Source organism: Sciurus carolinensis, chromosome 4 (assembly GCF_902686445.1).
Source record: "Sciurus carolinensis chromosome 4, mSciCar1.2, whole genome shotgun sequence".
NCBI lineage: Eukaryota > Metazoa > Chordata > Mammalia > Rodentia > Sciuridae > Sciurus > Sciurus carolinensis.
The window spans coordinates 70,578,023-70,722,201 of NC_062216.1; the positions used below are offsets into that span (position 1 = coordinate 70,578,023).

At 43.1% G+C, this 144,179-nt stretch overlaps 2 protein-coding genes and 1 long non-coding RNA gene across 5 annotated transcripts; 2 read left to right on the forward strand and 1 right to left on the reverse strand.

Annotated features, from left to right (window-relative positions):
• Positions 1 to 13,569: 13,569 nt before the first annotated feature.
• LOC124983726 (uncharacterized) lies at positions 13,570 to 35,281 on the reverse strand. Its single transcript, XR_007108489.1, has 4 exons — positions 35,080 to 35,281; positions 26,500 to 26,571; positions 19,970 to 20,060; positions 13,570 to 14,128 (listed from the first exon to the last, which is right to left on the reverse strand). It is a non-coding gene; the product is annotated as an uncharacterized LOC124983726 (long non-coding RNA).
• Positions 15,741 to 68,254, forward strand: Kcna6 (potassium voltage-gated channel subfamily A member 6). 3 transcript variants are annotated; one of them, XM_047551240.1, is made up of 2 exons: positions 15,741 to 19,273; positions 68,211 to 68,254. In XM_047551240.1, the coding sequence occupies exon 1, from the start codon at positions 16,444 to 16,446 to the stop codon at positions 18,034 to 18,036; it is 1,593 nt and encodes a 530-aa protein (XP_047407196.1). In that variant the 5' UTR covers positions 15,741 to 16,443; the 3' UTR covers positions 18,037 to 19,273; positions 68,211 to 68,254. The 3 variants fall into 3 exon arrangements, with proteins under 3 accessions (XP_047407196.1, XP_047407195.1, XP_047407193.1); XM_047551239.1 differs by lacking the exon at positions 68,211 to 68,254 and adding an exon at positions 59,325 to 60,422; XM_047551237.1 differs by lacking the exon at positions 68,211 to 68,254 and adding an exon at positions 53,216 to 59,293 and having other exon boundaries at positions 15,741 to 21,194.
• A 38,912-nt stretch (positions 68,255 to 107,166) lies between these two features.
• Positions 107,167 to 115,541, forward strand: Kcna1 (potassium voltage-gated channel subfamily A member 1). The gene is made up of 2 exons (XM_047551122.1): positions 107,167 to 107,732; positions 108,102 to 115,541. The coding sequence occupies exon 2, from the start codon at positions 108,649 to 108,651 to the stop codon at positions 110,134 to 110,136; it is 1,488 nt and encodes a 495-aa protein (XP_047407078.1). The 5' UTR covers positions 107,167 to 107,732; positions 108,102 to 108,648; the 3' UTR covers positions 110,137 to 115,541.
• The last annotated feature ends 28,638 nt before the right edge of the window (positions 115,542 to 144,179 follow it).

Consider the following 144,179-nt stretch of genomic DNA (forward strand, 5'->3'; position numbering starts at 1 on the left):
TCCTTTTTTATTTTGAGAGAGGGTCTTGCTAAGTTGCTTAGGGTCTTCTTAAGTGGATGACGCAGGCCTTGAACTTGTGCTCCTCCTGCCTCAACCTCCTGAGTTGCTGGGATTACAGGCATGCATGAGAGTGCACTGCTAAAATTTTGTTATAATTTTAACACAGAAAATATCAGTAGATAAAACCTACTTCATCAAGAAGTTCTTTGGTTCCTCAGTAATTTTTAAGTATAAAGAGTTCTGGAGACCAAAAAGTCTGAAGAAGAATATTACCCCTTTTGTTTGAAAAATAAAAGCATATTAACAACTGTTTTTCTCTGTCATTCACATTAATTATAACTTTTTAAATTTTTTGGTACTGGGTATTTAACCCAGGGGTGCTTTATCACTGAACTACACCCCCAGTCCCCCTTTTTAATTTTGAGACAGTGTCTCACTAAATTGCTGAGGCTGGCTTTGAACTCACAATCCTCCTGCCTCAGCCTTGTGAGCTGCTGGGATTACAGGCGTGCACCACTGTGGCTGACAACGTGTGTGTGGTATGTCTTGATTGCATCATCATCTTGTGCTAGATTCAGTCTTATATTTATTTTGTTCATTATGGCCCCGGGATCAGTAACAACTGATGCACGCGTATGCACGCGCACACACACCCACACCAGGTAGCCTGGCTGTGCCATAGGCTATGCCATCTGTACTTGTGTGAGTACACTCTACTCACACAATTTGGTTCTCACAATGACCAAATTGCACAGTGACGTGCTTCTTAGAACATGTCCCTCTTGTTAAGTGACTCCTGACAGTACCCTGGGGAAGAACCGGGGAGGCTGAAGAAACCCGTGTGACTCCCGAGACTGCAGAGAGCTTCAGTGAGCAGGAACCCTGGGGAGACCAGTGTGGCTGGAGCAGCAGAGCTGGAGCTGCTGGAGGGAGGGAGGGAGGTTAGCAGCAGGGGCTCAGGGCTGGGTGTGGGAGCCTGGGGGCCATGGTTGGGAGTTCAGATTCTGTGCTTAACAAAAGGCGGGAAGCTATTGGAGTCTGTGAAGCAGACAAATGACACACATCATTTATGGTTTTAAAACATTGCTCTGGCTGTGGGTGGAGAATAGTCTGAGGGAGGGTTGGTGTGAGTGGTGTGCTGTTTTTACAGCTCTCTGGTGGGGATAAAGGCCTGGTTTGTAATGTTTGCTAATTTCTGGGATGTAAATGCTTCCACCATCACCAATTTTGAACTACCAATGGTTTGACAACTGGGTCTCACAACTCCTGGAAATTGCAGTAGTCAGCTCTTGGGAGCCACCATGAGTCAACTCCAGCATACCACCCACAGGAGACTCTACAAGGGCTTCTAGAACAGTCCAAAGGAGTGAGAAAAAGAAATCAGATTTGGGGTATCTTTTGGGAAGCTTCCTCTTGTTACACACAAAGGCAAATAGAGGTGATGTTCTTACTATATCTCACTTAATTCTCCCACCAGCCCAGGGCCACCTTTCCTCTGGGAGTCAGCAGCCCCTGACCAGGGAGCATGGTGTGGGGCAGGGAGCACAGATGTCACTCATACCAGCTGTGCCCTGCAGGCACAACCTGCCCATACACGACCCATCAACTCCATGATGGGCAGGAGGTGATTCTGTTGTTATACCCTTCTTATAGAAGAGAAATTGGAAGCCATATTAGTTGCCTGAATTGGGGGAAATGGGATTTAAGCCTGAGCTGCTCTACCTCAAGTGTTGGACAGTTTTCCCTAAAACTTCATAGAGGTTATCTCTCATTAGAACCTCAATACACTTCAGGACAGCTTCACATCCCAACGTGTATCTGTAAACCTGGGCTGTCAGTTACACCAGAGTGCCAAGACAAAATGGTGGAGAGGAAGGGTAAGGATAGGGAAATGCAGGGTTATAGATTTCTGTGGAAAAATTTTAACCCTGGAGTTGTGGTAAATCCAAGGTAAAGAGAGGATTAATACTAATCTTAATAATAAATTATAGATAATTCACGACTTTAAAGCATCTACTTTATGTAAAACATTCTAGATATCTTCAGGTTAATTCGGAAAGAAGAAAATTTTTAACTTCATATTAAAGATGGGAACACTGAGGCTCAGAGAGGTTAAGAAACATCTCAGGATCACACAGCTGGTGAGTGGCATCTGGGGCAATGGCCTGTTCTCTTTCAATATAATCTCTCAGCAGGTTGAACTCTAGCAGTAGACAAGGAAGCCTCTCTTTTTCAAGTTTTTACTCTTCCCTGGAATAACTTAGGTATGTTTCTGAACAGGGAGCAATCAGGTCACTTCCTGAAATATTTTAAAAACTTGACATCAAACTAGTTCATTCAATAAATACTTAGTGTCTTTTATTTACCAGGCATATCTTAGGCAGGGGGGTGGTAATGATGAATAAGACATTGTTACCTTGTATATGACTCAACACCCTTTTCTATGTCCCCTTTATAATACAGGGGCACAAATCCCCTTTGCTTAGTCCAAGTCTACCCGTGGCTTTAAGGGAACACAGGATGCACACCTAGTTTCCCAATTTCCTAAGAAGCTGGGGAATATGAGATCTAGATTTATGGAGGGGGTCAAAAATTGAAGTTTCCTGTTCCTGTTCCCCAAAAGTGGTTTTGCTCCTTTCTCTGCCAATTTCTGAGCTGACGAAATAAAAAATGCCCACTGCAGAGGTCCTGGGTGGCGTTGGGTCTGCCCTTCCTTCTTAATTCTTAGCCTCCCTCTTTTTGACAAGGGAGCAGAATCTGCCTTGTGGTGATGTGGGACACTTCCCTAGAGCAGGCCCCTTCCTGGCTTTGGGAAGGACCAGAGGATTAAGCTGGAAGGTTTCTTTTTTCTTTCATGGAAATGGAATTCAAATTGGAACCTTATGTCTGGTTTCTCTGAGCTGCAGAGCCTGGCTAGAGTATGGTCTTCAGCTAGCATTCTGGAGGTGTGCTGACTCTTGAGTAGCTCAGCTGATGCTTTCTCCCCAAATGAGAAGGTGCATGCACATCCTTGACACAGTAAGAGCACGCTGTCCAGGATGAGACAATGGAATGCCCAGGTATGTCTGTGTGAATCCATGTGTCTGTATGTGTGGAAAGGGCAGCTGGAGAGGACTGGTTCTGCATGCAGGAAAGCACTTGCATAGGTTGACCACAGGGCCCCTCTGGACTCTAGCATCTTATTCACCACCCAGGAGGCACCCATTATAGCAGCTCAGCTGGGTTTGACTCTCTACTCTGTAACCTATTAGCTGAGTGACTTTTTGCAAGTTATTGACTTCTCTGCAGGTATCTGCATAAGAAGGTACCCAACAACTAGTAAAAATATATGTTATTCGAATATCTCCTAATTCTATGGTTTGGGAATTCAGATGAGTCATAACGGGAATATTCTATACCTGTTCCATGGTATCTGAGGCCTCAACTGGGATGACTTGAATGGAGAGCACTAAAATATCTGGGGCTGGTTGGGGATTCTGTGTGTGTGTGTGTGTGTGTGTGTGTGTGTATATACAGGTAGAAATTTATGTGTGTGTATGCAGTGTATGTTTATGTGTGTGTATAACTCTATATAGGTGCGTGTGTGATTATATACGTAAGTGTACGTCTGAATGTGTGTATGTACATGTAGGTGGGTGTATGTGTATAGATGTAGATGTAGGTGTATATATATACATATCTGTGTGAATATATGTAGGTATATGTGTGTGCATATATGTACATGTACATGTGTGTGTACACGTGTCTAGATAGACCATTCCATGGTAGTGGCCATGACCATTTTGTTCCCTCTTTTATACCCACTACTTAACACAGTAGCTGGTACACATTATCCTCAGCAAATGTCTGTTGAATAAATGAATGAAATCTTGTCAAGTGTCCAGTATGTACAGGCAAAATACAGGAGGCAGTGATAATAGGACAGAGCCTGGGCTAAGGAGACAGTCTTCTGAAGGTACCCTTTTTTTGTTCTCTCCAAATGCGAAAATATTACTCACCCCTCAAATGAGTAGAAATTTCTATGTATTTTGCAGTTAATAAAGGTTGGGGAGGTCCAGGCTCACAGATCCTTAGTGATACTAGGACAATATAAAATTCTTGCATTAATTGATTGGGTCTTTTCTGATTAATAGGTTCTAGGAATAAATGGAAGATACAGAGTACTTTGAGATTTTTAGATCACAAATCAGTTGGAAATGTCCTCTTCTGTAATTTCCACCTCCCCATATTTTGGCTGTTAGTATAAAATTCTTCAGCGTCTGCCATCCTTCATCTTATCCTCAGAAATGGCACTTCCCAATATAGAACAGTGCAGGAATACTTTAGAGGGGAGCATGGGGAAATGGCACTGGGGTGATGGGTGTGTTTGCACCCTCTCTGCCTGTACTGTGTTTAATGCAGCTGCAAGAATGTGTCCCCCTCTGAGCCCCTCTGGGAATCAGGCCCTAAGCTCTGTGGGCAGCCATGCATAAACCCCACTCCTCACACCACAAAAAGAACCTGGGTGGTGATGTCAGGTGTCACCGTTAAGGCCAGAAAGGGATTGAGAGGACTCCTCTCAACAGGAAGTTGCTTCTACTGTTGTTCTTTTGAAAAATGTTTTGCCAGTCAGTGGGCAGAAGCTTAGACACCCCGAGAAGCAGTTTAAGCCTAGAATTAGGAGCACATATCCAGACTCTGAGGGTTACAACACTAGCATTTTAAATTACATTGGACCTCAGGTCTCTCGCCCAAGATCTTTGCTGTGCAGGAAAGGAAACTGAGTCCCAGGGCAGTGAGGTGACACAGTCCCCTCAGCAGCAGAGCCTGGCTTGGCTTCTGGCTCCCACTGTAGTGTTCAAAGCTCAGAATGTGAATGTCCTCATAAATTGTAAAGATCCCCTAAAGAAGGTCATCATTCACATAGTTACATTTGTGTACCCTTTGGTCACTCCAATGGGAAGTGTAAATGGAAGCGAAGTGTCCGTGTACGTGAGACTCTCCCCTCCTCCCAGAGCTCTTCCTCTACCCTGCACACACTGGTCATCCCCTTCTCTGGTGTCTGGCCACCTTCCTGTTGCCCCAGATCTAGGTTTGGCTGGACTCAGCATGTGAATGTCAGAGAAGAGCGTGGAGAGGAGAAGGCAGGTCTGTGGAAGGGGCCACAGCAAGGCTTCCACCTGCAGGGAGACGTGGAGGGAGTGTTAGTGCCCCAAAGAAGAGCAACATGGCTTCCCTTCACTATCTGCCTTCCGCCTTCCCCAACCCCAGCTTGAATTTCCCGAAAGTCGAGGTCTGTGGGGAGCAGGACGCCAGGGCCCTTTCTCTCAATCCATCCTGGCATCAGTGCCCCTCTGTGGTGGGGAGCCTGGCTGGCCTCTGTAAATTGTGTCTGAGAGGAAATGAGATCCTCCTTGCACCAGGCCATTTGCCGGCTTCCTGAAGCACCGAGAGAGCTAGGGGAGGAGGGGATGAATAATTTATAAAAGGCCATAAAACATAATTTGTTCCTTTGAGTGAATTAGAAACTGTAGTTAAAAAAAAGAGAGAAGTTACCATCAGTGGACCAGGAGTGTTGCATTATTTAGTCGCAGCTATTTCATTATAAGGGTAACGCAGGAGAACCAGAACATTAAAATCACACCCTTTGCTCCTCAGGAAGGAAAACAGTATCACAGAGGCCCAGATAGATGCAATTTCAACTCACTGGGCTCAGTTGCCCTCGGCCTGGAGTGTGCTTACAGGGTGACACGACCCACCCCCGGGGATGGATGGAATCAGGCAATCTGCCCATACTGCTCCCATCTATCTGCACCAGAAGGAGAAATGTGAGTGGTCCTGGTGGAGATTCCTCCCTCTGTTAGGATGCCCTCCAAGCTCCCCTTCTCCTCTCCTGAAGACTCTCTTTCATTCCTTAAGACTGGAAGGGGAGTTCAAGTCCAGTCCAGAATAGGAACAGTCTAAAAGTAGACATCAGGTATCACCCACATTTCTGCATCTCCACTGAGACTGTGATGTCTCTGAGCCCTTGGCATCCCCACTCTATTTTGGGGAACTTTCTATTCAAGAGAAGGCTTGTCTTCTACAATTTATAGACTTTCTCAAATTCCTTTCCCTAGGAGAAAAACTGAAAATCATTTTATTTGTTTTGAAGCCGAGCAATTTAACTTTTGCCTTAGGTTCTCCATCACAAACCATACCCTGGGCTTTTCCATTCTTAACCATAAAGCTCTTTGATTCGTTTTCAGAACTAAAAGGACTCTTTATCCCATCTAACAAAATAAACAATAGCTGGAAACTTTGAAATTACTGTATCTTTCACAGTGCCAAAGGTTCAAAGCCAATCTCTTCAGAATCATGTTCAAAGAACTTATACATCATTCCAATGGTAGAAGAAGCAGGAAAATATTTCCCTCATCTCACCAGAACATACCTCCAAAGTCAGAGCTTTTTGTTTTTCCATTGAAGAACAGGGTTTTGGTATCTCCCACCCTGGCACCTGCTATTTGGGGCAATCTCTGCAATTACATGCTTTGTGTCTTGTCCAGCTTCCCTTTCCTCTACCACCTCACCGTCTTCCTTTATTTGTGTGTGCAAGTGTGCAAACACACACACACACACACACACACACACACTCATGTCCACACATGCAATGATACAGAATTTGCTTTTATTCTATCAGTGACTCAAGAAGGACCACACAATAGTTGTAGCGATAGTCTTTTGGGTCTTGTGGCATTCTTTATATTACCTGCTTAGTAACCAGTGCTCTCTGCATAGGTCACCTGATCCCTTGCTTACTTTATCCTTTTTCTGATTTTCATTGTCATTCATCAGCTAACATTTATCAGGTCCTATTAGAACAAGGATTAGAATCTATGGAAAACTTATGCTTCTCTTGGTCCTGCCAGAAGAATTAGTCCTGGAAGAATTTGCTATTTATAACGAGGGAGTAGTATAATCTTGGAGAACAGGGAATCAAGAGATTTGGTTTCTAGTCACTGTAACCACAAGACCATGGAGAAGTTAGTTATTCTTTTTTTTAGTTGTAGATGAGCACATACCTTTATGTTATTTATTTATTTTTATGTGGTGCTGAGGATTGAACCCAGTGCCTCATGCTAGGTGAGCACTCTACCACTGAGCCACAACTCCAGCCCCGCTATTTATTCACTTTAAATTCCCATTCTGGCATCAGAAAAAATTATGCGGTTGGGTGAAATGATGGTCACCATTTCTCCTAGAGCATGATGTCTATGATCTCACTTTCTTAAAGTGTGTTCTTCTGTATGCAGTCTCTCAGAAGATAAGGTTTGCTGACAAATAGGTTTCTAGGATTAAATCCATTTGGGAAATATTGGATTAAATAATGATAAGGAATGTATCAGAGCCTTTATGATTTTAATTTCTATTATGAACCCCTCTGTGAGAAAGTATAAGAGTCCCAAACTCATTTGACTGGGGGATGTGCATGTGTGTGTGTGTGTGTGTGTGTGTGTGTGTGTGTGTGTGAATACCTGCTAGCATGATGCATGACTAGGAACTGGGGGAATAGCTTAGCAAGACAGCATATGTTTAGCATATGCCAGGCCCTGGGTTCCATGCCTAGCACCACAGAAACAATCAAACGAAAACATGATGTACAACTAGGATTGTGTAAAACACAGTTTGGGAGTGAAGAACAGAGTGCCTCCAATATGGGCTCTGCACTTACTTTTGGTTGGGTTGGATGCCTGGTACCTACTAGCTCTATGCCCTTCTGTGCTCTAAGCACTTCTCTGTGCTTCTGTTTTATCATTAAAAAAAAAAAAAAAAAAAAAAAAAAGGAGAAGGGCTGGGGATGTAGCTCAGTGGTAAAGCATTTGCCTAGCAAGCTTTTGGGAATTTGATCGATAGTGCTACCAGAATATAAATATAAAATAAGTAAAGAAAAAGGAGGTTAGGAGTTCTTAGTAAAGTGCTTAGGACACAGTGGAACACACATTAAATGCTTATAATTTGTTACTACTATCCTTAGAAAATATTTATTGAAAGGTTATTAAGTAGAAAGAACTTATAACAGTTTATCATAAAGACTTGGCTAAGCCCATGACTCCAGTGGAGGTATCAGACAGGACTCTGGAGTTAGACAACAGATTGCCGCTACCTCAATGGTACAGAGTTAAGCTAGAAAAATAGACAAGGAAAAGCAAAAATTCCAAACAAGTTCAATATAAACCCACATAAAGATACCTACAGAATGGTATAGTAGGAGGACAAGTAAGCAATAATGAGAATAAAACACTGGCCAAAGCTAATAGAAATCATGATATCTGTTCAATTCTCTTTGTTAGCTATAGAAAACAGAACATTAATCATCTCTGTACATATCTTCCAAGCAGGAATGTAAGTAGGCATATTGGTCAGGAGAGATTAGGTTATGCTGCAGTAACAAACAGTCCATTGTGTCAGTGGATTATAATAAATGACTACTTATTTCCCAAACTACTTATTGCTCATCCTTGTATTCTTGGGACTTGTTTTATGTCTTTCAATCTGGGTCATATAAGCTAATGGAGCTGCCACCTTCTCAAGTGCTATGGATCATTATGGCAGGCGAGAAGAATTCTAGTAATTGAATGCTGCAGGTCAGATATGACTCATGACACAACTTATCACTGAAACTGAGCACATGACTCCTACTCAATCACATAATCACCAGGAAGAACACAATCCTACCAAATGCCCAGGAGGTGGAGAGCTAGAAATATTTGATGAACAGCAATAACTACTACATTCTACCCTTTTGGTCATGGAAAGTTTGGCTCCCAGTCGTGGAAGCTAACCTAAAGACCTACCCTGTGTTGGTGGTAACACAATGAGATTGTAGGATCTCTCATGGTGTGAAGTAGGTAGTTTTTACATTAGGAAGATGTATTTTCTAATCTCCACATTAGTTATGGGTATAGATTTTTCTAATTCAGAGACTTACGAATGAGAAAGACAAGTGATCTGCCCCTCTCCCACAACACAATATGCAATGGTTCACTTGAAATAGGGTAACTGCTATGAATATTCTTATTCAGAAGTGGGGAAGATGGAAGAAGCGGAGTAGTCCCTGGTCCATCATGAGTCTGAAATCCTGCTAAGCAGAGTTAGGTGTCACTCAGCTGCCCAGAAGGGGCTCCCAGCCCACTGTATTCTGGTCCTTGTTTTCTTCCCTCAGGAGGTTCTTCTTTCTGTTATCTCCTGGGTTATAGCTGAGATGGGCAATGAGATGATATCTTTTCTGGGACCTGAGCAGCTTCCTCCTTCTGCTTCTTGTACATCAAAATTTAGGGCCTAAAGGTTCTGAACAATGATGGATGGCTAACTCCAGATCATGGTTACTTTAATGATATGAATGAGTTATAATTCAGATCTTGCAAGTCCCCCAAAGGCCCATGTTTTGAAGGCCTAGTACACCTGTGTCACTATTGGGAGATGGTGAAATCTTCATGTGCCCTGGTGGAAGGAAATTAGATCATTGGGATGTCCCCAATGATCCCTGGAAGGGGATATTCAGACCCTAGCCTCTTCCTCTCTCTCTCTCTTTTTGCTTTTCTGGTGCCATGAGGTGAGCAGCCTTCTCCACCACGGGCTCTCAGTATGATGTACTGTGCTGACATAGGTCCAAAATGATGGGGACTAAGTGACCATGGACTGAAAGCTCTGCAGCTCTGAGTAAAAATAAACCTTTTTTATTTTAAGTTTATTTTCAGGTATTTTACAGTAATGGAAAGTTGACTAACACAGCTTTTCCTTCTTGGTTCCAGTCAGCTTGTGCCAATAGCCAATAATCACACTTAGGGTTCTTCTCAAAATGAACCTAAAAGTGGGAAATACAAGTCTTAACTGTTTTTTGAGGGAGGTTATAACTGTCTCAGTCCTTCTCTGTTTCCTAACTCACTTTGTCCAATTCAAATTATTTTTCTGGAATCCATAACTTTAAGGTTCTGCTCTAATCTACTTTATTCCATTCAGATTTGTTCTATGAAGCAAGCCTGGGTCCCAGTCAACCTATATTACACAGACATCTTTTAAATCTTACTTACTAATTTTTGGGAGATGAGAAGCAGTTACCTTTGTCAACCCTGAATATGCCCCACCATTTTGGACCCTCATCCTCTTCGTCTCTTCTTGTTCACTGGTCAACTCTATTCTGAGCTCATTATCTTTTTGCCCACAGCCAATAGTAGCCATTTTATGATTGCAGCAATCTGTTTTTGAACCTCTATAGATATGCAAGTTTTAACTGGCCTTCTAAATATTTTGCCCCTTGTGACAATAATTGCCTGCAATGGCCTCCAGTAAAGTCCCTTCACTGTCCATCATCTGACCCCTGAGCCAATGTCACAAATTTAAAGTGTGGTTATTGCAACTTCTCACTTCTGGGCACCAGAATTGGATAGGCTCAATTACACAATGGTAATAAATCAATCCCTGACCTCCAGAGGCTTAGAACTACAAAGGGTCGCTTCCTACTTAGGTTACTGTTGCTTTGGCTGGGAGTCCAACTTTATGTCACCTCACTCTGGGACACACTTCTGATGGAGCAGCCATCATGTTGAGTGATACTGGTCATTTGTGACTGGAGTAGGAAAGCTTTGGGGCCCTTCCCAATTGTCATTAAATAGTTGGGTTTGGAAATGACATATATCCATTCTATTTGTAATTCCCTGGCTGAACCCACTTGTCTGGTACCATCCAAACATATGTGAGCTAAAGAGTACAAGTGCCCTGAAAGATAGAGCTGGAGAGATCTGGAGAACAGCATTAATGACTATGGCAATAAGGGAATGGTAGGAAGAAGCAGACTGCAAACTTGTCATGCCAGCAAACTCTCTTAAGAGCCTCTGAAAGATAAGGGTTTTCTCATAGATGTATTTCTTGGCACACAGAATTCTTTCCTGAGGCTGTCGATTTTCATGGCACAGACTTCTAATGCATTCCTTTCCCAATATACATCTTCACTTAAGTGAAAGCTGTTAGGTTTTTCTTTAGCAAGTTCTGGAGCCTCATCTCACTATCACTATTTTTGTGATTGACATCCTCATCATCACCTTTAAAAACTCTGACTAAGCAGTTAATTATAAATAGTGCTTATCTATAGAGCAGGTCTTTGCATTTATCCTTCCCCCTGTCCACTAGACCATGGGAAAAGTCCAGGAGGAAGGAAATGGTCATACTGCTTCCAAGGACTAAATTAATGCAAGGGGACATTAGGTCTAAGGGTGATGCTAGGAAATGTGTGCAGGGGACTTCAGTTTGTGGAAACAGTGGGTGCCATCAACAGGAAATTAGTCCTTGAAGTAGATGATATCTGATTTCTTTTTAATGGAATTCTTAGATGACCAAAATTTGGAGGTGTGTGTGTGTGTGTGTGTGTGTGTGTGTGTGTGTGTGTGTGTGTTTTGAGGAAAATAGCAAAAGTTGGCTGCAAAATATAGAACCATCCAATCACCAGGTATTGTTCCCCAGGATTCCTAGGGTTCAAAGCTTTCTTCCCTCACTGCTCCAGTTGAGAAAGTAGGAGATTAGGAGAAGGAATAAAAATGACCCAGTTCTCCCTGGGAAAAGTGGTGAATGAGGTGCAATAAGAGGGGGCTGGGTCTTGTAGGTCATGATTGTCTTTGGTCAGAGGAACTTCCACAAAGGACATCCTGAGGAACTGAAGCATAGGACATGAGCCTTGCCCAGAGATGAGACAGTGGGATGAGGGACACAATGTCTGAATCCAACTGACTTTGAGTGACTTTCATTCCAAAGTGAAACACTCAGAACTCTTAGGGGGTGTATCCTTATGCACAGATGATCGATCACTCAGCAAGTGGCCAGGGATCTGATCACTCACCACCCATCCTCATGGCAGGGTCCTGTTGGCAGGAGGCAGAGAGATAAAACATTTCCAGAGAGCCCTTGGAGTAATGAGCCTAAGACTATGACCACTGTCTTCCTCTTCCAGAAGACAACTTCAAGAGAATGACTGCCAAGATGATGACAAGAGCTTGCACACACACACACACACACACACACACACACAGCAAAGTACTAAAGGTAACAAAAAGAAGCCTGGAAAGTAGGATAGAATGATCAGTCATGTACCCCAGATAAGTACATTCTAGGGCCTGGGGCTGAGTTAAGAATATCAGTGGTTATCATGTTGTGCACTTATCTCACTTGGCACTTATATCCAGATGTCTATTTTCTTTCCTGGCTTTAGTGCCATGGATTTAAGTATTTCTTGATTTTTAAATTTATAATTATACATTTCTTGTCCCTATTCCAGACTTGAATAAACAACATCGACAACTCATTGAGGTCTTCATTTGCATGTCTAATTTGCTCTCTGGTTTAACATGTGAAAAACAAGGTTTTGATAGATCCCAACTTGTTTAACCCTCCATGTCCCTTTTCTCAATCAATAGCACCACTAATCCACTTAAGTTGTTCAAACCCCAAACCTGGCATTGCTTATTTCTCATGCCTATGGATTATCAATAGTCGCCATCCCAATCCTCCCCATACTCCCCACTCTGTTTTCATTACCCTAGTCCAACTCACCACCATCCCTTCCCCTGACAACTGCTATTTCCTGGTCTTTGCCCTCATGCAATTCATCCTCATTTCAGCCTCTATGTAAATCACATCATCTCTCTCCTCTGCTTAAGAACCATCACTGACTTCATATGACCCTTAAGACAAAATCTAAACACTCACCTCCTAAGACCTTACCTCTTGCTTCTTCAACATTGCCTTGTACTTCTTGCATACATGGTCTTCTTTATGATCCTTCAACATCCATGAACTGTCTAGTTCAGGGCGTTGATACTTATCTGCTCAGAATGCTCTCCCCTTGCTGTTAGCACATCAGGACCATTCCCATCCTTGAATCTCAGTTGAAATACTACTTCTTCAGAGGGAACTTCCCTCACCAACCTGCCCTCTTCAAAGCTAAATCCCAGGTTCATTTCTGACATAACATCCCTTTCTCTAAAACATTTATATAATATGTAAATATCTTCTCTATTGTTTATCATGAATTTTTCTGTCTAGAAAGTAATGTATATATTGCATTAAAATATAAATTTATAAGAGTGGGCATTTTGAATAGATCACTGTTAACTCCTCAATACCTGGCACCATGTAGGGAACCCAGTCGTTGCTCCAATACAAGGTAAGTACATGATCAGCCCCATATGATCATTGCAGACATCTGAATCTAGATACAACAAAACAAGAAAACAATCTGTGCCGGGATGAAATTGTGCTGAGTGTGTGTTGGGGAAATGATCACCTGTCACTAGAAGCAGCACAGCAGTGTCTACACAGGAAGCTGAGTCTCTTGCCTTCCTTCACCTGGAAACTGGCACCTCTGAAGGTGTGATTTGATTCATCCTTAATATATGCTTAGAAGGAATGATAGAGGCATAGGGATTTTCTTAAGCTAAGAAATGAGTCTATTTCACAAAAGAACTAAAAACAGAACTCTGATTCATGAATTTGCTAATGGCTTTTCCCTCCCAGGGGATCCTCCCCGTGCACAATGAAATCTTTCTTGGGGCACAGCCGTATGCTTGATGTGAAGGTGACCACAGGACATCAGCTTTGCCTGTAGGGTAGCAGGCATGGCTGGTCAGGCTTAACTGGAGCACTCAACTGGGGGTTCCTGCCCCATATTAGGCTGTGTACCCTTCTGGCAGAATTCAGGGTTCATCCCATGCTTCTTTGATTTGAAGTTACTGACCTAGTTGACAATCTCCTGAATAAAAAAAAAAGTAATGATTTAAAGAATATGGCAGTGAATAATTTACTATAAAATTTGAAAACAAAAGCAAAAAGAATCAAGGGCAAGGTAGTTTACAAACCAGATAATGTTACAGATAATCAAATGAGGATAAAAAAGTATCTCTTATATGGTATTTATTGTTGCTTCCCTTTGAAAAAATTTTTTGAATGGAGCAAGTTTTGCATGTAGACCAAATTGCTTAATTACAAAGGCTATAAATGGGAAGACTGGGTAAACTCAGTATACTAGCTTTCTCACCTTTCACTGAAACACGCAAGGGGAGGGGTGGGGGAATGGATACTAACAGTGTAGAAAAGAAGTAGAGACTGTAGCTTGGAAGACCTGGTGAGAAACAAAGTAGAGAATGCAGTGAGTTCTAAAGCTAGAAACTCTTATCCACTCACTTCTTCCCTAGAGGTCCAGAAGCCTTAGTTCCCTCCTCCCCTTTACCCCTCTGGGAGCAAATGCTGCTGAGAACGACTGCATTTTTAAAACACTATGTGCAGTACAAAGAACTCTTACATGAATCTTGTGGTTTGAGAGTACATTTATGTATCATTATCATCATCATCTTCAATGAACTCTTTACTAATGCAGAAGCAACCACATAAAACACCTTGTAGTTGTCAGCTGATTCATTTTGGCCACAGCCAGGCAGAAAGGGGTGGGGGACTGAGGCATAAGAAGCAAATGCCAATCTACCTGGAAGTAGCAGTTTGAAAATATAAGATAAGCCCTCCCCGTGTACAGACCCTCAATCGCCCTATGTAGTAAAGAAAGACTATATAGTCAAAGGAAGAAATGGATAGAATGTCATTCTTGCACAGTCTTAGAGAGTTAGGGAAAGAGTTAAGTGGTCTCTAATAACAAACTGTCCTACCCAAATATTGGTGAATGGGTCTTCATTGCAGTCTAGCCTAGGAGCAGAGACTGTCTTTCTGGTATAGCACCTAGAATGTGGCTAGTACTATTGGATGCTTAATAAATGTACATTTTTTAAAAAAAATTATGACTGATGTACTTTTCCTTCCACCTTTTCCTCCCTTTTCTTGGCTGTACAATAAGCAGAAATCCAGATGCATTCCCAGGGAGACTGGAAGCAAAGGTTTCCCCGGGTGTATTTTCCCGTCTGTGATGTCTTTAATGCCACCATCTTCTGGTTCTTTCTTCACTGGGGCTGCTACCTAACTTCACTGGGGCTGCTCCCTGGGAGAAGGAAGACTTCTGATGAGAAAGGCACTGGCAGGCTTCCCAACCCTTTCATACTATCATTTTGCCATCCTGGGAGAGTAGCAGTCTCACCCTCCCAGGTTTGCAAAGGGATATTCCCTGGGGGAATTATATTGGAATACAATCTAATTTGGAAGCTTTCAAGACATTTCAGAAATACTTCCTTTTTCTTTTTCTTCCTATCTTCTCCTTCTCCTCTTTCTTTTTGTTCTTTTTTTTTTTTTTTCTCTTCCTTTTCTTCTTTACAGTAGATATTGGAGAAACTGGCATATGGGTCTTTGTAAGTACAGAGAGACAACACAGGATTTAATTTTTTAATTAGATGTCTGAATGAGTGGAGACACACTGCTCTGTATCAAGTAATGGGGAGGGGTGTGTTGAGGTGGGGGTGGAGTGTGATTTCTGATTGACCGAACATAGTGCGCAGGTCAACTCCATAAACCCAAATGAGGAAAGCTGATTGCGGCAATTGAGGGGGTGTGGTACTAGGGTACTGGCTCCTGTTTAGGGGGACCATGAATGTGATTGTGTGAAAGCGGAGAGGCGTGCCAAGAGAGCGCGGGGAAGATTACTGGGGAGGCAAGTGTGTGTCTATTTCCACAGCGTCCTGGCTCGCTGCAGCCCCTGACTGGGTGAGGGGTGTGATGTGGGAGTGGGGTGGGAGGGGGCAGCAGGCGGGGCCTGCCACGTCACTTGGAGAGTGTGTTGGGAAGGAAGGGCAGAGCGGAGAGCCGAGCCGCTGCTGCTGCGGCGGCGGCAGCCAAGGCTTGAGTGGTGGGGAGGTGGGTCCCCGCGCTCCGGCGCCGGGGCAGCCTCAGGGCCCTCTCCGACGCTTGCGGAGCAGCTTCTGGGGAGGCGGTGGTGCCTGTGGCGGTTTTAACCACGACCTTGGCCAAACCAAACCGGCTCTGTGGACCTAGGGCGGAGGCCGAGTCCGGGCAGGAGTCTGCCGAGCCGGAGGGAGGCGCATCTGGCGCTTCGGTACCAGCGGCCGCCGGGGGCTTGAGCTGTTGGAGAAGCGCAGTGGGAGCTGGGAAGAGCCAGCTCGTCTGGAGGGCGGACCCCAGCGTCCAGGAACCCAGCCTCAGGCACAGCAAGGGGCTAAGCCACGCGTCTTTTCCGACAGCCAGTTTCACGCGCGCCAGTTTGAGATTCCAGGCATTCCAGTAAGCACCAGCACCGAGGCGCAGGTATCGGAAACACGGAGCCAAATCCTTTGCGCCCAGGTCACCTCTCAGACCTAGCCTTGCTGGGATCAGGGCTTCAGGACTCACCAACCCAAACGCCAGGTCAGACCTCGAGCCCGCAGGAGCGCGAGCCCCACCCTAAGGAGAGAGCGCAGTCGGGAGCCGGGAAGCGGGTGCAGTGCGCGCGCGGTTGGGTTGTGGGCGCCGTCCTAGTGGCGGGGAGCGCACAGCCGGGAGGACATGAGATCGGAGAAATCCCTTACGCTGGCGGCGCCGGGGGAGGTCCGTGGGCCGGAGGGGGAGCAACAGGATGCTGGAGACTTCCCGGAGGCCGCCAGCGGCGGGGGCTGCTGTAGTAGCGAGCGGCTGGTGATCAATATCTCCGGGTTGCGCTTTGAGACACAACTGCGCACCCTGTCGCTGTTTCCCGACACACTGCTTGGGGACCCCGGCCGCCGAGTTCGCTTCTTTGACCCACTGAGGAACGAATACTTCTTCGACCGCAATCGGCCCAGCTTCGATGCCATCCTATACTACTATCAGTCGGGGGGCCGCCTGCGGAGGCCAGTCAACGTGCCCCTCGACATCTTCATGGAGGAGATCCGCTTCTATCAACTGGGGGACGAAGCCCTGGCGGCCTTCCGGGAGGACGAGGGCTGTCTGCCCGAAGGCGGAGAGGACGAGAAGCCGCTACCCTCCCAGCCCTTCCAGCGCCAGGTCTGGCTTCTTTTTGAGTATCCTGAGAGCTCTGGGCCCGCCAGGGGCATCGCTATTGTCTCGGTGTTGGTCATTCTCATCTCCATCGTCATCTTTTGCCTCGAGACCTTGCCCCAGTTTCGTGCAGATGGTCGCGGTGGAAGCAATGATGGTGGTGTGAGCCGAGTGTCCCCAGTTTCCAGGGGGAGTCAGGAGGAGGAGGAAGAGGAAGATGATTCCTATACATTTCATCCTGGCATCACCTCTGGTGGCATGGGGACAGGAGGTTCGTCCTCACTTAGTACTCTTGGGGGCTCCTTCTTTACAGATCCCTTCTTTCTGGTGGAGACTCTGTGCATTGTTTGGTTCACTTTTGAGCTCCTGGTGCGCTTCTCTGCCTGCCCCAGCAAGCCAGCCTTCTTCCGCAACATCATGAACATCATTGACTTGGTGGCCATCTTCCCCTACTTCATCACCCTGGGCACTGAACTGGTGCAGCAGCAGGAGCAGCAGTCAACCAGTGGAGGGGGTGGCCAGAACGGGCAGCAGGCCATGTCCCTGGCCATCCTCAGGGTGATCCGCCTGGTTCGGGTGTTCCGCATCTTCAAGCTCTCCCGCCACTCCAAGGGGCTGCAGATCCTGGGGAAGACCTTGCAGGCCTCCATGAGGGAGCTGGGACTGCTCATCTTCTTCCTCTTCATTGGAGTCATTCTCTTTTCCAGTGCCGTCTACTTCGCAGAGGCTGATGATGATGATTCACTCTTCCCCAGCATCCCAGATGCCTTCTGGTGGGCAGTGGTTACAATGACCACAGTGGGTTATGGAGACATGTACCCCATGACTGTGGGGGGCAAGATCGTGGGATCGCTGTGTGCCATTGCTGGGGTCCTCACCATTGCCCTACCTGTGCCAGTCATCGTTTCCAACTTCAACTACTTCTACCACCGGGAGACAGAGCAGGAGGAGCAAGGCCAGTATACACATGTCACTTGTGGGCAGCCTACACCAGACCTGAAGGCAACCGACAATGGACTTGGCAAGCCCGACTTCTCTGAGGCCCCCCGGGAACGGAGGCCCAGCTACCTTCCCACACCACATCGGGCATATGCAGAGAAAAGGATGCTCACAGAGGTTTGACCCATGCGGGCAGGGCCTGCAGGAGAAGGGGTGTACTGAGCGAACTAACTCTTAGGCTTCTTTCTCATCCTCACTACTCTCACCCTAGCTCCAGTTGACCTCTTGACTCTCTCCCCCTACACCTTTACATGGCATCCAGGACCAAATACCTGGACTGTCATCCTTGTTGCTTGATCTGTACAGCATTCAAGGTTTATCCATCTAAGTGACATTTTTGAAATTGCAACGGTGCCACCCAATCATGTCCATCTTGTGTCACGTGGATGAGATATACGTTCTGTCTGATCTTCCCTCAAGATTCCGATTTTTTGTGTCTGGAATTTGTAATATCTTTAGGAGCAGCAATGTCAATAGGATGAAAACCAGCCATACTTGGTCCTATCACTCTCCTTATTGTCCTTTGCTTTGGGGGGCATGTACTTGTCTTAGTTTCTTGATAACTGGTGGAAGCTGGAAGATGGAAACAATACTCAATGTGCCGTTTTATTCCATGCCCTGTAACATCTGCTGGTCATCCTGCAGAGCACCCTTTATAGAGTCTTAGTTCTACAGCCTCAAAATATGTTATCCATTTCTAATCCTGGATGGAATGAAAGAAAATACAACTACAGTGGATGATCTGGAGGACAAGAGGGTCAGTCCTGGACCAAAAGGGCCAATGTATTCTTGCAGCTGTGATCTGGCACAGGAGACACTGGTCTTTGGTCTGCATTTAGTCCTCCCCACTCTTATCCCTGACTCTCTCTTGAGCTTCCAGGAAGGTTCCTTCTCAGAGCCAAATACTCTTTTTGTGCAAGTGCCTTCCTGTGCAGAGGAACTGGAAATAGGAACTAATGAGCCAGGAGAATACAGTCAAGCAACTGGTTTGATCCCAAACCTGAAGCAAGGTGCCACTAGGCAGAGATTGTCATCTTGGAGGGGGCAGAGGAATCTTTTTGCAGATGTCAAATTTTTTTCTCCCTCATTTCACCAGAACCCTCTCTGGCCTTCCGCTCTTCTTCCTGGGAATTTGACTTAGGATTGCAGGTGAAGGCTTTCTAAAGCAACTTTGTAGACAGGTGAAAACATGAATCGATTGCCAGTTTCTTCCCATTTTATGGGTAAGGACGTATGTTGTTTAGATTGAGGAACAAGCATTATTCCTTTGCTGACAACCCCACTGGTAGAGGTTTTTGCTGAGTCAAGCAAACATTCACCTGCTCTGCCCTCTGAAGCTGCATCTGGCCTGCTCTAACTGGTAAGGTAACCTGGTGGGGCTCCCACCTGGACTCGGTCATCCTTTTTCATTTCTTCCATTGTGAAACTACTTCAATCCATCCCACCTGTCTGCTTCCCCTCGTCTTTCCCCAGTAACATTGCCATTTGTTTCTTGCCTTTGATAAACTGTGATACACTGTTTGGATCTCTTCTGGGTGTAGTTATGAAACTGAAAGGACTGTTAAAATGCTTTTAATTTTATAACCATGCTTTAAGACTCTTTGATGAGAATTTTTAAAAAAAATTCCCAAAGAGCAACTTTTGAGGGACAGCCTTTGAGTGTTTGGTTGATAGGCAGTGTGGCTTCTGCGAGTGCCAGATTGAAATCTGGATTTTGCCACAACTTTACAGGGTAACTTTGGCACCCAGTCCCTCTTTGTGCCTCCATTTTCCCCCCATTAAATGGGAACATTAATGTCTTCCCCTCCCTACCTCATGGTGTATGTGGATGAACTCATCTGGGAAGCTGGGGGACAACACTGTGCACATGTGTGAATTATAGTAGTTGATTTGCTTTTTAGTTCATTATCCTGTCTCCCCACCTGCCAGAAGTAAGACCTTCCCCAGAATTTCTGCCTTGGACCCAAAGCCCAAGAATAGCCATTTATTATGAGCTCTTCACTCCCTGAATCCCTCCTTGGGCTCTTGGGTTGGCCTCAGTTTTTTTTTTTCTTACCCTTCGGAATGAAGGATGTTCTTTTAGACAGGCTGGGTAGATCCTTTTAGGGTTGGAGGTCACCTTGCCTGGGGGATTGGCTTCTCCAAACCTGAAATACAGTGGGAGACAGAGGTGTTTATGATTCAGAAACCTGTTCCAAGGTCAGGAAGTGCTATTTTTCCAAATCTCTTGTTACTCCTGGCTTTTTGGGAAAAGAGGAGCCCACATCAGTGGCTAAAGGGAGCCCCCGCTGTGTGTGAATGTTGGGACATGTATGCATGTATCTGTAGATATGTGAATTGATCATGCTCATCATCATCCCTGAGCAAACACTGCCTTTTCAAGTCAGAGCATGCCTGGAAGTAAAAGGTTTGTGGAGAGCTGGGATCTCTAGGGACTCCGGTTGCCGTAGCAACCTTCCAGACTGTTCTCTGTCTTCTGATTTGGGCATCAGGGGAGAACAGAGTACATATTTCCAGCTTCTCAACTGGGAGCACCTTCTACTGTTGGTTTAGGGGCAGGAACAACCAGGACAGGGCTATAGGACCTGGGAAAATGTGGAGGAAACTAAACTTCCTGAACTTCCTCCTTGGATTCTTCCTGGTTTCCCCGACTGTCCTTGAAGCTGCCTCATCTTACCCCTGAGTCTTCAGAAACTTGAATGCAAAGCAGCTGCCCAGTTAAGCCAACGTCAATATTTTAAAAATGACAAGAGGAGCCCTCGGAAGGGACAACACATTCCTCCAGAAGCAGCCAGGCTGGGCCTTGCCGAGAACAGTGCTGGCCTAGGTGTCATGGAGTTCTCATTTCCTCAGACAGAGGATCTTCTCAGCTCTAAGACAGACGGAGAGACATGAAGCCCTTCTTCCCAGGGAGCAGTCGAGCTCCTGGGAGGGATCTCTTAGTTCTTCTTAAGACATGGAAGAAAAATGGAGAGACTGTGGCCCGACCTAGTTTCTGTAAAGGATTTTGTCCAATGGCCCCTCTCTGACTCTGAACCTCTTTATGTGGATGTTGTGACCTAAGCATCAGGAGCACTGTGTGTTGTTGGCCCAGCTGGGATGGGGACTCACAGCTGCCAGGAAAGGTGGACTCCAATCCATCTTTACATCTGACTGGAGCCGGCAGGGGTTCCCAGAGGACTTCCTGGGATTGTCAGCCTCATCCTGAACTGAAGGATACTCCTCCTGCTGGCGCATCCCCAAGGAGTGAAGAGGGACAGCTGGCTGTTTTTGTACCTGAGGTAGGTCCTACTGTGGGGGGATTTTGCTCCTGGCTCAGGCCTCCAGGTCAAATTAGAAATCAGGGTGGCAGAGAGAGAAGGGTGGGGGAGCAGGGTTCCATTTGCCTTTTCTTTGTGGCCACCTGGCTCCATTTCTGGGAATTTCTCTATGCCTCCATCCACCTTCCTTTCCTGTCTCTGTCCTCTTAATGCTGTTTCTCCCATGCCTTCCTTCTTTTCCTCCTCTCCTTGCTCTCCCTTTCTTCCTTTTTTAATTCTCACTCTGTGCCTTCATTTTCTTCTTTCTCTGTTTCATTCCTCCTGCCTCCCCCCTTTTGTTTGAAGCATCTTCTCCTTTCTCTGTGTATTTATCTCCCTCTTTCTCCCTCTCCATTCCTTTTTGGTGACTGGCAGCACCTATGATGTTTCTGTTGAGGTCACACCTTGCATTCTAGGACAGCTATGATCCTGAATGTTTGCTGAAAATGTTGGCCTCCGGCCAGAGGATTCCCTGTTTCCTGACATTTCTGTACTCCATCCTTTCCTGCCACACTCACTTTTGGGGGGAAGTCCTGCACTTACCAGGGAAGGTGGGAGGCTCAGGGTTTAGAAAAACATCTTCTGACAATTTCCTGAACATTGAAAGATGAAAAAGGGAGGGGGAAGGGGTGGAGGCAGGGGAGAGAGAATGAACTTGATGCCTCATATTAATATTCTTCCATAGAGTACTAGAGTATGTCATCTTAGGGTCCCGGAACCTTAAGAACCTTGCAGAGATGTTGAGGAAAAAGGAACAGTAGAAAAAGCAAAACGAACAGAAAAAGAGAGGACTTAGGAGGAATGTATAAGATTGAAGTTAGACTGGAGAATTCCTTCACTCAGGGGTAGCCTGATAACTGCCAATCATTGACTCGAAGGTTGCTTAGCCTATGGTTGGCTCCCTTGTGCACTAAAGGCAGAACAAGAAGGAGGGACAGCGTTCCCAGTAGTGCAAGGTGCAGGAGATGCTCCTTGGGGAGGTAGGTCAGGATTCCCTACCAGTACATAAGGGGACCATGTGACTGTCCTACTGGCACATAGGGTTAAGTCACACCTGCATCAGGACATCTGGACATTGGGATGACCCTCCAAGGCCCTCCAGGGGCCCAAGACTAAGTTATTAAACTAGCACCAGAGTACTTTTGAGGGTGATGGAAATGTTCTGAAACAGGACTGTGGGGACAATGGTGGTAAAACTCCAAAATTTAACAACAACAACAGTGAAAGCATTGCATTGTGGGGAGAAGGAGACATGAGTCTAACAACCTGGGAGTCTGACACTGCACAGGGAGAAAGATTTTGTTTTATAAGTCAAAGTTAGCATCTCTAATGATGGAACAGACTGAAGGTCTGTAATGGAATGACATTTTTTTTCTTCTGCCACATGGGGACACTTCAGAGCTTTCATGCAGTTGCTCCTTACAGTTTGTATACGATACCAAAAACTGATTGCGTGTGTGTGTGTGTGTGTGTGTGTGTGTGTGTATTTTGACAATGAAGCTATTGTAGGATTTATATCCTTTTTCTTTCTCCAAAGATATGTTGAGTCATTCTTTTGGTAGGGGCAGAGCATGATTAGCATGTACTGAACTAATGATGAATATGTTGGACATTATTAATTATATAAGAGGAGGAAGGTGAGCTTGCTCAAGGAATGTACTTTTTTGGCTCCAAATAAACAAACAAACAAACAAATAAATCCTCTAACAAACCCCAAACCCTACCTAATTCTTGCATCCTTAAACTCTGAATTCCTTAAGAAATTTCATAGAAGCCAAGGTTTAATTCTCCCCACCCCCAATGCCAACTACCTACTAAGGTAGTCATTAACTCTTCTTTGCCCTAGGATGAGGACCAGCAGTCTCTGGTGCTTTGGATAAACCAAAGAAGCAGGAGATGACAACCTTAGTTTATCTTATCTTTTCAGTGTTATCTATGGACCAGTTCCTTCTCTTCCTCCTCTGGCCTTGTGCCCACAGGATCTCTTCCTTCTCTCCCTAAGGTTTTCCTCCAGATGACGCCTTCCAGTCCTGCCACTTATTATTCCTTCTCCCTAGTGGCTGAGCTCTTGCTTCGGGCAGGATTTCTGTTGCCCTGCATCTCTACATAAATGCCAAGCTAGATTCCCAGAGAACGTTGGTTATCCTCCTGGGACAATCTGGCTGGACCTGCCATCCTGGCTCTGATTGTTTTTGATGGTGTGCTATTGCCATGGGATGGAAAGTGTGGTCTAATTCTAGTGTGTCATGATCACTTAGAGGAGGGAAAGAAATCCATTTATTCAACTGTAGGGTTTCCTCTGTGTTCCCCTTTCTACCAGGCTGCACAGATATCTCATGGCAGAATAAGGTCTGGTGCTTGGGGGTTTGGAGGGAGAGAACATATCTTCCCACACACAGGCCACTGGGAATAAGGACAGATGGGCTCGTAGTTCTCGTGTTGCTGGGTTTCCCAATGCACCACTTTCCCATTCTGGGCTTGCAGTCCCTGTGGGGTTGGAAATTGTCATGTTTTTTGTGTCCCTTTGTTCTGAACTTGAGAAAGTAGTTTATCCTGCTTCTTTGTTCCTTCTTGGTCCTCTGCCCCTTGCCTCATATGGTGTCCTAAAGGAGGAGTGAAAACCTATCAGTGACCACTGAGGAAGTGTCATCCCAACAAGGTAATGACTCTCTCTTTCCCAGAAAGAGAGAGAGGCCATGACAGCTAACACTGGTCTAACCTCAGCTATCACTTGACCTATTTGGGGTCAAGCCCTGCTGGGGATTATGCCAACCTTATCATTGTTACTATAGAGAGAATTTTCTCTCAGTTGCTCATGTGATGGTACACTTTGCCTGCCCCTGGGAAACATTTTGGACCCTTAAGTTGTCTCTGCCGCAGTTTGCAAGGAGTGCAGACAGACCCTGGCTCTTTGGCGAGAGCAAAACCGACATTTCAAAAGGAAATTGCAGCCGCGCAGTCTGCTGGCGCTGCTATTTTTGACATGCTTGCTGTTCTCTCAGGGCTTGACAACCGCTGTCTCCAGGAGACAGACAAACCAGCTCTTGGCAGCAAAGACACCACTTTGAAAAAGAACATAGCAAGACAGTCCCTTGACTGGGAGGGGTGGGAAGATGCCCATCCTTCCCTCACCTCTAGGAAGCCTGCCGGACACCTGACGAGCATCTGCCACCCCAGACTGCAGGCTTCGCCCTCACTGGTGATTCATACCTTGCTATGCAGCCTCCTCTCTGAGGGGAGTTCTAACAGAAACAAGGATGCTGTCCACTTACAAAGCCTTCAGACCCATTCAGTGCTCTCCTTGGGCATCAAACTCTAGAATAAAGTGGTGAGGGCCAAAAACATTAGAGCCAGATGACTGGGTTCAAGTCCCTCCTCTGCTAGGTGACACTGGGACAATTTATGAAATTGCTCTGAGCCTCAGTTGCACTCTTGGTCAAATGGGAGGGGGTTTAAAAATAGCATAGGGTTATTTTGAGGATTAAATAGATTAAACTCGCAGGCACGATGTAAAGATTGGCTATTATGATTGTGTGCCTACTATAACAAAACAAGGTACGTAGGCAGGTTGTTTTCCTCTTTGGTGGAGAAGAGAAACTGAGGCTCAGAGGGGTGGTGACATGTTCAAGGGCACACAGCTATGTGTGGTCCATCACAGATGGTGCAGAATGGAGTGCATTGAGGGTCTAACCCTCCTTCTGCGCAAGAAGAAAGAGCAAAGCTATGGCTCCTAACTGTGTACATAGGTTTTTATTTACATGCCAATTTGTCTCTGATGGAAAAGCTGCAGGTATCCTCTGCACCCCACCATATGGAGTGTGGAAAGCACGTGGAGATTCTCTTATGTTTTTGCTGACATCTCAGATATATAGAACATTGTTCTATGGAGCCCTGCGTTAGTTACTCTGTTCCATTCTCCTCCCTCTGGTCATCATCCTTACCACCCATTCAGTTCCCTGACCACTTTCATGTCCCAATGTGCCCTCTCCACTTTGCAGGTTGGGGGTACATTAGCATCTCTGGGGTATATTTTAGTTTCCTGTCCTTCTCAAAGGTTGAGGGAGAGGAGACCCTGAAGTTGGAAGAAGCCAGCTTCTTCTACCCATGCAAGTCTCATTTGCCTCCTCCTGGCTAGAGAGCAACTACTGCAGCTTTCCTTGGGGGTCTCAGTGCAGCCCAGAATGCTCTGCATGCCCTTGGTGCACTGCTGTGACCCCTTCATCTTCTCTCAAAGGACCCAGACCAGGGCAAGGCAGCATGGCTGCCCTCTTGTTTCTGGATTCAGAGCTTGGAGTTGAACTTGGGTCTGCACCTCATTTGACCTTGCTAAGCTTTAGTTTTGTCCTCTGCAAAACAAGGAAGCTGATACCACTTGCCTCTTGGGGTTGTGGCAGGGCTCACGTGAGGCTGCCAGTTAAAGGGCTTAGCAGGAAACGAACTGTCATCGAAACACAGCTTCCACCTGAGAGCAGACCCGGGACCACTTGCTCTCTCAAAGAAAGGCAGGGTCCCTGCCTTTCAGTTTTGTTCTCTGAAACAAACATTTAAGTGAAAAATGACATAAAAAAATAGACTTCAGTTAGCTCTCTGCTTTACCAGAAGGCTCTTTGCCTAGAAGATTCACAGCAGAATTTCTTTAAATAATTGCACTTAAGATGTGAGTGAATGTATAGAAATGTCATCCAAATGATTCTCAGAATAAGATGGATATACTGTTATATATATATATATATATATATATATATATATATATATATATGTATTTTTTTTTCCAATAAGGTTCATTTCCAACCAAAATAGAATGAGGAATTTTACTTAAACCTTTCTGTGAGCACCAGAGCATTGCAAAGGGCAGTGCTGAAGGACACAGGATGTGATAGCTGGAAGGGGTAATAAATACCTCTCTTTATGAAGGAAGAAACTGAGGCAGAGAAGTGAACTGATTAACTCAAGATACACGGGCACTTGGGCAGAACTGACTCTGGGATCCACATTTACTGACTCTGATCCCAGCATCTTTTTCCACAGAAAATCAAAACCTAAGGATTACTTGAATATTTTCTTTTTAATGAATGACTTTATTTCCTATCCAACCAAACTCCTTAGCTGACTTTCCCATAGGAAATGAAATTAAATGATTTTCAATTTAATCTTTCCCTCCCCAAACTTTCCAGGGTACAGAGGCAGCAGGCTTGGCTAGAGGAACCCATATCAGAAAAGCAGGGGGTTACTTGAGCCTTCTGTATTTAATTCAGGAAGGAAGGAATGCAGAAATTTAGCATCTTACCCAGGAGTGCTGACTTCAGATGCTCTGGGAACTAGAAATCAGCTTCTATGCTCTTCCCTGCACTTTCTTGCCCTGGTAGAGAAAGAAAAGTTGCTGTTGGGTTATAGATGTCTTTTATAAATCACAGGACTAGGGTAAGAATGAACAAAGTTTCCAGAAGCCATGGTAGCCTAGCCATAAATCAGACAGGCACTCCCCAGCTGCCTTAAGGCAATTTGGCATTGCTGGAAAGAGAAGAAAGTTCTGGAATGATGGGGAAAATAGCTTGTGTTCCCTGTTTCTGTGCTTTGCAGCAGGGAGCACATTCACCCAGGAGAGCACATGTATGTGCGCATGCAGGAGCTGAGCACACTCACCTGGAAGTGTATGTGTATTTCATTATATTATTTATTTATTTCCTGAATATGGAAACTTCTCATACATGGCTTTACATGACCATAGAAATTCTGGAGTGCAACCAGAGTGCCTACCCTAAAACTGTGCAGTTTACTCCTTATAAGAGGTCCCAAGTCACTACATTTTGTGTGACAAAAATGATACAATATTAGAAAGTATTGGAAGGTTTCACACATGGGTTGGGATTTTTGGTTTCTTTTGAAAAACAAAAGGTCTGGGCCTGATCTGCTTTCCAACAACCATCAACAGAAGCTGGGGTGTAACTCTTCCCATCAGAGTGAGTTGAGTTTCTTTTTGCTTCCAGTAACTCACTTTCCTGATTTCCAATCCATGACAATTTCCTTCACCAATAAATTTAACAGAAATAGCAAAGCATGAAAGGTAAAAGGATCCTTAATCCATGAGACCAGAAGCCTGGGGCTTGGCTGCGAAGGCCAGAGCCTGCCCATGAGCCCTCCTGGTACTGAACTGGGGCTGTTGGTGAGTTTTCATTATGCCCACAGCCTTATTTTCCTCATGGGCAGAATACATTTCTCGATATGTCCGTTTCTGCCAAAGGTTATAAAGCAAAAGACCAAAGGGTGCCATGTTTAGGGAAAACGTGTGTGATAGGACAATGAAAATGGAAGTGGAAGCTTGTGGCTGGGAGGAGATGGTACCTATGATATAGGAGAAACAGAATCGTGAGGCTGAATGGAGAAGGTACCACATGGTAACAAGAATGTGCTGTGTCCTCTGTCTAGTTAAGCAGGTAGGGAAATATGTGATGCAATTAAGGATTTCTATTTGAAATGATTAAAATGAGCAATCAGGCTGTGTTAGTCAGCTTTCCATTACTGTAACAAATAAATAAACTTATAAAGACAAAAGGTTATTTTGACTAACAGTTTTGGAAGTTCCAGTCCATGACTGGGCAGACACATTGCTTTTAGGCCTCTGGTGGAAGATTAGCACATCATGATGGAGACTGGAATATGAAGAGAGAAAGAGAGAAGAAGAAGAAGGGGCCAGGATACCGCTATCCCTTTTAAGGTCATACCCCCAGTGACTGGAAGACTTCCCTCTAGGCCCCACCTCTTAAAGTTTTCACTACCTCCCAATAGCACCAGGCTGAGGACCATATCTTTAATACATGGGCCTTTGGGGGACATTTAAGGTGCAAGCTACAGGGCAGGCAAAATTCAGTGTTTGAATATTTCTGATTTGAGGACTGCTCCTAATTCCATGGTATCCGATAATGAGATACCGCTATATTCCTACTGACCAGCACCAAGAGGGCATAAGAGCAGGGACTCATGAGTGGACTCATGGCTTTCCTGGATAATGACTGACTCTTAGCTCAGGCTCTGCACTTGTCCCATTGTATAAGTGATGTCATCGTCTTTCCCAGATCCCTTTTTGTTCCCAGATCCTAGATTGTTCTCACAGGTTTTTGACTCTGAGGTGGAATCTCCTGCCTTGGAAATTTATTGGCCACAAATTAAATGGTTGTAGAACTGAACCATGTCTAGCCTTATTGCTATTGGAAGGAGATCAGAAAGACCTTTCTCAGCTTCTAGTTTTACCTGTAATTTCATTAAAATATTTCAGGGCTGGAATTCAAGAGGTCGGTTGCCACAGCAATTAAGACTAGAGTCACCTCAAAATCCATGGGATTCCAAGAGATCAGTGACTTCATGTGGGTCCTCTCTCCTTGGAGATATCTTTCATTTATGAAAATCACAATTTAAAAGGATTCTGTCAGGCACAGTGGCTCACGCCTATAATCTCAGTAGTGGCAGAGGCAGGGGGATTGAGAGTTCAAAGTCAGCTTCAGCAATTTAGTGAGGCCCTAAGCAACTCAGCGAGACCCTGTCTCTAAAATAAAATATAAAAAGGGCTGGGAATGTGACTTGGTGGTTAAGTGCCCCTGGGTTTAATCCCTGGTATCAAAAATTTTTTTTTAAAAAAAGGATTCTGTACCTTCATTTCTCCAAATATTTTCCCTTTCCAGTAGGACAAAAAAAGTTAAATCAGGCTGCGATGAAAAGAAATCCATCCTGAGCCTCCATTTCTGTGTGCGTCTGCTTCACTTTTTCTAGTAGATGCCTTTCTGAAAAGTTGTTGTTGTGTGTATAATAGAATCACCTTGCTATCAGAGGTGTTTGTAATATAAGTGCACCCAGAGAAAGCAGTGAATTCCTGAGATTGGTGAGAACCTCCAACGTGCTTCGGGGTGGACTGAGAGGTTATATAACTGAGGGTGGGCAGAGCGCTCGGTTGGTAGTCTCTTGCCTGGCTTCTGGGTTGGCCCTGGGGGAGAAGAGCTCTCAAGAGCTGCTCAAGGACACAGGTGGAATTGCTTCCTCCACCGCTGAACAGATGCCTGAATGCACCTTTGATGATGTGTGAGGTTAACGTTCTTCTTTGGAATTATGCCATGGAAAATATGACTCCACTTACAAATAATATATTTGCTTTATACACAGCATTTCAGGAATGTGTTTAATTTGAAAGTAAGCCATCTGCACTCACTTAATGGTACATAAACAGAGAATAAGGCAAAATGACACAGAATAATGGAGCAGGAAGAGACTTAGGTAAAACTCATGGAATCCATCACTCTGTTCTGCACTAGAAACATTTCCAAATTATTCCAGACCTAATGTGAAAAATCCCCAGAGGAAGAGCATCCATAGCATGGACTCCTTTGAACTCTTTGTGCTTCATGATCTTTGTTGTGGAGTGTTTCCTCCTGCCTTACTTATACATCTCCTGTCACACTTTCAGCTTCCTTTCTCCTCTCTTGTCTTCTGCTGAGATGCATACTCAACTGGCCATGCTACCTTGAATAACTCACGCCAGAGTTCTCCAAATGTGATATGCAGAACACTGGTCTTACATGATGTTTTCATGGAAAAAGCATCCCCAGGCACCGAACTTCAGACTGTTGTCACTTGGAGACACATAGCACATATGCACATCAAATTAAAGACTCTGAGAAGTCTTGTAGTAAGTGAGCCTAGGTCACTTCTTTAACCCAGTGTTTTTCAAATTGTTATTATTATTATTTTACCATAGAATCTCTCTTTTTTAAAGAATAACACTGTTCACACCCCATGAAAAGTTTAATCCACGAAAAACATTATGAGAAACTCAAAGAGATCTGAAGCTCTTTCCAATGGATTTGAGTTCATGGAGCCTCTGCCATTAGAGATTTTTCATATGGATCATTTTGTGGCTTTGATCCTCTTAAAGTTCTCCACACCCTTCTTCAGTTGTGCAGAAAGCATTTGTTTATTTTGGTTTTTGGTTGCCCTGGGGACTGAGCCACATCTCAGCCCCCAAACAGGAAATCCATCATGAGCCTTCCATTCTTCCATTTCCACTAGCCATTCTTGTTGACAACCCATGCATAATAACTCTCAATCTATTAATTTATGTTACATTAAAAATCACAGTATTTACGATTATTGATAAGGTTCTAGATAATGTGAAAGGAAACACCCTCTCCCTATGGCCCTTTATAGCTTTCTTCAGGAGAAGTCTTTAAGAAAGTAACTGTGGGGGATGCAGGCCATATAGCCCATCGCGTAGAGTTCCTGCCTCTCATGCTGGAGGCCCGGGTTCGAGTCCCCAGCACTCTGGGATTGTGGAAATAAAAAACAAACGAAAGTAACTGTGGGAACTGATCTTTGTAGATTCAGTTTCTGCCCTACTTTGTTAGCTAATGTCCAGAATTTGGATGCTCTTCCGGATGGATGAGGGTGCCTGCATCACTTCCCTATGGTGAAACAGTCCAATCTGTGCATGTTCTTAACCAAATCAAAGATTATCACGTGTTTGTTTTCACAAGCACTATTCTAACTAAACTTCTTAATGAGAACATGACCTTACTAATTGTCATATTTATAAAATCTTATTCATAATCTGAGCAAGACACAAATATCATCAGTGAACTCTAAGTAACTGGATTTTCTTGTATTCTTTCCTGTTTCCCTAAACACTGTTTTCAAGTGTGACACTTGCTCTCTGTCTCTCCTGAAGTGCTTCAAGGGTTGAACAATCCCAGTTGGACAGTTCTTTTGGGGCAGCTCTTTTCGGCTAGAATTTCTCCGGGCTGCTGGAGGAACTCAGCCTTGACTTTTCTCTGCTCATCCCAGAGAGCCTGAGGCTTGCCGTCTGCTCCTCCACCAGCTGGCCCAGGACTAAACCCTTTCTTCCATGGTTTCCTTTTGTGGTCAGAGTCAAAAGAAGAAAGGATGTCATTGCTCTTGCCTGTGGATGCCTTTGCACCTGTTCCTTTTCTGGACAACCTGAGCCATGAGAAAGCATTTCTGATATCTGCTTATTGCTCTCATCTTTAAATTCACTGAAAATCAGAACAAAGAGAGTGTAGGGGAAGATGGGAATTGCATCTAATTCTGGGTCTGGCACTAGGCTGCTGTGTGGATCTGGACGAGTCACCTCGTCCAGGCTCTAGGGCATTTAGCACATGTTGGTCAGTAGCACTGTTCTCTGTCCCAGTGTCTTCATCTGCAAAATGAGATGGTTGGATTAGACAATCGAGTTTCCACTTGAAAATCCTATGACTGCTCAAGTGCATTCACCAAGTGTGCAAGGGGCTTCCTTGATCACTTCTTGATCACTTCCTTGATCACATTTTTGCTTGGTTGTTGCCATTGGAGTGATCTTTGAAATAAAAGTTGGATTTGCTAAAATTTCTATTATATTTGAAATATTTGAATCTCAAAGCTCCTATGCTCCAGCTTCTTATTTTATATACAAAGATTAGAACTTAACATCTAAAAAAATATTGAACAGGTTACAGAAAGGTTTTTAGAGAGATGTAATAATTTTATGTGGTATCAACTATGATAAATCTCTTCTTCCTGCTTTTCTCTTCCCTCCCTCTCTCTGCCTCCCTTGCTTCGCCTCCTTTCTTTCTACCTTTTTATTTTTCTTAGATGAGATCTATCTTAGTTATTAAGTGTTTCCAGATCCTTTTTTATTTTGATGTTGCAAAATAAACATTCCTTGGTTTTGGCTGTGTCACGCACCTTGGCATTATGATTGGAAAAATGCTGGGCACAGAAAGGCACTTCTATATTAAGGAGAAGTGAGAATGCAGACTAGCGGGATGCTAACCAGTACTCTCTGCATCTCGGCTCCTTAGGGAGACTGCAGAAAGGATAAAAGAAACACTGGTAGAACCCTCTGGCAGCCTTGCACAGCATTGAAGCTTTTTTCTTTCCCTTTCTGAGAGAGGACCATGAGCAACCCCCAGGGCACACATTGTGTGCTGGTCTCATGCATTCTGCCACATTGGCTTTAGGATAGAAAGTTCTGGGCAATGTGTCTAGGACTGCCTTTGCAGCTGTGCCCTGGAAGCTTCAGCCCTGCATGGTTCCACCACATCTTGCCACTTTTTGGTGTCTGTTCATCATTCTTGTCCCATTTGGCTTTGCTTACTACTGCTGCTAATGCAGCCTGAGGCAGGGCAGAGCCCTGGACAGCAGTGGAAAGCCTGTGTGCTTCTAAGGTGCTGTTTGACTTTGAGCAAGTTTCTGGAAACAAACACTTTATTTTTTGACTCTAAAAGTAATATCACCCACTACTAACTATAAAAAAATTAATATGATTCAGAAAATTTTAAGGAAGAAAATTAAAGTCCCCACAACTCCACAACCAGAGATACCCCTGTTGATATTTTCTTGACAGAACATTTAGTTCTGTCTCTATCTATAACCCTACAGAAATCATGAAGTTTTTCACTTTAAAAACCTCACATTATAGCTCTAGTTTTCTCATGCAGTTGTCACGTGGATTTCACAGAAATGCACCATCATTTTGGTAAACTACCCCACCGTTGGACAGTTAGGCTGCTGCTTGATTTTTGTTCTTATAAATACTGTCACAGTGAACACTCTTAGTGGAGGGATTTGGTCACATTCACAACTCCTTCCTTAGGCAATATTCTTATAAGAGTCAGGGAGTGTGAACAGAGCAATCATTTTGCTAAGCCTTGGCTTCCTCACCTGGAATAAATCATCAGCAACAATGCTCAGGGCAGCAAACACCTAAGCTGTGCACCACACGCCAGGCACAGGTGGTACCCATGTATTTAACCTACTCAGCTGCCCTGCCATTGTCTTTCCATTTCATGGAAGGAGCTGTCCAGGAAGCAGGGTGGTGGGATTTCTTCCCCAACAGTCTGGTTGCAGAGTCCTACTCTCAACTACTATTGCTGATTTTGCCCCTGTGAGATGAAAAATCTAGACTGAACAACCCCTAGGGTACCTTTCATAACTAAACATTATTTGTGTTCCCTTGAAACACAGTTGCCTGATCCTAGTTCACAGCTTCCTTTATTCTCTTCATTCTTCCATTTCTGGTTTGATGAGGGTGGAGTGAGTGTGAGTGTGTGCACGTGTATGCATGTGTGTTTGTACAGCCTTATGAATGGACCAGTCAGCAGACAGAATGTGAAGCAAGGAATCCCAAACAACCTTATTGACAAAACCTGAAAACATGGCTCAACACTATGATTACATATAGCTTATCCTGCTTTCCCTTTAATCTTGAAGTTCCCAGGCTCTCTGGCTAGGAAATTTGTTATTTTGTAATTGGACCATTACTTTGATGGAGCAGGAATGGGGTCGGATTTGCCCATCTATCATGACCCCTTCCTCAAAACAAGCATCTGAATATGCTGTCTGAAGAAAATGTGTCCCCTCCCTCTACTGTCGGGAAGCATCACTAGGTGTGATTATTCACTAGCTGGTAAGGAGATGATTGGCAAACTCCTTACAGGAATCAACATGTCTACACTGCTTTTATTGCCTGATAAATACAGTTGTCCATTGGAACCTGAAGAGGACTGGTTCCAGAACTCCCCACAGATACCCAAGTCTGCAGATGCTCAAGTCCCTTATGTAACATGATGTAGTATTTGCACAGAACCTACACATCCTCCTGTATACTTTAAATCATCTGTAGATGCGTTGTATGCCTAGTAAAATGTAAGTGCTATGTAAATATTTGTTAAACTACATTGTTTAGGGAATAATGAACAAGAAAAATTGTGTACATGATGCAGTACAGGTGCAATCATTATCTGAATGTTTTTGACCCAAAGTTGGTTGAATCCATGGGTGTGAAACTCATGGATCTAAAGATCAGCTATACAGAGATTGCTAAGCCTCCCTAAAAGTCCAATTCAGTAGATCTGGGAGAAGTCAGAGACTCTGCTTTTTTAATATATGTGCTCCAAGTGATTATTTTGGAATGTTTAGACTTCCTATGATCCCTAAGTAGGTCTCAACTTTATAGAGCATCAGAAACACCCAAGAAGATTTAAAAAATCTTTCTGCCTGTCTGCTGCTCCCTGCCCTAATTTGTATAATTGATGCAGGATGAGATCCAGGTGAGCATTAAAAAAAAAAAAAAAATTCTCAAGAGGTCTTTTGTGGAGCCAGTAGGACACCTCCAGCCTAAGAAATTCTATTACACTTTTATATTTAATGGAACTTCTCATTTTATAATTCTCTTTTACTATGGACTACCCTAACAACCCACAAAGGTCAGTATTATGATTGCCCTTGGCCCAGAGAGGATGACTGTATTGCACAAAGTCACATAGAATCTCTCTGTGTCAGCCGCTGCTGTTCTCTGTCCACAGCCAGTCCTGCCAGGCCCTTTGGGAAGAGCAGCCTGCATGCCCCGAAAGTCTCCCAGGATGAAACAGTCCTTGCCTCCTCCAGGTGCCTCTCTCATGGCGGACCCAGGAGCCCTTTCTTCCCCTCCTTTCCCACTCTCTGCGACTGCAGCCTTTCCTCCTCCTCAGCCTCCCTGTGCACTGTGCAGTGGCACCTTCCTCCCATGCCCCATCCCACTTACAGGAATGTCACTGAGGGACAGAAAGCCTGGGAGCCTGGACAGGCCACATCACCCACAGTGGTCCGAAGACACAGACATGCTGACCCTTAGCCCCAGATTCAGCTCCTTCTCTGCTGTCACTCTACACAAAGCATGGTGCATTGCCAGCACCAAGAACCTCGCATCCAAACCCCAGGCTGTCCCACAGCTGCGTCCCCTTCTCGATTGCCACCCAGTCAAGTATTCTCACATCCACCACTGGGGCTTCCCTAGCCCCTGCACCCAATACCCTCTCCCTCCCCACTCCCCAGTAACCCCCAAGCCCACCTGAGTCCTTCCTGAGAGGCCACTTCCTGCTGCTGCTGGGTTCCCCCTCTGGACTGACAGAAACTTCGCAAGGTGGGGCGGGGGAGCCATAACCAGGAACTGCATGCACCCCTTCCACGGCCCCCACCCAGCAACCAACTCTCAGCTCGAAATCTCTCCCTGACTCAAACCAAGGACTTTTGTTTCTCTTTCCTCTTCCTCTCCTTGTCCAAACCTTTTCCCTCACACAGGCTGCATCCTGGAGAAGCTCCCAGCGACTGCAGGCTTTCTGTGTCAGCATCCTGCAGTCTCCATCGGGATGCTGGGGGAGCAGGATGGAGGAGGCGGGGTTTGGCCTTACAGGCAATGCAGGCAGCAGAACTGCACCTAGGGAGGAGTACCAAGTGCTGATCTTTCCCGATTTCCTTCACTTGCTGATGTGGCAGCCTTGTCACTGAGGCCAAGCCACCATCAGCTTTTTTGTGCAGCGACATCCTTCTTTTCCTCTTGCAGGGCTTGCACACTGCAAGTTGGCATGGAGGGTCTGTGGTGTCTTCCTTGGCTTTTGGTCTCCATGGCTTTTGATATTCCCACACTGACTTTCAGGAAAGGCACACTCTCTGCTAACCAGGCCAGTCTCCTAGTCTGTCCTTCTCCTGTTATACAATAATCCTGTGGGACTGTGACCTTTCTGCTCAGTGAGATTTGGAAGGAGCAGAGAGGAGAAAGGAAAGAGAGATACAGACTTTCAAAGTGGTCCCTGGAGTTACACATGGCCCAGAACATCTGGCTTGGTACATCATACCTTTCTGGTTGGATGTTGTCTGACATCTATCAGATGGCCCAAGACTCTTAACCAGTAACCTCCTTTAACTGCCCATCATTCATAGCTGATGATCTAGATTGGTATTTAAGACCCACCCTTCCACAGTGGATTGGACCAGGGTTGAACCTGAGCCAGTCTGAGTCTCTTTTCTAGAAAGCTTAGCTGGGACAAAAGATTCTGGTTCAGACTGGACTGGTCACTCTATGGGAAAAATAGAAAACCTGTTTCTCCAGCCAGGGGAGTTAGAAGGGGTGATCCATCTTCTGGCTTCGCCTCCCTTTTTGTAAATGAAATAAAGTATTGAAGACCTGAGGGATTATTTGATTGGCCTAAAGCCACATGGCCACTATAGCTTCTTTATGACAGAGCTGAATCTTGGTGTCCAAAGTGTTAATTCACATATTCTTTTGGCTAAGAGGTGATGCCTTGACAAATAACATCTTATGGAAGGTTATGTTCAGCTCAGATTTTGAAGAAATGATAGTAATCAGGCACTAAGTGGGGTTTAGTGGAAACTGCACATGTCCCAGCATCTGACTGAGCTGGACTCTCTGTTCTCCTCTCTAGCATCTGGACCTTGGGCATGTTTCTCACACTCGGGCATTGATTCCTTAACTGTGGAATGGGGATCATAGGACTGGGGATGTAGCTCATCAGTAGAGCTTTGCCTAGCATTTGTGAGACCCTGGGTTCCATCCAGCAATGCAAGACAATACAAAAAAAAACAAAACAAAATCTAACAAAAAACAAAAAATGGGGAGGGGGATTGCAGTTACAGGGTGTTCTAATGAGGATTAGAGATGCTTAGCAATTAATCATTGCTCAATAAAAGAGGTCTTTCTATTTAAATCAATAATATTCTTTATTTCCTAGTTCTCTGCTCTGCAGCTGGTGTGGTTTTGAAATTATTCAGGGCCCTCCCTCCTCTCTCTCTCTCTTTTTTTGTCTTCAGCAGCACTCTTTCAGGGAGCTGTTGCCTGCATCTGACAGTGGCATTTAAAAACAAACAAAAGATCTACTCAAGCCAGGTTCCGTAATGGGGAAACAGACTCCGCCTCCTGATGGGAGGAGCTTCTAAGTCACATTGCCAGGAGCAGATGGGGTACTGGAACCATATTTGCAATGGGTCTGCCAGAGCTAATGATGTTGGCTTGAAGGATTCTGTTCTTGGGACTTGCTTGACTTCCCCCTTGTGCTCACAGATGGCAGAAGCAGTTCCAGGTCTCCTGCAATCACACAGGGGTGACAGAATTCAGGGAGTGTCTAGAGTCCTCCTAGGGATCAGAACTTGCCACTCCCACTAGCCTTAGGCCCTGGTTAGGACACTCTGTAACCAGGACCACAGGGAGGGTAGGATGACCATGATGTGTTTATTCTTATTCTTTTAACTTTGGAGACAGGGTCTCCATATGTTGCCCAGGTTGTGCTTGAACTCCCATTCAAGTGATCCTCCCACCTCAGCCTCCTGAGTAGCTGGGGCTTCAGGCACATGCCACCTGCCCACCTCTGTGATGGATTTAGAGTCAGTGGGAGTCACCCCCGCCCCACCCAGGGCTGGGGAAGGACCCATTTTCTTGGAAAATTTGGCTTCCAAAAACCTGAACAGAACAGGGGATTGGAAACTAAAGAGAACAGAAGCAGGAATCTGCAGCTGGGCTGGGAATCAGTAGGGTGTGGAGGACACTCTACATGGTGGCTGTGCTTCTTTAGTAGGCATTGGTCTACAGCTTAAATGTGCCAGGCCCTAGGAAATGGAAGGTAAGCAGGACGTTAGTCTTTGGAGGGAGACCACATCCTGAGAGCAGAGACAGGTAAACAGCTGGCTGTGGTAAGTTACAGTGGTGAGTGGTAGAGGTTGGAGATAGACTTTTGGGCTTCCATGAAGACCCAGATCCTACCCAACTGTTCAACCCTTCTCATTACTGACCTCTCACCGAGAGTGATAGAAAACAAACAATGCAGGAGTCAAGCTACCACTAGTTAGTGTATCTAGTTAAAGTATGTAGTTAGTCTATAGTTAAAGCTGCTTCCAGTTGCCTGCAATTCTGTGCTCTTGGGTAAAAGACTGAATTGAGATGCATGGTTGGGATATAATCCAAAGTGAGGGTCTCTTATTCTTACTTACCTTGGAACTAAAATCTGCAACCAGCTCTTTTAGAGGTGACTTCTGGGAGGAAGAGAGAAAGCAAGACCACAAAGTTGCTCTAAGTCCACTTACCCAGCTGTTTTCATAGAGTGTGAATCACATGGACAGAAGTAAAAATGTTTCTATGATCCAAGGCGCCAAGGACTGAAAAACAAGTTGGTTATGAAGACTGGTTGAAGGCACAGTAACTCAGTCAACTATTAAGATGTAACTTGGCAAAAAAAGTTTTTTTGCTCAAATTTTGGATTAGGAATTGACTCTTCCATAGAGAACATTTAGGGGAAACTAGTAAACCAAGAATCTCCAGTGACGTGGAGTCACATACCAAGTGCTCTAGATTCTTCCTGTGGACTAGAGGGGTCAGGGAGGGTTCCCCAGAGAAATGAACACATCTGCTGGGCCTTGGAAGAGGACTTGGAAATTTCAAGGTTGAAAAGAAAATTCTTAATGAAAGAAATGGCTTGAACAAATGTACAGAGCTGGAGAATGAGATGATGGGTTCAAGGACCTGGGAGCTTGGGACCCAGGACGTGGGAGAAAGGACGCAGGGCTGGAGAGAGAGGTTGCGCTCTGAGGGTGAGCCATGAAGCTACCAGAAGTTGATTCCTTCTGGTGGCCAGAGGAGTAAGCAAGAGTTTCAAATCAGGGGCAGGACATGCTTGGAACGCATATTTGAATGAAATCTCCGGCAAAGTAAAGACAGGAATGGGAAAGATTAGCTGTCCACTGGGAGCAGAGGCTAGCATAGCCAGTTTCTGGGAGAGGTGGTAGGGCGGTCCACCTGGCCAGGAGGAATTTTGACATTGTTTATACTTGATGTGAAAATAAAAACTGGTCTAACTTTTGACCAGTTTATGATTGTTTTTAAATTCTTTGTGGATGATGCACCCCTATATGCCCTGAGCAGGGGCAGACCCTCAATGCACCCACCTTGGTACACAACAGATGCGGGGGCTCCTGCAGGAATCCAGGGACAGGGCAACACCCCCATGCTGAGCATCTGCTAGGAGTTCGTGGTTGGATGGGCCCAGTGTGGGCTCTGCAGCTCAGAGTCTGATTTCAAAAGAATCTTGGTATGGGGTCCTGCTGCACCAGGCTGCAGAGAACTTTCTCCTGGAATTCTGAATAGAAAATTCACAGAGCTCAGGTTGAGGCAGGGATGGTGCCAGGGGTGGTTGTCATCATTTGACTGACCTCAGGGACATAGGGTCTCCTACATTCCATCTCCTAGCTGATGTCTCCTAAATCCACCTAGGAGCTTGAGAAGCCCTCCATTGGATAGCTTGGAGGGTACAGCGTCTCTTTCGTTCCTGGACTATTCTCCATAAAGCATTCAGCACTGCCAGGAAGTCATCAAGCACAGGTGTGATGTTGACAAATGAACTTATGGAGAAACAGAGGAGGAGCCTTCCCTGTGGCCCCTGTTCCTCCAGGCTTGCTCCCAGCTGTCATGGCGAGGCTGTCCCAGAGTATTCCCAGGTGCTGATTCCTGGGGAACAGAAACTGAGGATAACAGCGATTACCCTGGTCCTCTGCTTTTCAAGTGCTGCCTGCATGAAATGTGACACAGTAGTCCTACTTTGTTCTATTTGTTTGCTGTTGACCTCTTGCCTGACTTTGAATGCAACACCTAACTTATCAGGATTTTTACTGTTGTCAGTTGCTGTTCTTTTACTTTTAAAAACAATTCTGCTGTCTGCTAGGAATGTAGTGATAGCTCATCATGGTCTTTAATTTGCATTTCCTTGATACTAAGTGAAGTTGAGTTTCCTTCCATGGGTTTATTTGCTATGTGTGTAGTCTCTTCAGTGAAATGTCCCCTTATGTTTTTGCCCATTTCCCAATTAAATAGTTAGCTTTTCTGTGTTCTTTAGATAGTCTAGATATGAATATTTTATCAAACATGTGGTTTGCAAGTATTTTCTCACAGTCAATGACTTTTCTCTTTGCTTTCTTAAGAAGATGAGCCACAGATTGTTATTAATGTTGATAAAATTGTATTTATCAATACTTTGTTTTAGGGATTGTGCATTTGATATAAAATCTAAAACTCTTCATCAGACAATAGAGAGTCAAAATTTTCTCCCATATTTTCTTTAAAAAGTTTATAGTTTTAAATATTACATTGAAATCTATATTCTGTTTGAAATTCTTTTCATGTAACATGAGGTTTAGGTCAAAGTTTCTTTCCCCCATCTGATAGACGTTCAGTTGCTTCAGCACCATTTGCTGTAAAATCTGTCCTTCCTGCATTAAATTGCTTTAGTTGTCCATACTTATGTATGGACGTGGAAGTATGGGTATGTCTATGGACTGTATTCTGTTCTATTCATGCATGTGTTCTTTCAGCTACCAGACTTAATTACTACTGCTAAATATTGTTGTGAAATCTGGTCCATTTGCCTTAGCTCTTTCTGTTCCTTTGCCTTTCCATATAAAATTTAAGATATAATTAACTATACATGGAAAAAAGACTTGCTAAGGAATTGTGTTAAATCTATAAATCGATTTGAGCATTGATCTCATTATCATCTGGAGTATTTTAATCCAGGAACATGCTACATCTCTTCATTTAATTAGGTAGGTTTTCTTTCATTATTACCTTGTACTTTTCATCATACAAGCCCTATTACATGTTCTGTTAGATGTATGTTTACCTCTAACTTAAAAAAGCAGTTGTCAATATTATTGCATTTTTAATCACAGTACCCATGTGTTCATTACTAGTGTATAGAAATATGACTGATTTTTGCACACTGATCTTATAGCCTGTGATATCACATTTGCTTATTAAATCTAGGAGTTATTTTTATGAGCCTCTCTGTTGTACCTCATTTTCTTGAGAGGGATATTGGGTCACTATGAAAAGTAAGAAAATGAATTCTACATAGAATACCATGTCATGGGTAAATGTGTCTGAATCATATTACTTATATGCTTATATATTTGTAAGATGATTTATTGGACATCTGATTACTGCTGCGTGTCACATCAGCATTAATGCAGAGTTCATGTCCGGCTTAGAAGGTTTTAGGTAGTGCCCATATAAAGTAGGAGGTTTGCAGCTATCCTGTTAATTTCATAGTGGAGTCAACTTTAAGTAATACTTCAGGGATTCATACTAGTGATTGGCATTTGAAATTACTCAAGTGAGCTAAAATTGCAGATATTGATTCTTGCTTGGAAATTAGAGGAAGTGCTAGCACCCAGGCAACTTCCTTCCCCGCTTTAAACTGAGGCTCTGTGTACTTTTTATATGCTTGGCTTCAACTCAGATCTATTTGGGGGAAATTAGGCTTTCCTTTGCCTCATCTGGTAGTGAACCAAATCCCAGTAAAAGAATCCTCTGTCATATGAGACCAGAATTGAGGGTTCTAAGTCTACAATAGATGATGTATTCTAGTCCAGTGGAAGAACATAGACTTTGGTGTTTTGTTGTCTTGGTTTTATCTAGCTAGCTGTGTGATTTGGGGTGAATCATTTAAATTTGTGGAGCCACAGGATCCTCATCTCTGAAACAGAAAAGATAATGTCTACCTCAAAGAATGGGTGGGTTTATTCATGAGCTAATGTATTTAAAATATCTTAAACATAGTGAGTGATGAATAAAACATAATATCATTATAATTATGATAATTATGGCTATTGCTTAGGCCTAGTTGGTTCTGTAATTAATTAAGTGCAGTTAACTTTATTTTGGTTATAAGTCACTAAAAATCTAGCTCAAATAATCATAAAAGGTACTTTCATTAACTCATGCAACTTCATCTAAACTTGGGCTATTGGTACAGTATGGTCTATGGGATCTTTTTTTTTTTTTTCATTTCTAAAAGAAATGCAATTTGCTGTTCATGTTGCCTTCCAAAGATGGCAAGATAGCTAATAAATCCAGGCATATAAAAATAGTGTTTGTCCTGATGAAGCCCATGATCTGATTTTCACTGGTCAGAATTTCACCTTCTGCTTGTATGTGGACAATTATTAGGCCAAGGGAATGGTATGCTCCAATTAGACATATCTGGGTCACATGCATGCTTTGAAGCCAAGGCTGGAGCAACTTTTACCCCAAGGACTTCAACTGAGCATGGAATATGGAAGCAATTTCTCTAGGGAAATTTGTAATCCATCATGAAAAGATGGGGTAACATGTTGGGTAACCAAGAAAGTAACATCCTTTCTTCAAACCAACAAATAATCAGAAATAAGTATCTTCTACATCCAGGTTCTTCAATGACTCTTTCAGCACCATATTTTATTAATTCACTGTTTCATGGTTATAAGCAATACACTGATAAATATCCTTACCTGTACATGTTTATCTCTTATCTTGTGAATAAATGTCTAGAAGTAGAATTGCTAAGCTGAAGATTGTGTATGCCTTAAAAGACTTTGACGTGGATTACTAAATTGTAGGGCAGAGGCTGTATCTATACTGGGTAGGGTTGCCGGATAAAATATAAGATGCCTAGTTACATTTGAAATTTATATAAATAATGAATAGTTTTTAGTATAAAAATATCCTAAATATTGTTAAATAATCTGAAATCCTGTATTTTTATTCACTATATCTGGTGAATCTAAGACTGAGTGTCAATCTTAGTTTCACAAACCCAATAGTGTTTCTGCATCTTCCAGCCTGGGAGTCCCAGACCTTCTACCTCCAAGTCTGGCCATCTCCTGGGATGGTACCATCTAGAGGTGTGTGGGTCCCTTCTCTTTCTGAACTGCTGACCTCTAGTCTTTTTCTTTTTTCCAAAATATTGGGGAATCCTCACTGCTTCTCATATTAAATTTGTCTGCTCACACTGCTATCCCCAAATATTATAGGGTAATTTCCACAATACAAATTTATTTTTTGACAGTTCTGGAGCCTGGAAGTCTGTGTTAACCAGCTTTCTGTCCCTCTAACAAATACCAGAGATAATCAACTTATAAAGAGAAAAAGGTTTATTTTGGCTCCCAGTTTTGGAGGTTCCAGTGCATGACTGATTAGCCCTATTGCTTTGGACCCGAGGTGAGGCAACACATCATGGCGGGAGTATGTGGTTGAGGAAAACTGCTCACCTTATCACCAGGAGGCAAAAGAGAGCAAGGAGGGAACTAGGGTCCCATGCCTCCCTTCAAGGGCATGCGCCTAATGACCTACATACCTCCCACTAGGCCCCACCTCCTAAAGGCTCTACCACCTCCCAGTAGCCTCACCTTGGGTACCAAACCTTTAACACATGGACCTTTGGGTGACATTGGACATCCACATTATAGCAAAGTGCATGGTCAAGGTCTCAGAAAATTAGTTCTTCATGAGGGATCTCTTCCTGGCTTCTCACTGTGCCTTCGCATGGCCTTTCCTCTGTGCATACAAGAGAAAATGGGCTCTGTTTCTCTCCCTTTTTCTTGAAAACATCAGTCCCATCAGATCAGGGACCCACCCTTGTGACCTCACTTAACCTTTTTTTTTTTTTTTTTCCTGGTGCTGAGGATTGAATCCAGGGCCTTGTGCATGCGAGACAAGCACTCTACCAACTGAGCTATATCCCCAGCCTTCTCACTTAACCTTAATTAGAGGTCTCATCTCCAAATACAGCCACACTGGGGATGAGATCTTTGGGGAAGTGGAGGGACTCAAACATTCAGTCTAAACATAACCTTGAAAATGTTCTCTTACTATTTGCTTTTAAAGACTCCTAGGGAATTCATGCTTTTGCTAAAACAAAAGAAAACAAAGCAAGCAAACTCTGCTTTTGAATAGAAGACTAAAATTTGTGAGTTAAAAAAACTAAGGAAGAACTTGATTTAAAGATTTGTAATCTTAATAAACTGAATTTTTTTTTCAGTAAACATTTGATTTAATATTAGGAACCAGAGTAAACATTAATAGTTCACATGTTAAAAGAATAAACCTATGAAGAATACATTTCTTATGAACCAAGTAAAAAAATATACAATACAGTGAAACTCAAATACATATACAAAGTGATTTTTTTGTGCATTGTTGAACAAATAGTTTACATTCTATATTAAATCATAATATAAAATGCAATATATAGTTTTTGGTAAAGCAACTGAAAAGCCCTTATTTGGATTTAAAAATAACAAAGAGCTTGAGGTATGTGTGAGATTATGTAGATTAAATCAAGCTTGTTGAGTTATGATGCTGTGTTTTAAACAAATAGCCATGTGAAATAATTTAAATTTTCTCTGTAGATATTAAGTGAGCATATTGAAACATGGAGCAATATCCCTGTATGAATATTTATTTATTTATTCGAATCGCCTAAATAACCTTTCAGTGTGCAAAAGTTACATTGTGAACCCATAAAATGTACACACTGATATACATATATAAATATTTATGTATATATACATATAAAAAAAAAAGACTAGAAAGTATATCAAAAACACTAGTAGTCATAAAGGCCAGTAACTGAACACCTTGGCTTATGCCAACACTATCTTGAATCCTCACACGGTGGGGTGACTTTGGTTATTATTTCCATTTATCAGATGAGACCACCAAGTAAGTAACTGGTCTAAGACTAGGTTTGTGTGACTCCCAAAACAAGACGTTTTTGTTTAGCTTATGAGTGATCATTTTAGTGTTTTTAAATTTTTTTGTTTTTTAGGTTGCAGAAGTGGGTCAATTCTTTAAAATGACTATATTTTGTGGGGGGGATCAGAAAAAAATTCCCATCTTAAAAAAATTGTAGTGGATGGACATAGAGATTGAGACTGACAGATGGAAGACATCACCCGCTCTGTTTGAGAGTCACGCTTCTCACTCCTGAATATTCTAGCTGGGGGTTGCGGGGAAAGGCGTTAATCCGATGGGCATAGAATGGTTTCCTGTTTAATTTACTTCTCGTAGATGATTGTGACATAATGTGCCCTTAAAGATAAAGGTGAGCCAGGGGCTGGGGAGATAGCTCAGTCGGTAGAGTGCTTGCCTTGTAAGCACAAGGCCCTGTGTTCGATCCCCAGCACCAAAAAAAAAAAAAAAAAGATAAAGGTGAGCCAGAGCTTTGGGAGTGTCCTGGCAAATTTCCTGTCTGAAGCATACCCGGTAGCCTAATATGTTGCCCACCACAGCCCCTCTTCTTTGGGCATGCAGAGGGTGTGGGTGATACATTGGAAGGGAGTAGGAAATAACGAGCCACTCACAGACATGGCAGGCTGGTGGGGAGCAGCTGCTGGGCCTCACTCCTGCAAGGATGACAAGAAGAGTGAGTGCTGACCATGTGATCCAGTTGGTCTGTGGTGCACATGGAGGCGGTAAGGGAGATCCCTCGAATTCTGTTCCTAGACTCTCCCTGCTGATGTGGCAAAGTCCAAGCTCCGGGAAGTGGAGTCCATTAAAGATGTGACCCCCCCCCCCAATAGCTAATGCCAGAGACTGATTTGGGGGCAAAGATGGGTGTTTTTAAAAAAATATTTAAATAAAATAAAGTGTAGTGGTTGAGTTGTATTATATTGCAGAATTTTAAGAAATTGGGAGTCCCCATGACTAATGACTGCTCGTGTCTGAAGGGGAGTTATTTTAAAGGAAGACTAATCTGATAGTCTTACTCTCTAAAAGGAACTTTAAAAAATATTTGGTTTCTCATTTAGTCCTGGATAAATGGGAAGAAAAAAAGAAGATGTTTTTACACTTATTTTACTCAGCAAAGGGTTAAATTAATATTGGATTATCAGGTAGTGCCTAATTGCACAGATAGTGTAAACAAGTGGTGTTCAACATTAGAGCAGAAATTTAGAATCCCCTAGTGCCCCATCTGATACTGAGCTTGGAACTGTGCACATTAGCTGATCAAAGGTTATTCTCACGGTGCTTTTTCAACCAGTCGACATCACCATCTTTGTATAACAATGTATGTGCAATAATTTGGCTAGTTTATTGTGTATTTTGCTCCAATTTTATAACAATGGGGTGGAAAATAGACACATGCACATCCACAACTCAAAGCCATGTGCTAATAGAGTGGAGACAAGATGAAAATCATTAGGTTTGCCTGCAGTGATGAATCTTTAATCTTGGTCAGACGGTCACTGGGTTTCAGCCAATGGAAGGTATGGTGGATTGGGAGGAAGGAAACATGTCAAGATCATATGTGAAATGCTGGAAATAGATCATCGACGACTGTGTCTAAAAGGCTAAGTGTAAAGGAGGGTTTTGTAACAGCTCTCTAGGACAGCAACTACCTGCAACACAATCTCCTACACACTTCACGTCAGCACACACTTCCAGAAGTCATGTATGAGGATGGGCACTGGTGGTATAGACAGGAGAGGGAGACAGGAAGCCTCCAAGTTCTAGAATTTTAGGGTAGAGATGAGACAGATGAATGAAAGTTTAAACCCATGTAATCTATATTGGTGGTTGCAGTGTTTGCAGCTGCAATATAATGAAATAAATGACTTCTTCCATGAAGCTTAGCATTTTGCCTCTCTGTGTAGTGTGTGTGTGTGTTGGGGATGGGGAGTGGAGACAGATATTAACCCAAGTCTGAGTTTAAAATTGCAACTGTAGCAAGTGTCACAAACCACTGATATCCATAAAAGTGCTATGAGAGCCTAAAATAGGGGAAATTAATTTAATAACATTTTGGCTGACATTCGAATGATGACTCGGAGGTAAAGAGTCAAAGGAGGTGGAGTCTGCATTCCAGGCAGAGGGAACAGCGTGCCCAAGGGCCTGGGGTGGGGGAAACATGGTATAAGCAAGGGCAGGCATGGAGGTGAAGAGTTTTGTCTTTAGCCCAGGAGTGTGGGGGGCAGGTTTTAAGCAGGTGGGATAGGATGATAAGATCAGATTTGTGTTTGAAAATATCAGTCTGGCCACAGTGTAATAGGTTGAAGGTACTGGATGGATGCTGGTGGATAAGTTCTCAAGTTTGCTAGTGTGCAGGTGAAAGATGGGATTAGGGCGATCCTGATGCTGATAGACGGAAGTGAATGGATTTGAGACTTGTGAGGAGGTGAGAGCTACTTCAAGACTCAGGATAGATTGAGGTGGTAGATAAGAGAAGGAGTGGATGAGAGGAAGAGCCTGACTCCTAGGCCTTGATAGCACGAAGCTGCAGGTATATTGATCTGTTTTGCTTTGCTATAATAAAATACCCGAGACTGGGTAAAGAGGTGTATTTGAATCACAATTTGAGAACCCGAATGATCTAAACAGCTTGACACCAGCAGGCTGGTGAGGGCCCTCTTGGCTGCACCCAACATGGAAGAGAAGTGGAGATGAATAGTGGCTGTGTGCAGAGGGCACGGATGGTCTCACAACCTGCTCACAGATAGCACTGATCCGTTTATGAGGGTGCAGCCCCATGTGACCTTCCACCAGGCCCCACTTCTTAAGGGTTCCACACCCCATCATCACCACCCTGGGGACCATGCTTCTAGTTGATGAGCCTTTGGGGACACACTTAAACCACACTCAAGCATGGTAGTAGGTGACCAGTCACCACTTCATTTGGATATCGAATGAAGTGTGATTTGGGTGTGTACAGATTAAAAAATGGTCATATTTAAAAAATCACTGTAATGTTTCTTAAGGTAATACTTGCAAATGCTTTGGTGCACCCAACAAGAGTATAAGGCTTCTGAGGAAACCAGTACAACCCTCTCTCTCCTGTCTTCAGCAAGTTCTCAGAGGGGCCACTTTCAATTTTCCTAACAAGTTTGTTTTTGTGTTTGGTATTTACCTTTGTTTTTCTCATTAAATAGGTATGCTGCTATTTCTTGATTTATATTTTCATTTAATGAATACTTTGAAAGCACCTCCCGGGTGCCAGCCACTCTGTTTTGTGCATGGGTATATTGGTGAACAAGTTGTGGATATATGTAGGGAATAGAATTCCCTGTGATCATGGAGCCTTGATCCAGTGGGGAGAATAAACAAACATTGGAGTCAAATATTTCTCAAACCACCTCTTTCTATAGAGGCAGTATTCTACTTACAGATGGTTATGATGATAAATAAACAGTGGTGAGGGTGACACAGGGAATATCAGGGATAAAATGCAACCTTAATAAGAAAGTGGGAGAGTGGGGGATGCTTACTGAGAAAAAAGCATCTGAACAAAGACCTGGAGGACAGGAGAAGGGAGCTCTGCGGATACATGGGGAAGGGCAATCTAAGCAATGGAAACAGCATGTGCAAAGGCCCTGGGGTGGAAGGATGTGATATAACTGAGGAACAGAACATCCTAGGGCCTTCACTTCAGGAGCAAAGTGAGTGAGGGAGCGAGCACTAAAGGTTAAGGTTAGAGTGGGAAGGTGGGTGGACAGATCCTGTGGGGCCTGTGGGCTAATCTAAGGACCTTGACTCTGACGTATAGAACATTACATCTCATGTTTATACAGGAAGCCATATGCTTTGTACCGTTTTCTCTGCCTCCCACATGATATTTTGTTTAAATCAGTGTTCAATGTTTATGTCATTATCATTATCAAGTATTATTTTCTGCATTGCCAAGCAGTGCATTATGATAATGTTCATTTAATCTCTTATAAACATTTTGTTAATAATCGCCTCATTTTCTTCACCTGATTAATTTTCCTGTGTTCCTATTTATAATTCTTTCTGAACCCTCCGGCGGAGTGGGAAAATCCCTCTAGACACTGTTTTCTGTGATGTATCACACTGAATGCATTGAATATATCACACTGTTTGTTCTTCTATTTCCTCCAGAAATCTTCCATTCTGGAACCTTCCATCCTCCCAGTCCATCTTGCCTGCTTTCTCTCTGCCCCAGCCCAGCCAGTATCCTGGGAATTCATTTTCCTTCTTTCCTAGGTTGAGATTCTGTTTTCCTTCTTTCATGATTTATTTCCTCTCTAGGGAAGGGAAATCCTCTAGTCAGCTTCTAAGAAAAGGTAAGTAGAAAGTACAGTTTTAACCTTTCCCTCAGAATGCCTCTGTTCAGTTCTCAAATTTTATTTGTGATTGGATGGATCTAAAGTTCCAGGATGGATATTGTTTGCCTTGGAATTCTGAAGACCTTCCTCCTCTCCTTCCTGACTCCCAGTCTTGTTGTGAGATGTCAGTGCTTTTCTGATTTCTTGTTATGTGACCCCCTTACTCTCATGTGTTAGCATGTTCTTTTTCCTTGGTACTTTGCAGTCATGGCTCTGTGTTTTGATGTGGATGTGTTGGACATAGGCTTGCTGGACAAGATAGAGCATGCCTATTAAATTCGAATTTCAGGTAAGCTATGAATAGAGTCTGTAATATTGGGGATATACTTATACTAAAAGACTTCTCCCTGCTTATCCAAAATGCAAATTTAACCGAGTGTTCTTTTTTTGTTTTTTTCTTTGTGCCAAAATATGGCAACCTTAGGAGTTTGGCTTTTCATTCTGGAGACATGGGTCTTTTGGTTTGGGGAATTTTTCATGAACGATTTCTTTTCTCTAAATTAACATATTAGTCTAAGCTTAAAAGATGACGTATTTCAATAAGGCTGCTGACCTACAGTGAACTGCCCTCTCCTCACCCCCGCCATCTTGCATTCCCCAGATAGAATCTCCTCCAACTCTGTAGCTGTTTCACCTAGAGTTGTCACTGTGCTTCCTAATAACACACTACCACTGCTTTTTAATTTTTATTTTTCAAGTCTTAAAAAATTGACTTCCTACTAGGAAAGCTTTTAGCTCTTTTAACACCACCCACCATTACTCTCCATGATATACACAAACACCCCACTATATAGACCTTCTCAACCCACTACAGTTTAAATGTCATGATATTTATTAGCTCACTATTCAGTTCTACTTTATTATGACTGTGTAAATATTATTCCTCACCAAGCCACCTAGTGTTCTGTGCTATAATTATATTTCATTGCTCACATGACTTTATTTTCCTATAGAGTCACTAAATATCTTCTTTTTATTGCTTAATTTTCTATATACTTGTCACTATTTGATGTCCCAGAGGAGGGTGGGGTTCAGTAAACATTCCCAGAGCAATGTAAATCTCCTCCTAGTTCTTGTGGACGTACCAGGCTAATTTTCACCTTCAGCTTGACTTTATCCAAGACTTTCCTTCATCTCCGTGCAAAAAACTACTTTTCTGATGAGAACAGCATCGAAACAGGTTGAAAATCACCTCCATTGTCTTCTAGCTCCTTGTGATACTTTGGTAAATTCTGATGCCTTCTTAATTTTTAAATTCCAAGGTCCTGGCCCTTGATGTAGGATTAGTTTTATCTCCTTTCAGAGAGCACTCTTGGTCTGAAATGCATGTTTTTCAATTCTTGAACATTTTCTTTGATTATTTTATTGATAGTTTTTTTTTTTTCATTATTTTTGCCTGTTATCTTTTTTTAGAACTCTATTAATCAGACTTTGGCTCTCCTGGACTGGGTCTCAAATTTCCTCATCTGTAATCTTTTCTGTTGTAGTTTTGTCTTGATTTCTGGAAGTCCTCCTCAACATCGTCTTCTAGATCTTCTATTGGCATTTAAATTTTGGCTATCATATTTTATAATTTCTAAGAATGTCTTTTCTTCGTGGGTGGTTCATTTTTTCATGGTAGCTATTCTTGTTTCATGTGTAAAATATCCTCTTACTTATCAGAGAATTTAAAATATTTTCCAAGTATTTTTCTGCTTCTGGAATTTTCTGTTTCTCCTGTTTTGAACTGTTGGAAGCTTTCTTGAGATGTTTGTCATATGAAGATACTGTTATTTTCAAGAGTGAAGTGCTAACAATAAGCTGGTTGGCAGATCGGAGTCTGGGTTGGTTGAGTGGTAAACTCACTGCAAGGTGTGAAGCTGGGATCAGCCGTCTCCCTGGGGACTTCCGGGAACCAATGACTGTAGTTCTTCTCTTTTGGAACTCTTTGTTTCCTCCAGGAAAGAATTTCCAGTTGTCTGCCTGATACTGTTCTGGGAGCAGAGCAGAGAAGGTGGCAGACTGTCTCACCCCTGAGCATGTGGACTCCCACACCACAAACTTAACCCCCTATTTTCAGTGCATCACCTTACCCCGTCTTACACAGTGCCAGCTGTTCCTGACTTCCGGCCCTTCTGGTCCACTTTCTCTGCAATGAACTTCTCATTTTTTGGTAGGTTAGTGGATGTATAACTGCTTGACTTTCTGAGATGGTGGAGGAGACCTGGAAGGGTGTGTCTAACTGTGATCATTTTAACCCCGTCTCCAACCCTGCTTCTGTTGTACTGGGTATCTCCAACCCTGAGCATCTGTGGGTTCCCTTGGGTTAAATCAACTTCTATTTCAATGGCCTGTCTTAAATCTTGCCCGTCTATGTCAAGTGCTGTTCCTTTCATCATCTACTCTCCTCATGTGTTTTTGTCTTGGTTACTTTACCTCCATCTTCCTCTTCAAAAATGATTTTCCTACTGTTATTTTTGTGAGGCTCTGGGAAGGACCCCTCTCCCCATCGCTCTTTTTAACATGTCATTTTAACTCATGATCAGATGACTTCCCCAGTGATATTTTCTTTGGACTGATTTAAAAATTTTGTTGAATGTGTAAAATATCCTCTTATTTATTAGAGGTTTTTAAATGTTTTCCAAGTCTTTTTCTGCTTCTGGAGTTTTTTTCACCTTACCCTAACACATAGGTATGTTCCCTGAGGGCACACTGTAGGTAGAGTCATAAGGTCAGCCTGGGAATAGAGCTCATAATGCATAATTTACATTTAGGTTATGAGAACACCTGTCTAACACCTGTCCAGACACCTGACACAGCTCCTCACCTGTGACTACAGAACTGCCGACACAGGCTCTGCTTCAATCATGTGTATGGAAGAGCAATGAGTTTTCTGTTCATTTCCATTTGGAACAACTGAAAATTGATCTGCATTTTTACCTTTTGCTAAAGGGCTGCCTTTCACTTGTGACCACTGAAATTTCACAATTTTTGGTTTTTGTTCCTGTAGTTTTTAACCCGTATAGAGGAGCTGTTGCCTAACTGATGAGGCCAGTTGAAAGCACCTGGGGATATCCTTGTCCGTTAGAAGATCAGTGACTCTTAGTCACCAGGCAAACTGCTGCCCCATGCAGGCACTGTGCTCTTGCCTTCAGTTCATGCTTCAGTGAGATCGTAAGATGCTGCAGTGCTGGACCTTTGGGCAGGCTCCCAGATAATTGAAATTACGAGTATTAGATATTTTCAACCTGCAGGAGTCCATGGCACAGGCAGGATAATACCATCACCTGGAGTTTTTGCAGTTCTTTACTTTTCCCAAAGCAGTTTCACAAACACCTGGCCCTTGGGTAGCCCTACAAACTTGGAACAACCATGTCCTTGTCATGGTTTCACACATGCAGAAACATCACATGCAGATGTTGCAAGTGGTGTTGGCTGGTTTGTGTTGAGACAACCACGGGTCTGCTCTTGAAGTGCTCTCTGCTAGTTACAGAAGAACACATATCTCCTCAGGAATAAGTAAGGAGTTTCGTTTTTTTTACCCAGGGCCTGGTAGAGGAAGACACTGAATATGCTGAGTGGCAAATCTCACTTCCCAGTAGAAACCAACCACGTACATGTCTTGTGAACACACTGTAAAGCAGCAGGAAATCAGAGAAGAGGGAGAGATCAATCATGCTTGGGATGGTGGAGAAGCTCATGAGTGTGGTGGGGCTTCATTGGGTCTGGAGGGGAGGACTCAGGAATGTTGGTGTGGGAAACAGGAGCACTGTGGTGCGTGGGGTGAGGGAGGAGTCAGTCTGTGATAAGGACTCTTCCATGGAAGGAGGGCTATGCCTGACTTGACTGTCTGTTGGGGCTCACAGATGTCCCCTGTGGCATAAGTGAATGGTCAGAAGTGTTAGAGAGGGAGACTAACTATGTAAGGCTGCACTTTAGCAGGTCTAGAAGTCAAGCAGATTACTTGGACTTGATTCTTGGGGGACTAAGGGATTATTCAAGGTAGAGAATTAAGGACAGCAGTGTATAAAGACAGGTCATGCAGAAATGGCTTCAGGCTACATGTCCAGCAGTTACTAATGAGTTGCTGAGTCCAAGTGGGTGGTGTGGGGATGGTTTGAACAAACTGGGGACCCAGTAATCAGGTTCCAATGGAGGGGGTCACAGTGCAATTACCAGACAAGCCAGGAAAGAAACCAGAATCCTCAGGTTTCTCGGTAGCATTCCTCATACATCTCTCCATCATGTCACTAACTGCATTTCCTTTTGTTCTCCTTCCTTCCTGGCAGGGAAAATGTGGGCACAGTGGTCCTAGAAAGGAGACTGATGCATACATTTCTGGTAGTGGCTGGACAGAGAAGACTTGAACCCTCAACTTCCCTGGAAGACGAGACCCCTCCTTGGATGATCCTGCCTGATGCTCCTCTGGTGACCTTGCACAAGCAACAATCAGGATAGAAAGTGTTGAGATCGGAACCCCTGGAGTCAAAGATGGGGCCTGGAATGTTGGGGTGAGGCTGTAGGAAGAGGGTGAATGCTGGTGGTGCTATCAAAAAAGGCAAGGTATGGGGAGGACTGGAGATTCCAGAAAGTGCATGGCAGTGCCGCGAACCCACCCAGGAGCAGGTGGCTGTGGAAAAGTAACAAATAAATAAATGGCAGTCTCAGAAGCTGTGTGTTACACTATGAAAATGTCAACTGCTGAGTTCAGTAGACACTCAAGTGGTTTTGACAAAAGCAGGCAGATAGCCAAGACGCCAGGTTCCCTGACCAGTTTCCCAGCTGTCATCACTATGCGTGAGCATGTGCTGGGCACCCACAGACAAAGGGCTTGATCCTCCTCTGCAGGTCACTATAGACAGGGGACATTTTCTAAGAAGGTAAGACATACCAACCATATCTAGAGGTTATCTGCCTCTTACATCTACAGGACTGGACGAATATCAAGGACAGAGTTGTCTTTCACATGCCTTCCCAGAACCCAGAGGACACCATGTGCAGGGTCTCCTGGGTTCAGAGAGGACAACCTTTCTAGTCAACTACATTGCTCCCTCTTGTAGTTGACAGCTGCTCATCCTTGATTGTTCTCTGCAGAAGGACAGCAGTCTTACTTCTGGGAAGTCCCTTGACAACCAATCCTATGCTCTTCCAGGATCTCTGGAGGGGGACATTCCCATTGGTAACCATTCATCCAAGTGTCTTTCCCTGCTGGTGACAAAACACATTAGGGTGATTTTCTTGTACTGGATTTATGTTCCCAATTAGATGTTGCTGGTTCCGTTTGTGTTAGTGTTTAGACCCTCCCAGGGCTGTCCCAAGTACTAGACCCTCACGATCCTACTGCAGGGACTGGACTCTGAGTCACATTTCACCACAGGTCTCACAGAGCACCTGCCACGGAACTTCCCTCATAAATGTCTGGTGAACTCATGAGCAAGACAATGAATGAAGTGCTGACTCTGGTTAATAAATGAGTTTAAAACACATACAAATAATCAAGTGCTTGCAAATTGTTGAATCCACACACTCCATTTCACCAGGCTTCCCCTCCTACCTGTGAAGGCCTACTTCTCAAACTGTGTCTAATGTCTGTTTGTTCATCAAGTACCGACTATGTGCTGGGCATTTTTCTGGGTGCCAGAGATTCACTAAATGAATACCAGGAATGAAAAGGCTAGGTTCTGGTGGGGAGAGACAGACAATTGATACAATAAGTAACTGAACTATATTGTGTGCTATGTTGATTTGCAATAGAGGAAAATCAGGAAATGGGTGTGTGTGTGTGGAGATCAGGTTAAAATAGGGAAGCTAGAGAAATCCTGACCTAGAAGGTAGTATTTGAGTAAAGAACAGGGTGAGCCATGTAGCTATCTGGAGGGAACATTCTAACCAGAGTGAGTAGCATATGCTCAGGCCATGAGGTCCGAGCATTGCTGGCATGTTCTAGGAGCAGTGAAGAGGCCATGTGACTGGAGGACAGTAAGCAGCCAGGGGAGCATCAGGAGATGGGGCCAGAGAGAGCTGGGCAATGGAGGGGGAGGCCCGGGGCCTTGTGGAACTTTGCTTATGCACTGAACTGGGCGGGGAGCCATTCCTGCAGTTTTGAGCGGAGAAGTGGTCTGACTGGACTTCAGTGTTAATGGAATTACTGGGTAGGAGACTAGACAAATAACCTAGCAGGGATCTGATGGTGGTTTGGACCAGGCTGTGGCAGTGGAGGTGGTGAGATGTAGACCCATTCTGAAGATTTTGGAGGGAGTGTCAACAGGAAGAATTAGCTGTGGGGTGTGAGATGACTCTAAAGTTGTGGATCTGAGTGACACATGGAAGAAAAGAAAGGCAGCTAAGCCAGCAACAGGGACCCAGAGGCTGGATCCCCTCCCCAGCTGCTGCTGGAGAGCAGATGAGCCCCTCCCAGGGGCTGGGCTGCCCCACAACCCTCAGGTGGAGGAGCAGGCTCTGCCCCCTGCAGACTCCTCCCCACATTTCAGAGCAGGTACACTGAAGTTTGTCTCCCAGTCCCACCTCTTTCTCTCAAGGAAGAGCCAGTGGGAGGGGGCAGCTGTTGTCTCCCTTGCCCCATCTGTCTTCCTGACCCTGTGTCTAGGACAGGATGCATCTGAGTTTCCGTGATTCAATCTGGTCTCTCACTCTCCTCCGCACGCCCACCCCCGGATTGTATTCTTTCACTACCCTCCTCACGTTCCTCTCCCTCCCCACTCAGAGGAGAACACGGCAAATCTGCTTTCACAGACAAGTGACAGAACACCCATAAATGAAGTGGCCAGTGAACCTTAGGGTACCCTCACACCAGGGAACTGCCACCCAAGTCTAGGCCCGCTGGAATAACAAAGAGACATCATCTGGGAGGCTCTCTTTGCACCCAGTCCACTCCTGGAAATGTCAGGGACTTGACTGACATGAGTCTATCTGGGAAGTGACAGGCAGAGTATTGTCACGTCTAGAGGAAGTCATACCAATATGGAAGCGGGAGGTCAAAATGTCACGGGCTGGGTGATGGGTGAGGAAAAGGTGGGGTGCATGGGTTGCATCAGCAAAAGAACTCAGTCATGTTTTTGGGAAAAGAAGGGAATTCTGATGAGAGCTTCTGCGGAGGAGCAAGGAGGTCTTGTCCAGAGTGGATGGTGGATGGATAAAGGAGGACAGCTCCTCCTCTGCTGTGAATAGTAGTGCTGCCCGGGACTGTCCCAACTCTGTGCCTGTCATTTCAGGAGTGATTGCTGTCTTCATTTACAGGGCAAGGTGGCAGAGAACTGATTTACCAGGTCGGGTTTAGGTGCCTTTGGCAGGCATTAGAAGGATTCTGCTTCTTCAGCTCATGTGGGCTGGCCGATAACCAGGGAGTGCACAGGGCCATCAAATGGGAGACCCCAGTACTATCCATCCACTCATGGACTGGAGAGTCATAGCATGGCAGAGGGAAGGAATTCTGGGCCATGAATCTGGAGCCCCAGGAGCCAGATCTGGCCCTGCTACTAACTCACCGTGTGAGACACATCAAGACTCTTGCTGCCTTTGATTCCCTAGTTAGCTCACCTGGGGAGTGAGGAGTTGAACCAGGTGATCTCCAGTGTTGCTTCCTGCTTAGTAGTTCTGAGATTTAAAACTGTACATGAATGACCTAGGACAAGCTGATTTCCAGGTCCATGATGGAAAATGGAAGCCCTTTCCTCTTGCCTAGCGAGTTCCATGTTGATCCAATTCTTGTGATGTTTCAATACTCTGTGGCAGGAAGTTACAATAACCAGGTGAATTTGGTTACTGTTAAAGTGATTCTGGTATCCAGGTAAGAAAGGTGGGGTTATGTCTGCCTATGGGCCCTATGACATAGGGTTGTTGTAATGATTAAAAGAGGGAATAAAAGAAGGGTGCTGACTGGCTGGCAGTAAGCCAGTATAAGCATTAACCATTATCATTACTATTATGGGATGGGGCACATAGACTTTTTCTTCCTGCACAGGAAGAGTGTGTTCCTCAACTTTCATTTTCACGGGGCTTCCAGGCCAAGCCAATACCCCAACTGAAGATGTGGTTGGAGCCTTCGGCTCTGTGGACCACACAGGATCTTTCTCTCTTTAGCTCCATCTCAGAATACAATACCACCTGGTTGCTGGGGCAGAGTGGGAGAGATCAGGATCAGGTGTGTCAGATGGTGGCCATGAGAGCAAAGTTCTGTAATGTTCATAAAAGTGCTTGCTGTCAGACTCCAGGCGGACGTAGGAGGTTGTGAACAATGCTTCAGCTTCCTCTTAGATGAGCAATAGACTGTGAGCTCATTTTAGAGTCATGGTTATGGAGTCACAGTGTTTGAGAGCATAACAGAGCTGGGGATCAGCTGGTTGTCCTGTACATCGCACCCCCTAACTAATGGAGGAAAGACAGTCACAGAGAAGTACAAGTGTTTTGCTCCCAGTGTGACAGTAGCTGGAGGAGGCTGCCTGGGGCAGAGAATCAGCACTGATCATGGACCCATAGGCAGACAGCAGGAGTGACTCTGTAGCCAGAGTCTTCTGTGCTGGATGTGATGGAGAAAACCAAACAGCCTCCTCTACAAACAGAACGTGAGGTGACAGTGTGAGAATCTTTGGGACACACTCCTCACTTCTATAATGTTTGGCAGGTTCCTTTGCACCTCCTTCACTGGACAGAGCCACTTTCAATTTCTGACAACATGCCACTAGAGGGAGCCACCATCACCCAGTTTCCCCAAAGCCCCTCAAAGCCGCTGGTGGGGTTTGTCACAGCTCCTCTAGGTTGGAAGGACCCGCCAAACCTGCCGTGCAAATCTATTCTGGACTGATAGTCCACATCACCCTTCCTCTAGGGCTGTTGGTTTCTCTCCCTGGCAGAGAGGTGCAGCTAGCCATCCTGTTGTGGTGGATGTCTAGGGATAAGTGGGCAATGAGCTGCCCTTGGAAGTGTTATTTCTGTGTAGATGTTACAGGTTGTCATATCCCCTGGACTGTGAAAGCAGGTGGCAATCTCAAGAGCTCTGTGGGGCATACCGTGTGGAATGCCCCCAATCTTCTGGAAAGGGCAATAGAGTAGCCAGAAGCAGAAGGACACTGCCTTGAAAGCTCCACACAGAGGACTGACATCCTGGGAACTTTGACCCAGTTTTCTCTCTGTGGAGGGAAATTATCCATAGGGACCAGGAGATGACAAAGCAAAGAGATCAGGTGTCTTTTAGAAAAATGATTTTCCAGTTCAAATACCAGTTGGTCACAGAGATTTTCTGGAATCCCACAGGCTAAGAATCAGGTCCAATTATTTAGAAGCATTATCTGGTAACTGGACCTGGAGTCAGGAGGAGACAGATAGAAAGGTGATCCTGTGTACTGTTCCCACCAGTGCAAGTCTACTCTGGGCCTCAGGTTCCTTGTCAAGCAGGGAGTTGATTCAAAGTCCTTCCTGCAATGGTGGTATGTTCAGTTTGTCCTTCTGCATTGTGGAGCATTGGTCACCAGTTTTCTGCAAATTGGAATCTATTAAAAGTGCCCCCTCCCCTACATAAATATCTTTTTAAAATACCAGTAAAAATAAAATTATATTGGCCTCTTGGAATGAGTCAAATGATCCTGAGCTCTTCCTTGCTTAAGTGTTAAAAAGTAATTGATGAATTTCACAGCAACAGACTGGAAAAGTCTGAAAGCAGGAATAAAGTTAAGACTTTCTGTTTTCAACCCGCATGCCCTCTAGTTTCTTTAGGGCCTGCTTACCGTGGGCCAGTGCCAATGAATAGGGGCTCTTTGAAGTTGCCTCACAGGCTGGTGACAGGTTTCTCACTTTTAATTTCCAAGATTTGCCTCCCAAAGATGCCTGAATGGCCAGACTCCATTCCAAGATGGACTTAGATGAAAAAGAAAGTGAATGATAAGGGGAGGAAGAGGGGAATCTAGAAACACACCTGGAAGGTCTATTTTGCTCCTGGAAGGTCTTTAATGCATTATTGATTATTACTATTATTGATTGGCATAAGGAAGAAGTATCTTTCAGATTCTTTCTGTTCAGCTCTTTAATAATAAAATGAGGTTTCTGGAGAGTAATAGGAACAAATTACCTCAGATGCTTGTTCTAGATCAGTTCTTCCCTTTCTTCCTCGTGGATCAGAATCAACTAGAGAACTTCTTAAGATGCAGACTCCTGGGCTCTAACCCCAAGAGGTAACGCCTGGGTAGGGATGAGAAGGGGCCCACTAATGAAAATTCCATCAATCTCCCAGGCAGTGCTGGTGCTGCAGGTCAGGGGAAGACGTTGTGTGTTACCCCCTGGAGCACAGTGAGGACACCGGGTTGTCATCTACGGCCTTGTGCAGGGCAGTGGTCTCTATAATAATAACCTGTGTTTTTTTTTTTTTTTTTTCTTTTGAGCTTATAGGCAGCAGTCATCGCAATAGATGTGCATGTAGTTAAATCTCCAAGGAAACAGGAGAATGTGGTTGTAAATGAACTGTTGGCTAATTACCACCACTGTGGGAAACATCCCAGATCGGCGCCATGAGCTTCTGGCCGCTAGGGGGAGCCAGGGCCATTTCTTTCCAGACGGAAGGGTACCAGAAGAGGAAAAGTACTGAGGCGCTTGTGAGCAAAGCCTTGGAGAAAATACTGCAACACTGCGTGCCGGGACCCAGCTCACCGCGGCAGTCTTGTGCAGAGACACCATCCAGAGCCATAGGCGTGGCGGGGTTGGGGCTCGTTTATTTCCCAAGTCATCTGGTTTCCTCTCATTCCTCAAAGTGCTGCATTTTAGTGTCATTATGCAATACATGATGGGGGGTATGAGAAGAGAGAGAGAGAGAGAGAGAGAGAGAGAGAGAGATCACCGCTATGCCCACTCTGCAGATGGAGTAAGTGAAGGAGGGAGAGAAAGGAGGTTGTGCGGGAGACAGTGGGGAGGGCTGGGCACGCTGGACCAAAATGTTTCCTGCCCAGGTATGTTGTGGGGGGCATGAAGCGCGGGGTCTCTGTCAACCCCACGTGTCATGCTGCTGATCAGGATGTTCTCCCCTGGTGTGGGGAAGGTCCAGAAATTATTTTGGGAGCAAAGGGCTGAGGAAGCCAACCTTGAGGCTAAGAAGACAAAATACCAAGAGGGCATCTTACTGCCCTGAACTTGAAAAGATGTGCAGGCTATGAGCCATTTAGTGTCCCCGCTGTACACCCTGCGATCTGTTCACTTCAGGGGACAGGCAGGCTCTGAGCACCATCGTGGATGGAGAAGCTAATGCAGGGCTTGCTGACCAGGAGCTCACCACCTAATGTTTCTATGACAGCCCTCTTGCTCACATGTGAAGCCCCATCTTCCCCAGAGTGTGCATGAGCTGACTTAAATCTTCCCCAAATTATTTGAAAGGGATTTGCATTTCATTCATTAAGAACTCCTTTTCTCCTTTCTTGGCATGTGTCCAGTGGTTTTGGAGAGAAGATATGAATGAGTCCAGGTAATATCGGGACATTTGGATGTGTATTTTGAACAATAATTCACTTGAAGAAAACATTTCCACAACATGCGTGTGAGAGTGTGTGTGTGTGTGTGTGTGTGTGTGTGTGTACCTGCCTTTGTGTGCACGGGGTGATTAACCTCTATGGCAAATAATAGCAGTAAAACAACAGCTGTGAAAATTTAGTTTGGAGACTTGGTACATACAGGATCACTCATGCCCCTCCCAGGGAGCTGCCCCTTGACCCCCAGTAATTCTCTACTTAGAGGATTAGTATTCTTTCCGCCCTGTGACCAACGCAAGTAAAGCCCTTGCTCAGACAGAGTCCCTTGATATCTCAACAGAGGGACAGAGACTTGCTGCTCCAGCTGCACCTGATATTTCTCCATCTCACTGTTATCTTTCACCTGAGCACATGAGCAGACTACTGCTTTTATGGTTGTAAATGAAAAGGGTAGGGGTGTGTGTGTGTGTGTGTGTGTGTGTGTGTGTGTGAGTGAGGGTGTGTACATATGTGTATTTGTGTGAATGTGTATAAGCATGTATGTATGTGTGGGTGTGCACATATGTATGTGTGCAACTGTAGTGTGTGTATGTATATGCATGTGCATCTGTATGAGTGTGTGCTTGTGTGTGTATAAATGTGTGTTTTCATGTGTGTGTATGTGTATATTCTTGAAATCTCAGTTGCCACCCAAACAGTCCCTAAACCTTTTTAAATAAGCAAAACCAGGTCTTCATGCTATTCTCATCTCCCAGACAACTCACCTCACTGTTGGCCACCAAAAGGATCTTAAGGGGTGCCCCTCCCCTGGACTCAAGCCCTGGATGTAAATTCAGACTAGTCTAGTGTCCATATCTCAGAAACCCCTTTGCCTCCCAAGTGCAGAGCAGCAGCTCTGGTGCACAGCATGTCCCTTAGTGATCCACTGCTGTTTGGATGGCAGGTACTTGCAGCATTGCATCTGGGCTGCCCTACAGCTCCACCTGGACACACATCTTGAGGGACCCTGCAGGCTGTCCACTCATGCCCTGGCAGCCCTGCACCCTCCCCTCCCCCACCCCAGGGCTCCTCCATCCTCTCCATCACAGACCCAGGCATCTGCTGCTCTCTGCTATTGTGCTGCATGCTGCCTGGCTGCATCATGGACCCGGAGGGATCCAATGACCAGAATCCAGGGAACAGAGAGAAGCGTTTGCTGCAGATTGTGATTCTGATCCCTCTCTTGTCCTTGAAGGACCCGCCTCCCTACCCTCCCACTCAGTCTTCTCCATGCTGTAACTGACCCGGAACATCAGAGATAGGAAAGTCACTGCTCCAGTTGAATTTTGCTGCAGTTTCTTTTTTTCTCCCCTAGATGCTGAGAGTTATTTTTAGCCAGGGACTTTTTTTTCTTTTCTTTTTTCTTTTTTTTTTTGCAGGGGATCCACAGTCTATTTTTAAAGCCCTTACGGAGGCCAAATCATCCAGCGCTGTTTATAGGGATTTTGAAGAGAGTTAAGTGAGAGGCTGGGGTGGGCCTGCCTGCAGTTGACAGGGTGATCAGGTAAGGCCTAAGCAAAGCGGGGAGAAACCGGGTCCCCAGGTGGGGGAGGGCAGGAGCTCTCTCCTGCTGGGAGCACAGGAAGAACCCACCACACTCCTCCCTCAAGTCACCCAAGGCTTTGGGTTTAGAGGAGTCCAGCTGTCACCCAGAACCTGCAATGACATTGCCTTTGAATGTGGCCATTGGTTTTATTTACCAGTTTTCTTTTCTTTATCCTGAATTTATGCACTCAGATCTCTTCCCATCTCCTCTGTCCATGGCACTATCACATACTGAGTTGTGGACAGTTTTGGACAATTTGTTAGGCATGAAGCCAATGGTGGGGCTCAGTGTGCCCCAGGAGTGAATGAGGTCTGTATGACTGGAGGAAGGTCTCAGGCTTCCAGAAGAGCCAAGAAGAAGGAAAATGAGATCTCAAGAAAATGAAGGGAAGTCCCCCAGAGGGACTTGAGCAGAGACAGTCCCAGGTGGGCACACTGTCATCCCCAGAGCTTCCCCTTGCCCTGTCTTTCCCCTCCTCCCATACATGGCTTTAGCTAGTCACTCAAAGGCCTATGGAATTTTGGTGGGAGGCAAGGTTCACAAGACCTTCATGGAGCAAGTGGGGAGAGGGGCCTGGGTGGAAAATTCCAGACAGAGTTGCTGAACCAAAGTCCTCTATTATCTCTGCCTGCCATGTTGTGAATGGACAGAGGGCACATCCTTGCAGGAAGGCCAGCAGCGCCGAAACAAGTTAGACTCCTGTCCCCCTTCTTTCTCTCTCTCCACAGGACCTAGTTCCTCTGGGTCCATGGCCTGCTTCTGCCCTGAAAATGACTGAGGGGTGTTGGTGTTCTGTCCCTCCAGTTCCCCTGCTGGTCTCCAGCGAGGAAGAAGGAAGAGGTGAGGGAGGGAGTCTTGAATACCAGTCACAAGCAGACCATCAGAACCCCTCAGACCAGTGCAGCTGGGGTGCTACTCTGGCAAGGGAACAGACATGGCACTGTGGACAGGCCAGGATGGTGGGGAAGAGCTCTGTGCATTCCAAGAAGCATTCACAGCTCCACTCTCATGCCCCCCACAATGATCTGCCCAGACCCTGAACATTCTCACCTTACCTTCTTTTCCTGTTTCCCAGCACTGCCCTTTTCTGAACTCCCACCTCTAGGACACTCTGACCAGACAATCCTGCTAAGTGAAATAAGCCGATCCCAAAAAACCAAAGGTCAAATGTTTCCTCTGGTATGTAGAAGTTAACCCACAATAAAGGTGTGTGTGGCAGAGGGCATAGACTAGAAGTCCATTAAGATTAGACAAAGGGGAATGAAGGAAAGGAAGGGGGGTGGGAAAAGGAGAGACAGTGGAATGAATCTGACATAATTTTCCTGTGTACATATATGAATACACCACAGTGAATCTCACCATTGTGTACAGCCACAAGAAATTAATTAAAAACAAAACTATGGGTAAATGGCAGGAGGATCAAAAGAGGAAAAGGAGCAGGGGGTGGGAGAGGAAAGGGGAAGGAGAGGTAGTGGGGTTTGAATTAGAACGAGATGTATTCCATGCTTTTGTAATCATGTCAAAATGGATTCCACCATCAAGTATAACTAAAAAGAACCAATATAAAAAAACAGATGTTGGTGCAACAAACAGGTTAGGGCTACTCTGTTTTATCATGAAGGAAATGGAGGTCTAGAGTCTAGATAATTCAAGTGCCGGTGGGTCTGAAGTCTCTCTGCAGGTGAGTGGCAGAGCTGGAATCGGAAACCAACTCCCTGATTGCAAACGCCCACTCCTGGCCAGGTGGGCTAATCAGGGCTGGCTTCCAGGAGGGGCCTCTGAGCCCAGGTCTAAGGGAGGAAAGGAACATGTGCCAGCCTGGCTGGAGCCAGGCAAAGGGCTGGAATAACCTCAAGGGCCCAGTCACTCTTTGGAAGAAGAGGCACTCAAGGCCTGCTCCTGGGGGCTCTCCTGGCTTGGCCTGGCCCCACCACCTTCTCCCTCATCCTCCTCCAGGTGTGTGTGCTGCAAGTAATGTGTGGAGATAGTGAAGATGGTGGAGATGGTAAAACAGGGACAGGACAGACCAGGGTGGCCGGGCAAGCAGGAGAGCTAAGGATGCTGGGAGGTGGGAAGGCCCCATCGTCAAGCTAGGCCTCGTCCAAGGCCAAGTCCAACACAAGGCAAGTGTTGGAGTCTTGGCTTCTGAGGCCCAGAGGGTCTGTAGGAGGTTGGCAAACAGATCCTGGGACCACCATCCTTTGTTCACGCTGGTTCCTCTGTGAAGTAGGTTGAATTGTGACCACCCCATCCTGATCCCTGGAACTATGAGTATGACTTCATGTGGATACAGGGTCTTTGCAGATGTCATTTAGTTAATAATCCTGAGATGAAATTGTCCTGCATCATCTGGTGACAAATATCCTCATCAGAGATGCAGAGAGGGGAGATGAGAGGAGAAAGCCTTGTGGAGTCAGAGAAGATTGGGGTCACAAGCTGTGGACACCTGGGCCACCAGAGCTGGCAGCAACAAGGGAACATCTTCCCTGTGAGCCTTTGTAGGGAGCATTCCCTGCTGATGCCTTGATTTTGGACTTCTGGTCTACCAGAGATGTGAGAGAACAAATTTCTGTTGTTTGGAGCCCTCAGTCTGGTTGTCTCCATGAATCTTAGGAAATGATCACAGTTGGAAGTACCCTTCTCCCAGCTCTCCCTTGGCTGGCATCTCCTCCTCAGAACCCAGCACAGGTCTCATTCCCTGGAATCTTCCCCTACTGAGGTTTCCTTCTCCATGTTCCCTGGACCTCTGAGCTCAGGCCTGTCCTTGCTGAGTCAACTCAGATGAACATGCTCCTTCCTCTCCTCACAACCTGAGCTTTGAGGACAAGGACCTTTTCTGGTTATGACCTTACTCCCCATATCTTTATGGGGTCCAGTGCTGGGTAGGTCCTTAGTGACAGGTGTGTGGGTCAGAGAATACCCATATGATCAGGAGAGTGGAAGCACATTGAGTCGGGGGTCAGAGACACAAGACATCACTGTTCTGGAGAAGTGTGACTTGAAGTAGGTCTAGAAAGATGAAAGAGAGAAGGCGAGTATTCTATTGGGAGGTCATCATGAACAGAACACAGAAGAGAGGCTCAGCATTTTCACCTGGGTGGGTGCTGGCAGGGGGTGGTATGGTGTCCAACAAGACCAGTCAGGTGCTACATAAAAGCTGTTAAGTACTTTCACCTAGTATGTGCTTCCAAAGAATCAGACAGAAGCCCATTATGTGGGCTGCTGAATCCCTGCAACCACCCTAAGGGAGAGTTATTGGCTTTATTCTCACTTGTAGGAGAACAGAAGCACAGAGAAAGAAAGTACATTGCCCATTGTCTCTCAATTAATAAGGTGACGATGGATTGAGGGATACTGAAATTCACACCTGAATAATTTCGGTCCAAGGCAGGCTCAGGGCTGTTCATGCTCTTTTTTCCACCTTGGGACCATGCTGGTAGGGTGGCAGAGCCCTAACCATAGGCTTGATGCTTCCCCAAGTCCTTGGCACATGCTAATCCAGCTACCCTAGAAGTGAGTACAATTGTAGGTGAGAAAATGGAGACTCAGAGAACTCAGGGTGCACCCTCAGGCCGACAGCCACTGTTAGTTAGTGGTGGAGCAGGATTTGGATGCTGGCTTACTGTGGAATTCAGCTCAGTCCTCTCTTTCCAGGACTGGGTACCAACCTGGGTACTCATCAACTTGCAAGTAGAGTCAAGCTATGTTCCAGAGAAGCCTCTGCTCCACCAAAAGCCTCTGCTCTCCCACATCGTCCTGAGCATCCCCAAAGCACCTCATGTGTCCCCCCAAATTCATCCTGGCAGCTAGTGCTCAGTTGATTATTATTGTCCTCTGGTGTCTCTGGTACACCAATCACAAGGTTCTCCTCCTGGATCCTGCTTCAGTTGCTGGTGAACATCTCTCTCTTCCTTGCTTTAAAACATTCCACTGGCACCCCTGAATGGAAAGCAGTCCTCGCCAGCTCCTTCCCACCTCTCAGTTCCACTCCCTCTCACACTTCCCACCAAGTAGGAGTGAGTGAGGGTCCAGGACAGGCCACCCCAGCTCTGAGTTATGCAGCAGGGCCAGATGAGACTCTGAGTCCCTCCTCCCCAATCTTACTGCTCCAGGTGTGTCCAGTCTGCAATCCACCCATTCCAGCAGGTGTCAGTACTCATACCAGCCACCTACCCTGCTAGGGTCTCCCTTCTGACATGCTCCTTCAGATATGTGCAGATGAGTCTGGCTTTGTGGTGAACCCCGTCTGGAATCTCAAACTGATTCTTTGAGATGAGTCATACTGGGGAGGGAGCTGGTAAGCTGGGGCGTTTGAATGCCATGTGCCAGGCCATCGGGGTTCACTGGAGCTGCCATAGCAGTGCATTAGAATGTGGAGAACATTTTCTAATGTTCACAACACGTTTGCTTTTTTAAATCTCCTGGTATGATCCACCCCATCTTCAGGGCACTTCTGCTGTCCTGGCAAGGTCTGGGGAGGAATGGCCCCGGTCACCTGGGCTTCCAGTTTGGAAAAATGCATCTTCCAGAAGGAAATGCCTTCAGCAAAGAACTTGGACTGAACTTACACTTAGCTGTGCAAGGTGGAAGAGCTCTGGATCAAGTCTCATTTGTAGAATAGTCCTTCTACCTTTGTTTCAAAAGTAATGTTCTTACTTGGCTATTTGTTCATTTATCTGCTTACAGTGTGGGACTTTTATAAGGCATTTGGAAAGTCAGAACTGTTAATGGGGCTCCAGGAGACTTCAGAGTCTGTCCTTACCTTCATTGGGGGATGAGGGCAGATGGCACTGACTTCTTTCCAGAAACTTTCTTGGTCTGAAGAGATTTCTAAGACAGAAGAATGCAAAGGTTTGCATGAGCAAAGACTTCTCTGTGCTTCTCAGAATAATAATTGTGATGATGGTGACTGGAGGCTGGGAATTAGTGATGATGATGATAAGATCAGCTCACATTTACTGAATGCTAACTCTGTACCCCATACTGTGCTGAACCCTTGACATGCAGTAACTCATTTCATCTTCATAGCAACCCCATAAAGTAGGCCTTACTTGTGTTTCCATTCTTCAGATAAGAAAGCAGAGGTTCAGAGAGGTTAAGTCTCTCTTGAGGTCACATAGCAGGTAAGTGGTAGAACTGAGCCTCACATGCAGGAGGTCTGTCTCCAGAGCCCCAGGCCTGCAGCAATACCTTCTACCATGTTTTAAATTTCTGGTTGACCTTCGGGCATTCCAGATCTTTATTCCAGAAAATGAGCTTGAAAAGTTAAGCTGGTCTCCCCCATTGAAAAGGGCATGGATAGTGAGCAGGCAATAACCAGAGCTATTCTTAATAGTATGTTTGAAAACCAGTCTTCATCTGTGACTGGGGATGAGATGGTATTGGAAGGATCAGAAGGAGAGGAAACTGGAGAGGGAGATTGAGTAAGGTAATGAAGGAGGTTAGGGTGTGTCTGTATCTTGGCTGTGATAGGGGACCACCAAAGTTTTTTTTTTTTTTTTTTTTTTTTTGGGTACCAGGGATTGAACTCAGGGGCACTTAGCTACTGAGTCACATCCCCAGTCCTATTTTGTATTTTATGTAGAGACAGAGTCTTACTGAGTTGCTTAGCACCTCGCTTTTGCTGAGACTGGCTTTGAACCCTCAATCCTCTTGCCTCAGCCTCCTAAGCCACTGGGATTACAGTCATGCGCCACTGTGCCTGGACCCACCAAAGGTTTGCGAGCTGAGAAACAGCAAGAGAAAATTTGTAGTTTAGGAGCGACTGCAGGGCTTAAGATTTGGATGGGGAGGTTCAATCCTTATTCCTTCATGTCTTGTCACTGGGAAGGCCCTCTCTTCTACCCACCTGGACCACTGAGGCCATCTATAAGCTCAGAGGCGGTGGAGAATCCCTCTGTCTACATGGAGGAAGCTGAGGCTTATGTAGAGGTATCAAACTCTTTTGACTTTCCAAAGCACTCAGAGGTGAGGACACATACCTGTGTAACAAGTGAATATCTGTAAATGTTTAACAGTCAACCCTCTCAGGGAGGAAAAAGGCCTGATTTGAAACATTTGCAAATCCCCATGGTAAGTACTCCCACTGTGGCCTATTTCTAGATACCAACATGATGTCAATTGGGTTGCAGAATTCCTGAAAGTTTAACAATTAGTTCTAGCAAACCAGCACAGGCTGGCTCCAACACACCTCTGCTTGCAACCTGCTGGTGACTCGGATCTGTTTTCCTGCAGATGCAGAAGGAGATTCTGGGCAACCCTCAAAAAGGGGCAAAGGAAATTGCTGAGGCCATAGCCAGCACCCTGGGGACTCAGGAGTCGCATGAGGTATGGGAACTGGCCTCTTCTTTATGGAAGCTCTGTGTAGGATAGCAAAATTTGGTCTTTGCCTGGTCCCTCTTCAGAAGACAAGTGGTAGCAAAATTTTCCTCTGACTTTTAAGACATATGTGTCAGCCACAACCTCCTACTAGAACTAGAAAAATAATGTCATAGAGTATTTTTAATAGTGAGTACAAATCCCCTACAGTGATGGATGAAGTCTGAGGATTCAAGGTTGGCCAGTCTGCTAGAAGGTTATAGATCATTTTTGAGTTTTCATAGTATTTATATTCATTTGTTCTTTCATTCGGCCATGAATTCAATCATTCACTGACATCAATTGGGAGGCCAGATATGGAGATTTTGGGCGATGGAACAGCAGTGTGCCCAGGTAAGTACTGACGTGAGAGAGAGACCAGTAGTGGAGAAGCAGAGGTCAGAGGTCAGAAGTCAGAGGCAGAGCAGGCAGGTGATCATAAGTGAGCTGTCACTGGAGTTTCAAGAGCAAACAGATGAGACATGCAGGACACTTGGGTAGGAGGGAGGTTCTCACCACCAGCCAGCAGAGAATCTGCTCAAAGCAGACCTGACGTTGAAGCAAGAGACTGACATAGGGTCCTTACTACCTCTTGTTAGGACAACAGATATCAGGGGATTGCACTGGGGTGGACCAGGGAAAAGGAGAATTAATGCTCTAAGTCCCTCAGGATGAGATTTTTCACATGTATTTTTCAAGTCCTAGTGATAAGGGGAGAATCTTGTGGTATTATTCCATAATTCACTTGAGAAAATGGATACTCAGAGAGGTTAAGTGATTTGCTTATCGTCACACAGCTAGTAAGTGGCAGAACCAAGGGGGATGAGTAGATGAACAGTTGAATACAGATTCAGAAAAATTGGCAGGTGAATCAGTTGGGTGTCTCCCTGCAGATGGGCTGGGGTTAGGGAAGCAGAGTGACATTTTCATTGTCCCCATGCCACTAGGAGCAAGGTGCTTACTGCCCTGTGCATGCATTCATTCTCCCTGAAGGAAGTGCAGTGAGTGTTTACTCCAGGGTACATTTCTGGCACGCCGAGGAGGGCCAAACTGTAAACAGAGATCATACCCCCAGCTCGGCAGATGCCCGGGAGCGAGGCGCTCCCTGACATGCTGATGGAGAACAGGGACTTCTTGTTTACCCGGCTCACCATCTGGACCAGCGAAGCAATGTCCAAGGAAAGGCTGTAGCTGAAAGCTTGGAGCCTGCCTGCCTGGCTCCCCCTGTGCCTGCTCCAAAGGGTGGCAACTGCTCCTTGCCCAGGTAGGCAGTGGGTGAGGGGAAGACATGACCTAGAAACAGGGCATGCAGGGATACTGCCACCCGGGGAGAGGGGTGGGGGTGACAGCAAATGTCCAGAGCTGAGCGGGTGAGTGCATCCTCCCTGAGAACAGACAGGAGTGAAAGAGCTTCTTTCATCAGAAGAGAAATTTAGGTCAGACAAGTGGAAGCACTTCCTTACTGGAAGAGTTAGGAAATGGTGAGATGTGTTAACTGGACGTTGAAAATGTTTTAGGGAGTGTTATGGGGAAAGTTTGCCAGCAGCACCACAGCTGGGCTAGGGATGAGTAACTGATGAGGACCTCTCTCAGCCTGGACTCTGTGGTTTGAGAGGCATCAATTCAGTTCACTTGAGGAAATGGAAAACTGGGAGTGCAGGCAGGTTTGAATCTAAATACTTCGAGCAGGCCTGGGTGTGAAAACAGGTCAAAAGTCCCCTTACCCCTTGTGGTTCCAGCTCACGAGGACACAGAGGATCTGGAATCCATAATTATGAGCAATCCCTGTACTGTTTTCATTCGACATTGGGATTTCCTCTTTACTGCTTTGGTTCCAGCTAATCTGAAAAATTTAGCATTGTATACTGGTCAGGAGAGATTGTACCAAACGACCCAAGATATTGCTCAGTAGCTTAACACAATGTGTTCAGTAGATTTGCATTACTACGATGAAATAACTGAGGCTGGTAACTTACAAAGAGAAAATGTTCATTTTGTTCACAGTATTGGAGGTTCACAGTCCTAGATCAAGTAGCCTTTTTTGTTTGGCCTCTGATAAGTGCAATGACCAATAGCACAACATGGTTGGTCACAACTGAACCACAGCAGAGTGAGCGAGAGGACAGACCAGGGTCCCATAATCCCTTTCAAGGGCACACTAAATGACCTAAGGACCATCCACGAGGCTCCACCTCTTAAAGTTCACAAAACTCTAAATTCCACCATCCTGGGGACCAAATTTTTAATATATGGATTGTTGGTGAATCATAATGAAAAAAGTAAACCACACTCAAACCATAGCACACAATAAAGCGCTGGTTCAATTGAATGTGAGTTGGTGAAAAAGGAGGGCACAAGGAGGCTTTGTTCCATCGAGTCATTCAGGGAAGCCGATGCTGCCATTCCCTAGCCCCGTGGTCCCCCACTGCCAGCGGCTGGAAGGTAATGGAAGGAGGGAGAAGGAGGATGGGAATATCTAGAAAAATTTTAAGAGCTAGTTCTAGAGGGGATGCAAATTAGCGTTGACCACATTCTTGTCACATGACTCCACTGAACTACAAACGAGATTGGAAATGAAATAAATGACGGGAAGGAAAAAAGAGCTGGATTTGGTGAACTGATAACAGTGTCCTGGGCCCACACTTCCTGAGGTTTCTGGAAGTCACTGTGAGTTGGGAGGGTCTTGCAAGGAGACGTCCTCTGTGGTCTCCCTCAGGCTCAGCCTGAAATCAGCACCTCATGGATGACTCAGAACTGCTTTGCTCTCCTTAGGAGTGCTTGGGCCTCAAAGCTGGACTTCAACCCTGAACTGGAGCCAACTGGTATTGGGGGCATCTCTGTCCTCATGATTGGCAAAAACTTGCAAATCTGGGTCTTCATGAATTAAGCCTTTGGGGAAGTGGCTCCATTGTGGGTCATTTATAGCTCACTCATTCAAAGGACTCGGACACCAGCACTGGAGACAGTCAGGACCTGAGGCTGAGGCTTTAAGAGTCTTTTCTTGTTTCCTAGGACCTTTGAGTTAGATGGCATGTTGTAAGGTCTTAGGTAGAATACTGAGGAGTTAAAGGCAGCAGATCACTATATACTCAGGGTTTCTAGTCTTTCATTTCTGCAGGACACAAGGCTAACCCAGCATGGATTTTCTTACATTTCTACCAAACTTTACATAGATATGAAGGGAAAATACCTTCAACTATTTCTTCAACTTATGGGTGAGACAGGCCTGGTTTATACAATGGCCCAGTGTCTGCTTTCACTCTCCAAGTGCCCCAGTTTGGAATATACATTATCGTTGCCCTATTTAGAAGAGACAGACTTGGGCTCTGTCCTGACATTGTGATTAGCTGTGTCCCTCCAACCAGTTTGCACAGCCTGACAATGCCTCAAAGAGTTGGTCTCGCATTACTAATACCCTCGCTACTGTTACCCTGGACTTCCAGGTTCTACAGGCCTCTGGTCTCCTCTGTGTCAGGTCTCAAAATCATGGGCCTATGCTCAAGCAGGATTTAATGAGCAGACAATAACACAAAATACCAACATGCCTAGGAAATTAGTAAAGTCTAGATTATTCCTGTTTTTAGACCATGAAGATAAGTGACATTTCCAGAGTCACACAGAGCCCAAATTTTAATTCTAATGCAGACATCCTAATTCTAGGTCACTCTTTTTTTTTTTTTTTTTTTTTTTTTTTTCTGTGCCAGATATAAGGTCTTCAATGGCCTTTAACTAATTGTAGTCCAGTGGGTCCACACTGGACAAAATTCTATAGGAAGACCTCAAATCAAGAACAACTACCAAATGGATCTATGTCACAGTTAACTTATAGATATTATCATAAGCTTTCTGAATTCTCTCTCTGAGTCATTTATCACTGTCACTAGAAAGCCTTGTTGCATAGTAGTACAGTGAGAACACACATGTTCCCAACTCTGAAAATGACCAGTTACTGAAAGGTCCACAGAGCCTTTCTCTAAAGATAATGATGACATTTCTATTGCATGAAGGAACAGTAAGGTGCAAGCTTTAAGTTAGTTGAATGTCAACACCAAGTAAATCTTAGTATCACTTGGAGGAGGGGGACAAGCAATGTGCACAACTGGGTAGTGATGAATGTCCTCTCCAGACCTATATGTTTACCAAATTGGACTTTCCGAATCTCCAGTTCCTATGTGGGTTATGGGTTTATGCCTTGTTTGGATGCACCATAAGTAAATCTGGTTTGGAACTACAGGCATGATCTGGACTCTCTCGGACTGTGCTCTCAATCACGTGGAGACTTCTCACAGAGTTCCTAGGAAACAAACCAACAAAAATGAACTGGAGTAGCAAAGAACCATGTAGATTCTGGGGCTCACCACTGGATGCTTCTCCTGTCCTCTTGCCTGATTTCTCTGGAGCTGTGGGGACATGGGTCATATTTTATGGAAACATAGATTCTTTGGAATTGGACAGAAATTTTCAGATTATCTAAAAATTTCCAATATATCATCATTAATATATTCCAATATATCATAATTCCAATATATCATTTATCTATTCCTGATGGAGATTTCAGGGGCTATATTGACTTCAAAAATGAGTATTTCTTATATATTCAGTTACATGTGTCTTAGAAAAAAATCCACAACTATTATAGCAAACCCATTAGTCTACAAATGATGTTTATTAAAACAGAGCAAGTAGTAAGGAAAACAAAGTTAATGAATTTAAAGAGGAATGTCAATATCTTGAAGTTGGTATGTGGAAATGTCTAGAAAGTGTCAACATGACACTAAATAAATGGAGTTTGGAAAATTTTGATCTTGTACCCTTCTGGTTTTACAAATAAATAAACTGAGGCCCAAATAAAAGAAATGGTCAATCTAGTACTAGAACTGTGGTGTCTACCATTCCCTAGGAATGTTTTCCTGTGGTCATTTTCCCCTGAAACTCACACCTGGAAACTAATACTTCCCCAGACTCCCAGGCCCTGAGTGGTGAAGCTCCTCCCCTGGAGCTGAGCCACGGTTCCCTCCTCCCACTGAAGGCCAGGTACGACCCACCTTTATTCCTCCAGACACACATTTCTTACTTTGTGGAATGTGGGCTTATTTTCTTTGGGGGCCTTGAGACAGGTAGGGTTTTCAGGAGCCTCAAGACCCTCACAGTTGCCTGGATGTTTTGGAAAAAATGAAAAAAAATCATTTCTCCCTATTCGTTTCATGACAAGCAATGTGTGGAAGCAGATGTCTTAGGTTGTTTTACAAGTGGATCTCCAGCTTGAGCAGGGCTTGTCGTCAGATGCTCTGCCTTCATCCCATCGCTGTGGCCAGGCACAGAGACCTGGTGACAGCATCCTCTGAAGGAAGGAACTTCATCAGTCACACAGTGGTTTACAGTGAATCCTGGGGCTGAGACCTTCTCTTTCTGTTCCAAGGAACATCATCTCCACCTACATGGAGCTATAAATATCAGGAGGCAGAAGAACTGTGTGTGCCAATGCTTTAGAGCAGGATCTTCCTGGGTCTGGTGTGGCCACTGAGCACTAGCTGTATGTAGATTCTCTAGGCTGGCAGATGCCTGCAAAGCTCCTGCTGTTCAATCCCCTATCTCTAGGTGCAGATGGGGGACTCTAACTTGATTCCATGAGCAAACATCTCTTAAAGCTTCTAGTTTCAATCTGGATACTTGGATGCATGTGTCAGGTGAACACACTAACTTTGCAGAAACCAAGACTATGAAAGACCTTGGTGGTGACGAGTGAACCAGGAAAGGAATGGCCTGTGATGATGGAAAGAGAAGTAATGACAGATCAAGGTTGAAAACAAAGGGGTGGAAAAATACATGCTAAGCAAATAATAACTAAGAGAAAGCCTGAGTGGACATATAAATACCAGCTAAAAAAGATTTAAAGAAAAGACATTTTTGGAGCTAGTCATTCTTTAATGACTAGAGGAATAATTCATGAGTAATATATAGTGATGTTGAGCTGAATTGCACCTGATGATTTATACTGGAGATGTATAATGTGACTGTTGCCAGCACCAGGAAGAAGTATTGACAAATGCATTTTAAAACACCTTTCTCAAAATGCATAGGTCAAGCAGACAAAAAAGTAATATCACAGAGATTTGAAGAACATGATTAGCAACCTTTGTCCAATGTACATCTGTAAACTCTTGCATCTGAAAATTAGAGAATTTAGTCCTTTTAATCAAACCCAGAATAATAGCCAACTTATTATTCATGTATGATTCTTATTTTTTAAAAATTGATTGCCTTTATTTGTTTGTTTTCAGGAGATGTCTTGAATCACAAATTCTTTGCAAATTGATTGAACATTTTCTTTTCATTTACTACTTCCCTTATCATAAATATTACCACCCATGAACTATTAAGTTTGATGTGATTGCTATTATATTCCTTCCTAAGACATTTTAGCAAGTAAGTAAGTAGTGCATAGTTTTTAAAGTACAGGCATTTCCCAGCTTTTTTGCACACCACCAGTGATGTATATTTAAAATTAAAAATTCTGAAATAATTGAAATAAGAGTCTAACTCAAAAAATTATAAAAGAACAATGGGTTAATCTAGTGGAAGTAGAAAAAGGAAAAAGAAAGAGCACACCAAAATTAATAAAGCAAGAAAATAAAAATGATTTAAAAATTTGGTTTGTGGAGAAAAGTGACAAAATAGACAATCCTTAGGTAATGCTCATGGAATAAAAAACCATGAAAACAAAACAATAGAAATGAAAAACTGAGAACTCTTTTTACTGTATAGATTTTAAAATTATGAAATGAGTATGATTGACTTTATGTCAATATATTTGAAAATCTAGTCAGCATATAACTTATCAAGCGAATAAAAAGATCTCAAGTATAGACCTAAAACTATTAATGAAAGTATATGGATATTTTAAAAGTTATCTATAAAATAAACAAAAAATAAACAACAAAAACACTTTGTTCAGATAGTTTCACAATGAATTCTAGCAAATTTTTAAGAAAAAATCAATTTCTGCCTTATAAAAACCTTTTCAGAAAACAAAGAAGGAAAACTATCAACTTTGAGATCCAAATCATGTAAGTTACAAGACAGGGAAATTAGGGACCGATTTCATTTATAAATAGACATAAATAGCCTACATAAAAAAAAATCAAGCCAAACTCATTAATCTGTTAGAAAAATAAATTGTGTCCATGTTGAATTAATCCCAGGAATTAAAGAATAGTTCATTTAAAACATTATTAATGTAATTGATGATGTTAACAAATTAGAGTAATAACCTATTATCATCTCAGAGGTGGAGAAATAGCATTTCAAAAATCAACTCTTGGGGCTGGGAATGTAGCTCAGTTGGTAGAGTGCTTGCCTCACAAGCACAAGGCCCTGGGTTCAATCCCCAGCACCGCAAAAAAAAAAAAAAATCAACTCTTATTCTTGATTAAAAATTTCAACAAACTGAGATTTGAAGGGAATTTCTTCCATCTGGCAGAAAGCATCCACCAAACATCCACAGCAAAATCCTATGCAATGGTTCTACCTAATACTGTCTTGAAAATCAGAAACAAGACCAAGATGGCTGCTATTGCTACTTCTGTTCAACATGGTACTTACATGAAAAAAAATAAAAGAAAAAAAATTCGAAAGGAAGAAAAAGTCTGTCATTATCACAGATGAAACAATTGTCAACCTAGAAAATTAAAATACTGACCAAGAATTTAAAAATAATAATTCATCAAGGTATAAGATCAGTACACAAAACAACTAGCATTTATGTCTGATCAACAACAAATAATGAATAAATTGTAGTTTGTTTAGGAAATTGATGCTACAGAGCAATATCTCAATAAAAAACACATTAAGTTCAGAAAAGGAAGTTGTAAATATGTACAGCATGATACATAAATATGAACAAAGCAAAAAAATGCTGAGGAGTAATAGAAATCTTCCAGGATAGTGGCAACTCTGGGGACAGAGAGAAAGCAAGGAGAGGAAGGGTAAGAATTCTGTAGAACTCAACAGTTCTTTTAAGAGAGGGATTTGAGGGCTGGAGTGTAGCTCAGTGGGCAAGTGCACATGCCTGAGGACCTCAGTGTAATTCTCAAGACCACAGAAAAGAAAAGGGAAGGAGAATGTTAAGTGAATATGGCAAAATGTTAACATCTGTTTAATTTCAGTGTCTATTATATTACTTCATTGCCTTTTGCATATTTAAAACATTTCATTTCTTAAATTTTAGGATGGAGAGAAATTGTCAGGTGTGGCGGCACATGCCTATAATCCCAGCGGCTTGGGAGGCTGAGGCAGGAGGATTGAGGAGTTCAAAGCCAACCTCAGCAACTTAGTGAAGCCCTAAGCAACTCAGTGAGGCTCTGCCTCTAAATAAAATATTTAAAAAGGTCTGGGGATGAGGCTCAGTGGTTGAGTGCCACTGGGTTCAAACCCCAGTATCAAAAAATAAAAATACATAAAGAAGAAAAGAATCTCTAGCTGCAAATTTTGAGGCATGGTGGGCAAACAGGTGTGGAGACAGATTGGTCGTCACATCTTCTCATGTGGGCAGCCACCACTGGCGGGCCTTAGGCAGTATGCTTTTTAAAATTTATTTTATTTTATTTTGATTCATTGTACACAAATGGAGTATATGCTTTTTGTGTGTTTCCTAGGGAACACCGAAGGAAGGAGCAGGGCTGAATGGGAGACACATTGCTTGGACTTCCAGGCAATCTGCCACCACAGGGTGAACAGTAGGAGCTCCCTTGGGTGGCAACAGAACTACTTTCCCATAGGACCCGTGCACCCAAACTTCCAATCTTCCGCTTTACTAGTGTTTGTGTTTAGCAAGCAAAGCGACCACAACCAGTGCTCTGCAGCTGGGGGATTGAGGCTACTGAAGGAAGAGCAGAAAACTCTCCCTAAGGGAAAATTAGGGTGAAAACAAAGAAAGGAACTTTATGCTCTGTTTCATTTTCATGGTGTCGGTGTTGAATGGAAAAGGATAATGTTATAAATCCTGAACGAGCTAGGTGGAGAGGTATGTCTTTTGGATTCCATTACTTGGAAATCTCCCTTGAAATGTCCTTCCCGTAATGAAATACAACTGCAGGAAGATAAATGAGCTGGGGCCCCGTAGGCGGTGCACCGAGTCCCACAGAAAAAAGGACAATATAAAGAAAATGCAAAGTGTTGTAGTTTAGGCTGTCTGATGAGGCTGTACACCCTCTTCATTTTGTAGATTCTTGATGAGGTTTGTTAATTGGGGGAGCTTTTTCTTTTTTCTTACCAAGTGATTAATGTTCTTCTTTTTCTGCTTTGTTGGAATATCATGCTGTAAAATGATGATTGTTTGATGCAATCTTTGTCTTTCTTATGAGTGGAGGAGATGTCCAAAGGTCATCTGTTCCAGCCACTTGTCCCCTGGCAGGGCTATCCTTAGCACTGTGACATTGAGGAAGAGGCATTTTCTTTGTAAAGGCTAGATGAAAGTCAGGCGCACACCTGTAATCCCAGCAACTCAGGAGACTGAGACAGAATTGCCAGTTCAAAGCCAGCCTTAGCAAAAGCGAGGCACTAAGCAACTCGGTGAGACCCTGTCTCTAAATAAAATACAAAATAGGGCTGGGGGTGTGGTTCAGTGGCTGACTGCCCCTGAGTTCAATCCCCAGCAACACCCCTGCCAAAAATAAAGCTAGATAAAAAAGAAACATCACTAATGGAACAGCCATTGCGGGTCTGAAATATCTTTCCTCTCTAAAACATTCTTTCTTTTGTCTAACCTAATTTCTTCACCTGCAGTCCTGTTGATTCCCAAATGAAATTGAATGGAATGGAAATTCCACTAAGAGTCAGTCTCCCTTTAACACACAAGCCTGATAGCTTGCAGAGTAATCACTTTGAAGCCCTGACTATTCTGAAATAACTTTATTATGGAGATAGAAAAAGTACAAATACTAAATAGATTATATCCTGAGTATGGTGCATGTCATGTCTTGTAACAAATGCTCAAAATTATAAGCAACCACACTTCAGACAGATTTGAATGGAAACCATAGAACAAGATGGATTGCTGGTGGACTGGAATACTTTGGCCCAGAGGAGACTCCAAGAGATATGCAACTTATTGACACAACTGATGGTTGGTATATTAGTCAGCTTTCTGTTGCTGTGACAAAATCTCTGAGATAATCAACTGTAAGGAGAAAAGATTTATGTGACTCATGGTTCCAAAGTTTTCAGTCCTGCGTAAAGGCAGAACATTGAGGTGAGGAGTGCTTGGTGGAGAAGTGCTTATCTCATGGAAGCAGGGAAGTAAAAGAAAGAGTGCTCCCTGTTACAAATAAGCCCCTCCCATTAGCCCATTTATGAATCCATAAAGAAATCAATCCGTTCATGAGGTCAGAGCTCTCATGTCCCAGTCACCTCCCAAAGGGCACAACTCGGAACACCGCTGCACTGGGGACCCAGCTTCCAACACATGGACTTTGGGGGGATATTTAAGATCTGACTCCTAAGAGCTGGGTTACATGGAAGGCAAGTAGAACTGACATAAGAGGGACAGAAAGAATGGTTGATGAGGAAGGCGAAGGATCAATAAGATGTGTGTACCCTCTCATCTTGAGCTCCCTGCGATCTGACCTCCCAAAGCAAGTGACTTCCTGGAGAGAGAAAACAAGTCCCCCATCAACATGCCTGTCAGGTGAAAACCAGCCTCTTATGGGCCCTCACAATCTCATGCTCATCCTGCTGCATCCATCTTTCCCTCAGAAACCATACTAAAGGCTCCTGACATGCTTTTCCCTTTCTCTCTGCTTCTGGGACAGCCCTGGCACTTCCCTGCATGGCACCCTGTGACGTGATGTGAAAATAACTTACCTTTGCAGTGGGTGGTCATTCTCTGATAAGTTAGCTTTGCCAGACCCAAATAATAAAACCTATTCTAACCAGGCCCTGGGAAGTAGGTATTTCACAAAAAAGGAAAGAGCTCAGACAGGTAAGTGCCAAAAATGAAACAGAAAGAAGAGAGTTTGGTCTGGAACCCAAACATAGTTGTACTAAATTTGACATTTTTCCTAGTACAAGATGTGGTAAGTGAATCTTTTTATAGGAAAGTGTTTTACAAAAAAAAAAATTTAGGCCTGTACAAATGAATATGAATGTCATCTTCCCTTGGTATCTGCAGGGCATTGGTTCCAGGACCTCCCTTGAATACCAAAATCTGCAGATGCTCAAGTACCTTATGCAAAATGACATAATCACTGCCTATAACCTATGCAATCCTCCTGTGTATATCTAGATTGCTGGTAATACTTAATACAATGGAAATGCTAAGTAAGTAGATGTCCTACTGTATTGCTTAGGCAATCTTGACAAGGAGGAAAAATCTGTACATGTTCAGTACAGGCACAGCTTTTTCTTCTGACTATCTTTGTTCCACAATCTGTTCAATCCAGGGATGCAGAAACCATGAATGAGTACAAGGGGCTGAATGTATATATGCATATTCCCACTTTTATACAGAGGTAGCATTCACTCTACAGTGTTACTTCTTTATCCTTAAACAATATATCTTAGATTTTTTTTTTATTTTTAACAAACTATTTTTTTAGCAAATGAGAAGAAATACATTGATAATATATATTGCTTATAGCCATACTGCTGACCACAAAAATCTTGCTGAGTCCTGAGTAAATGTACTTTGGAGCATAACACTCCCTAGCTGAGACTTGAGTAACAATCATAATTGGTCATAATCACTTACCTTGCAGAAGTCTACTATATGCTGGGCACTGTGCTAAGAACTTTACATGCATTTTCTCATATACTTCCTCAATAGTGCTCAGGGAGACACAATCATTATTTCCATTTTGAAGATGAAGAAACTGTGAAAGCTATCAAAGTTCTTACAGCAAGACAGAGGTGGAGTTCAGGACTCCACCTGCAGTTGACCGGTGCATGAACTTTTATTCAAACTCACGCACATGTGCCATAATGAGAGATCTCCCTAAGATGCAGACTCTGAGGCAGGATATCTGGGGTGGGGCCTGAGACTGAGTCTATCACAGACTCCTGTGGATGTTTGTGCCACTGGTTCACAGATGACCCTTCATGTAGCAAGGCTTTGCACCAGGATGTGGTATTGCCTGTGACCAAGAGTTCATTATTCCGACTTTTGATAAATGTGCCATTTGGATCTCCTTCATTGCTTATTTCCAACTTCAGCAATTCTCCATTTGCTGTGCTAGGGCACAGTAATCACTGGGGAAGGTGGGGTAGGGAGGAGAAGCATATCTTTACTCATATAATTGACAGTGATAGGTGAAATATGGGAAGAAATGAATGAGTACAACGTCTTAACAAAGAAAGCAGAACTTATTTTTCTCTCCAACAGAGACCAAATGATCTCTGTATTCTGACAAATGAAGCTTCTGTAAAATAGTTTCCATCAAAGCATATCTGGACCCCTCTTGTTTTGATGCAAGATTTCCTAAAGTACATTAGCAGGAAAACATGGGGGAAAAAGCTATGAGAACAAATTCCCCATTGTATGTGAGGGAAGATGCTTCTCTGCTCTCTTGCAATGTACAAGATACTTTGTCGATTGGCAAAAGGATGCTTAATGTGGATCAATGATTTGCAAAATGTCTTCTCCCTTGTGTATCATCTCATGCTACTTCACAAGTAATTAGAGGTACAAGGTTATATTTTATTTCCTCTCTGGAAAGAAAATAAGAAATGTGCGTGTAACAAATGCAGAACTCCATGGCTTCCATTTACAGGCAGAAGATATATAGCTTTGCATCTTGATGGTAACAGCCTTTCTTCCTATATTGTAGCTGTACCTCAAGGAAAGCACCATGGAGGGACAGGGACTGGAGTGATGGCAAGAGATATTCACTGACGGAGTGCCCATCTTCATAACTCTGAGATTGCATTATGATCAGGGCTCCCTTTGGTCTTCCTTCACAGAGGAAGGTCCTCTCTTCCAATTCAGCTGGTGGAACCTATCCACGAATACCTCCTTGTGTTTGAGCACTTATATATTCAAATGGCTTCTCAACTAAGGTCGAAGCTCTGAAACCCTGCATTGGATAATCTCGCAAATCCACCTGTCTGCGTTTGTCTTGGATGACTCTTCTGTGAACACTTACACTTTAGCAAAACTAAGTAACATGCTATTTGAGGTCTTGTGCAATACTCTTTTCCCAAAACCCAGACACAGGTTTATGATGTTCCTTCCACATACACTGTCATTCCTTCTCCTGGGTGTGACTCAGTTATTCTTGCCATTCGTTGTTCCTTTGTAATACCATCTCTAAGCTTCCCAGTCAGGATTTATCTCTTTCTCCTCTCAACTTCCCTAGCGTCTTTCAGTGCCTTGTATTAATGTTAATTATCAATCTTCTCTCCCAGGCTGTATCAAAAGCTTATAGAGTCAGTATTTTATCCTATTTAGTGCCTAGGTATTTACATTTAATAGCAACACCATAAATATTAAACCAGTGACTGTACTTTCTTCAATATTCTTCAATTAGCTTTAATATTCACAATTACTTACATGTAAATTGGGCAATTTTATCATTCCCATTTTCCAATGGGTGAAACTGAGACTCCGAAAGTTTCAGTGACTTTCCTAAGGCTATACGGATAGATGGGAATGGACAACAACCTGGAAGAACTCCTTGTCTGAGTTTTCTTCCTCAACATCAAAATGAAAATTGGGCCACCTGTCATCAAAAGTGATAGGGCTCCACTAGAGAATGGAGTGACGTGAATTGTTAGGGGAGGAATACAGGAAGAAATTTGAAGAGAAATCTACTTCTTCTCTTCTCAGTGTCATAGAAGAGTGGAGAGAGCAGAAATTAACAGAAAGGATGGAAGTGGGCATTCCAGGTAGAAGATGACATTCCAGAAGATAATGACAAAAGTGGAAGTGAATATATGATGGGGTGTGGATCAAAAAATTTCTCACTACCCTCAGGGCCCAACCCAGTGCCTGGTGCAGAGCAGGTACTCAACATACATTAACTAAAGAAAGGAAGGCTAGAAGGGGAGGATGGAGAGAAGTTGGAGCAGGAAAATTGTATCTAGATTAATAAGAAGATGCATAGTTATTTGCTATCCCAGAGCTGAAGATATACCAAGTTGCCAATGCAGACTTACTGTGTTGGAGGGCAAGTGGCTTCCTGGCAGAGAAGAAGGCATATGCTCTATTCAGCTCAGCATGGGGTCTGAGTCATCTAGGGCCATTATCAATATTGTCATCTCCATCTTGAATAGGCATCAATGGGTAATGCTGCCTGGAAATTGACAGGCAAGACACTCTATGGGAGAGCTTCATGGAAGTTTACTTTGCCTGTTTTTTAGCCACTCTCTCCAGCCCAATAACCCAATGACTTTTGAGCATAATAACACATGTTAAGGAACAGCATAGAACAGACTTAGGTTCCTGTCCCAGGACCACCATTGACATAGTGTTGCCTGGGACAAGTTACTTCATCACCAGTCTCTGCCTTAGTTTTCTAGATTGCCAGGAAGTGATAATAATACCTGCCTGACCTTGGACTGAGTCTCCAAAGAGAGAATCAACTTGAATTTTAAAGTATGAAGAGATGAGTGGCTTTGGAAACAAGGGTGGATTCTTACTTTAGAAAAAATAGCTGGAAAGCCTTTACTCCAAGTCTTGTATCTTGATTTTATCCTGCTCATGCCAGCTGCTAATAAAATGCAACCCACAACACTACTCATTTGTATCAGCTTTTCCGTTAATGATCAATCATATTCATGTGCCTCAACTCTAGTGACCTGACCTGAAGAGTCAACCCAGTGGGAGGAGCTGTGTGCACAACCGGCCCAGTGGATTTATGACCCACAGAACATACACACGCACAGTCCTCAAGGCCTGCCCCCAAGCACACCTGCCGAGGTCACATGTCCAGGCTTCTCTGCCAACCTGGCCTAATTCCCATCACTCACCATTTTTCTTTTGCTCCTCCATTCACAAAGACTGGAAAGCTCTATCTTTATTCGTCAAAATTAGGATCCAATATGCATTTCACCTAAAGAGTTCATAGGATGTGACAAACAGCAGAGCACATGGGCTTGCTCTTTCTTTTCCTCCCCTTGCTCATGCTAGCTTCCCCATCAATGCAACCCATAAAATTGTTCATTTGTATCAACTTTTCTGTTAACAATCAGTAATATCAGTGCCTATTCCACCCCAGTGGCCCTCCATCCCTCAGGAACACCCTGGCCAGGAGTCTAAGAGCAGGCATTGCAATCTGAAATTCTTCCTCGGCTGTTATTTCAGAACTCTTGGAAGCAGCCTGCTGAAATGGCTGATGGCATCGAGTGGGAAATACCTGCTCCAGAGGAGGCTGGTCAAACACTCTTGGTTGGTTTTATTGCTGCCACATCCAGGAATCAGGTGCCTGGAAAAAATATGCTGACAGGATCAGACCGAGGAAGCTGGGCGGCCATCTGGGGTCAGGAAAAGATTTTTGTCCAAGTGCCAACTGCGGGGGCTGAGGTAGTGTGGTGTTCCGCTGGCACGGATTCTGAAATCGCCCAGGAGGGACTAGGGAAGGCAAGGAGAGAAGCTGCCAGAATGTGATCAGGCGAGCATCGGGCACTTTGGTGAGGAATGGGGAAGATACTGAGGCTTGAGCCTTCTGCACTGGACATTTTAGAAGGGGCTTTATTTTGGAAAATTTGAAACATACACAGAAGTAGAGACACAGCCTAATTAAGTTCTCATGTGCCCTCCGCTCAGCTTCAACAGTTACCAACTCAACGCCAGTCCTGTTTCATCCACGTCCTACTCACTCCTGTTCCCCCAATTCCCAACCTCACAGGGTTTTATGGAAGCAAATCCTAGACATCACATTGCTACCTGCCTAAATTCTTCAGTATGTGTCTTAAAATTGAGAACACTCTTGAGAACATAATGACAGCACCATTATCATACATAAAATTTACAATCATTCTACTATATAAAAAAAAAATCAGTGTTCAAATTTCTCTGTCTCCTAATTGCACTTGAGATTTTTGATCCATCTAAGATTGAATTTTAAATAATAATGAAAAAGAAGAAATGAGAGAAAGGGAGAAAATAAGGGAAACGGGAGAAATTATTCAATATGTATTTTTTGAAGGTCTGTGATATAGGGGGCTCTGTTCTGGGTTCCAGGGCACTGTGACCTCATTTTAGATCAGAAAATCAAAGGAAACAGAGGGTGAGTCATTTACCCAAAGCCAGTTCATCTGTAAGTCTTGAAGATGTAATTCCAATTCAGGTCATGGTTTCAAAGCATGCCTCTTTCTTCTGTACCACATTGCATCTTAAACAACAAAATTATCTACTAGGGTCTCTTGGAAAGAAGGCAAAGAGAAGCGGTAATTGGTGGTAGGAACCTATTATCATCAAAATCATTGAATTATAATTATGTACTTTGAAGCTAGGTATTTCTGGATTTAAATCTCAACTCTGCCCTTGAGTGAATGAGAAGTTACTTTACTTTCCTGAGTCTTGCTTTCATCAATAAAATGGTATGTGGCGAGGATTAAAATAAATAACTCAAACACTTAATAGTGGCTGTTATTAATACTGTTTTAGTCAACTTGTTTGCTGCTGTAACCAAAAAACCTGACAGGAACAATTTAGAGGAGAAGTTTATTTGGTGCTCACTGTTTTAAAGGTCTCAGTTTATAGATGGCGCACTCCAATGCTCTGGGCTGGAGGTGAAGCAGAACGTTACTATGGAAGGGTGTGGAGGAGGAAAGCAGCTCAGGACAGGGCCACCAGGAAGCAGAGAATGGGTGGCGGGAGCTCTGCTCACCAAAGAAAAAATATAAACCACAAAGGCACTCCCCCAGTGACCTACCTCCTCCAGCCACACCCTACCTGCCTACAGTTATTGCCCAGTTAATCCATATCAGTGGATTAATTCACTGATTAGGTGAAGGTTTTCATAACCCAATCATTTCACCTCTGAAAATTCTTGCACTCTCTACCACAGAGTTTTGAGGGGTCACCTCTTATCTAAACCCTGACAATTACCACATGTAAGGAATGGAGACAAAGAGAGAAAAGGCAAGGCGTGGTATTTACCCCATTCTTCTGCATATGAGTATTGGTGAAGCATTGATCAGAATGATAGCTAAGAATCAGAGAGGGCAACTCTGGTAGTCGCCATGAAGTGAACAGGGGTCAGTGTAAGAGGTGGAGGGTGGAGAGTAAGGAGGAGTCCAGGAAGCACTGGGTCAGTGCCTCCCCTTTCTAACCACAGGTACAAAGGTGGGAAACGAAGATGCTCATGGTGCAGGAATGAGAGAGTCCGGAGGTCAGCCCAGGTGAAGGGGGCAGATGGGGGCTGAGCAGTAGCAGCAGGGAATAAGACTGAAGGGATGGAACATCACGGGAGACAACCGAGGGAGATTTTTTTTTCTTGACAAAGTCTAAGGTATACAAGATAATGTTTTGGTATAATTTAGATAGTAAAATTGTTGCTATAGTGAAGTGAAATCATATATTCATCATCTCACATAGTTAACATACTTTTCTGTGGCTAGATCAGATACAAATCTGCCTGTGTAGAAAAATCCCTACTTCGGTATAATTTTACCACCTATAGTCCTCGTGTTGTGTGCTAGGTCTCTAGACCTGCTCATCCTACCTGTCTGCTACTTCATATCCTTTCACCTACATCTCCCCATTCATTCCCTTCTCCCCAGCCTCAGCCCCCAGTAACCACTATTTTATTCTCTATCTAAAGATATTCTTAAGCAAGAAAGAGATTGCTCAGAACCTCTTCAGGAACATGATTCTGACTGTGGAATGCCAGACAGATTGGATAAGAGGGAGATGGAGGCAGGGACGCTTGAGAGTGCAAATTCTAAAGGTGACCTCAAGGTCTTGTGATGAATACAGATTTTATAAGTTTGTGCACAGTCTTCTCTGGTGCCCACATATTTTTGAAGCCATTTGGTAAAACTGAAATGCTAATGAGTTGGTAGTAAAGTCTTCTGGTCTCCAGAGAAAAACTCCATTCCAGATATCCAAAATCACCTGGACTGGACATGCAAAACGAACCCACAGATCAAAGTCAAAGCCCTGTCCATGTGCAACTGTAGCCACAAGCAGTGATGGATGAAGAAGAGGGTACCAAATGGACATGCCAGCAAAGATACGCAGAGACACTCTGTCATTATAATAAAACAAACTCAGAGATCCACAGAGCTTTGAGAATGTCAGAATGTAGGCTGATTTGGGGTACTTGTTATCTTTACTTGGGTAAAGATACCCTTCATCCTAGTCCTCGAAGGTCCCCCACCTTTTCTAAGGATAGTAACAGTACACAGTAAAACACAAGAATAAAAGAGGAAACAAGACAATATGAGTGAGATTAGCCCTTGTGGAGCGATGTTGAAATCAACCCTGATCACCACTTCTAGTTAACATTACATTAGATAGCTCAGGAAAGTAAGAGAAAGAAATGAGATGTGAGATTTCAAAGGAAGAAACAAAACACATTTACTGAGTACCAATCAACATGAAACTGTATTTCTCTACCCTGATAATAGTTAGAAATTTTATATTTAAAAATTGCATAATTTCCACCGTAGCGTGAAAACATAAGGTAGCTATAAGTAAATCTAATGAAATTATTATTTCATGTTGAAAAATGGCAAAATTTTTATTGAAGAATATTAACAAAGACCTAAGTAAGTGGACACACTTACTTGTTTTTGAATGAGATGAGCATTAAAATGCCTATTTCCCTCAAATTGATTTTTAGACTCAAATCAAATAATAGTCCCACTGTACTTATTAATTTAATTGAATTTGACAATATGTACACAAACCAGCAAAAGGCCAAGAAAAGCCAGAATATTCCTGAAGAAGAAAAGATATTAAGGATGATTATGAAGGCATAGTAATTAAATAGTGTTGGCTGAGGTATAGAAATAGTAAATCAGTAATTCAGAAAAGGGAACCCAGAAACAAACCTGCACATGTATTTATCCTTGATGCATAATAGAAGTTACACAATAGATCAGTGGAGAAATAAGATCCTTTCAATAAGGATTATTTAGACAATATGATATCCACATGCATAGAAACCAAACCCCTATTTTGTAGCATAAAATTAATTTCAGTAGTTCAAAGACTTAAATATGAAAGAGAAAATTATAAAAACTTTTTAGAGACAATTTAAGATAACTTTTTGTGTAGAGTAGGCAAGGACTCTTAAATAATTCATAAGAAATACAAATTTTAAGGGAAATATTCATTAAGAGTTTCTGTTCATAACAATATAGTATGAGAAAGTGAAATTAAACCACAAGCTGGAAGAAGAATTTATAGCAACATAATTGACAGAGGATTACTATCTAGCATATATAAAGAACTCTTGCAAATTAGTATGTATGGAAAAAATCAAAATAAAAATGGAGAAAAGAAAGTAGGTGTTCATCAAGAGAATGGTTATTATGAAAAAATTTGAATTTAATTAATAATCAGAGAAATAAAAGTTAAAATACACTAAGATATCCCAACTCACATCTGTTAGGATGATTCATATCAAGAAAAAATAAACAAATATGGAAAATTATAAATATTGGCAAGAATGTGGAGAAATTGGAACTTTGTACATTGTATGTGGGACTAGAAAATAGCACAGCTCACATCATGTACAACCACAAGAATGGGATCCTAATTGGAATGGGTTGTATTCCATGTGTGTATACTGTGCCAAAATACACTCTACTGTTGTGTATATCTAAAACACACACACACACACACACACACAAAATGGTACAACTGCTGTGCAAAACAGTACAAGTGTTCCTCAAAAAATTAAAAACAGAATTACCCTAAGATCTAGTAATTCCACTTCTAGGTATGCACCCAAAAGAATCGAAAATAGGGTCCTGAAAAGATAGCTGTACATCCATGTTTATAGCAGCATTTTTCACAATATCCAAAAAATGGAAGCAACCAAGGTATCCATCAACAGAGAAGCAACAATGTGGTATATACGTGCAACGGAATATTATTTAGCCTTTAAAAAGGAGGAACATTCTGACACACACTGATATGGATGAGTTGGAGGGCATTATGCTAAGTGAAATAAGTTTGTCACACAATGATAGGTAATACAATTCCATTTCTGTGAGACATTTAGAACAAAGCCATAGAAACTGCAAGTTGAATGGTGACTACCAGAGGGTGATGAGAAGGGGGATTTGGGAGTTGTGTCTAATGGACATGGAGTTTCAGTTCTGCAATATGTAAAGAGCTCTGGGGGCAGTGCTGACAGCTTTACAGCAGTGTGAATGGACTCAGTGTCATTGAACTGCACACGTGAAATGGTCAAGATGCTAAATTTTATGTTATGTGTATTATGCCACAATCTAAAAATAACCCTAAAAATTAAAATAATAAATCAACTACAAGGAGATATTCCATACTCGTCAGAATGGCAGAATTTAAGAAGTGGACAAAAGGAAGTGATGATAAGTTTGGGGGTAACTACCAGTTCTATACACTGCTTGTGGGAGTGTAAATCAACTCAATTACTTTGGGAAATAATTTGGTATTCTCTTAATTTAAAGATTGATATAATTGATGTCCTGCATTTTCCCAGGGCCTCACGCATGCTAGCCAAACACCCTGCCACTGAGCCACATCCTCAGCCCTCTAGGTATGGAGATTAAACTGATTTTTATACCCATGCATTTGAACATTAACTGTTTATAATGGCAACACAAACCAACCAACAGAAAATAACCTGCATATGTTGCTGGGAGAAATCCTAGTTCTTGGCTGGCATCAGTGAATGGTCTCAAGTGTGTAAGGAAAATTGCAGGAAAGAGCGTTCCACTTCGGCTACTTAGGAAAGTAAACAACTGCCCCAAGTTGACTTAATGTTACTAAGGGAACTCCTATAGGAACCTGGTGGTCTGATCCCCCATGGCACATTGTGATTGGGCAAGAAACCTATAAAATGTATAGCTGTTCCCGCAATAAACGAGTTTGCAGGCTGCTTACCACAAGCCTGCTTCCACCCAACTCCCAGAGTCTGGGTCTTGACTCTGCGTCCTTACCCCACACATAAGCTAGCCTGGCACAAGAGAAACTACAATATGTGTCTATGGTGGAATGGGTAAATACATTGTTATGCATTGGTAAAAGGGAATATTACACAGCAATGAAGCAAGGCTGAATGCCAGGCCCATAATATTGACTTAGAAAAAAACAAGTGACAAAACAACACATATTGTGTTGAGGGGATTCTGTTAAATATACTCAAAGTTTCACAAAATTACGTAATATACTGTGTAAGGATATAAAACAAATGTAAAGCTATAAGGAAAAAGACAGGCATGAAGTAAGAAACCTAAAGTTCAGGAGAGCATTTATGTCTGCACAGGATCAGGAAGAGTAGCTGAGACACAGAGGCCCTTGGGGATTTCAAAGGTATGGGTGATGTTTTATTCATTAAACCTGAAGGTGCAAAGGTAGTGGCAATATTTTATTTATTAAATCTGAAGTTAGGTATGTTATTGTTTACTGAATTTTTAATGTCTTAAATCTCTGTTAGAAATATTAATTTGTATCTTTTCAATATTTAACAAAGTTACATTTTTTTTAAATACCAGCCCATAGGTGTGTTGGAAGTGTGTCAAGAGATAACCAATTAGAGGCACAAGAGCCTTAACCACATCTATGTGTATATAGAGAATACATTCTTCTCTTTTCCAGATTGGCATTTGTTATAGTTTTGGATCTGGATTGTTCCCCAAAGGCTCATATGTTGTTCCCCAATATAACAATGTTCGGAGGTGGGACTTGCAGGAAGTGATTGGATCATGAGGGCTCTGGTTGATCCATTTGTGGGTTCCATGCTGAATGGACTCTTGGGAAGTGACGGGAACTGTAGGAGGTGGGACCTAGTTGAAGGGAGTGGATCATTGCGGGTATGCCCTTGGTGACTATATCTTGTTCCTGGCCCCTTCCCCTATCTCTCTGTTTCCTGCTGCCATGAGGAGAGCCTGCTTCCTCCACCATAGCCTCCCACCATGATTTTCTGTCTTACCTCAGGCCTAAAACAGTGAAGTCAGCCAACCATAGACTGAAACCTCTGAAACTAGAAGCCAAAAATTTCTCCTCCTTTAAGTTGTTTTTCTCAGGTCTTTTGTCACAGAAACAAAAAGTTAACCCATATTTTATAAAAGGACAGAAAGTTTTCCAAAAGTATCCACTAAAAAAAGGAATTCAAATGTACAAGGGAGAGGAGGTAGTCATCCATAATGAGGTTTCCTGAGATGGTGGAGGGTTGAGGGTCCAAAGCTCAGGTAGAGGTATGGGCCTTAGAGAAGATAGGAAAAGGCACAGAGATAACTGGGGACAACTGTTTGCTGGATATCAGTGAAGTGTGGATGTTTATCACCACTATGTTCTGTTTTGGTTTTCTGTTTCTTCTGATAATGAGGGATTAGATATAAGGTCATTTCAGAAATGATCAAATGTTTTGGAGCTGGAACAGGATAGTTGGACGGGAACATGGGCAGGAGAGGTGAAAGTCTGAAGAATAGTCATACAACCTGAGAGCTCTAAGTCGAGGTCAACCTTAACTTCCTTCCTGGTCCTTCCTGGTCTCTGAGATACTTTTGAAATCTGAGATTTAGAGAATACCCTGGGTCAAAGTCTGCAGGGAAGGCTGGAGAACAATTAAGTGTTGGCATTGGTCAGATGTTGAAGAGGGGACCTCTGGAAACTTGATCGTAGTCTACTGGGTCATTGCTCTGGTTGGGGAAGTAGCTGGCCCTTGCTCTCAAAGTAAAGGCAGGAGGGATGCTTAACAGCACAGGAGGAAACAGCACATATGGCCCAATAAGTTAATGACTGAAATAAATGAGTTGCATAATCTATCAGGCTGCCAAAAGAAAAGATTTCTTCCTCAGAACAATAGGTAAGATTGTTTCCAACAGTGCAGAGAGGGTACTAGGAATTTGGAGAAATGTAGAGCTATTTGGGAGCCACAGTGTGTTGAATTACTTGCAAAATTATTGTGCCGGATACATAAGCTCCTTTGCAGTAGTTTTGAAGATGGAATTCATTCGTGGAAGCAAAAGTATTTAATTCTATTGTGCTGCAGCCTATGAAATATTAACATTGTTATTCTACATAAATACATTGCTTACATCCAGTTGCATTTATCTCTGATGCACTTTAAATAAGATTTGGACTCTTGACAATGTCATCCAAGCCAATGATTAGGAGAAAGAATCACAGACTCACTGCAACTCACAAAGCCCCCAAGATGTTGAGCCATCCATCTCGTTGTCTTTGGGCAAAATGGAACCCCAAAGAGCCCAAACAACAAGGTGTGTCTTCTTAACCTGAAAAATCCAGGAAGGCAGAATGGCCAATCTGTCCTAATTTTCACATAACCCCCTCTAAATCAGAGAGTTCTGAGTAACCCACTCTGTTCTTGCTGTAATTCATGTGCTGTTGGAATGTGGTGTTTAAAGAGAAAATCCCAAAGTTGCTGACAGTGGATGCCAAATTCCAAAAGTGCCCGGGTGGAGTAGCAGCAGCTGAAGGCAGTCTGGTGTCAAGGAAGATAATCAAGGAAGGGAGGAGCAGGGTCTGTTTGCTGTCTGGCTCTCTACCATTGCCTGCATAAACCTGATGGGCAAAGGGCATATTAGCCCTTCCTGCCTTTGTCCTTATGGCTTTAGGATAATAAATACTTGCTTCCTCTAGGTCCAGGAGTTTATATGAGGATAAACACTTATGCCTAAGAAAGATCTTTGAAAAGTATAAAATGTGATACAAAGATGAAGATTTCACACATTTCATTGCCATATGTTGGATGACAAATGACACCAGGGGTCCACCTTCTTTACTATCAGTTATCAGAGAAGCCTGGCTGCAAACGGTCTCTGATATCTCTTCTGAAGCTGAAAGAAATTGGTGTGGCATGGCTAAGGCTTGGCAGTTCAAGCGTGGATTGCCGAGTGCTCAGGGCTTTCCCAGTTCCTTCCATGGCCATCCCTCTCCCTCCTGCCCGAGTCTGTCATTTCACTGCTCATTAGCAACTCCACTTGAGCGTGCTTCCACCAGACCGACCTGTCCATGGTCTCCTGAAAGGTCCTATGCCTCCCATGGTGGCATCTTTGTGCTCGCCTCCCCTCCCCCACCAACAGTAAGCTTCTCTTCCGCTTCGCAGAGCCTCTGAAGATCACCACGTCTGCAAAGCTGCCCAGCAGCCCACTCCATGTGCACCACCTGTCTCCTTGTCCCAAGTGCCTACTCGGTCACCTGAGGTCACCTGAGCTTGTGCTACTCACTTTCTACCTTCACAGTCTTGTCATTTTACACTCAGAAAAGTCTTGTCTCCTCAACAAAGAAGATTATAAATTTACTGAGGGTATAGGCAGTACTTTCTTATTTTTTGCCTTTTCAATAGCAAAAAGACATATGCCTTGTAAATATTCAGGATTGCAAAGAGTAAGTTGATGTGATTAAAAGGATGGAAAGTGCAAAATATTGAGAATAGTTTCTCTCTCTCCCTCTCTCTTTCTCTCTCTCTCTCTCCTTCCCTCCCTCCCTCTCTCATAGGATGTGAAAAGAAAGAAGGAACAAAATTGGTTTGGAAACTCTATGAACTGAATTCTATTCAAATTTTCTATGGCCTTCCCATTTTTAATTATGTTGGATAAATAAGCATTGTATTAATTTGTGGACTAATACACTGTGTGAGGAAACTGTGTGAGGAAACTGTAATCAGGCAAAGAGGTAAGACAGGCATTTTAGAAGGTTTCATTAGTCTGAAGTCAGAGGAATAGTATTGTGCCCCTAAATGACTGGAATTTTTTAAAGGTACATTATTCCTTAAAAAAAAAAAAAAAAAAAAAAAAAAAAAAAAAAAAAAAAAACCACAACACCACAATTACTCTGGAAACCATTACAATTTCCTCAGTACTCTGCCTACAAACCTGCTAGCAACAACTACCTCTTAGCGAGGTCAAGCCCCTGGAAATCTAATGCTTTAATATTTTTGAGTATTTGTCACATGACAGTGTCACCTTGGTTATGACTGATGCTATAAGCAGAAAAGTAACAGTTTAGACTACTGCCCTGGGTGTCTGAGAATGACCAGAGTGATGAATTATGGTGTTTAAGGGCTGCATTTAAGAGTCTGTGTTTTTATTAATGTTCTCATCCAGGGATGCATATCCGAGTCATTGCATGAGAGATAATGGCACACAAGCAAGTATGTATGTATGTATATATGTATATGATGGTCCTATCTACTGATATTTTGCATGTTAGGAAGAATTTGTGAAGTTTAAAAAACACAACTCAAAAATTAAATGAATTCTAGAGGGAGGTGAGGGCAGAAACACACATACACATGCAGAGAAATAATTACACCATGGTGTTCTATTTGGTTGCTGAATGAGGGCTTCAAATGTGGCTCTGAATTTGCCCAAGCACAATAAGGTAAATGCAATCAACTTCAAGAATCCTGAGATGAAAACAATCCAGTCTTCAAGGGAACCCTTGCTTTCTCTGACACTGAAAATGTCTTCCGGCGATCTTTATAAAAGAAGTCACTGTGTGACATGGTGGATAATGTCTTCCATGAAGTCCTGATGACAGTTACATCATGAGTGAAAAGGGCTTTTATTCTTCGGATGTTCCTCCTTGCAGACTAAAGCCATGAAAACAATTCCATGAAGCACCCAAACTGTGCTCCCTTGTATGAGCTCACGGATGACCTAGAGTGACCCAAGGGCAGCATCTCAAAGGCAGCATTGTCTGATAGAGTTTTCTGTCTGCACTGTCTGCAATGGTCAACACCAGATGCTCAGGGCTGTCGCGCCCTTGCGTTGTGGCTGGGGTCTGAGGCACTCAAGCCCAACTCTTGCTGTCGTCCACTTAAATGTAACCTGGTTAATGGCTGTCGTGTTGGACGGTGTATGTTATGTCTTTCCAAAAATCTTTCATAAATAGCATTTCTCGTGACTAAGATTTGGTAAGTTACTGGACTAAATACTAAAAGCAGGCTGCAATTTTACCTCTGAAGACATTTCTGAGTCTGCTGCAACATGGAGAAAATCAGGCAATTGAGGCCTCAAAGCTCAATGCCCTTAGGCATATGTACTCTTACTATAAAGCATTTTGAGATGCAAATACTTCTGGTATGTGTATTTTTAGTTAGCAATTGTCTCAGTCCATTTCCTGTTGTTATAACAGATTACCATGTATTTTGGTAATTAACACAAAAAAGTTTATTTGGCTCAAGGTACTGGAGTTGGGAAATCCAAAAGCAGTGTACTGGCAACTGGTGAGGGTCTTCTGATTATACTGTATCAGATAATATGGCCAAAGGGCAAGAAAGTAAGCAACCCAGAAGGAGAAATATCAGTCAAACTTATACTTTTTTCCCCCTGTACTGGGGATTGAACTCAGGGTCTTGCACATGCAAAGCACTTGCTCTACCACTGTGCTACATCTCCAGCCCCAAACTCATCTTTTTATTAGGAACCTATTCCTATAATAACTAACCCACTCACTACATAAAGACATTAACTCATTCATAAGAGCAGAGCCCTCGTGACCTATCCATCTCTTAGTTCTGTACCATGGCAGTTAACTTCTAAAAAATTCTTTTTATTTGTTCTTTTTAGTTCTACATGAGAGTAGAATGTATTTTAGCAGATTATGCATACATAGAGTATAACTTATTCTATTTAGGATCCCACTTTTGTGGTTGTAAATGATGTGAAGTTATCCTGGTCATATATACACATACAAGGCTAGGAAAGTTATGACCAATTAATTCTACTATCTTTCCTATTCCCCTCCCACTCCCTTCCCTTTGTTTCCCTTTGCCTAATCCTATGGACTTCTATTATTCTCCTCCCCAATCTCCCCTGTTTTGGGCTAGCATCCACAAATCAGAGAGAAAATTTGGCTTTTGGTTTTTTGGGATGGGCTTATTTCACTTAGCAGGATATTCTCCAGTTCCATTCACTTACTGGCAAAGGCCATAATTTCATTCTTCTTTATGGCAGAGTAATAATCTACTGTGTATATATACCACATTCTCTTTATCCATTCATCCACTGAAGGGCACCTAGGTTGTTTCCTTAGCTTGGTTATTGTGAGTTGAACTGCTATACGCATGGATGTGACCATATCACTGTAATATGCTCTTTTGAGTATAGTCTGAGGAGTGCAATAACCGGGTCAAATGGTGGTTCCATTCCAGGTTTTCTAAGGAATCTCTATACTGCTTTCCATGGTGGTTGCATCAATTTGCAGTCCCACCAACATTGTATTAAAGTACATTTCTCCCTACATCCTCACCAACATTTATTGTTACTTGTATTCTTTATAATCATGGCATTTAACTTCAACATGAGTTTGGTGGGAGGAGGGCATTCAAATTATAGCAGAAATTCTAATTTGTGCTGTGGTGTTCAGATCTATTTTATACTTACAACCATGTACATCACTTTAACAACTATTTCTTAAATTTTTTACCAATACAATAAACTTCTTTTTCTGTTTAACACCAGAGAAGTTAAATTGCTTTTGAACAAAAATCATACAAACACACTAATCAGTCCTGTTTTTTATTTTTCCCTTTTATCTCAGCTGGGTCTTTGGTGCTTTCTTGTGATCACTCCGTATCTGTCCTTTTTATCTTTTCATTTTCTGCATCTCATGTCTGGTATGAGAAGTGATTGGTATTAGCTAGGGACAAGTTACCTTCTTGCAAGGATCCTTTCTGAGGGCTCTACTATTGCCCTTTTACTGGAAGCATAAACATGAATCTCTCAAGGTTTAGTGCAAGAGATGAAAAGTTCTCTCCAGTCTGCCCTAGAGAAGAAAAGGATGAACCTGGGATCCTGAGAGGAGGGCGGTGGAGTAGACAAAGAGGAAAGCAGTGGACGGGAGAGAAAGGACGTCTGGGCTTCCATCTGTGGTGGAGTCAGAGCTCACTGGAAGTTATCTAGTGCACAACAGTTAAAAAGATTATTCAGCCTTTGGACTCTGATTGACATTGAGGAAGCCTGAGTCTGTCTGGTAAAGAAGCATGGACATCCAGCTGATGGGGGAAACATCAAGGTTCCATATGCTTTCCTAATCCAGTCTCTCTGCTGTTGTTCTTCGAAACTAGCTTCCACCTCCATGGTGTCCTTTCATATGCTCATCAATAGTTAACATCTACTTCTCTGAGAAACTGGAGACTTTCAGATCTTCTCCATCCATTTCCTGAATTCACCTTCCCATTACAGAAGTAATAATACATTTCTTCCATCCTTCTGTTTCCTTCTATCACAAGGAAAAAGGTCCCTTACTCTTCTTTAAGATTATTCTAGTTGTACCCTAGATTCCTCTACTCATTATTCCCAGGGATCTTTCTACATTAATTATCTCATTTATTTCCTCTGTCTTGTTCAAACTTGATTTTTCTCATATTCTCTTAACTTACACATCTTTAGCATTTAAACATGCTCAAATCTTTGCCACATTAAACAAAACAAAACAAACCAAAAAAACCTCCATCCAATGGACTCCTTAACCATTATCTTTCTCTTTCCTGCCCTGAAGTTCCAAGCTTCTTTAAAGAACGGCAACACGCCCTAACATCACTTGCTTACTCCATGAATTCTGCAATCTGGCATCTGTTCCTACTACTTCATTGAAACTGCCGTTTCCATGCAAGATAACTAAGCACCAGTTGGTAGCTACATCTCACTACGTTTCTAATCTTAACTGATTTTCTGAAATGCTTTCTTCTCTTTGTGCATGTCTCTCTGGGATGCTGAAACCAAAAACCTGGGAGTCATCCTTTATTCTATCACCCACTATTCTAGACATTTGTCAGTCATCTCCCTAGCATCCTCTCCCCACCTCTCCCCTCCCCTCCCCTTCCCTCCCCTCCCTTCCCCTCCTCTCCTCTCCTCTCCTTTCCTCTTATCCTGGTACTAGGAATGGAACACAGGGGTACTCTACCACTGAGTTACACCTTGAGTCCTTTTTACTTTTTATTTTGAGACAAGTTCTCACTAAGTTGCCTAGGATCTTGATAAGTTGCTGAGGCTGGCCTCAAATTTGCGATCCTCCTGCTTCAACCTCCTGAGTCACTGGGATTACAGGCATGTGCCACTACATCTGGCTTCTTTGATCCTTTTCAACAGTACTCTGAATTTTCCAATCCTATAATTTGGGTGAGATGAGCCCCTTCCTGTCTTCAGAGAAGGATCTTGACCTCCTTAATCCAGTCAGTATATTCCATCTTCCTGACTTTGGTGATTAGTTTTTGAATAAAAAGAGAATCCAAGTCAAGCAGTCAGGGTCACTAAGACTCAATTCCAAAGTCTCCATTGGACCCCTGTGGGAACCAGACATGTTTCCTACCAGACAGGAGAGATATAGCCTTGAAAGTTGCTGGAAGCCATTTTGGGAACACACACAAAAGAGACCTACTTGAATGTAGCATCTGAACTGAGGATTGGAAGAATGAAGAAATGGAGAAGGATAAAAGCTTCCTGGATAAAAACCTTTCCTGAAGCTACAGACCTGTTGAAAAAGTGCTCAATTTTCTTAGCCAGAAAGTATCATTTTTTCTTTTTTCCTTTCTAAATCATTTCGGGTCACATACTTCATGAGAAAGAGTTCTGACACAACCTCCACATCAAAATGATTTCTCCAAATATGATCCATATTGTGCAAGTCTGTTTAAACATTTTAATGAGAAGTTCTTTAATGAGGTCTAATAAGCAAGCTCAACTCTAATGTAACCATCAGGAAAGTTATTGACTTGTCTATCATTTCCATGGTAAGAAGTCTTCATAGCTGATTGATTCAGCAGCTCAATAACGTCACCAGATTCCAGATTCTTTAGCCTCCTCTTCTGCTATGACATCGTCAGTGCTGGTTAATCATTCGGTCTGCTAACAGAATGGTTAGAGCAATGACTCATTCAGACATGACATCTAGAGAATGAAGAGAAAGCAGTCTTATCACCGAGGAAACCTCTTTCTGGGGACCTCCAGCAGAACCTCCCTCACACCTCCTGGGCTAGAATTCTGTCATAGGCCAATTCCTAAATGAAAGCCCTGGAACAGTGGGGCTCTCTTCTGGCATGTGGGTATGTGGAAGGGAGTTCTGCCAGGGAGAACTGGAAGCTCAAGGGGAAGCCAAGAGGCCTCTGCAGTCACTCACAAGGGGCTTCACAACCTGGCTCCTGCCATCTTCTCTGTCCTCTTCTTAGGCCACTCACCTCCTTGTATTGACTCTCCAGCTGTCCTGAGTTAAGTTCTGGTTTTTTGGGCAGACTCTGCACTCAACTACACATCTAGAGCCTTAGAGTGTGCTGCTGCCCTTATTCTGGAAGGCACTCCCACCTCCACATCCTCTACTTATAGGATTTGTCTTGCTTATTATTTTGTTACTTCTGAGAATTCTTCCCTCACTCTCAAGGGTTGGTTAGAGGCCAATCTTCCCAATACACTTTTACATGTTCCGTTAATGTGTTTGTCTATTGCATTGCAATTGCCTCTTTATTTCTCTACAACTCAAATTCAGGGGTTCTGTCTTGGTCTCTGACGTGTTGTGCAATGATTGAGTTATCATAGGTGCACGATAATTGCTTTTTAGTAGATTTCTGAATGCCATCTCTCTTCAAGCTCTGAGACTGCCTGAATAGTTCTAGCATGGCAGAATATTCCTCTAGTCTTCCTACTAATAATCTCTTCCTTTCAAGAACAACTCAGAGGTTTCTTTAAGAGACATTTGCAGGTTAAGTTCTTGAAAATTACTGAGGTTTCTAAACTTCTTCTGTCAGCTCAATGTAATTAAATAATTAACTCTTTAACAAGGTATTTTCAAAACAAGTTTTATTAGGTATATTTACATCCCATAAAATATACCTGTTTTCAGTGTACCATCCTATGAGTTTTGACTAAATCAGACACTCAACCATCACAGTGAAGATAAAGGCCCCTCAAGTTCTTTCTTACCTGTTTACAGTCAACCCCCTCATCCCTGGTTCCAGAAACCACTGACCTGTGTTTGCTTGTTCTAGACTTTTATATAAATAAACAGCATATATTCTATTGTGATGTATCTATTTAAATTATTTGACCATTTTTAATTGTGTTATCTTCTTATTCTTGAGTTGTAGGGGTCATACCAATACTTCACTGTTTAGATTATTGTAGCTTTATAGAAAGACTTAAAATGAGGTAGCATATATCCTATAAGTTCTTAAGACTTCTGTTAGCTTTTCTAGGTTCTTTGTGTTTTCATATATGTTTTAGAATCAGCATGCTTTTAGAAGCAACTCTGTAAACAAGTCTGCTAACATTTGATTGAGATTAAACTGAGTATTTGGTCAGTTGGGGAGAAATGACATCACAACAATCTTGAGTCTTCCAAACTATGATCATAGTATATCCTTCCATTTACTTAGATCTTTTTTCATTTCTCTCAGCAATATTTTATAATTTTCCATGTGCAGAGCTTCCATGTAACATATTTTGTTACATTAATCTAAATATTTTAAGTTTTTTGATGTCATTGTAAATGGGAGAGATACTACTGACTTTTATATATTCACCTTGTATATCCTTCAGTCTTGTTAAATTCACTTATTAGTCATAGAAGCGTTTTTATAGATTCCTTAGGATTTTATATGTACACAGTCATGCTTCTCTGTGATAAGGACAGTTTTACTTCTTCCTTTCCAATCCATATGCCTTTTATTTCTTTATTGCACTGGCAAGGACTTTTGAGGCAATGTTGAATAGAGGCAATAGGAGCACATCCCGATCCTAGGAGGAAACATTTAGCCTTTTCACCATTAAGTACGTTTGCCATACATTATTTGTGTAGATGTCATTTATGAGGTTGAGGAAGTTCCTTCTATTTCCAGTGTGCTGAAAGGTTTGTTTTGTTTTGTTTTAATCATGAATGCATGTTGAATTTTCTCAAATAGCTTTTCTGAATCTATTGAGAATTTCCTGTGATTCCCTCAATTCAGTGAATTGCACTAATTTTTAAATTTTAAACCACTTGGCCTCATAGAGTTTTACCCTACCCACGTGTGGTTTAGTAATCAGTAACATACTCAAAGGGAGAACTCTGGGTTTCTATTGCTTTTTCTCTGTGTGGGTTCTTCCTCTCCAGTATTTTGCCTATGACTTTCAGCTGCCTCAGCCTTACCAGATTCTAACCCGTGGTCATGAAACTGTCAGACTCTGCTTGGGTTCCACTTCTGCATAGCTTCTGGAAAGTACCTCTAGGAAGAAAGCCAGGTCAATCATAGGACTCACCTCATCTGTTTCCTATTTCTTAATGATCACCATTCTGACCTGCCTATGCCTGTTTATTTATATATTACAGGCATATACACATGCACACACACACACATATATAAATGTATATAAAACTTGTGATCTTCCTGCCTCAGCCTCCTGTGTCATGGGGATTGCAGGTGTGTGCCAACACCCTCAGCTACTTGTAAAGATTTTTGATGGTAAAGATATTTGTTCTTTTATCTGATTCTTGAATATCTAGGAATTGTTATTAGTTTTTTTTAATCTTGGTGAACATTAAATTTCTTTCTAATGTAGTAGTTCCTGACTTTTTGGTCTTCTTCTCCTTCTCCTTCTTCTTTTGTGGGAGGCTGATATTTCATTGAACATAAACTTTGTGCCAGGCACTGATCAGAATTTGGTTTGTATTCTACCCTCACAACAGCCTGTGATGTAGATAGTACATCTTATGTATGTAAAGTTCCATCTCCTTATTGGTAAATAAGGGAATAAGAATGTAAAGCACTGAAGTGATTTATCCAAGATCAGAGTGATTGAATTAGAATCTATCTCTCTCTCTATCTCCAATTTAAAAATTCAGTTTTTTAACTGTTCCCATGTAATCTCCCTTTGAGTTTGTGATAAAATTTCTTATGGATCTTGTCCTAAGAAATAAGATTATAGACATGTACAGAGGGTTTACAGACCCCTGGGGATCTTCCACAGATGAATCGCATCACAATCATTAACAAGAGCACCCCAATGATATTCATTGTCATCTTCAGTCCTTGGTGACTCTCCTTCTTAACTCCCAGTGATTCTATATTACTTCTTACAATTCCACTTCAGACCTTGTGAGACCACCATTCCTTCGCACGTGACACTGCAAAATCTGAAGTGAGTCCTCAGGGACATATCCTGCCCGGTAAGACCACATCTTCTCATGCCATGTCTTGCTTTTCTTCTATGCAACACTTAAAAAAAAAACAATCCCACGAAGGATGCTATATTCAGAACTAGTTACACATTTTCCATAAAAGATTATCAGGACTAATTACATCGTGACTCTCATCCAAGTTCATCTCAAATACCCAGGGCCTGATTCCTTAAAAGCATGGTCCCTTAGCAAGAGTGAGTCCTTGGTGCTACCAGTCTGCATTACCTAACCCGGTTCTCCTACTTGGGTGTTTCACAATTTTTACCTCCAATTTCCAAGACTTCTTTGCCCAGCCTCACTTTTAACTTATGATCTCTTTTCCTGAGAAAATGTCTTCTGATGGCATAAGTGATGTCCACAAGTTCCACATCTATTCAGCTACCTGTGTGTCTGGCCACTGTGCTTTCTTTCCCCCTTCATTTCCTGTGGAATAACTGTTCTTTTCCAAGGTCAATCCATTTTTGGGGGGTCTCAGAGCCTATTCTTTTTTTTGCCTTCTCAAGAACATTGCGCAGATTTTCCTCTTTCTACTGCAAAAACATTTTTTCCTTTTCTATCCTCTCCATTAGCATAAAAACATATTGTCAGAGCTCTCATCATAAAGAAGAAAAGTCGCTTCACCCTTTGTCTTCCTTCAGCCTACAACTCTACTCTTCTGCTCCCCTTGACACCCCAAACTTCAAGAGTTGGTTTTACCCATTATCATCAGTTTTCCCTCAATTTCTTTCCAGCTCCATTTTCCCTACTCTGATAGTCAATTCTAAGTTTCTCATTCTTCATATCTTACTAGCAGTAGGCAGCAAAATTGATCTCGCCCTCTTGAAACAGTTCTCATTTGGTTTCACAGCCCCAACACTCTCCTGGTTTGCTTACATGACCAGTCACACCTTCTCCAGTCCTTTGCTGGCTCTTCCTTCTTTTCCCTACCTCTCAGCATTACAGCAGCTGAAGCAAAATATTTACATATTTCCTCTTCTCTCTCTATCCTTATGTTCAAATGCTCTCGTCCAGTACTCTGGCTTGAATTAACATCTACCCCTGTGGATCTCACCTGAGGGTGCCTTTGGTAGTTGCTGGGCATATTCTGGTTGTCACAACTGAGGACAGGTGCTACTGGTACCTAGTAGGTAGAATCCAGGGATGTTGATGAACATCCTAAAATCCACAGGATAGCCCTCTACGGCAAAAATAACAAAAAAGGATCTAGCCCAAATGTCAACAGTACTAAGGGTGACAAACCTTGATCTATCGAGATGCTTTCTCTGAACTCTAGACTTTCATGTCCAATATCCTTATTTGGATATTTAGTAGATCTCTCAAACTTAACAGGTTTCAAAATGAAGTTTTGATTTCCCTGTCTCAGTTCAGTTTCTCTGGAAAATATAACCTGAGACAGGACTTTGAAGCTAATACTTTAGTGGGAGGTACCAACTCAAGGCAGTAAGAATAAAGGAGAAGGAAAGCAATACAGGGGAAAATAAGATGCAAATACAAGGTGACAGTTCACCAAGGAGGTCCCTGCTTCAGGAGCTCACAGAGACACAGCCTGTCTCTAGATCACAGGGTTGGTTGCCACGAGAAGAGTAAAGGTAGAGGGGATTTGCCTATGGGTTCCATCCTAGCTTGTATTACCCACTGGGTGAGCTCCTACTGGCCCACCGAGCTAATATTGTACCTTCAGGTAGCTGTGTTGCTCACCTGCATCTTTTCATAGACTTGAGGAATCCAGATTCTTCTCACTGCAGTGTAGTCAACCCCAGGGAGCAGAACACAGCTGCCTACAGAGTTGGCTTTTCGAGTAGCACCTGCCGTAGGGCAAGTAGACACAGGGCAGGAAGAAAGGTGAAGTGGAGAGAGTCTGGGGGAGAGACCTAAATCATCTAGTGCAGTGATAACCAAGACACACAAGCTCCCAGACTTCATGCAGTCCACATTCAGGTGGGAGAAATGGTCCAATGTACACCCGCAGTACACGACACCACCATTCATTCCGTTACTACTAAAGCAACAAACCTAAGAGAATTCTTGCATTTTTATTTTTACATTTCCTCTTCTCCTATCTTCACTTCTGCCATCTCTGTTAGTAACTGCAGTCCTATTCTAACCACTCTTCGCAGGCTCACCACTATCTCCCTAGACTAAGCTGTCATTGCTTGTGCCACTTAACCACCTACAACCATGTGCCTTGCTTCTTGTAGCCACAGTAATCTTTAAAATACCTAAACCATGTTACCACATTGATGCAAGCCCTTCAACATCTTCCCACCACACTCAGAATAAAAATATCCTGAGGTCCTGCCTAATCCATCTCCTGTCTACCCTTCTGACCTGCCTTCTATTGGTTTCTTCTTTCTATCCATACTGGACTTCTTTTGTTTTCCTAATATATTACACTTGTCCTTACCTTGCTTTTATAACTATGGGTCTGATCTTCCCGTTCCTTTTTTTTTTTTTTTTTTTTTTTGCTGATTAATGTTTCTGGTGCATTATAGTTATGCATAAAGGTGGAATTCACTGTGATGTGTTCATATATGAACATTGTGTGGATGTTGATTCCCTTCTCCTCATTCCCCTTCCTCTCCTCCACTGTTCTCAGTCTATTTTCATGAGATTCCTCCCTGCTCTTTTAAGAAATTTCCTTATTATTCTCTAGCTTCCACATATAAGAGGAAATATTTGACAACTGACTTTCTGTGTCTGGTTTATTTCACTCAGCATGATGTTTTCCAGTTCCATCCATTTACACAAATGAAATAACTTTTTTTCTTTATGGTTGAGTAAAAGTCATATATATATATATATATATATATATATATATACACACACACACACACACACACACACACATGTGTATATATATATATATATATATATATATATATATCACATTTTCTTTATTCAATCATCCATTAAGGGACACCAAGGCTAGTTCTATAACCTAGTTATTGTGAATTGTGCTGCTATAAAAGTTGGTAGAACATAGATCATATAGTATACTGATTTTAATTCTTTTGACTCAATACCAAGAAATGGGATAGCTGGGTGATATGGTGGATTCATTCCTAGTCTTTTGAGAAATCTCCAGACTGGTTGTACTAATTTGCAGACCCACCAACAACATATGAATGTACCCTTTACCCCACATCCTCACCCCCTTTGTGGTGCTGAATATCAAACTCAGGGTCTCAGGCATGTTAGGTAGGCACTTGACCACTGAGCTACAACCCCAGCCCTTCCCTGTCTCTCTTCTTGGACTTTTTCTGTTCAAATGGTACCTTTGTATAGAGGCCCTTCCTATCTACAAATTTATATTTGTCACTCTCTATCCCCTTTTCTTAATTTTCTTTACCTGAAGCTATTATGCACTGTGTATTTGTTTATTGCCTACATCTCTCACTGGAATGTGAGCACCATGAGGTATGGGACTTTATGTGTCTCAGTTATTCCTGGTCTCTCATGTCAGAACGGTACCTGGCATATAGCTGGGACTGAACAAATATGTGCCCAATCAGTAAGTCTCTCCAGACCCTTACTAAGAGAGGGTTTGCATCACACATGCTGAGTTCATATTTTAACAACTTTATTCCCTTTGGGTGACCCAGTCCTGTTCTAAACACCTCAGGGACCTTGAAGACCCCTTGAGTCTATCATGCCCTGTCATAAGATCCTGAATTTAGAAACCTAGAATCCCACGCAGTCTGCAATTCTCCTTAGCAAGGCAATCTCCAAATGTTGAACCAGTGCAAGTGCATTTACATCAAGCTGGGAGATTTAGAGGCATTCAAAGGAGGGCAGGGTGCTACCCAGGAAGAGGGAGAAACAAGAGCAGAGATAGAAAAACGGAAGAATAGAGAATGGTTGGAAAATGTTTATTATGTATATTGGGGTTTTGTCCATTAGGATTCTAGCCGTAGTGGTAGCAACAACAACAACAAACCAAAGGACTTGATTAGTAGTTGAGTGTAAAGTTTCACGTTCATTTTTGCGGAGTCTTTCTGTTTTGGGGAAGGTTGTTTGGGGTGTATCTTTCTTTCTTTCTTTTTCTTTTCTTTTTTTTTTTTTTAAAGCAGCAGTGCAGACAGGAATCAGTGTGAAGTTACCTGGTGAAAATGAGGGATATGTGTGTGGAAGGTAGAGAAAAGGGCAGATTTTCAAGTCGGAAGGAGGAGTACTCTATAAGAGGACTCATTGTTCATAGAAGAAAAACCAGAGAAGAGGGAACAAACACTTTTATTTTTCTGAAAGGAATGCTGGGGGCCTGAAACTGGAGGAGGGATTTAACTAGTTCCATACCCGAGATTCCTTTTTTTTTTTTTTAATTTTTACAGACTGCATTTTGATTCATTGTACACAAATGGGGTAACCCGAGATTCTTGTACTGCCGGGGCAACCCTGTAGAGGCCCCTGCCTTTCCCTGGCCACAATAGAGCCGGGAGGATGCAATCATTGGCTTTGATTAAAGAGGTGGGTGGTGTGGGCGGGAGGCAAAGCGAACCGTGGTGGTGCGAAGGGGTGTTCTCAAGGCCGCTGGAAGAACCAATCAGCGGCGACTCTGGCTCTTTGCAGGCTCCTTAGAGAATCCGCAGCAGTTGAAGTAAGAGCTACCGACTGCCTCCTCTAGTGCGGCAGGCGCCGGGACGCCGCGCCTCTGGGGGCGCAGCTCCAGCCGCACTCGCAGGGCGCCGCGCACGCCCCCGATTCGCGCTGCCTTGCGCCTCTGTGGGGACCCTTTTCCGAATAAGTTGCAAGCCGTGAAAGTGACTCTGTGGAAGTCAGTAGGCCGGGGAAAGAGACTGCGGGAGGCGGGACGGAGGGTGGGAGGTGAGTAGGCGACTTGCTTCTCAGATTCGTCCCAATTAGCAGCAAGTTGGCAGACAACCCCACAAACCCACGAAACCTTCGGTCCCCCACAAGTCACATTCTCTGTATTTCAAAATAATCTGATTGTAAGGAAATTTCAACTCCCGTGGTAGGTTAAAGAGGCACCGACTCAGCAGCACTCTCAGCACACTACACAGCACTACACCGAAGAAATCCAGTGATCCTTAACCGCAGAGCTCTACCCAAAGCCTACATCTCTGAATTCGACCGGCGGGGAGAAGCGAGTGGGCCCAGCAGAGAGCCCCCTGGAGGAGGGGCGGTATGGCGTGTAAAACCGTAGGATGGAAGAGGATTATTGTGGGACTGCACAAACGCAAACCCATCAGAGGAGTTTTGCCAGGAACACCACCGCCTGCATTGCGTCGGACCTGACCATTTCCAATGTGAAATTCCCGGGGAAGGTCGCGCGCGGCTAGGAGCCCTGAGTGGGTGGAACTGTTGGCCACAAGGGAAGTAAGAGTCGGTGGTCGGCTTTTCTGGTAGGTGAGGAAAAAAGCTGTGCTGACAAGGGTGGGAACTGAATGACAACCCCCCTCTGCCAAACCACCCCCTCATATTTTCCATCTACCTCCTCGCTCCTGCCCTCCCCCGCCCTCCCCAACCCACGCCCGGGTGGGCCAATCGCTGCTCCGCATTCCAGGCTCTTTCTCAGGTTTCTGCTGATCTTGCAGCGCCCAGAAATGGACCGAGCGGACTCGCCGCCGCACGCACCCTGCCCCATTCGGAGCTCCTAAAGGCTCCTGGCGCGTCGGGCAGCCTCGGAGAGGTCCGCGCTGGGGTGCGGAGAGCGGAGGGGACTGGAAAGCCATGTAGATCCAGGCTTTTGCCCGCCCGCATCCTTCGGGATCGAATCAAGGGCTCCCACGGTGTTAGGAGGGGGCGAGAGTGCTGTTTATCATCATTTGCTTCGGAGCTTCTGGAGAGGGTGGCAGTTTTGCTTTTCCGCCCCGCATTCTCCGGAATCCCTGCACCCGAGACAGGACAGTATCTCCAGGTTGCTGGCATCGGGTGAGAATGGGGGTAGGGAATGGACATTTCCGCGGTAGCTGCTCAGTAAAGCGACTGTCCAACTGAGAGGGGCACTCGACCAGCGGACCCACCAAGGCGGCGAGTTGTCCCGCACCTCTCCGATGCTGCTGCGGCTCCTGCCGCTGCTCCCGCCCGGGTACTGCAAAGGCGACCTGCCGCATTCCGACTCGGGCTCTCCGCCGGCTCAGCACCGCCCCTGCGCCAAGCCGGCGGGCCAGGTAGGGGGCTCCCCAGTTCCGGGCTGCAGAGGCGGGGGTTGGGGTGACCGGGCGGGGGAGGGCGGGGATGCGAGGATGCTGCCTGGGACGCTGAACTCCCCCAGCGTCTCTCAGTGCTTTTCCGATCTTCAGTTTAACGAAGTTGTAAACAGATCGGCTGTTAGGCATTGGGGAAAGTGGGTGTAAGAGCCCCAAACTTGGATTTCTGGGTGTCTGCGTGTGTGTCTGTCTGTGTGTATGTGATAACCCTAGTAAAAGTCCAGCGTTTTCTATAAAAGCCATTAGTCTGTGCTCTTTGGTGTCTGTAGGTCCGTCCCATCTGAATGCTTCTGATTTTCTACCCCCGTATCACTTTCTATTTCTCTGCAGCGTCCATCGATCGCCCTGGTGGGAGCTTAGAAGGCGGCAGGCGAAGAGGGGTAGGAGGGGGTAGAGCCAAGGAGCAGCAGAGGGGGTGGAAGGCGTGGGGATCTGCTGAGCTGGCACTGCACCCGGTCCTAGGAGGGCTCACGGAGGGGAGGGGAGGCCAGGGTGAACCCCGAAGCGATGGCCCGGTCTGCTAGAACGGCACTGCGTTAAGGCACTTCGGAGCAGGAAGAAATACTAAAATCACCCTCCCCTCACCCCAAGCAAAACCAGAGCACAATCCCCAAACCCAGCCCTCGCAAAAAAGCTGCACTCGGGCCCGCAGGAGAGGGGGATTCCAAATTGAGTAAAAGGCAGGGTGGAGGGGAAGGTACTAGCAAGCGAAGTTACGGATCTCCGGACCTGCTCGCTTCGAAGCCCCTCCCCCTGAGCGTGGGAGAGACGCACTCTCCGGTGGGGGGGCCGCTTGGGTCCCCCCCACCCCTCTTCCCTCGATCTTTCTCATCCCGGGCTCTCTCCTGGCCTCGCATCTCTGCGCTGGGCTTCCACCATGACGGTGATGTCGGGAGAGAACGTGGACGAAGCTTCGGCCGCTCCGGGCCACCCCCAGGATGGCAGCTACCCCCGGCAGGCGGAGCACGATGACCACGAGTGCTGCGAACGCGTGGTGATCAACATCTCCGGGCTGCGCTTCGAGACGCAGCTCAAGACCTTGGCGCAGTTTCCCAACACGCTGCTGGGCAACCCTAAGAAACGCATGCGCTACTTCGACCCCCTGAGGAACGAGTACTTCTTCGACCGCAACCGGCCCAGCTTCGATGCCATCCTGTATTACTACCAGTCTGGGGGCCGCCTGCGGAGGCCAGTCAATGTGCCCCTGGACATGTTCTCTGAGGAGATCAAATTTTACGAGTTGGGCGAGGAGGCCATGGAGAAGTTCCGGGAGGATGAGGGCTTCATCAAGGAAGAGGAGCGCCCCCTGCCCGAGAAGGAATACCAGCGCCAGGTGTGGCTGCTCTTTGAGTACCCTGAGAGCTCGGGGCCAGCCCGGGTCATCGCTATAGTTTCCGTCATGGTCATCCTCATCTCCATCGTTATCTTTTGCCTGGAGACTCTCCCCGAGCTGAAGGATGACAAGGACTTCACAGGCACCATCCACCGCATCGACAACACCACGGTTACCTACAATTCCAACATCTTCACGGACCCCTTCTTCATCGTGGAAACCCTGTGCATTATCTGGTTCTCCTTTGAGCTGGTGGTGCGCTTCTTCGCCTGCCCCAGCAAGACAGACTTCTTTAAAAACATCATGAACTTCATCGACATTGTGGCCATCATCCCTTATTTCATCACCCTAGGCACGGAAATAGCTGAGCAGGAGGGAAACCAGAAGGGTGAGCAGGCCACTTCGCTGGCTATCCTCAGGGTCATCCGGTTGGTAAGGGTGTTTAGAATCTTCAAACTGTCCCGTCACTCTAAGGGCCTCCAGATCCTGGGCCAGACCCTCAAAGCTAGTATGAGAGAGCTAGGGCTGCTCATCTTTTTCCTCTTCATTGGGGTCATATTGTTTTCTAGTGCAGTGTACTTTGCCGAGGCGGAAGAAGCTGAGTCTCACTTCTCCAGTATCCCCGATGCTTTCTGGTGGGCGGTGGTGTCCATGACCACTGTAGGATACGGTGACATGTACCCTGTGACAATTGGAGGCAAGATCGTGGGCTCCTTGTGTGCCATCGCTGGTGTGCTGACAATTGCCCTGCCCGTACCTGTCATTGTGTCCAATTTCAACTATTTCTACCACCGAGAAACTGAGGGGGAAGAGCAGGCTCAGTTGCTCCACGTTAGTTCCCCTAACTTAGCCTCTGACAGTGACCTCAGTCGCCGCAGTTCCTCCACCATCAGCAAGTCTGAGTACATGGAGATCGAAGAGGATATGAATAATAGCATAACCCACTATAGACAGGCCAATATCAGAACTGGCAATTGCACCACAGCTAATCAAAACTGCGTTAATAAGAGCAAGCTACTGACCGATGTTTAAAAATAAAAGTCAGCAAATAGAAAAGGCCCCACTCGAAAGACTTAAAGAAACAAAACAAAACCCTAGTGACTCTGTCACACTTTGTAGATACTTTACTGAATAGTCTTTGAATGCTCTAATTGTCAATGCATTGTTGCATTGTGGATTTTGGGTGTGGTGAACTGAAGCTTTCAAGATCCATGGAAAAAAAAACCTATTTTCATTTTATTCAAAAAATGGGAAAAGGAAGAGTATTTTCTAAAACTGGCTTAAAAATGCAGTCCATGAATTAGTCTAGGTAAAATAAGATTCATTTGCTTTCCCATTCTGAAATATTTCTAATCCTTTGGCTTCTTTAATTATTTTTTAAACTAAAATCCAGATGATCACTTAGAAATATAAAATTAAAATTTGCATGGGACTCCAATATAAAATCTTTGCAAACTGCACAGCACATTTAAGACAGTGCATCAGATGTATTATATGTAACATGACATACCAGCCTCATGGGCAATGAACAAATTTTTTTTTTTATTTTGGTGGACTGAACTGCATATTACAAGGTGAACAAAACCAAAATTACTTAAGACTGGTTCACAAAGCACCTATTATAAATCTGATACTGGTCCTGATTGGTAGGGACTTTCCCTCTGCCCCATCCTTTTTCTAATCCAGACTATTCTCTAAGAAAAGGATAACTAAATAAAATTAATGATTCATCTGCAGTGCTGCTAAGTTTTCTCAACTGCAGATGAGCACCAAACACAGGTCATTTCTCACCAGTCCTGCACCTTGACCCCTGGCCTTCGGAACTGGATGTAAAACCTTAGCCTCCTTATTGCAAGAGAGCACAAATGGAGTTAAATGTAAGCATGTTTGAATCCGATAACATTTATTTTATTACCGCATGCTAAGAACATTAACCCAGACAATGGGGAATAAGCTTACGTTGAAATCAACTCTTCTAAAAATAGATCCTTTTTCATTTGCATTCACCAAAAGTGCACTCCTTCATTTATTAACTATTTTATTAGTAAATAAAGTACTGTATTTAAGTGCATATGTTAGTCCGAAGGGAACAATAACTTTTTGGAGCTCAAAGCATGTTCACTTATTCAGCATTATGGCCTATTTGATTAAGATGTACCTTGAATTAGTTAATGCATGATTTCAGTAATAAAAATTTTAAAAAACAATAAAAACTACAAGTCTGTGGGATGAAAGGCCCAAAAGAAATAATGGGGGGAGGGGGTGGGGGACACTCAGTCAATTTTCCTGCCTTTGCTCAGGGAAATGTCAGGTTTCTGCGTAGGTGTAGGCAGAGAGAGGACCAATATGCCCATCCCTTAAAGGGAAACTATATGGAAAACTTAAATAAGTCATCAAGGTATATATAGTGACACCTAAGAACAAGTATTCTTTCTAGCTGAAGATAAACACAAACAAAACAAAAACAAACAAACAAAAAAAGGTGCAATATTGCATGTTTTTGGTGCATTCTTAGGATGTAAATGATAATGTTTATCTACTGTATGCATCCAAAGCAGAGCTGATTTCTTTTTGCAGTCATGATTTGAAGTCTGCAGAGACTTCGGCCCACCCCTTGAGGCTCCCTGAAGAAACTCAACCAATTGATTTAATAGTTGCTTAGTGCCTTTATCCTGTACCCACAGTGAACTGCAGAAAGTGCCTCCATAACACAGCTGAGAAGTTATGTAACAGAAGGGAGGAGGGGTTGGGGCACAGATATTTTGCTTTTTGGTTTTTTTTTGTTTTGTTTTGTTTTTTGTTTTTTGTTTTGTTTTGTTTTTGTTTTTCCATCCTCACTCTCTCACTTCACCACTGTGAGAAGACCATGCTACCCTACACCCCGGAGAGGAGAGATCCAGGAGGGTACTGTCTCTCTGGCCATCACTGGACTCGGCCCCTGCGGCAGCCTGACTCTGGACAGGAACTGAGACCCATCTTTGAACGGGACATGAACCATGAACACTTTTTTCCTCTTCTCCACCAGAAGCAAAGATAAACTCTTTGGAAATTTGTTTCCTATGGAGGGTCACTCTGAACATGCAAAGTTTCCTAGGTCCAGAGTAGTGTTCCTGGTACATTACCTTACTCTTTCTCTGTTAGGTACAGCACTTTGCAAATCTTTGATAGCCTGATCTTCTCAGGCATCACTGTGGAACACTTTGCTCATAATGACCTTTCCTAGGCCTTCCCTCCTGACTCACCCTCTTTTCAGTGTTTCCTATGATGCTCCTTTGATCGTCCCACCTGGCAGTCACTTCACAGGTTGAGCATCTAACTTCTGCTGCCCCAGTCATCCAGCCTAAAGAACAGTGGAGACTTCGTGCCCAGCTGAAAGAGAGCCATGTAACAGGCCTCTGGAGCCCAGCAGCTGTCCACCAATGGAGAGGCACTTGGCCTTTTTAAGAACACCAAAGTGGGGAATCTTCATTCTGCACTTAGCATGTGGCCGCCTGCTGCTGACCGCCTTACATTCCTGCCCAGCTTCTTCTGGAATCTTTCCTGTAACTTCCATCCTTTTCCCCCATCCTGTCCTGGAACTAGTAGTGAGGCAATCAACCAAGAAATGAGAGTGGCACCCAGGCTGGCTGACTCAATTGAAAGAAAGAATGTGGATATTTTATTTCTCTGTGCACTTTTGTGAGTCTCTAAGATGAACACAACACACATCCCGGAAGATGAGGGGCCAAGAACTACACAGCCTCTGACTACAGGGCATTAAACCTTCCCCTGTGATGTATCCTCTACATTTGAACCTTAACTCATCCTGGCTATCTATCTCTTTCCTCTTTGCTTTAAAGTCTCCAGCTGGGGAAACATAAATGCTAACCCCTTCCCCAATCCCTGGGAATATCTTGACCTTTTATTTTGACTTTGAGGTCTAGGACACAACAGAACTCAGAACACTGCATTCTGTCAACAGCAATAATCCACTCAGTACTATGGAATGGATGGGTTAAGGATGAGAAAAAGGGACCAAGACTCATGAGACTGTCTTTGGCTATTTGGTATACCTCTCACAGTTATACCTTGGACTGGCTGATTTTTCTGCATGTGTTACAGGGAAAAGTGCTGCATGAGGTGAACCTGTTGGCCTGGGATTAGGGTTGAGCTGTTGTTATGAATTTGGGTGGTATGGGGAAAATGTATGCTGCTTATCCATCTTTAGCTCATTGCATCGAATTCAGTGAGAACGGCGTACAGGGATTATCTGTGTAGCATAGGCATGCAACCTTTGAAAAGCTCTTCCCCCTTGCACTGTACTGTGCTGAAATGTCTTTGTAGACCTGAAGGTGCACTTAACAAAACTGCCTATCAAGGAATGACTATCATTTGGCTTACTTACCGTATTTACTTTATCAGGCTTTTTGCCTTTTTGTCCCCTTCTTAGGGACTGAGCTTCAGTATCTCAAGCCCTGAACACCTGTTTCCTCCAGGAGGAGGAAACTTCTGAAACGCAGATAGCCATAGTTCAACTCTTCCAGTGTGTGGGGCCCTAGTTCAATAGGGTGGCAGTGGAAGGGTTGGGTCACACCAGGGCTGTTAGCCATCCCAGAATCTCTGAAGTGGTTAACTCACTTCAAGTGATCTGAATCAGAGAGACCAAAGACATTAACTTCCTCTGTCCTCAGATTTCTAGAAGGCAGATTATAGTCAGGAAAGTTTTTTGTTTTGGCATTTCCCTTCCCCATCTGTGCACAACCCCCGGTTGTGCCCGGTTGAGACTCAGGTTCTGATGATGAGTGCAACCGGTTCACTGGGAATGTGTTAGTGGGTTAGCCCAGAAAAATCAGATGAACCAATGGTAAGCTTTTCTCCTGCATGATAGCCAATGGGCAGTTATTTTTGGAAAATGAAATCTTCAGAAATGAAAAGCCACTCTGGTGAAACTAAAGCACAGGGGACAGCACAATCTTGATTCACTTGAGAATTAAAGAAAATACACGTAAGTGGTAAATGAGGAATAAATTTCTCTAAGTAGAAAATTGATTTGGTCCATAAAGGGCCTTCTTTATGTTGTGTATAGTTAGAAAATTTTCAACTTAGTTGACCTCTAAAGCGTCAGTAATAATAGTTTCTAACCCTCCCATTTAACACAGGAGACCTCAAAACACATCCTTTCTAAATTAGAATTTTAAATTTTAATTCCTTGTTTGCTAGATCTGCTCGGACAGAAAGGAGAAAGAGAACATCAGCAGAAAGCAGTTCTCCATTTTCTTCCAGGAATGACTTATTCCTGGGAGTGGTGGGAATTGGTGGGTGGTAACCATCCATAGCATGAAATTGTTAGAAAGACTATAAACTGCCAAACAACCGCTTTATCTTCCAACTTTTTCCAAGCCAGAGTGGAGTCTTCTGATGTTTATATTCATTTTAAGAAGACAAATAAACAAACTAAAAAATTGAAGTCCAGACACAACCCAAGCTGAATTGCTATCTTGGGAGGTGGCCTCTTGTCTGCCATGCGCTACATTAGCACTTGTACCTATATCATGGAATTTCAGGGTATATGTGAACACGTCTAGCATGACTCAGGTAAATCTTAAAAGAATGTACATTACTTATCACTTTGTAAAGAAGCAAACAGGAGCTGAATTGTTAACCGAAACTGTTCCATTATCTTGGGTCACTGTGCAAACTCATTCAGGGTATAGATGTCAGGTTAGAAGCCTTGGGATCAAATGCCAGTCTCTTTGCTCAGGCAAAATGACCATTAACTTTCTGGGAAAGTCTAGGGTATATGTGAAGTCCTGCTGACCTCAGGACTCTTAGCTTTAAGGAGATTAACTCTAGTCACAGTGATTTTCATTTAGGAGCTAACTAGAAATTTACTTTTTATGATGTGAAACTTCAAAGAGTCTAGAAAATTTTCGTACCCTAATCAGAGGAGAAGAAAAAATGGCATCTGGAACAAAACAAAACAAAATCCTTACAGAATATTCCAGGTCAAAAGTTGTCTCCTCTCCAAAACTTCAGGAAGCCCCTTTCTTCTCTTCAGTGCACTGTTTTGGGACCTTTAATGCTGCTGTAAGTAGACTACGTAGGATTTCTTCATGGACATACCTCTAGTATTAAAATATTTCAGAGGTTAAAAATAAAAATTAAATCATATTAATTTGAAGTGCACCATCAGGACAACAAACCATTTAAGCTGAAAAACTCTATTTTATTTCCTGAGTTTGCCAGTTGCTTACCCCTTGAGTTAAGGATGTGTCTCTAACCCACTGTGCATCTTCCTTGCCCTAACTGTTTAACACGTCAGGTAGAGGACATTGAATGTTATGAATTGAGAACCTAATTGACGCGCATAGTTTTCATCTATGCAATTTTACTTGCTTCTGTCACTTTATGATCTGTTCATATTTGGCATTAATTAAAGATAATTTTTAAGGATCTTATCACGGAATATCTTGACTAATTCTTTGTCTCTTGCTTAACTGGTCTCTTGGGGGGGGGTCTCTTTAAATAACATAATGAATCAAGATGATATTGTGAAACAACCTGGTTTCCTTTGGAGCTCACGCGCTGTTTCTGCTGTCCAAGGAAGTACATTGAATTTGCATGTAGAGGATAAATTCAGTTTGGCTTTAGATAAGATCCCCAGTAAAGGCTGTTGAAATTTGGCCTGTGAAAAGTGGTGGGGGAGTCAAGCTTGGAAAAGGAAAAGAAAAAGAAAAATGAAGATCATTGGTTGTGTTTGCTTAAATTGCTTTTGGTCTGAAATAGTATTTTTCATCCACCGTCTGAGCAGCTCTGCAGGAAGGAGTGCACGTGTGTGTGTGTGTGTGTGTGTGTGTGTGTGTGTGAGATATAGTGCTGTGGTCTGGCATCAGATGACTTGAAGTTTACACTATGGTGTTAGAAGTGATTAGATGTGGAAAACCAAAGTGGTTCCTGGGATTTCTTTGCATATACTTTCCCCACATAGTTCTGTGTGATTAACATTTCTTTCTTCCTCTTATTGTTGTTTTTATTTAAAATGACTTATGGATGCATTTCCTTCTGACACTTCCTGAGATTTAAATCTCCTTTCTTTCTTGTAAGTATCACATTTTATGCCAGATCTTTTATATCAGAGCAAACAGGGCTACGTCTTATGACAGGTTTGTTATGTGCTGGTGCTGCATCATAGAATTGTCTCGTGTTGTGATGGGTTCAAGTTGTCAAGGTTCAGAGATAAAACTTGCTTTTGCAGTAGAATTTGTTACTGAAAGTAGATTATGAGGCTAAGCAGGCTCCATGATTTTTAGTTATGGTCAGATAACAGAACAGACTAAGCTCTGACAGAAGGTAAGAGGGAGATTCATGCCAACAGCAGTGGGCACATGAGTCAGAACACACTATCTTCTGCGTGTTTCTCAGAGCTCAGCCTTAGGAAGCCCTTTCTGAAGCAGAAGTAGGCAGAACCAGGTAACTGCCAGGGGGAAGCCTGCAACTGGAAGCTTTTAGAAAGGAAATAAAGCTTTAGGGGAAGCTGAGCAGAGGAATTGTGAATGGACAGCATTGTAGTCTGATCACACCTCCACTGCTGCTGGGTAGGGGAGCTGCCTGCTGCGGTCAGTCCCAACAGAAATGACCAGGCTTAACTGACCAGACTCAAGTGTGGAGGGACGAAGGAAGGGAGGGCCAGCCTGGTTGCAGGTCGTATGCAGGTAAGACACATTGTGGTCAGTCTGCATGAGTGGAAAGCCATTCTCTTGAACCAACCTGAAAACAGGTAATTCAGAAATATCTTATTTAATTAGTTTAATCTAAGGTACCATCAATTTTAAGATACACCATTATTTGACATATTTGTAAGAACTGAGAACAATGGAATTTATCCCACTTTTACAGACAGAAAGTATGTGCTTTTGGAAAGGGAATCTTAGGTTGAATGAAAATATAGTGATTCTAATGCCTGTTGTTCTTTGTTTCCTTATGTGATATAAGTTGTGAATTCTGAATCCTTTAAATTTGACAGTTTCCTTCGGACCCTAACCTGGTCCTGGCTAGAGCCTTTACAGTCCTCCTTCCTTCCTTCCTGTGCTGGGGATGGAAACAAGACTTTATGCATGTGAGGCAAGCACTCTACCACTGGCCCCTGGATAGAACCTGTAGTTCTTCTTTTACTTGTATTTATATCCCACAGTGTTTTGTTTGGCTCCGCCCCTACCTCAGGCTTTGTTCTAGACCTTGGATATGTGTCAGCCAACAAAGGGATGTGCTCCAGAGATAGTTTTCCAGTGAGTGCCTGAGACTTAATTATGATGTATGGAATGAGGTTTGGTCTTGCTGTTACTCCCTCTTATCCCTTAAAAGCACTCCATCATCTGACCTTCAGAATCATCAACAGCCCTTTGCTTTTAAAAAGTTCAGGGCCATCTGGCAAGCTCAGCTCCGGTGAGGTGCTAATAGCAACTGTTCATGTTGTTCTCTTTGCAGTTTTCACATCACTTCCTCATTAATTACATTTCTTTATTCTTGATGAATTACCTGGGACCTTTATGGATATTCATTTCTTTCTTTCTTTCTCTCTCTCTCTCTCTCTCTCTCTCTCTCTCTCTCTCTCTCTCTCTCTCTCTTCTTTCTTTCTTTCTTTCTTTCTTTCTTTCTCCTCCTCCCCCTCCTCCTCCTCTCTCTCCTTCTCCTTCTCCTTCTCCTTCTTCTGGTACCAGGAATGGCACCCAGGTGCACTTAACCACTGAGCCACATCCCAAGTTCTTTTAATTTTTATTTATTTATTTTTTTGTTTTGAAATGGGCTCTTCCTAAGTCGCTTGGGGCTTTACTATGTTGCCAAGGCAGGCTTTGAACTTGCCATTCTCCTGCCTCAGACTCCTGAGTCTCTGGGATTACAGGCAAGCTCAGTCCCATTATAGGTATTCTTATTGTGTAGGCTCAGGGAGCAGGACTGGTTTTGTGGATGTGGCCCAGTGCCTGATACATGGTGGGGACTCTGATTGTTTATTGAGCTGATTGGATATGGAAAGCATAGTGTCACATATTAAAGAATGATCAGAAGACTTTGCACAGGCCTCTAAGCTCTTTGAGGTTCTCACTTACTTGCTTCTAAAATAGAAATATAATACCTCATAAGGAGGCATGAATTAAATGAGATAATGTAGATCTACATGGTTGATAAATTCTAAATTGTCATGTAAGTGTGAGATAGTAATAGATATGTTATTAATTATAATGAAGAAGAGGAGAGCAGCAGAAGGAGGCCATTGGGTCATTGCTTCCCAGAGCGGGAGCTGTATTTTAAAGGAAGGTGCCAGGGAGATGAGGGGCTCGAGTCAAAGGGCCGACTGACTATATCGTGGTGGAATTTGAGGGCTTGGGGTAGAGAGGTTGTCAGGAGGAGCCTTCCTTACGTCTGCACCAGGCACTCAGCAGCCCACAGGGTGCTGAGCCACTGTTTCTCATCTTTGTTCCTTCCTTGATCTGTGACAGAAATCCTATTTTACATCTTCAGCCCCTAAATATCAAGGGTAAACTTGCCAAGCTATACACTGAGAAACCAGAAGGTATCTAATGCTTATATCCCTCTGATTGCCTCATTTCGTCAAGTGCAAAATATTGTTTGGTTTGATTTTTTTCCCTTCCACCTGTGAATATGGAGAAATAGTGCAAGATGTTGCTTGGGAAGGTTTTCATATGCTTGTCTGAGAGACATTTTATAAATATAAAAAATACTATTCTTAACTGTTCTTGCTAAAAATAAAGCAACTCTCAAAGCATTTATGAGTCAATATAGTCTTTTCCTGAGTAGCACATACTACAAAGATGCTTAGAAAAATTTGTCAATTATAATATCTCTTCAGTGGTCAAGCACTTTGGCAAAAATCAATTGAACTTAAACAACAAAATTTTGTCTGCTTTTCTTAAGAAATTTCATTGCAATTATCAAGTTGAGAATCTGTTAGAATCTTTGGTTCACAGAATATTTTTCTAGAGAATGATGGTCAAGGACTAAATTGAGTTTTGTCAGTGATTTTTAAAAATAGACCTTTTATGGTGTGTCCATGTTTGCTGTGATAGATAATTTGTTCTCAACATTGTTTCAAGTTATGAGCATCCAATGCTCTCTAGGAACATTTCCAGAGAAACTAATTCTAGTTGAGATTTTTTGTCAGAACTAATATCAGAGATGATCAATGAATAGGGACTTAAGTTTAAGATAAGTAAGTTTTGAGCTTAGAGCCAAATCCAACATTTAATAAAATTTTTTATTCCTCCATTTAGCAAATTAAGAGTGTTTAGAAATCCAAGATGCTTTAATTATCTCTACAATGGTGACTGCTTTTTTTCCTTTTTACATTCCATGCATTATCATTATTTCTATGCTTCAGAAAGAAAGTAATTTTGTTTTATGTGAGTTTCAAAGGGATCCTTTCTGAGACTAAGATTCACTGTACAGTATGTTCTCCTTTCATTATTAACAAGTCAAACATTTTTTTTTATCTTAGAGAAAGTTGTGCATATGTCAGCCCTTCAAAGATGAGACACCCACTTCAGTTTTTAAAAGATTGCATGATATTAGCTTGTTGCTAAAGGACATTTCTAGTAAAGATGGAAGAGCTGTCTTAAAAATTTCTACAGGATGAAAACCACATTTGCTGGTGTTTTAAAAATAATGCTTACCTTTCAATGGATGAAAAATGAGTACTGTAAACATCACTTAATGACAGTATTGGCTATTCCTAAACAGAATAGCATACCTTTACATAATGATAAGTGTGTTGGAAGAAACGTGTTTGTCCACTGTAAAAGCCTTTGAAGGGCACATCATAGCAGATTGTTTTAAGCCAAGAACACCCATTGGATTGAAGGCAAAGGCAAAAACAGGTTGTTTGGTATATAAATGTCAAATACTTTAATAATAATTCTTTAGGGTTTGCTGCAGGAGTGTGATGGAAAAAGGAAAATGATACGTATACCTGCCTAAGGTGGAAAACTTGGCCAGGACAACTTTCAAGTCTATAGATTTCAGATGGATTATTAGGAAATGGGCTGACATTGACTGGGGAGAATGGAAACCTGGCTCACCTGCTGAGCAGTAAGTAATAGATCAAGTCACTCATTAACTACCTGCAGTTTTTATGGTGACTGACACAGTGGCTCATCAGTTAATGTTGTTTAATGTTAAATGATGGACCATTAAGCTCTTTAAGAAAAGTCATGTACATCATCTCATAGGTCACTTAAGGTGCTTAATGATCAGCCATATTGTGATGGAGTTCATTGTTGATCATACAGACAATAGCCTTGCAGAGAGGAAGAGGAATATGTGAGATGATTTTAAGATATGATCTTAGAAACCTGAAAATCCTTGTATTCAAAAGTAAGAAGTATCATTTCATTAGGTCCCAAACCTATATAATGACCTAAAGGCAAAGTGCTTAAAGAGTAAGAATAACTGTGTTTCATTTAACTCCTTCCCTTCATACCCAGGGCCCTCTCCATCATTCACATAAGTAACATTCATACATATACACATTCACATTCACATCCATATGCATTTACTCTGTAAATGAAAATCTGAATTCCTTAGCCTGTTACAGCAATCCCAACTTTTCTGGCTGGGCTAACTTATGGCCTTCATCATATTGGGTTCCATTCCCTAATTCAGAAAATATAGTAGTTAAGATTCTCAATAAATCCTGTTGTTCTTATGTTCTCTCTTTGGAAGGGAAATCTTAATTGTGGTTCTCTTTGAGAAGGGTTGTCATTTTAATCAAAATGGTTCATTGATAACCAAGTACCCTATCAAGACCTGGGGCCTGAACATTCCCAGGTCCATAGATCTTTATCCATTCTGCGTAGACTGGATTGATGCATTTCTCACATACATCCCTGCTTCCATCAGAGGTCAGAGGTTGGCATCTAATTTTGCTAGAAGATTATTGTTCATATTCTTAGGTCAACTGTGTTTTGACTTGCTAGAGCATAATCTTTGGGATTGATGATTGTAAGCATTCTAATATTTAATGAGAATCTTAACATTTGTTTTGCTGGCACATCAGTGAAAGTAGAAAAATGGGATCAGGAATTGAACTTGAAGATGGAGATATGGGACTTTAAAAAATAAGTGGTGGTAGGTGAATTACTAGAATTGAAATTATATTCCAGGTGTGTTTCATTTCTTACATATGCTGTTAGATGCCCATTTAGCACTTATTTTGGAGCCCTTATGCCTTTATATCCAGGAAAATACCTATTCCCTGCCCCAGATTCTACATATGTGTATGCACATATCTGTACACATGCAAACACACCCATGTACCACACACATCTGTATCCTGTGTCCTCTACCCATCTACCTGTCCATGAACCTGTGCAGGTGTACGTTTGAATCAATAGGATAGCACTCTCAATTCATGACCATTCCCTTTAATTCATGAACATTGATGACCATTCCCTTTAATTAAGCAAAAAACAAATTTAATAATGATATTATTATAACATTTTCCATTTTTTAATTAGATAAGTTACCACTCAAAGGAGAGAAAAAATGAAATCAACCATGAAAAGTTGAAGAACCCACGTTAATTTTCTCTGGGCTCTGGGTCATCACCGTGGTAAATGCAGCGAGGGTGGTTCTGATTCTGTCCTGTCTGGGTTTACATTTCATCTTCTCCTAGGGCAACTCAAGTGCACAGTGATGGACAGTGGGATTTGGATGGACAATTTGTAGATGGAACCCTGATAGGACTGGACATGTGGCCATCTCTGATCATTGTTCTGTTCCTGCATGAGTCATTTTGTTCTACTTTGTTAAATTCAAAAATTGGGCATTTTCTATCTTATGGTCTGCTCAGGAAATGACATTCCTAAGTGGAACACAGGGCCAAAAGTTTTAAGTAATCACCTTGAATTTGCAGAAATTTGGGTTTGTGGGTCAATCGTATGTGTCTTTCTTACTCCAAGGCCTTTTTTTTTTGCTGGTTTATAAAATAGGTGATAATAAAAAGATTGGTCTCAGAGATGCCATTTGGTTGAATTACTAATGCTGGACTATTTTGATGCTTTCTGAAGAAAGGTGCTTTAGTCTTGCAAAGCCCAGCAGCCCTCCTTAAATTTGTATGAATGAAAGATTTGTCATAAACAAGCAAAAATTCATGTGATACAATATTCTAAAGGAATGCAGTTTTGGTATTAATTAAATTCACACCTCCACAAGTTTGGACCCTCTAAACTTCATTTAAATCAAAATTTGCAGACCACAGGAAAGGAGTACTTTTGTTTCCTTATGTACAACACCCACATAATTCAATGGTGTTTTAGTTAAAGGGGAATGTAATAAGTGTTCTTTTTCTATCTTTTAAAATTTATGAAAATGTTTCATACACATTACTTTATTTGACCCTCACACTAGCCTCTTAGGTGGCAGGAAAGGAATACTTACCCCCTCTCCAGGTATAGATTGCATTCCCTGGGAAGCAAACTTGGAGAATGGGCACTGGAAGATTACAAGATTAATAGAGAGTGCTCTTGGGATGACATCTAAGGGCAGCAAGGACAGTAGGGGATAACAGAAGGAGAAGTTGGGTGGTAATAGTCCAAACAGGCCGAGCTATTCTTGCAAGGAGGTCTGAAGCTGAAGGTCCTTCAGCTTCCTGAGTTGGAGCATCAGACCAGCGCTCTAGATTCTCTCATTGACCTGTCCTTGGGTGCAACCGTCCCAGGAGGGAACATGACCCTGAGCAAGCAACTCTTTGAAAGAGGCAATTCCCAGTGAGAACAGATAGGGCAAAAAGTTCGGACACAAATGGTGCAAGGGTTGTGTATTGGAGTGCCCACTGTGGAGGATAATAAGCTTATTATGTGGCTACAGGAGAGGCACCAAGAGGAAGCCAGGGGAACAGTGAGAAGGAACATTCAGAAGAGGAATCATCAGTTTCTAATAAGCCAGAGTTGACTGCAGTTTATAGATTGACTTGTTAAATGGACAAAGTGCTCTGAGGCCCCTGGAGATGCTCTATTCTAATGCATACTAGAAGGCCTCCTTCAGACTAGCCTTAGCTCTCTCGTATGGATCGAGTTCAATTATTAATCAGAAGCAATGCGTGATGCTGGCTAATGCTGCCTAATGGCACAGGCTGGGTAATTGTTCTCCTTCGTAATGCATGTTTGGGGCACAGGTTCGACTGGAATTGATATGACCTATTCCTCCCTGAGTCTGGACACCACACCTCTGTGGTGTAATGCTTTGAGGTCCCAGAGAAATGCACCAAACCACATGTGTGACTTAATGCATCTGTATAACATTAGCATTTCCTCTTAATGTGTCACATGGATGATAAAGAAGTGCCTGGAAGGGAGCTGGTGGTAAGGGGGCTTTTAAAAGCAAACTCTGAGGTCTTGTGGCACTATCACAGTGCCCCTAAGTGTTTTGTGGCCAATTTAGAACTACTCAGCATGGAATTCATACACCTGCATCCTCATTGAGAATCAGCTTGACATTTGGTCCAGAAATGACAGAGTTGTTTAGATTTTTTTTTTTTTCCCTGAAAACAGACATCAGGGGAACTAATTGTTTGGGCAGCTTTGCCCTTGGATCTAAAAAAAACTCTAGCTGTCAGGCAGGATGGCGCACACCTGAAATCCCAGTGACTCAGAGGCTGAGACGGAGGATCGCAAGTTCGAGGCCAGCCTCAGCAACTTAGCAAAGTCTTAAGTAACTCAGCAAGTTCCTGTCTCAAAATTTATAAAATAAAATAAAATAAAAAGGGTTAGGGATGTAACTTGGTGGTTAAGTGCCCCTGGGTTCCTGGGTTCAATCCCCTGTAAAACAAAACAAAACAAAACCTCTAGGGCTTGAGACTAATTGTGATTATTATTACTCTTTGGTTTCCAGACTGTTAGCAGGAAATTTGCATTTTGTAAAACAGGCCAGTTTGTTGCATCAGAAACAGATCTGGTCCAGAGTAGATTTGAAACCATTCAGAGAACAAATGGGATTTCCCCAAACTTCTGCCATTGTGTGGTATTGAATCACAGTTGTGTTGGGAATCTAAAGTTTGTATTTTCAGTTCCAAATCTTAGCAGTTTAATACTTGCAGTTTAATGCCAGCTTCTTCTGGTTTAGGTACTAAAACATAACATATAAGGCCATGGATTCTTGCAGTTTATAAACTAACCATTGAGTAAAATTGGTTTAGCCATATTTAAGTCAAGTCAGTTTCAGAGGTGCCAAAGACCCAGTGATATTTAATATTGCCAGGATTACTGGGGTCATGTGATTACCCGAAGCCTGCAGGTCTCTGTACAAAAGAAGAGAGAAGACAGGAAGAACTACTTCATAGATTTAGCTCTTTTTCTTCTATGCTGGAAATATTGTCTGTGTGTATACATGTCCTTCTGGGGAACCTTTACTTTATTAGGTACTAATTTTTTTATTTTTTTAAATTAAAATTTTTCTAGCCATCAGTAAAAAATAGCTTTTTATGATCTTATTTCTGATTCAAACTTTTAGACACGTGACCAATTGGGAAAGACTGAGTTGGAACAGGAAAGTTCATTTCTTTCTAGCACTCTAGAAATATCATAACCATCCCTGGACTCTTCCTCGAAGCATGAGCAAGATGCCTTCTCACATGGAGGGAGACGCTCTCTTCAGAGCTGGTGACAAACCCAGAAGGTCTCTAGACAAATTAGATCATTACCACTGACTTGGCTTTTGCTAAAGGAAGGGGTTATTTCTATGGAATAAACTGAATAGATATAAGAAATCGTAGGGATAGATTAGATTTGGTAAATAAAAATATTTGGTCCTACCTAAGACTCCATGGAGCCAGTCTTGGAAATTGGTATGAATGTGAGGTTCTGAGTTACCTGGGCTCAGAGCACGCCCCGGGTGACCACCTCCTCCACTCATGCCCCACCTGCCTACAGTTACTACCCGATTAGTCCATTCGTGCTAGGATGAACTGAAGGTCACAGCTCTCACAAATCCTATCGTTTCACCTCTGAGTACTCCTGTATTAACACTGCAGCTTCTGGTAGACATTTTATATCTAAACCATAACAATATTAATGTATTAGAAACTTCATTTTACCAATAAGACAGGACAGAGCAATGGAAAATGTTACCTTTTCTTCTCTCTTAATAAGCAACACTCCATACATTTTCATTTCACAGTATCATCTCCTGCTACTTCACTATGCACCCTGTATTCATTCCAACTTCACAGAACTACTCACCATTTCTAGAAATTATATTAGTGACATATTTATCATCAAGTCATTATACCTTTGGATGCACTGTACCTTTCTTGATGTTTTCTGGCCCTTCCATTTTTATTCTTACTGGACGACTATTCAATCCATAAAGACCCAGGTCATGCATTAGCATCTGTGTATTCCCACAACACTTTAAAAAATATATTTAAACTAATTTTTTCTTTGTATGTGTCACTTCTCACCCTGAGTTCTTTTCGGGTAGAAATGTGTTTGGCACATAGTAGGTGTTCAATGAGCACTAAATGATGAGGAAAGAGACAATATTTTGCTAAGTTGGATGCTGTGGGGGAAGACTCAAGAAAATTTGCAAGCAGGTAAGATTTTTAAGTGCTTGTAATATATTATTTATACAACAGCTTTCTTCAAGGAGCTTAATGTTCTAAAGTCTTTAGCTTTGTTTTATCCTTCCAGATTTACCATTTGACTTTTGAAAATAGGGTAAAAAGTTCTCCATCTGTCATTCCTGTGGGCAGGAAACAGACTTCTCTCCTTCACGTAGATCCATGTTTTCCTGATACATTTTTAGCCTTGATACATGAAATTAAAAATCACAGTGATAGGGCTGGGGTTGTGGCTCGGTGGTAGAGCACTTGCCTAGTTAGCATGTTTGAGGCACAAGGTTCAATCCTCAGCACCACATAAAAATAAATAAATAAAATAAAGATACTGTGTCTGTCCTCAACTAAAGAAATATTTAAAAAAAAAAAAATCACAGTGATAACCACACTCTTCTAAGCATCCTCTGGGAGATGGGAAGGAAACAGGGAGACCTTCCTGGAAGACAATAAAACAAGCCCAGGAAAGGAAGAGAACCTTCAAAAATGACACCAAATTAATAGTAAAATTCAGGCTAGAAGCCAGGAGGTGCAACAGGGTTGAAATATTCTATTAGAAGTCCAAATATACCTATTCATAGTGCAATGGGGAGTGCTCTTCTCCCTCAAGTCCAAGGGTTGCGTGGGGATTTCCATTTAGGTCTTTTAATTTTTGTGGCTCATGAAAGCAGCCTAACTCTTTAAATGCTCCAACGTTAAACCAGCCCAAACCGAAAATTACAAAGAAAATATCTCATCATTATATCCTAGAAACACACGATTTCTTGGAAAATGTTTCTCTTAATAAATTTCAGATGATTTCGCAGAGCTGTGTGCTCCGTTTTCCCAGGCGGAGTCTGGATCCCTTCACCAGTTAGATTCCTGTCTTACTTTTCTGTACTGGGATTGCCTTCACCATCCCAATCTTGTGCTGTTTCTTTGTCCTTTGTGGTGTTTGCAACACCTCCCAGTTTAGCATTCTCCTGCCTTTAATGAATGTGCTGTTAGTGTTTCCCCCTCCTACCTCATCATTAATGAAGATGTTAAGGGAAACTGGGCCCATCACCAATCCATGGAACACCCCACTAAACACCTCCCACCACCTGCAACATAACCATTTATCATTACCCTTTGTTTACACTCCTCTCAACTGTTTCTAATCCATGTGGCAGTGCTTATAAGCCAGCTCACAGTTGTTTTCCAAGGGAGACAGAGAACCCCTTACTTTGCAGCTATCTCACAATCAGCAAAGAACAGAGGACTCATTGGCATGAAAGAAGGGATTTGGTGAAGAAAGAATACAACTGCTTGAGGCCGATTTTCATTTGTTTCTAGTGATTATTTCCAGGGAAGAAAGAGACAGTCCCAGAGAGCTGATGTAGGAGCCAGATGCCCAGGAGGCGGCAAGGGCAGCCTGCTCCTCTGCACAAGAGATGCCAGCAGCTTTCGTGAACCCCAGCACGTATGTGGGGGCCCTTGCAGAAATACGCATACTCACCCGCTTTCTTGTGGCTTAAAATAGGCTCATCGTTGCCCTTGACTCCCAAACGTCAGATGAGGAATGTATGATCTCATTCCTTTTGTGGGATGGATTGTATTTGATTTGATATTCTAGGCTTTGGGAAAGGGAAAACAAATAAGACATGTTCCCAGCTCATGAGGAGCTTGGTGTAGTGAACAGAACCCACCACTGACAATCTGATAGGGACAGAGAACCAGCAGCAGAGGAGACCAGTGGGAAGTCAAGGGAGCTGGTGGGGAGGGGCTTGGACCTGGAAATTAAACCATCCTGACTTGGTTTGGTTTAAAGCAACAGAAGTTTATTCCTTTACAATTGTGGAGGGTAGAAGTCTGCAGTTAAGGCCCTGGCAAAGCCATGCTTTCTCACAGGTCCTGGAGAATGGTTCTTCCTTTCCCTTGAGCTTCTGGTGAGTGCTGATGGTCCTTGGTGCTCCTTGACTTTTAACTACATAGCTCGAGTCCCCACCTCTTTCTGCTCGGGACTGTCTTCCTTCTGTGGCTCTCCAAATTCCCCTTTGTCTTAAAAGCATATCGGTCATTGGATCAAGGCCCACCTTAACCCAGTAAGTATCACTACATTTTATCTTTGAAGGTCACTTTTATTTCTCTCTGTGGTTGTTGATCTTTTCAGTGTGACAGTCCATTTTCTGCCTTCCTTAAGTTATAATCACCCAAACGGCATATCACAGTTTAATCATGGAAACACCCTAAAAGGCCATAAACGTTGTTGTTTAGCTTTTTGGTTTTTGTACTGGGACTTGAACCCAGGGGCACTTAACCACTGAGCTGTTTTTTTATTTAGAGCTAGGGTCTTGCTGAGTTGCTTAGGGCCTCGCTCCGTTGCTGAGGCTGGCTTTGAACTCAGCATCCTCTTGCCTCAGCCTCCCTAGCCGCTGGGATTACAGGTGTGTATACTTGGTACACGTCTTCCTCCCAATCATATGGTGCTCACACTACCACTCATCTAAAACTTGGAAGGAGAGGAATATTTAAATGTGCATTTAACTTTTTAATCATTCATCAGATCACCATGTCCTCTAATTCTCCCCACCTGCCTCAGTCATTCTTACCTCTTAGCATGTTCACATGCTTCTAAGGATACATGCATTTAGAACCCGGTTTGGTGTTCTAAACTAACTGTGATGGCAAGGGTGAAAATATCATTCTGAGCCTTCCCTTCCTTTTGCTTGCAGGGAAAATATCAGGGAAAAGGTAGAAAATTACTCACACAGGTTTGTGCAAATGATGTTTGTGGAGCGGGAAGGTTCAGCGGAACAAGGTCGGGTGGGACCCCCTTGGGATTCCTTCAGATTCTTTTTCCTTCTCAATCCTTCAGCTCTGTGAGATCACGAAGGTTAAGATAAAGTAGAACAGGATAATTCTTGCGAAGAGTTGCTGTTTGCATTTCTCAGCATAGTTTTGCAATTTTAAAGTACAACTGTGTCTGTATTATCAAGGCCAGTTCTTCAGTTTGTGATTATTCTGACCCTTTGCTTCTCATATCTCCTGACCCCCATTGCCCATTTATGATTGGGTGAGAGGGAGGAAAATGGGGAGATTGAGTCAAATGTTGCTTCAATTACTTCTTGTAATGTGTGTGGGAGGAAGATTGAAACTGGCTTCTTCACCAAATTTTTTCATTTCTTTGTGGATTTGATTTTAAGGTTTGTTTATTTTTTTAAAGTGGTTTTTACAGTAATCCAAAGAATTAGAAACTAACAGAGTTTCTTTAATGGTAATGTTAAGGACATTCAGTGGAACTTAATAGAATGACTTTTGCTGGCATGGTGATGCAGTAGAAAGCTGACTAAGCTGGACCTACTGAGCCACGTTTATTCATTTATTAATTATTCATGTTTGTACTTCTTCCAAAGCTCATACGGAAGGATACACAATAAAAATGACATTTCCAATAGAACTGTAAAAACTAAGATAAATTAGACATGTGATGGTGGAAGTGGAGACAGCTGCACAAGAAAGAGATTTCTTTTGGTTGAGCACATTTTTGATCTTTGAGATTCCTGGCAGCCAAGGAGAGAAAGGAAACACAATGAGTCACATGGCTTTTATCATGTAGTAACTTAGATATGTTATGCTTTCAGCAGGAGAGACAATCTCATTTTAATTCACACTAAACTCTAAGAGCAATTTAATATTTGATTTTCATTTCAACAGGAATTATATTAGTACTTCAATAGTGCTTTTACAACAGATGTAGAATTTTTATTTCATCTTTTATGTTGACCTTCAAATAAAGCTGAATGCACATTAAATTGTAATTATGAACACATTTCTACTTGGGTTACATAAAGTAGTTCAAGGACATAAGCTTTTGTTTTCATTTTGTGATTGAGATAATTCAAATGGATACAGTGGTAGAACTTGGAAAAATCAAAAATGGAATTGTTATCCTGTTTCTTATATTATCGGTCTTAAGATTAATGGTCACCTGTGACTTTTGGACAGGATCCGGATAGTTTACTGAGGATCTGAAATATCTGAAGTACAGCAGCTACAGGTCAGGTTGGTGACAAAGCCAACATTTTGCTGTGTAATTAAAAAGTTTCTCTCATTCTTATCTTATGAAAATTTATTCTGCGCCAAAGAGAAGTGGACTGCTTAATATTTCATGTAGGTTTAGGTTTTGATTTTTAAAGTAAGAGCAACTATAAATGTAGATAAGCCCTCTGAATGGCATAGTTTTCTCATTTGGGGAGATAGCCATGAATAGAAAAGTTGATTCTTGAAGTCCATGAAGGTGGCTATGATTTAGTATTTACCAAACTCATTGAACTATGAAATTCTATTTTACTGAAAGACATTCAGTAGTTGCTTATGAAATAGAAAGCATGCTGAAAAATGTGGTACCCAGATGAATTAATCATTGCAAGAAATGATCAAAACTTGATTCATATGTTTAATGTACAATACACAGTGACTAATATCATAAAGATATGTTAAAATAATAAGACATGATGCACAACATAGACCAGCAGTCTTCAAAGAGATATTATCATTTGATGCTAGTTTGCAATGCTTAGGGCCAAGGTGAGTTTCTAAGCCCCTTTGCTTCTCCAGAGTGCTTCTGGTAGGTAAGCTATGAACACAAATCCCTGAGCCAAATTGGGAACACAATATCAGATTTTTACACTTGGCCTTTCCAAACTGGATTATAGAACACAACTTATAGACTTGGCACCGAGATGGAACTTTCTACTCTTCTTCAACTCTGTGAGCTCCATCTCCCCACCCAGGCATAGACTGAGAAGCAAACGTATTGTGAGCTGTCCCTCATCTTCCCCATGTACAGTCCACCCAGTATCGTGCTGGAACCTACCACTGCTGACCCGCGAGAGCCCACTATTAAACTCTCAGGAATTTTGCAAAGCCTTTTGTAAAACATGGTCATTATAAAAAATCGAATTTCATAAACTTGAAATTAGAAAATTATACTAAAAAAGGTAATATGTATAACTCATCACTTCCCAAATATTTATTATATTCTATTATTATCTGTGTTCTTGAGGTAATTGATGACACTTGCATCTGTACCATGATCAGTGATGTGAAGTTGGTAGCTTGACATGGGTCCATAATATTTATACCGTGGAAATTGGCTAACACTACAAACCTTTCTTTATTTCCTGAAGCACCAGATGTTAGATATTTATCAGCACTACTACGCCTACCCGCAACCATGACATTAGCTCTATTCTTAAAAAGGAGACCAAGGCAAAGAAAACTGGCCAAAGGTCACATAGCTAGTTAACTAAACTACTGGGTAGATCTGCTGATACCTTCTGTAGTGCACTGTATGTGATGAGAGCAGTGTTTCCCCTCCTGGGACACCTGCTTCATTTGTTAATAGGATATCAGGCAGTGATAGACTATGGTCATGGACACTAAACTAATTAGCTCATTCATTTTAAAAACACAGAGAGCTCTACTGTGCAAGACCCTGAGCATGGAGCTCCTTGATTTCTAAGATTTTAGACTAGAGGAAAACACAAGAAACTATTGTGGACTTCATCATTGTATGGTGAGTGCAATAGTAGGATAAAGACTAGGTCCTCTTACAGTGTGTCATGGAGGTTCCTCACTAAGATGCAAGAACCAGGAAGCCTTCCTTCAAGAAATGACTTCTAAACTGAGATCCGAAGCATAAAGAAGACTTAACCTGACAAAGATCAAAGGAGGGCATTGTAGGCATCCAGAACAACATGTGCTAGGGCTGAGTAGAGAGACCGTGGTGAGGGGACCAGGCACTCAGGAGGCAGGGAAGTGCATGAGTGCAGGGACCAGCAAATGGTCAGTGGAAAGCAGGTGGTGGTGACTGTGGGAGCTTTGCCAGCCAAGCCTCAGACATTAGATGTGAACCCCAAAACAATGGCAAAGGACAATTTTTTTGGCACCAAGGATTGAACCCAGGGTTGCTTAACCCCTGAGTCACATCCCCAGCCCTTTTTATATATTATGCTTAGACAGGTCTCATTAAGTTGCTTACAGCCTCACTAAGTTGCTAAGGTTGACTTTGAACTTGTGATCCTCCTGCCTTAGATTCCTGAGCTGCTGGGATTACACCGTACTATGATTTTAAATAGGGGAGTGATAGGGTCAGCTTCATAGTTTCTGTGACTGCTATTTGGAAAACAGACAGGAGGGGTCAAGACTGAAGGAAGAGCTACCACACAGGGTGCTGGAACATGGAAATCCAGGCAAGGTAGGGGTTTGTAAGATGAAACTCAATTTCTTCCAATGGATGTAGTTTTCACCTGGGTGGTAAATAGTGACATTGTTGAGAACAGTTATTGGAGAGGCTTGAGAGCAGTGAAGAGAAGATTAAATAGTAGAAGAGGAAGCGTGGCCAACAGTTAGAAGAATCTGGGTGGGAAAGGTGGGTGGAGATGAGCAATGATCTCACGAGGCTGGAGGAAGGCGTTGCTCACCCGTCCACCTGCAGGAACTCTGCTCTTTTCCTTCTTGCTGGTGATGTTCCTTGTAACCTCCTGCTGAACGCTTGATGCCCAGATCCTAGTATGAGACATGCAAGTTACTTGTACCTTCCAACCCTTCTGTCCCCCCACAAATCAGGCCTGGGTTCAAGAATGTCTCTTCTTCCTCTGGCTTCCTTTGACCATTGTTCATTTCTTTAGCTCTCAGTTTTCTTCATTCTTGGCCTTCTGAGGACAAGGTCTGAGTTAGCTTTCTGTTGCTAAAAAAAAGTATCTGAGATATTAAACTTATAAAGAGAAAAGTTTTCTTTTGACTCACAGTTTTGGAGATTTCAGTCCATAATGAGTTGGCCCCATTGTTTTTGGACCAGTGGCAAGGCAGCTGATTATGGCAGGAGCTCATGGAAGAGCAAAATTGCATACCTCGTGACCAGGACCAAAAGAGAGAGGAGACCAGTGTCCCTTGAACCCCTCCTATGGCTCGCTCCCAATGACCTAAGGATATCCCCAAAGCCCCTCCCGTTAAGGTTCCACCACCTCCCAATAGCACCACCTGGGAACCAGGCCTTTAACACAGGGGCCACTGAGAGATGTCCCAGAGTCAGACTGTAGAAGGGTCCATATCCTGTTCATTGGTATATCACCAAGGCATAGTTCACAGTAAATGCTTACTAAATCTTTATGGAATGGTTGATGAATTGATTGGTTGGTTGGTTGAATCATAGTTAGATAACAATGACAGACTCCAAATTCCTGGAGGGTATTGTTTTCATTTAAAAGGGGGTATTCTGTTAACTCAAATGAATCTTTCATTTGAGAATGTGAGGGGCAAAGCTGCTCGGAGAATGTAAACACCTATGATTTCCTTCATCCACTCTTGCCCACTCAGCCCAATCTCTCCAGTCTTTTGGAGTATTAGACATGGGTGTGGGGAGGGGACCTTACTCTCTATTCCTCTCCTCGGGTCCCTGTTTTAAAAAAGAAACATAGAGTGTAACTCATTATCTTGCCCTTAAACCTGCTCTTCCCTTGTTTCTGATTTGGCATCTGGTTTGCCAGACTCCTGAACTAGACCCTCATTGTGACCCGAGAAATTTTCCCCACATCTACCCTTTGGGCTGCAATTCCAAGTCCTTACCACACTGAGCTCCTCACATGTCCCAAAGGCTCTGCCTCTTGCTTAAGGCCCCCTCACAGCACACACTGTGACTTTGCCCTGGAAGCCCTTCTTTACTAGACAATTCGTAGTTAACCTTCAAGACTTGTTGATGAAATTTTTTTATTACCCTATGCAGACTTGGTTGCCTCACATATTTCTGCAATAGCTCTTAACATATAATTGGGTAATTTATCTGTTTATAAACCCATCTCTTGTTTTGTAAATGATGAACTACTTTTATACAGATTTACAGTATCCCATACATAAAAGATGTCAATATCTATAGAATAAATAGGTGAATAAGGAAGACCCACTTCCTGGCAGGTTCCTGGAAAATATCTGTATTAGGAAGATCTCCCTCTCTGCACTGAAGAGGTTTGATAACCTCCTCAGTTCAATTTAGTGATGCTCAGTTGAAACCCAACTGTCTCTTGCATATCCTGCAATACCCTGTCTGCCATATTCATTTGAATACCTCTCAGGAGGGCACACGTGAATGCTATTTCAACATGAAACAGCTTTTGTTACACTCCCCTATAATTAGACGCTATATAATGGAACTTGCTAAATCAGGAACAGTTAGAGCCTGTGTGGGGGCAGGAAATAAGACTGATAGATTATATTCAGCTCAAACTTTCAATCACTCGTGAGTTCTGTTACAGACATGGCAGATGGTAGATGATTCTAAAAAGACTCATAGAAAAGATCCACAGAGTGTTCTGGAACCCAGACAAAACACAATCAAACATGACTTGCAGTGGTCAGATATCAATACGAGAAGACATTCATTCATTCCGCCAATATTTATTTACCCTCTGACTGTTCTGCTGGTGGGGGATACTGCAGTCAACAATAAAGGCAAAAAAAAAATCTGCCCTTAGGGAACTTATAATTTTATTGGAGGAGACAGACAATTAATATAAATAAGTCAAATATATAGAATTTTACACAGTGCCAAGTGTTATGGAGACCAATAAGGAAAAGGACCAAAAGGAATACCAGAGGGATCTAATTTTAATAAAGAAGCTAGAAAAAGCACCACTGAGATGGTAAGATTTAGATGAAGACTAAGCATGGTGGACAGTGAGCCATGCACATTCCTAATGGAGGGAACAGCTAGTGCTGTAGGCCTGAGATGGACCTGTGTCTAGCTTGTTTGAACAACAGCAAAGAGTTCAGTCTAATAGAAAGAGGCCAGATTATGTTGGACTCCTAGGTCATTTTAAGCACATTGGTTTTCACTTTGAGTAAGACAGGAAAACTTTGGAAGTTTGTAAGCCAAGAAGTAACATCTGACTTTATTTTATCAAGGCAAAAGGGATCCACTCAATTCGACAGCGTATTCAAGTGAACTGGATTTCCTAGATAAAGACAAGACTGAGTACCTCATATTCCATGTTACTCCTCCTTTTAGACTATTGGTATGCTACCTCCCCCTTTACATTCATTCAAGGAATTTCTAAGGGGAGCCCTTTTGTGCCAGTCACTGAGGACCCACTGACGAGTGAAGTAGAGGCAAATCCTTGCTTTTACAGAGCTTTCAGTATGATGGGGAAGTCAGACAGACATAAGGCCACTGTGCCATGCATAGGAGAATACAAAAAGGAGCAGGTAACTGGAGCTTCTAACCTCTTCTGGGAACACAGAGGCATCTCTCCAGAGGAAGGGTTATCCAAACTGAAGTCTGATGACTGAGTAGAGGCAGACAGAGAAGCAGGACAGCGTTTGAGACTGAACATGCTGCCTGTGGGAAGGTTTCGAGAGCAGGCAAGCATGCATTTCTCAATCCTAGACATGGGTTAAAGCAACCAGGATGGTCAGGGTGAAGAGATCAAAGGGTGTGGAGGGCAGACATGGTGCCACAAGTGAGGCTGGAAAGGTAGGCAAGGACCAGATCATGAAGAGTTCTCTAGGGATGTATTGTTAGGGCAGTAGGAAGATACTGGAAAATGTCCTGATGAGGTTTATATTTAGAAAAGATCATTCACTCTGACCACAGTGTGATGAAGGGATCATCAGGTGGAGACTAATAGTGATGTTATCTGATCGTCCAGTTGAGGAGTGATAGGAGTTTGGCTAGCCATGTGGTAGAGATGTGAAGAGGAATGGATGGAGGTGAACTGAACAAAATTTCATTGAATATGGAAAGGGCCATGGGAGACAGAAATATCAAGAATAACTCCAGGCTTCTGGGTGCTGAGTTCTGACAGAATATGGGAGGATGAACATCATTGGTGAGAAGATTTTGGTGGCTGAGAGAATCCAGGAGGGATGTGGAAGTGGCAACTGAGTATATGGGTGTGGATGTGAAGTGAGAAGGGTACGCACTGGAGATAACAGTTTGGAAATGGTTGGCACACAGACCCTGCTTGAATCCTAGGAAGTGAAGATGACCAGTAAGGAGAAAGACAAATGAAAAGGGCCCAGGTAGGGATCTCAGGGATGTCCTTTGAAATGGCTGAACTGAGCTGGAGGCTCAGAGCCATCTGTAGAAAGCCAGGGAAATGTGGTGGCTTTGAGTCGATGCTGTTGCTGCCAGCTCTGGATCATGTCTTGAGATGGGGTTGCTTTGTCAACCAGGTTAATTCTTCAGGCTTTCTCCTGTTCAGGCACAGAAAACAAGTATATGTTGCCTCATTACTGAGGTTGTGGGAAGACCAGCTTCCTTGTCTGCTTCCTTCCCTCTGACTGACTTCAGTCCTGTGTTTCCAGATATATGCAACTCAGAAAAGGTTTCTGACTCATTTAAGCCACCACATACAGTGGAGAATTAATAGCTTCCCTGGAAATGGATTAAATGACATGGTCAGCTTCTATAAGTATTTCTCAGTTTTGTTCTTCTCTGGCCTTCTATTTTGGATTTTCATTTTACAGTTGGAAAACAGAAGCTCTGAGGTGGCTTTATCAAGGGCATACGCAGCTTGGGCACCTACCTATTGAGATCCTACAGGTGTGTTTCCCCCCAAATAATGGTAATGAAAGAAATTGGAAGAAACAAATGTTTCCAAAGACAGTTTTAGAGAAACCCTTAGATGCTATTTGTATACACTTGACTTTCATGTCCTGGTTCTCTACTGAAAGACTTTGTGGAAATATAAAGACAGCCAAGTTATTGACACTGACCTGCTGAAGACCAAGAGACAACAGGCCAACACTTGCCAATCTTGCACTTTATTCTCAAAATCCAAAGGGTCAAGACTTGTGGCTGTTGGCTTCTGAATGTAAAATTGCTTTCATGACTTTTTGAGTAACAATAGGCAGGCTGGGTTACAGGGAAAGCATAAGATCAGCAGACTCCATGGACTAGTTAAATAGGCTACTGAAAGACATGGAGATGATTGACATTTTCAGTGTCTACAATCAATGAGGGAATTGATCCAGAAAAAAGTTAAGAACTCAAGAGAGGGCTGGGGAGGGCGGGTAGCTCAGTGGTGGAACCCTTGCCTAGCATGTATGAGGCCCTGAGTTCCATCTAGCACCCCAAAAAATAAAAAAATAGTCAAGAGGAAGAAGTAGAAAGTGAAAAACAGGAAAACAAGCTAGCAAATGATTGTCAAAATGTACTAATTAGCAATTAAAGAAATGCAAAATTTTAAAACGAGAGAATGCTGGAAAGGGTACTGAGAAACACTGTAGAAGGAATACTTCTACACCGTGGGTGGGATTTTAAATCAGTATAACCACTATGAAAATCAGTATGGAGGTTCCTCAAAAGACTGGGCATGAACTCACCATATGGTCCACCTCTACCACTTCTGGGTATTTATCCTACAGAATTAAGGTCAGCATACTACAGTGACACATGCACAGCCATACTTATAGCAGCACGATTCACAATAGCCAAACTATGGAGCCAACCTATGTGTCCATCAATATACACAATGGAGTTTTATTCAGTCGTAAATAAAAATAAAATTATGGCATTTGCAGGAAAATAGATGGAACTTGAGACCATTATGTTACGCAAAATAAGCCAAAGTCATGCAAAATAAGCCAAAGTCAGAAGACTGAGGGCCATATGCTTTCTCTCATATGTGGAAGCTAGAGAGGAAAAAGGAAAACAAAGGTATGTGTGTCCGGGAGGGGTAGGGATCTCATGAAAATCAAAGGGAGGTCAGTTGAGGAAAGGACCCAAAGGTTGAGGGAAGGGGAGGAAGGGGGATGTGCTGAGGAGTGATAATGGTCAATGATGTTGGTATATTTTGTGCTTGTATGAATATGTAACAACAAATCCCATCAATATCAAACACTAATAAAAATATGGAAAGTGAAAAAAAAATGAAATGAGAGGTTGCTTTAGACCTATCTTTATACAAAGAGAATATTTAGTAAGGTTGAAGGGAACTAGGAACATTTGTGCTCAGTTGGTGGAGTTGGAAATTGATGCAGGCCACTTGAACAATAATTTATGTATAGTATGCTCCCCACAACCAACAGTCTCACACCTGTGCTCCAACCTGACCTCAGAAGAGCTCTTGCACAGGTCGGTCTGGAGAGGTGTATAAAGATGTCCATCGCAGTGTTGTTTGTGATCATTATCAGCCTACGTGTCACCGCTATGGGAACAAACAAGTGGCACAGAGTGCATGTGAAACAGACTGAAATTAAGGGCCCCTCTGAACAACTTCCTCATGCTGAGATAAAGACTGAAGGGCCCCCTAAGCCACCCGACTCCTGTCCTGACATATGCTAAGGAAGCTGAGTGGAGATCACCCCCTGCTGGCCTGTCTAGCACTGGCTAATGAAATCTGCATATGTATATTCCTGCCTTTTGCCCCATTTTGCCTTCCCTCTTTTTAAAAAATCTTCCTCACCCCAGACCTGAAAGATGGACATTTTGAAGCAAAAAGTTCCTTCTATGCTCCTTCAAAGCTGGCTTTGAACAAAATGTATTTTGTTGCCAATTTGACTCCCAGTAGTCGTGGAGCAGTGAGCAGGGTGACCCAGCCTATTCCTCCAAAGGGTAAGGGTACTGCCTGGTAACCCCAGTGTTATGCAGTAGCGCATCTGGTTCTTAACAGCACCCGTCTGCATTAAGCATGAGCTCTGTTATGTGCTGCTTATTAATATTAGGTAAGTATCCCCAACCCTCCACACCAGTCAGAACATCATCTCCTCTCCAGGATACCTAGTTATCCAAGAAAATAGATCCACCACGTTAGAACGTCTTCTAGGGTGGGGGGTAGCTAAAAATAGGGAAATGGGGGTCAGGATCAAGAATAAAGATGAGAAGAAAAAAATATAACAGTATAATAGAACTGCCTTGCAATGACTCTTGACCAGAGCATACAATGAACTGAGGTGTGTGTTATATGTATTCTACTCTTAGCACCTGAAATCTGAAAACAGAAAAGAAAGGCAAGCCATAATAGCCCTAGGAGTCGAAGTCAGAAGGTTGGCACTTTCCATTTGAGCCTGGTCCCTAATCTCGACACAGTGACTTACTGTCAAGTCTCAGCCTTTTCATTTGTGAAATGAAAATAATAAATAACTTTTCAGAGAACATTTAAGAGCTTTCCAGAAAGTGGTTGAGAAGATGGAAGCAGCGTGCCTGGCCCATAGTAGTTGTACAGGAGACACCAAGTTCCTTTCTCCTGCCCAGGGGTCTGTGCCCCCAGATCTCTCTTCTTGATGGGTCCACAGACCCTACCAGTTGCTACTCTTTGACTATGTCCCTCAGTGGGTACAGCTAGCCTGTTGGAAGGACATATGCTGTCCTGAATTAGATGCCAGAAGAGTCACATTGCAAGGCTGGGCTTCCATGACTGCTCAGCTCCAAGTGGGTAAACAGTGCTGGTTTTCCTAGGTTCCTGGGAAGGGACCTGGTTTTTCTGTATTCCGGGTGTATATGCCCTTGCTCCCGCCTCAGGAAAGGCTGGCTGCTCCTCTCAGAGGCCTTAAGTACTTGCTATATACTTTATTCAGCCAACTGGGATTGCTCCCGAGTCCACCTGGACATTCCAAAGATTTTTTCTTTCTTAATTTTTTTTAATCATATCTTGTCTTTCGGAAACCCCTACCAGAAACAAGCAGCCAGACCCTTTGGTGGATCCCCATAGTCCTTATGGTGAAGTCCAAACTCTTTTGACAGGCTTACCTATGCCCTTTACCCTAGTGGCCTCAACTCACCCACTCACCTGGGACCTGACGTCTGCAGACTCAGTCACAGAAACCTATTTGGGCTCTTCTGTGTTCTGCTCTTACCGGATGGTATGTGCCTCAGCTGGGCTTTCGCTTGGCTGACACATTCCGCTGAGCTCCTGCTACGTACCAGATATCATGTCTGACTCTCCTCCTCTGGCATTTTGCCCAGTTACCTCGGATTCATCCTGAGGAGACACATAGATCATTGCCTCCTACCCAAGCCTTTCTTGATCCTCTTCCCCACCAGGGTTAGATGCCCCTGTTTGCATTCTTACAGCACCCAAGTGTTTATTCTCATTTCACTTTCAAACAGCTCACTTGGTGCTCATCGCCAGACTCTAAGTTCTGGGAGCTTCGGGATCACGTTTGTTTAGATCATGTCTGTCACCCAGCTCTGAGTTTGGCACAGAGCAGGTACTCATTGAATAGTTATTGACTCAGAAAATGATTTCACAGCCTAATAGAGTGTTGTTTTGCATTGCTTTTTTGTAGATTGGGAAGGGACCTGGACATACCTCCAGCCCAAACCATTTGTATTCCCCCTTGTTCTTTTTCATTTAAATGAATGCTTTTTACCAAAATTGTTTTAGTCAGCTGTTTTTACTGCTGTGATTAAAGACTCGACCAACACAACTGTCAGGGAGGAAAAATTTATTTAAGGGCTCATGGTTTCAGAGGTCTCAATCCATAGACAGCAGGCTCTGTTGCTTGGGGTTCAAGGTGAGGCTGAACATCATGGCAGAGTATTGTGGCAGAGAGAAGCAGAGTGAGATTCCAGATACAAATATGTACCCCAAAGCCACACCCCCAATTCCCACCACATCCCATCCCTTTAGTTACCACTCAGTTGATTCCTAGCAGGTGATTAATTCACTAATTAGGTTAAGCCTCTCACAACCCAATCATTGCTTCTCTGAACTCTCTTGCATTGTCTCACATGTGAGCTTTTGGGGGACACCTCACATCCAAACCATAAGGAAACTAAAATTTACATAATATAAAGTTCACCCTTTTAAGGTAGCCAACTAGTGGTTTTCAATAAATTAACAATGTTGTACCACCACCCCTGCTGTTTAATTCCAAAACATTTTCATTATCCCCCAGACAAATCCTGTGTCCACTAACAATCACTTCCCCTCCCTCCTTCCCTCAGGCCTAAGCAACCAGTAATCTACTTTCTGTCTCTGTGGCTTTGCCTATTCTGGACTTTTCATATAAATAGCATCATCTGACATGTGGCCTTTAGGGTGCGACTTCCTTAACTTAGCATAACTTCTTCGGGGTTTATACTGGGTAGTGTGTATCAAGATTTCATTCCTTTTCATGGTTGAATAATATTCCACTGTAGGGATACATATCATTTGTTTATCCATTCCTCAATGGAAGACTGGGCTTTTGGGTTGTTCCCACATTTTGGTTATTATGAATAATCATGCTATGAGCATTTGTGTATATATTTTTGTGTGGATGTATCTTTTCTGTTTTCATCTGTACCTAGGAGTAAACTTGCTGAGTTATTTGATAACTCATGTTTGATTTTTTTGAGGAAATGCTAAACTGATTTCCAAAGTAGCTGCATTGCTGGTGACATGAGTTCAAATTTCTTTGTATCCTTGCTAACGCTTATTTTCCTTCGAGTTTTATTTTGCATTTGACCTTGGATGCATTATTTAATTGTGAACATCTTTTCCCTCATTTTCCCCACTAGGGCTAATAATCCCCACCTCACACGGCCCTTGTGAGGATGGAATGAGTGAGAAGATAGAAAGCTCTTGACACACTTTAGTCCCATTGTCAGTACTCAGTGGGTGGGAGCCATTATTACTGTGGCTTCTGATGAACTTTTCCTATGCATCTGGGGTCCCCTTGGAGAGGGAAGCTTCGGTTTGGTGGCAGTCCCTTTAGTGGGAGCAGTTTCCTGTTGCCTGACCGGAGAGGGCTGGGAAGGGAGTGACTGGAAAAGACCAAGGAGGCTGGGCAGCTCAGAGGACTCTGGAGGCCCTTGTCTTCCTATCATTAGCCCAGGGCTTAAGGTCCTTTATCTGTATCTGGGGATGTTTTGTGGGCGAGGGAGGACACAACCCCAGTGTGACCTGCCCTGGATGCATCAGTACAGGCATGAACCTGGAAAAAAAAATGGGACTGAGGCCAGAAATGGGAACTACAATCACCTGGGAATATTCTCAAAGCTGAAATGCACAGCCAGGGCCTCAGCTCTTTCTCTTCCAGTTTCTTCACTGGAAAGAGTTTCTGCCAGCAATTGATTCTTTCGAGTACCTCTCTGCCATACTGAGTTCTTCAGCTCATAGTTTTTAACATCACTTCATAATCAGAGCTTCTCCTCATCCTTATTCCTACCAACCAGGCCTTTGGGAAAAGTTCCTCGCCACGCTTAATGCAAACCCAGCAGAAAGAAGGCAGCTGCTCGGCCCTTGTGCAGCTCTGCTGTCACTGCTCTGGACTGCAGAGTTGCCTTTTTTTATTAAGGATCAATAACTCTGCCTCTAAAGTGGAGGACCGGCCTGGCGAGTGCTAGTCCCTGCTCCCAGGACCTGGGTTTCCCTGATCTCTGAGCCGTCAGAGTGACAGGCTACATTGATTCCATTTGATGTATGTTCCCCCAACAGTCTGCTGATTCAGGTTCCTGAGATAAAGCACTCAGTGCACCTGCTGTGGGACTTTCCAAACAGATGAACCCTAGCTGCCTACTTACTGCGAGTCCTGTGCACAGGGAGAGGTTTAGCAAATCTGCCCTGGTTGCTGCTTCTTTCCCCTTTTCATCTAGGAATCCTGGGTAAGCAAACCAGGTAAACTCCTGTCTAGTTCTTCTTAGGACTTGCTGCAAGTACAGTCTAAGCATCTCAGCTCTGCAGCTGTGGGGTTTGATCTAACTTTTTCCATGTTTTTATTCATGACTGACAATACTAATGGTGCATATTTCTGGGATACAAGGTGATGTTTCAATTCATGTATACGTTGTTTAATGATTGAATCAGGGTAATTAGCATATCTATCGCCTTAAATACTTATCATTTCTTTGTGATAAGAACATTCAAAATCCTTTCTTCTAGCTATTTTGAAATATTCTATGTGTTTTTGTTAACTACAGTTATTCTCCTGTGCAAAAAAAAACACAGTATCTCGTTCTTTCTGTCTACCTATAACTTTGTACCTGTTGATCACCTTCTTCCATACCCTCTCCCCTTCAGTCTCTTGTGATGGCAGTTCTACTCTCTATTTCCACAAGACCAACTGTGAGTGAGATTTCACTTGAGTGAGATCGTGTGACACTTACCTTTCTGGGTTGGACTTGTTTCACTTAACGTAATGTCCTGAAGGTTCATCCATGTCGCCAGTAGTGCTCAGATTTCATTCTTTTTTTATGGCTGATTAATTAAGCCAGGTGAGGGTACCCTGGGGCTGGGGAGAATGTGGGTTAGGAGGGATGGGTTGGTGACCGAGGTCAGGGTGCTTGCTTGGTAGAATGTTTTCTTATCTGAAAAGGGGACATGAAGCTGAACCTCTTAGAGATTCTGGATCTGCTCACACTGCCTGTAGCCATTAGACTGAAAGGTTAATAAAACTGATATAAAACTGTAGAAAGATGTAAAACTCTTTGATGTTCCCATCCCTCCTCTCTTCCTGCCTTTTCCCCTCCCAAGTGAAAAATACTATGATTGAATGATTCATCGGGAACCTGAAGAGGCAATTTATGGGCACTCCAAAAATATAGGGTCTGTGATATTTTCAGAGGAGAAGTGTACAGATAGAAGGATTTGGGGAATATCTCAGAGATGCCAGAGTCAAGGGAGATATATCTGATAACATTTTTTGAAGAATTAAACTCATGAAAACCTCGATACGACCTCGATACGATGTGATCTTTTTCTTTTCAGAGAGCTGAATAGTAGTATTTCACTTATTGGAATATCAGATTACTTCTTTCTGTAAATTTAAATCCACAAGTATTTTTAGGCATACATTGGCATTTTTACTCTATTTTCAAAGTAAAAAAAATTGTTTTCAGAGGGGTGAGAGAGAGAGAGAGAGAGAGAGAGGAGAGAAGTAGATTAAATCCATTTAGGCAATCACCCTGACACAATCACCCCAAATGTATTTGGGGATTCAGACTTTGTAGTAGTGGCTGGAACAATGGTCACTGCTAGTTTGTGTAATAACACATCCATGAATCCAAAACATTCTAGAAAGGTTCAACTGTTCTAATTTTCTTCCACCATTTATTATTATCCTATTGAATTTGTGGAATGAAGCATGGTGGACAGAGGATCCTGGAATGAAGAAGAGAGAAAAGTCGTATTTCAGATGGGGTTTTCACTAAGAGAGGGGGTGGAGACCTGATAGACATGGGGGCATTTCTCTTCCTCCATTTATCCAGGTTTGACTCAGCCAGTTCATATTAGCATCCAGAACTGAATAGAGACTCGGGGGGACATGGGGTTGGTTTTGTGGGGAAGAACAGGTTTGGATAAAAGCATTGGTTTTGATTGTTTTGATTCATTGTTCCCATCTCTTCTCTATCTTTTAGACTTTCATTCCAGATGATTTGGTTATTATAATAGTTGTTCACAGAGAATTCAGCTGCCAGCTGGTGGCTCGATCTTCTTTTTGGGCTGTGTAGAAGAGACTTCTGTGGGGTCTTATTCTGCACCCTGCCTTGTGAGGAAGCTAAACTGGCAGGACCCTGGGGCTTGCACTTTCT

What these genes read in the sequence shown, in the direction of transcription:
- Kcna6 (XM_047551240.1), top strand. Translation starts at nt 16,444, where the DNA reads ATGAGATCGGAGAAATCCCTTACGCTGGCGGCGCCGGGGGAGGTCCGT.
- Kcna1 (XM_047551122.1), top strand. Translation starts at nt 108,649, where the DNA reads ATGACGGTGATGTCGGGAGAGAACGTGGACGAAGCTTCGGCCGCTCCG.